This window comes from Platalea leucorodia (assembly GCF_965183815.1).
Source record: "Platalea leucorodia genome assembly, chromosome: 3".
Taxonomy (NCBI): Eukaryota; Metazoa; Chordata; class Aves; order Pelecaniformes; family Threskiornithidae; genus Platalea; species Platalea leucorodia.
The window spans coordinates 123264059-123408237 of NC_138825.1; the positions used below are offsets into that span (position 1 = coordinate 123264059).

A 144179-nucleotide genomic window follows, 5' to 3' on the forward strand; every position below is an offset into this window, starting at 1 on the left:
TTAATACTATTACACCTAATTTTAAAGTGTTAAGGTTACAAATTAAGTGTAAGGGGTAAAAAAATCCATGAAAATGTATATCCTTGCAGACACGCAGGTGGGGAAAAAAAGGAAGAAGCCATCAATCCATGACTTATGAGCTAAGGACAAAGATGTCAACCTTACCTTTGAATTTACTCTTTTAAGTTTGTGACACAACGTTAATGCTATTTAAACATATAGTAGAGCTCAGTGTTTAATTAGGTGAGGAAACTTGCTCACTATTACTGCCAGTGCATAAGTATATGAGCACAGTGGAGTTCACTCAATAATCCAAAGAACCTGACACTGTATTATTTATTGGAATGTCTGCATTAATTATGGATGATTCTAATATAAGGTACATCTTTAATACATCACAGTCTACAGATGTTTTCATTCTCCAGTACTAGAGAAAAGTTTAATGATAAGATTTTGCCTCATATATTGAAAGGCATCCAGAAAATAATGTGAATAATGTTATCTTAGCCACTTCATGATCAGGAGAATTTCTAAAGTCCTAGTTTAGCTGGTTACATGTGGAGAGTTTAGTTTAAAATTGCCCTGTGGGCTAAGACTGGCAAGAGAAAAAAAAAAAAAAAAAAGAAGAAAACAACCACTTTTAATTAGATGCACTAGGTAACTGTAAGATTTTCAGTTTCATCACCAGTGTTTTCCCCTGAGCAGCAAAATATAAGGTTGTGATGACAGTTCCCACTGAACTTTGATGGCCTGATCCAAAATCCCTGTCACATATGGATTTTTCCCGTTGTTTTGGTTCAGTATGGATACTATGCTACATCAATGAGCAGGAATATCCCATACAGCTTTCTATAGAAGTAGGCTTCATAACTTTTCTTTGGTAGCTAGTTTAAAAAAAGGCAGTGAGTGTGTCTTACAAATTTTGTTGAAATCAGAGTATTTTAAGGAAAGTATGGACTTCAAAGTTTACAGACAAGTGGAAATGTCAGAGAATATTTCTCCTAACTCTAAAATTTTCCACAGTTCCATTCTGGTCCTGAGGAATGTCCCTGTTGAAACCCACAAGCTTTTCCACAAATTATTAGGTCTAGAAGAACGAGGTTCAAGTGTTCATATCACAAGAAGTGGAGCAAGAATTCGAACCAGGACTCCTGTTAATTTTCAAGTCACTTTTTCAGGCTTTTCGCTCTCATGTGGTTTTCCAGAACCAGGTTTCATTCTGCTCTGCCACTAAATTGCCAACCTCATCCCATTTCATGAACAGAGATGGTTATGTCTGCATTTCCTTTTAACAGTTTCTCCGTGCGGCATTAATAGTAGAAATAACTTACAGCAGCAATATTGCCAGAGGAATCCTAGATGAAGCAGTTAGAAAGTATGGTCAGAGCAAGAAAATACAGGATCACAATTAAAAAAAAAAAAAAAAAGTTATCATAGAGACAGATTCTTTAAGGGCGAATTTCCGGCTCCTTCTTTGATATAAACTTGAGAGCACAAAACATTGCTGAAATATCTGTGACTGCTTCCTTTCCCAAAATTTAAAAGCATCAATCGCTTACAAGGAAAGAGGAAGTGACTGATGAGCTACTGATGTGAAGGAAGGCAAGGCTCTGACATAGAAGAGTCATTAGAGTCTAGTCAGGTCTGTGATTACAACCAAACATTCCCTTTCAGAACAGCAAAACACGCAGAATATGAGAAATTTGACAAATCATTAGATAGACAGGAAAAAGAAAGAGGTTCTTAAAGGGTTCGCCAAAATTATCGTGATTCTGTTGCCCACAGCAGTAAATACCTTCAGATATAGCCACAGAATCAGAAAAGGATTTATGGTTAAAAAAGGTGACCTACATGAGTGAGATATAGATCAGGTAAAGAGAAAAGAAAGAGGTCGGGGAGGATTACCTAATGAAGGGAAGCAAGTGTAAAATATGTGAAAGGAGACACATTGAGGAAGTAAAGAACTGCACAGGAGAGCAAGATAAATAAAGTACTAGGGCATTCTTCAAGTACAGAAGAGGTCAATGGAAAATAAAAATGGCCTCTAAGAGATGGCAGGAGCAATTGACTGAAGAAGTAGCTTTTGCTTTTAAGAGAAAGCTGGAAGGAGGGAGGGAGATTTTTCATTGTCTCAGTGTTTGCAGAACCGGAGAGAGGACAGCTGCCACAGACAGTCGTCATGTTACCCCCCTAAGGGATGTGGTAGAGATGCTGAAAGAAATTAGAAACATGGCAGTAAAAGGCACTGGCAAAACTGCAGTGTTGTGTGAGTATTGGAAGGGGGGAAATCCCAAAAGGAGAAGAGTGGAGGCAACCTGTCTTTCTTGAGCCTAAAGGAGAGAGAAAAGGCAGGTAGACAGCTTGAAAACACAACAGTGGCGATGAAATAAATGCCTTAAAGCAGGAGAGTGTGAAAGACCAAGGTACACCAGAGGCTATTGTCAAGGAGGACCAGGTGGAGAGGCCTCCGTGGAGCAAGTACAGCCCTAGGAGCCACGTAAGAAGGGGCCCAAGGCAGCTTCCCCAGTAGCATCTCCACGCCTTTACAAGCCTAAGCCAAGAGAAACTGCTTTCTTGGGGTTTGGCTGGAGAGCAAAGACAGATGGGATGGGGCACTCAGCAGCTCAGGGAGCTGTGGGGGAACAGTCAGGAGACGTTAAAATGAGATGGCTGCAAGACCACCTGAGTGGAGAGGAAAAACATGAGGAGCAGCTCCATGTAAGAAGTAAAGCTGTGGTTGTGGGACAAGGTGCTTGAAGGAGAAAACAGGGAAGTCATATCACCAAGACACTTATCACAAGAAATAACAGGGCAGGGACAGGGACTGTGGGGCTGACAGCCCCGTTTGGCCAGCAGTAGGCAGCAGCCAGCAGGGAAGAGAGACACTAAGGAAGATGAGGACAGGGGGAAGTGAACCAGAAAAAAGAGGGGAAGAGGGTCTCTCATTGACAGGCAGTCTATGAATCACCCTTACCAAATGTCTGGAAGGTCACGTTGCAATGCAGTGGCCACAAACTCTGCCCTCCTGATCCTTGCACAGACTGGTATGAATGGCATTCACTCCAAGTGAGTATTGGTCTGGCTTTTTGCAAGGCAATATTGATCAAAATTGACAACTTTGAAATCATCTCACCTCTCCCTTTTGCATTGACTCTGAGTGATGCCAGGCACCTAGGTTGAAATATAGCTGCCCTTGAGTCTTCAAGAAAGCTTTAGCAAGCTGGAAGTCTTGCTGCCATCAAAGAAATGACTGGATACACCAGTTATCCCCTTTAATTTTTGACTAATATATTCACAGCATTTTAATTGCTTGCAAATGCATTTTCTCTGTCCCATTATGTTGCCTTTCGGCTGTTGTGGTGAGGCAGAATACAAATTTGCAAAGAGGAGGAAACATGGTGGTGGGCATCAGAGAAGTTAGCTGTGTTCAGAGGGAAGGGGAATGGGCAGTTTTTTGCAGGACATCTCTGGTCTTTCATCTTGAAGAAACCCCCTCCAAAACTCCCTACACTCATTGCCCACAGCTACAGTCTGTGAACTCCAGTGGCAAATCTTCTTCTCTCCTTTTTTATCTCCTTGGAAGAGAAAAAGCAATATATGTAACTTGTACTCTCAAAATAATGATTCTTAAAGGGAAACAAGAGGGAAAAAAAAAACAAATTTTCTCACTATGGTCTCTTTTTTTTCCCCCCTGAGAGTGTATAGGGTTTATTTATTTACCAGATAGGGGTTGTCTCTCTCTGTTGGGATGGGTAGAAAGTTAAGCACACAGACAGGTTTGCCTGAAAATGAAGGTGGGTAGTCTGTGTGCGCATGTAGGGGGGTGCTACCAGCTCCCTCCTTCCAACCCACAGAGATCTGAGCCCCTCCCAGGGTTTTCCCTGCATGAGAAGTTCAGGGGAGGGAGATGGGGTGGTGATGCTCAGCACAGAGGGGTTCATGTTCAGGTTCACCCCTTCTGCCAGACAAGGAGGAGGAGTTCAATGGACCAGAGGAGCAGGAGAAGGAGAAAAAGATTTGCTGGGAGGGGGGGACGGGAGGAGAGGAGACAAAGGACGGACAACAATAGATCTGCAAACAATGGGCAGGACCCAGAGATGCACAAAAGCTACCCCAGGACTGCTTTTGTTTTAGGTCAGCCGAGTGTCCCCAAAGTTCACAGCCCCTAAACTACAGGAAAGGCAGAGGACAAAGAAGATGGAAAGGAGCATTAAGAAAAAAGCCTTTGCTGGCTGCTGAAGGGGAACTTCTCTTTGGGTCCTTCGCAGAAAAGAGCATCACAGAGGATGGACTCTGCTCCAAGAATGTCCTGGCACTGCTGACCCCAGCTGATTGTGGTGGCTTGAACTGCTCTCTGGTCTCACTCAGACACAAGAAACTCCAGGAAAATTCGTCAGAAGTTTAGGTCCAGCAAGGACAAACTTTTGGTGACTCTCAGCGGAAGAGAAGGCTCTTAATTAGGAAATAAAATAAACAATTATTGAGCGACCAGCAAAATGCAAGAGCTAAGGCAGGAAGGAAAAATGAAAGGAAAATTTGTCATTTCAGGCTCCTAAATGCTGGGAAATGTTTGTAAGTCAAACACGAGGTGAGAGCACTCTGTGAGTCCAGGGAGCCGCTCTCATCCAGCAGCCAGACGTCAAGCCCAGACTCTGTCCCTGCAGCAGCACCAGCTGCTTTGCACACTTCAGTGAACTACCAGGGAAACGGAGATGATTCCAGAGAAGGAGCTTTTATTTTCTTGGGTTTTTTTCCCCCACATCCCCATCCCTTTCAGCAGCCCAGCCAGCTTTTTCTTCAGGCTCCTTCAAAAAAAAAAAAAAAAAAAAAAAAAGAGAGAGAGACCCAAAAAACCCATTCTGTAGCTTAGGAGCAGAAGCAAACTTTAAGCAGGGGATAAACAACCTGCCCAGCCACAGTGAAGCTCAACGCAAAGTCTGTCTGTTCTGACCACTAGTTCATGGCACTGGTTGGAAAACCAGAAAGCTCCCAATTAACTTTCCTGAAAGATTTTCTTTGGGAGCAATTAATAAGTGCTTTGCAGTTTGACTCGCGTTATTAATTGGATTGGGGAGAGTTAAAAGCGCAAACGGTCTATATGATCTTTTTAGGGTCTGTAAGCGAAGCTAACAGATGGAACTGACCAGTAACGTGCATCTGGCAAGCCGGGTTTCTTATAAACTTTCCTCCAAACAAAACCATTTTGGTGGCTTTGTTGTTGTTCGAAGCGAAGTTGGGCTCCGAGCTGGCTGGTGGTGTGGCTGTGGGTCTGTCTGGGCTGCGGGTGCGTGGGGAGGGGGGATGGAGGGGGAAGGGGTCGACCCGGGGGGGGATCTCTGGCAAGGCGGATCTCTTGCAGCGGGGTGATCTCCTGGCAGCTCGGGAAACGAGTTGGGAAAGCATCAGCCCTTGCACCGTGCGTGTCCCCCCGCCCCGCACTCACAGGGGCTGGGCAGCCCCCTCCCCGAGGCAGCGCTCAGGTGCGGGCTGATAACCGCACCACGGCACCCACAGGATTCAAAAGAAGGGAATCTGCGCCCAAATCCTTTCCCCACCTCTCCCATACCCGTAGTTTTATGAAAAAAAAAAAAATAATAATAATACTGCGTAGACGGCCAAAGTGTCCCGTGGAGGTGCGTTGGTGGGGAGTGCTGCCGCCCTGGAGCCCCGTAAATCACGGCAGGGACTGGGCTGCGCTCCGCGCCCCCTGCCCGGGTCGCCCCAGTCCTGTCCCCTCGCTGTGTGTGCTCCGTTTATTCACTGAGCTGGGCTTGCCTTGGAGAGGTCGAAGTAAAATATCCCCCCTCGGAAAAAAAAAAAAAAAAGACCCAGACAGGACTAAAATAACACTGCAAGTAATCGGCTGGGGGAAATCCGCCGAGCTGAGGGGTGCGGTGACCTGGATGTGTGGGAGGGGGGTTGCCTTCCTCCTCGAAAGGAAAGGACACTTCTCCCTCCGTCAGGAGTGTGTGCTCAAGGTGTCTTAACTTTTGGGGGTTTTGTTAGGTCTAAGCCGTCCTGCTCAAGGCTGGTGTAGCTGCTCACACTGCGCTCGCCAGGCTCCAACAGGGCGTTGGAAAGAGCGAAGTTTGCCCATTTCTACATATTCTTGTATTCTCTCAACTACCAAAATCTTGAGGGGTCCAAACAAAATCTGAACTTGGAAGAGTTCCTAGAATTTTCTTAAATATGGGGAGAAATATTTTAATTTCATTAACAACATTAGAACTGTAGGAAATCCAAATGAAGAGAAAGAAGCAATTCTTTCCTCCCTTCCTTCCTCCCTCCTTTTCCTTCCTTCCTTCCTTCCTTCTTTCCTTCCTTCCTTCCTTCCTTCCTTCCTTCCTTCCTTCCTTCCTCCTTTTCCTTCTTCCTTCCTTCCTCCTTTTCCTCCTTCCTTCCTCCCTCCTTTTCCTTCCTTCCTTCCTTCCTTCCTTCCTTCCTTCCTTCCTTCCTTCCTTCCTTTCCTTCCTTCCTTCCTTCTTTTCCTTCCTTCCTTCCTTCTTTTCCTTCTTCCTTCTTCCTTCTTCCTTTTCCTCCTTCCTTCCTTCCTTCCTTCCTTCCTTCCTTCCTTCCTTCCTTCCTTCCTTCCTTCCTTCCTTCCTTTCCTTCCTTCCTTCCTTCCTTCCTTCTTTTCCTTCCTTCCTTCCTTCTTTTCCTTCTTCCTTCTTCCTTCTTCCTTCTTCCTTTTCCTCCTTCCTTCCTTCCTTCCTTCCTTCCTTCCTTCCTTCCTTCCTTCCTTCCTTCCTTCCTTCCTTCCTTCCTTCCTTCCTTCCTTTCCCTCCCACTTCCCCTTCCCCATGAGGAAAGGCGGGGCGGGGGGCTCGGGGGGGAGCAGAGCTCCGCCGAGCCGAGCCGCGCTCCCCAGCAGCGCGCCGGCGAGGTACGAGGTGTGTGCTGCTGACCCCTCTGCCCGCCGGGATCATCGCACTTTCCCTTTCCAGACAACGCATTTCAATTCCAGTCGTGTGCCTTTGTCCATTTGCAGAAAGAAAAGGGGGCTGAATGACAGCTCCTGTTAGCCTGCATGAACAGATACCAATAAACCCTCCCAAAACCTGGACCTTAAAAAAAAAAGAGGAAAGAGAGAGGGAGAGAGCCACATGCCTATTTGCCTGCGGCTTATTATTAAGACACCTTCGCAGCTTAAACGCTTAAAAGCAACCCAAATTAAATAGCAATTAAAAGCAAGTTACACCCTCTCCTATCTCCAGGCTTATCATTTGTGGAAGCTAGCCATCAGCAGAGCCACCCCGCCGGGAAATGCCATTTGGGCTGGTATCTTCTCGGAGGGCGTGTGACTCCCCCTCCCCGCCCCAGCCCCAGCCCGGAGCTCGCCCGGCAGCGGGCGGCCCCCCCGGGCGCTCCCGGTGCGGAGCCCGCAGTCACTCCGGGGGCTGCAGAGCCGCTACCTGGGGGCAGAGGCAGAGGAAGGGGGGGTCCGCAGGCAGAGAGGACTTATTCCCCGAGTGGCAACTCCTCGGACCGGTGTCACTAAATAAATAAATAACGTACCCCCTTCAGCTTTGCAACCCAGGGCTACGCAGCCTCCGTGCATTTCCATCACTAAAATCTATCGGCACTGAGAAATGTCGACGGGAAAACAGCTATCAGTGGTCTTTAGCTCATACGTTCCCTTCCTTAGTTTTCTTTCTCCTATGTAGACAGATGTAATTCCGTAGATCTATATGTATTTTATGTATAATTCCATATAATATGTCACTGCAGTGATACTTTGTGGTCTCACCCTAGCTTTATGTTTGAAAATGCTATTTAAAGAAGCCTGTAAGATAGCATATTAGGAAGCTTTAAAAGCAGGTTGGAGTGTGGGGTGGACTTAAATTCGATGTAAATGCAAGAGTAAAAAAAAAAAAAAAAAAAAAACAAACCAAAACAAACCACATAGTTTTCATTTAGGAAAAAAAATACAGTTAAACAGACACACATACAAATGTGCAATCTTAGATTCTGGTCAGTATTTAAAAGCAGTATAATCAACAGGAAGGAGCACTTACCTATTGAAAAGGATGGTTTAATAATATATATTAATATATATTAGCTTTATGTCTTCCCAATAAAATGTACACAAAATACCCCCTTCGATCAGATTAGCTCCCATATTAGCCTGGGTAAGAAAAAGCATTCTAAAGAGTGGAGGAAAAAATGTATAAAAATGTTGAAAGAACCTACAGTTCCTTATTAGGCGAAGATACAATATTTATTCCTTGTCTCCTGGGATGAAGCTCCTCTATCTATTGTCCTCCCAGTTCTCAGTGCTGATGCTTAATTTTCAAAACTTCTATATTACCAAGGGACCTACGACATCAGCCAAAGAAATACCCAGCAAGTACAAAATCTGATCCAGGGAGCAGCTTTTGTGCAGAGGGAAAATTTTGTTCCTACAGGTTTTTAAGGAGGTGCATGGAAAAGCGAGAGATCTGATCTATGCAGATACATTGCAAATTCTCTCTGTCTGTAGAGATTTTTTCTAAAAAAAATTGGGGAAATACATGAACTTTGGATTTTTCAAATTTTTTCTTTTTCTTTTTTTTTTTTTTTTAATTTGGAGAGGGGAATTTTATCCAGAGATTTTTTTTCTCTTTTTTTTTTCGGAGAACCAAAAAATGTCAACTACCTTTCCAGGTCTCGTCCACGATGCAGAGGTATTTTGTGTGTGTGAGTGTGTGTGTGTGTGTGCGCGCGCGTGTGTGGATGTGTGTGTGCGTGTGTGTGCATATGTGTGTGTGTATGTGCCTGTGTGGTTGTTTCCATTTTTTTAAATCCATATTGGACCGTTACATTTAATTATAATCCGGCTTCAGAGATAACTTAAAGAAGTATAGAGAGAAAATTCGTTATGACATCTGTCGCCAGAAAGGGCAACTCATTACCACGTTAAAACCGTTGCCAGAACGAAAATCAGAATAATACCCCTAATAATATAATGAAGTGGAGAGAAATCACCACCAGCTCGCCAGGAATGGGGAGTTCTCACTAAAAAGCAGGACTCCCCTTTTCTTTCGAAACGCGGGAAAAGGAGGAGGGGGGGGGAATTTTGGATCTGATTCGTTATTTTAAAAAGAAAGAAAAATAGGGGTTCAAAAAAAAAAAAAAGAAGGGAAGGAAGGAAGAAAGGAAGGCAAGCAGGAGGCAAAGCTTTCTCAATGTGTAACGCTGTAACATAGAGACGGGACTTGTGTGTATTCTCGATAGTTTCCTCTGTTTGATGACTTTTTTTTGTGTCAGCCCCAGATATTACAGCTGTGATCAGGAGGTGGATGGGTAGATGGATGGATGGACAGATAGAAAGATAGATAGTTTTTATTTCAGTGCGTGGATTCCTTTTGCTTGACAGTATTAAGGGCAGGCTGGGCTGTTTATGATTTTTTGAACAGACCTTTATGGCACCAGCCCAAGGTAGGAAAGGATCTTTTGTTGCCGGGGTTGCCGCTCGCAGGCTTAGACGCTTCTGCAGGGGGAGAAGCTATGCAGGACAGCGTGCTTGGAAGAACCGCACCCGGGGTTTTCAATGACAAACCTCCAGTTTTGGGGTCTTCTTTTCACTTCTTCCTTTCAGATACGTCATGACGGATCAAACAGTTACCGTTTGATGCAGCTTGGATGCCTGGAGTCTGTGGCCAACTCGACCGTCGCCTATTCCTCCTCATCTCCTCTCACTTACTCTACCACGGGCACCGAGTTCGCCTCCCCGTACTTCTCCACAAACCACCAGTACACCCCACTGCACCACCAGTCCTTCCACTACGAGTTCCAACACAGCCACCCGGCAGTCAACCCCGACGCTTACTCCTTGAACTCTCTCCATCACTCCCAGCAATACTACCAGCAGATCCACCATGGGGAACCCACTGATTTTATCAACCTGCACAATGCGCGGGCGCTCAAGTCCTCTTGCTTGGACGAGCAGAGGAGAGAGCTGGGGTGCTTAGATGCTTACCGCCGCCACGACCTGTCTCTTATGAGCCATGGATCCCAATATGGGATGCATCCAGATCAAAGACTCCTGCCAGGACCAAGCCTCGGGCTTGCAGCCTCGGGAGCAGACGATTTGCAGGTAAATAGCATGCAATCTCCTTTTCGAGGCACCTTCTTCTCCCCTCCCCCGCCCTGGTCCCCCCCCTCACCCTCCCCATTTTCCTCTGCTCAGAATAGCTCATACAAAGGAGGGAAGATTCATCCCAAAATCCGGTCCCCCAGAGCCCGTCCTCTCCAGAACAGTAGCAAGAAAAAATGTGGAAAAAAGCGCAAAAATGTGGAAAAAAAAGCATCATCGGGAGATGTCGGGGTGCGTGTGTGCCTGTGTGGGTCCCTGTGTGCCTGTACCAGCCCTTAGCAAAGTCACACGGAAACCAACCCAACCCAACCCCACCTTCTTGCTTTTCCTAAACTTTTCCTTTCTTTCGGCGAACGGAACCGTTTAAACAACTTGCACCGACAGAGCAGGGAAATGTGTTAAGGAAGGGATGGAGTAGGAAAAGAGAAAACAGGCAGGGCAGGAAAAAAATCTGCTTTCCGACATCCATACAAAGGCAAACCTGCCGTTCAACTCCGAGGCATGAGGCAGGGAAGAAATAAACGAGAGCAAACGTTCGTCAGAAATATTCAGTGTGATAAAAATCCCTCTCAATGTCCGATCTAGATGTTAATAGGGAGAGAGATACAAGCAGATAAAGCTGAATTCATCTATGTGGCTAATCCTTCATCAATTCCCCCCTAACCGGCATCTGGACCCATCAAAAAAATCTATTTCTATGTATCAAAACCTCAGCTTTATCCGCTCAGGAATCCTTTCCCCCGCACTAAAAAAATCACCTCCGGTAAATTGAGCTGGTTGCTTAAAGGAAATTTGTTTCCAAAATTGCAAACAACGCCCTCCTCTATCTAACACCCATTTCGACAAGTCCCCCAAACCAAAAGCAAACCTTCCTTCTCCCGACGAGCTGAGGAACTAAAGGCTTCCCGAGCCGCGGGGAGAGACAAACAGGACCGTATTTATTGTACTTACTTTTCCCCCAAATCTGGCTCCCAGTCATACAAAGCTGGCTATGTTGGTCTTTCCAAAAAGACGTAGCGGTCAAAGGCTCGGAAAAAAACCCCGAAGTTTGTAAAACTAAGAAGGTCTATTTTCTTCCCTTAAAAACAAAATAAACAAAAAACCCTACCCAAAACCTCTATTTATATCGGAGAAAAGAAATTTTTTTCCCTTTTTTTCCTTTTTTTTAAGGAGGAAAATAATCCAAGAACCCAACAACAAAGAATGTTATCTTTTAAATCTATGGGGAGGAAACCCTAACTATTTAAACCTAGCTTTCTCCATTAAAATTCGCTATATAATTTTATCCTCTCTGGCCATTTTTTGTTTACATTTTTCACAAGGATCTCCTTATGTTACCCCCCTCAAAAAAAAAAAAAAAAATCTGCCATTCACTGTTCAGCCCAACTAAAACCTATTTACTCCTTTTTATAACCACGTCTGCTGCTGATTTTTTTGTATCTGTACAAATTTTTTTTCTTTGGCAGGCACAAAGCCTTGTATTTTTCAAAAGAGGGGATTAGGAACGTTTGCAAGACAGCAGACAATGCCTAAGTCCCGGGCAAAAAAGCACCATAGTTTATCCAATTTTCGACTTAGTGCCATTCAACTGGTCATTTATGCAATGTCATCCGACCAAACAACATGTTTCCCTTTAAAAAAAAAAAAAAAAAAAAAAAAAAAAAGAAGAAGAGATTGGTTAAGCTGCTAGAGGCACATTCTTTTTTTTTTTTTTTGTTTATTTAAAGAAGAAAAAAATAAGCAGCTTTCTTTTGGAAAATAATAGTTTTTCGATCACACTTTATTCAAAAGTAAAAGACTTACGTCTTTGTACCTAATCTTTTCTTTATTTTTCCTCCTCCCTCTTTTCCCGGACAGAAGAGGGAGTGTATTGAGGTATCGAAAAGACTGAGTGGTGAGAAGTTGAAAATATTAATATTTGTCGTTATGATTTAAACGATGCAGAACAAACTTGAACTCTTGCGAATATCATCTTGGGCTTAGAGAGAAGCGTTTTGGTGGCGAACAGAAACAGGACTGTACACAAATACTTTTAAACCAAAAATTGTGGTCTAACCAGTCTTCCCCTTTCTCCTTGGTCTTTCTTTTTAAAACGTTCATCAGCATATGCCTCATTTCAAATGCAACAAATGTAAATATACTTTTCCCTGCACAGAATTTTAAGTGAATGTCCAATAGTTTCGAGGGCGGTTTAAGTCAGCCTAACAGATGCAAACAGTCTTGGAGCTGGAGTGGCATCTTTCAGTGCCCTAAAAAGATTTTCCATGGGCAACAAAGAAAACTGTCACACCTTTTCCCATCACCGCTTTAATTTATGCTCAGTCGCCAAGTTTTTTTCATATTGATTTCATAATCACTTTAAGGCAGAACACTTAAAATAAAAAAGAGCCCTGAAAAGGAAGGTCTTACAGGGCCAGCGCCAATATGGTGAAAGTGGGGGAGAGAGCCAGGACTGTAAAGGTTGTTTTGTAAAGTGGGGTTTTTATTATGCACCGACTCTCTCCGCATTTACTTAACTCTTCACGGGCTGTTGAGTAGGTTAACACCCTTAAAGGCCTCTTTCATGTCCAATACCTCGTTTGTTTGTAGAGGAAAATGCGTCTTTAACACATTTCCACTGGGCAAAGATTTAGGTTTGGTTTGTTGTGTTTTTTTAACCCCAACATAAGGAAAAACCCAAAGAAAACCCAACCCTTTCAAGTCTTTTATCATTCCAATAAAAATATTTATTAAGGAGGGCGAAGATCCCCAAATAATCAGCCTTGTAACAGGAGAATAAAGAAGTGAGATCTCTTCGGATGTGCACCAGAAGCCCTAGGCAGGTTTTTGGATGGTTCTTCACGCCACACTCACGCATGGGTGCCTGTGTGTGCGCACACAGATGCATATTCATCCCCACCTATGTGCGGACACACGCATTGTTACAACACCCTCACGACTCTGTGTAGCCGGCAAAGCCCAATGGGTCGTCTGTTGTTTGTGCTCTTTGTCTACTTCTGTGCACACTTTGTAAGTCGGTATATATGTGTCACGAAACATGTATATGAATTTATATATATATACAGCTAGACGTACAAAAATACTATAGGAAAGTGTATTTTTACCTTGGTACGTGCAACTGTAGAAAGCGAACACACTTCTCTCAAGACTACTTGTTTGTCTCTCTATCCTGCCACTTAACTGCCGATCTAATTCCCAGTTCAGGAGAAAAGTCGTCTCTAAATAGCAATGAAAGTGATAATTATTCTGCCTTTCGTGGGGTAGGGGCAGTCTGCAGGGTGGCGGTGGGATTTCGCCAGAGCACTTGAGCTGGAGGAGAGTAACTGTGTTTTTCCAGTTCACCTTAACTATTGTTCCTGTGCGAGCTGTGTAACAAGGCAAAAGCTATGTGGGTTTCTGCATCTGATTTCTTTCTTTCCTTTCTTTCCCTTTTTTTCCCCTCATTACTCAAGAGCTCAGTGGAGGCCCAGTGTGGACTTGTACTGAACGGGCAAGGAGGTGTGATAAGAAGAGGTAAGAGGTTACAAATACTTGCGTGCATCAATTTTTGCAAACATAAACCCCTCTCCGTTTCTCTCTCTCTTTCCCTGCCCCACTCTTTCGCGTAGTTTGGAGTTACTGCCGAAATAGTGGTAATTTGACATTTGACAGAAGTACGTTCAAACTACCTCAGAGCACTTCACATTTCACACTCCATTTGCGCTTTACAAGTGATCTGTTCCTCGGTAGCTCTCGGATACTCCCGCTGAATCCAGAGCTTTCTTGACTCCTTTTATCATTCCCCGTTTAATCGAGTTGATCCCTGGTAGTTTGAAAAAACGTGTTCCCTGGCTCCGGGCTGTTAAATCGGCAGTTTGATCTCGTGTAGGGAAAGGAAGGAGCTTTTTTGGAAATGGGGTTTCAGTAGCACTACAGACCGGTGTGGAACGCGCTTTTGAGTGTCACTTCATTTGATACCCATCTGTCAATGTAAATACCTAACGTCAAAGTTAGAGGAAAGATTTGGAACTCTTGTTAAATTCGCATTTCTTCAGCATTTGCGAAATATGAGTGTTCGCGGGGGGGTTGTTACTACCGACATTTACCGTGAAGAGAAACCAAAGTAGTCTGAAGGCCTAACGTAGGAACACATTCTTCTTACAAGCTTAACCGCATACTTTCAATCACAATATAAAACGAATAATGCAGTCGGAGAGAGGACACCTCGCGACTCAGCCTCTTGGAATGCGCATTTATTATCTCATTATTGCCTTTCCTTATTCATTTTACCCACCATGAAAAACTGATATTTAGGAGATACTTTAGGCGAGGTGACGCTATTGTGTCAGAGCTGCTTTTACCCACCGCTTCCCTAGGCAAACTTTACGCTGAAGCAATAGTCGCACACAACTGTGGTGAGCGGAGATAGGGAGCAGGCGCACAGGCGGTTATATCCGCGGGAGGGGAGGTTTCGGGGTACCCTCTCCCCTCACCGACTCAGAGCAGCTTTTGCCCGGGTGTTCCGCAGGGCGGGCGGCGGGAGCTGCGGGGCGGAGAGGCGGGCGGCGGCGGCCCGGGGCCGGGGCCGGGGCCGGGGTGGCGGCGGGCCGGCGGCGGAGCGGTGGTGCTGAAGGGACAGCTCCCCCCGGCCGCTCCGCCCGGCCCCGCCTCGCCTCGCCGCGGCGGGCGGCCCCCGGCCCCGGCGGCCGGAGCGCGGCGGGGAGGGCGGCGGAGCTGGCGGCGGGGAGAGGGACGCCAGGAAAGCGGGGAGGGGGGGACTGCAAATCTCCCGGCCCCTCCCTGGGCACCGCTGGCGGGACGCTGTGGAGGGGGCTGGCAGCCCGGCGGGCTTGCAAACTCCTGCCTAACTCGTGCTGTCGGTGCCTGCGCCCGCCTAGGTCCGCGTCTCGGATTTCAGCGGATTGTAATTATCCCTAGGAAGAGGGATAATTCTTTCGGGTTTGATCCGAGCGCTGACCTCCGAGAAGCGGAGATCGTTAGCTGAAAGAGAAAGACAGAGTCCCCATCAGCTGGGGGCTGTGCCTGTAGTGTTTGACTGCGGCTCTCATTTCCCAGCTGAAGGGCGTCTCAAATCTCAGCTCAGCTCAACTCCAGCTTATTCAGCTCTCCAGCTCCTGTTAAGGAGATTCCAATTACCTGTGCAGATGATTGTAGTCAAGTCTCTCTCTTCCTCTCTCTCTCTCTCACTCTCTCCTTTTAAAGTGATCAAATTATTCAAGGATTTAAAGATTGATAGTAAAGAAAATCCAGCATGAAAATGCAAGGTTTTCTCTACCCTGATCTAAGTGCTGAACTACTACTGCACTGCTATCTATCTCTTGGCATATTCAGGGAAGATATCAAAGGCGAGAGTATAAGTTTCAAATGTATATTAAAAATACATAATAAATATTTTGTCCGACTTCAAAAAAAGCGATAGGTGTTAGCAGTAATCAAAACATCCAGCGCCTAAGCGCTATACAGTATCCCATATAAATAAATCACACTTCTTTTCTAGTAATACATCAATAAGAATATATTAACTCGAGAGTGGCTTCCCTAATATTTTAAACATCTCGTGTCAGATTTTTTATTTTTGTCACTAATATATACATATATTTTTTAAAGGTTGCTTTTGAGTGTTTTAGATGCAATAGCAGGAAGGAAAGGGGAAAAAGAAGGAAGGAGGAAGGGAGGAAGGAAGGGAGGAAGGAAGGGAGGAAAGGACGGGGGATGCAGAAAAAGAAAGAAAGAGTAAGAGAGAAAGAGAGAAAGAGAGAAAGAGAGAGAGAGAAAGAAAGAAGGAAGGAAAGAAGGAAGGAAGGAAGGAAGGAAGGAAGGAAGGAAGGAAGGAAGGAAGGAAGGAAGGAAGGAAGGAAGGAAGGAAGGAAGGAAGGAAAGAAAGAAAGAAAGAAAGAAAGAAAGAAAGAAAGAAAGAAAGAAAGAAAGAAAGAAAGAAAGAAAGAAAGAAAGAAAGAAAGAAAGAAAGAAAGAGAAAGAAAGAAAAAGAAAGAAAGAAAGAAAGAAAGAAAGAAAGAAAGAAAGAAAGAAAGAAAGAAAGAAAGAAAGAAAGAAAGAAAGAAAGAAAGAAAGAAAGAAAGAAAGAAAGAAAGGGAAAGAAAGAAAGAAAGGCAGAAGGAAAGAAAAAAGAGAGAGAGAAAGAAAGAAAGGAAGGAAGGAAAGGAAAGAAAACTTCCCCTGTACTTTGCCAGAGGAACCCACCCTTCCCTAGTCCTCTCCAAAAAAAGCAGTCTCTAAGAAGTGCCATAGTTTGCAGTCCTGGTATTAATACTGATAGGAATGCCAAACATCACAAACACGGCTCTTCCCTGCTCCCATCTCTGGCTGCCATTGCACATATCAGCTGCCTTCTAGATTGTTTAGTGCAATGATTTGGTGTTTGCTTTTAATGAGGCTCGGAAAGTAAAAGATTTTTTGCAAGGCTTAGGTGCTGGCGAGCTAATTACTAGCTAGAGAAAATATTTGCCACCGATTCCAGGGCAGAGATCCCCATGCTATCACTTTCAGTTAATGGTGTGCAGGATTTAGCCCGGAGCTTCCCTGCTCTAACCATCAGAACCAATAATCTTTACTTTTCCTACTGCTCCTGTATCGATAGCTTCTCTAGCCTCAGGCAGCAGCTTTGATATGTTAATATTTCTGAGTACCAAATTCTGCAGAGATCATATTAATGTTGTACATACAGAGTGGAGCTTTGCCTTAAAGTTGAATATTCAGATCGCTCGTTTCAAAAGAAATCACTTGAAGAAATGAAGCTTCTATTTACAGGAGTCGTCTATGTTTTTTAATCATTAAAAAAATCCCTCCCCTCTTATACTTTCCTATTAATCGTCTCAGGCTTTTATTACATACCCATTCCCTTTTAATTTCTCTCTAGGTTGCCATTTTAAAAGCAGAATAACCTGATTCCTGTTTGATTTTTGTCTCTCTCTTTTCCCTTCTCTCTCTCTTTTTTTTTTAAATTTTCTTTTTCTTTTTTCTTTTCTTTCTTTTTTTTTTTTTTCTTTTTTTGTGGGGCCTTCTTTTCCAAATGCCCTCCAAGCCCCCTTCCATACCCATCCCTTCCCCATCCCTCGGACATGAAGTGCACGCAGGCTTGGTGTCCTCACCTCCATATATTTGGATTAAAAAGACAACACGGTGACATTTGGCCTGCATCGTTTTATGAAATCGAGATGGCAAACTCCAAAAAAAGCTCATGTTTCGCTTTGTGATCATCCATCGTTCCTGCCGCAGGCTAATTTCAGAAGCTTAAATACTGCTATCGCCTCTGGGCCATGAAGAGAGAAGGGCCAACCTATCGGCAATAGCTCTTTTTCAATTGCCCTTGGCAACATAAAATACAAACTACTTTGAATCAAAACATTTTTGGGGAATTAATATGATCTGAACTCTGCACGTTTTAAGAGATCTTGAGTTTGTCAAATCGCTTAGAGGTGACTGACATCCGAATGCATTAGTGCCTGGCTAGGAACAACCCTCAGATCTTATTTGATTAAAAAAATAAATAAATTTTAAAAAGAAAGAAAAAGAAGAAGAAAAAAGAAAGAAAGAAAAAACCCACCCTCTTCTTAAAAGCTCGAGCATCAGTCACCATAAAGTCTGCCAATAAAATCCGGGGAAAGACGCTCCCCTTTCTCGCCTCTGCCTTTTATGTACTTGGTCGTGGTATCGCCTCTCATTTGAAAGGCACTCGCTGAGCCTTGATCCTCTCCCCCGTTCTAATTTTAATTTTTTGACACTCCAAACTACCCGCCTAATGACTCAGTCATTAAGGGCGAGACTTTGGGCAAGAGGTTGGAGGAGGCGGGTGAAGGCAGGGGCTGAGGGCTTTGCACCTCTCCCCAGGAGAATCTTCTCCCCTGCTATTTTGTGTGCAGATGAAAGGGGAAAAATAGGGTGCTGGCGTGTTACCCCCTCCCTGCGGTCTCATCCAGGCATCCCGGGATGCAGGAATGGGCAAAGGGGACATCTCCCTGCACCTTCCTATCCTCTGCTCTGGCAAACCAGCTGGAGATACCTGCCAGCCCCCACTCCCCCGAAGGGTACCGAAGGGCCCCCTCTCCCCCAGGGCCCTGCAGCCTCCCGCCCCCGGGGAAGGCAGGCCGGGGCAGAGCAGCTCTCCCTGCCCGCTTGGCCGCTCCCGGCGGTGAAGGGGCTCCCGGTGCGGCGGACGGGGGGCCCCGCGCCTCAACCCTCTCCCCGCGCCCAGCCGGGAGCCCACCGAGGGCAGATCCCCTCCTTCTCTTCCCTTTGTTGTCCTCTTCCTTCCTTTTCCCCGGCTCTTCTGAACCTTACAAGAGCCTCGGGACTCTTGTAATAGCCCATCATTGTGTTCAGATCCTAAAGCACTGTCATTAGCACTGTTGTCTTTTTCTCTTCTTTTCTATTCCAAGGGCCAATTTAAATGGCATTAAAATCCTAAATAGCTGGCTTAATTAATGGCTCTCGCGGCTCCAGCTGAGATAATCTCCAGCCGACTAAAGCCAAATCGGTCGGCGACTTTCAGCTCTCCGGGAGTTTCGGGCTGGGGAAGGGGACGGGGGCTGCTGAGCAGCCGGTTAAAGCGGGCTCTGGCCGGACCCCGAGCGCTTCGCCGGGCCGGGAAGGGAGCGGAGCCGGTTCCCTGAGGTCCTGGCACCCGTAAGACCTTTGGGAGAAGTTTGGGGAAGAGATGTGAGGTTAGGTTTTGGGTGGTTTTTCTGTTTGCTTGAGGGTTTGGTTTAGTTTAGTTTGTTTTGATTTTTCTGTGGGTCTTTGTTTGTTTTTCCTGCTGATCTGCAAAGGGATGTTTTCTGGCTGCACACGGAGGGGAGATGGAAAGCGCCTGGGTAGGGATCTCACCTGCTTTGGGGGGTCTGTGTTGCTCCCCTCTCCTGCTGGGGTAGAGGTGGTGTATTCTGTGTTTTCTGTCTCCCTTTGCTCCATTCCCAGCTGTGGGCTGTCGTGATCCACACACTCACGGCTTGGCTTGCCCCAGCGGAGATTTTGGAGCCACACACACCCAGGACGCACACCACACAGAGCAGTCCTTGGCATCCCGCATGTTCAGGCACACGCCCAGGGAACAAAGTGTGCAAAAGCACAACACACGTGCACACACAACATACACAACCTGCCAATGCCTCCAACATCACTCACTCTGCCCCACGCAGAGCCCACTCGTGAGAAACCACGGGTAGAGCCTCAGAGCCCTACCACATCCTCACATGCACAACCCACACCACGCACAGCCCACCCAGGCCTTCCTCCTGCAGCCCCACAGCGCACAACGCAGGCTCACGCACACCGTCCAGCAACACACAGCTATTTTCCCAAACCGCTGCCCCAGAAGGGCCCGGACAGGCGTTGAAAAGTGCTGATGAGTTCTTATGGCTTGTGCATAGGAAAGAGGAATGAAGCAGATGATGTCTTTTCTTTTGGTTCTAGTTGGGGTTTGGGTCCTATCCTCCACCCCAGGAGGTGTGAAAGTGCTCCTGTATCAGTGCTGATACATCTCACTGACGGAGGGCTGGTCCTGGGTGCCTGAGATTTAACATCCTTTTGCATGTTGATACAATCTTTGAAGTTGAGTTCCTGTAACAATCCCCCTTACTTATAATATTCTGTTTTCCACCATAATACCTTGCTTCTCCCAAGCTATTTTCTTAACGTTGTCTAAACTTAAAACTCTTAACACTCTTAACAGCCTTAAAAACTGAATGTTACTAAGAGGCTGGTCTTAAAAACTGCTGACCATTCAGTCCTACTGAATCTTCTGGTTCATACTGAAAAAAAAAAAACGTCTTGTGCATGCAGGCATATCCGTCTTTTCTTGGCATGAATGTTGTAGCGAGGGACATTATCTCAGAATTGTTTATATTCATGGAAAGAGCTGGTTTACATGACTAGTTACATGATGCAAAGTTCATTAACTTAGGTGAAACCAAAAGAATAACTGGGAAAAAAAGCAATACTTACAATTTTTCCTGGTAAATGTAGATAAGTTTTAGAATTGTGAATATTTAGTTCCTGAGATTAACATGTGGCTGATGTGAGGATAATTTGGAGAACATTTTAAATTGCTTTTAGACCTTTGGGAACTGAATATGGGAGTAAATAATACTGATAAACTCTATACAGTTAACTGCTTGCTTAGACTTGCTACTTACTAGGAAAAAAAAAACTGAGGAGATAGATTTTCATGTCTTCATTTTGTAACATACTGTAAACTTGCTAGAATTTCAGAACAGAGCAGAAAATATACTATAAGCTGGAGAATCCTACTAACAGCACCTGTAGATATAAATAATAGACTAATAAAAAGCATAGCATGTTATTAATATTTTATATAAGATTAATCTGTAGGCACTCATGCGTGCTTATACTTAATAATGTACACAAGCTCACAAACATGCATATATCCTGAAAAACAAAATAAACAGTACTCCTGCACTGTTGTCACCAGTATATTATGATGTTTCCTTCCACAACTGCACGATATTTATGGGTGAATATCTTGGAGAAAGGGACTACCTCATCTTGAATGAATATAAAATACCCATCATATTGCAGCTGTTACGATTAACAAATAAGAAATGACCTTGCAGAGTGTAAAGATGTGTGTATCTATACAAAATTATAGACACACATTAAAAAAAATTTGTATCTGAAGTGCAAAAAAATCATCCAGTGACATCAATGGATATTTTTCTCTCTCATTCCTAATAAAGCAATAGCATTACTTATTGTGAAAAGCATAAAACATGTGAGAATATGGATTTTGTCAATAAAAGGATGTACAAATACTTAACTCTGAGGGTGCCAGGGAGACCTACATTTCAGCAGATGCCCAAGCACATAACTATATCAGAATAATTCGTTGCACTCCAGCCACCCTATTGTCCTCTTCATCTACACAAAGGGAAATCTAAAATCAAAACAGACCAAGCTCTTTTTGCATCCTGCATCATTGGGATTTTCATTGTGTTGACAAGACTGTTGGGTTAGAGTATGGCTCTGTTCTTGCTGCTGTCATCTACACAACCCATCATCAGCTTGTGTTGGCATTTTGTACTGACTTGTGCTATTTGATGGGGAGACAGGAATAAGGAAAGGAAAATACTCTTCCAATGTTTGCTGTGACTACCTTATTCAGTATCACATAGCCTAACTTTTGTTCATTCTAGGCTTGGGAAACAAGGCAAAAGCACAGTTCACACAAAGGAACATGTTGTATTGAGTATGAACCAGTCAGCTAGAGGGAAAAGGATTGAGCCCCAAAAGTAAGCTAGCAAAAATGAACGTAGTCTTTTGTTATTCCTCTCCCTCAGACCACCTGACAATAATCATAGAATAGAATAGAATAGAATCATAGAATAGTTTGGGTTGGAAGGGACCTTTAAAGGCCATCTAGTCGAACCCCCCTGCAATGAGCAGGGATATCTTCAACTAGATCAGGCTATATATAATCTGCTGAAGTGATTTGGTATCTGAGGTGATTCAGTATATGGCAATATCAGGCCCCAGGTCTTTCACCCAAATGTGGTCTGCTGCACAAACAGTATCTCTTCTTTACCCATCTTTTTCCTCTCAAACAATCATATTTGTTGAAATCAACATGAAGATGACAGATCAGAGGGTAAAAGTTTGTCATGAAGAAAGGAGAAGTAATTTAACAGAGTTGGATAAAAGAGAAGCCCTGAAGAAGGATTTGTGTGTCTGAAAGCCTCCCTCTTTTCTTTCTTCCCCCCCATCCCCCAATCTATCAGTTGCAATATAAGAGATATTCTCCCTTTGTCTAAATCTTGTCTTGCTTGTGTCTTTAGACTTCTGTGGCTGGAAGAGCACAACTGTCTTATCACCATTTACAGTCATCTCTAACACAGTATCTTATGGCAACAGATGATGTCAGACAAGCCCACATAATCACTTCCCTGTGGGAATAAACAGTTGTCCTAAAAAGAGTCTTTTTAACATTCACAAACCCATTTCACGTGGTACCCGGAGCACGAAATTGCTGAAGCAATCTGCTGGATGATCCTACCAGTTATCTCACCTTCTGCCTGCTCTCATTTTCTTTTTCCTAGCCTGGCAGTAGGACCAATGGCGTGGGTAACTAGCCAGGGAGCAATGGCCACAGTTTTTCCTTCTTTATGTACGCTGGTGGGCACATTATTTTGCTGCAGTTATGTGTGGGGCTCTTCATCTGATGAGCTGAAGGTGTCTTATGTATCCTGGCACCAGAAGCTAGTCTGTAAAGATTTCTAAAGCAAGTAAGATCTGCCAAGAGGAATAAGGATCTCCAGGTTGAACTGCTAGACTCATGAAAGGCATTAATTCCATTCTATTTTTGAGGGCATTTTCTTCTGCTTCTTCAGCTAGTGTCTGTTAGCATCCCACCTCTGAAATGCCTTGTAATGACAAGACCAGCTCAACAGTTGAACAAGGACTGACTTTTCCAGCAGCATCTACATCAGCATTGGGTTGACGGGAAAGAAATCTGGTTGTTGCCACTGCTGTTTAGCACAACTTAAAACATACCTTGTCCTCCCCACTCTGAGCTGCATTTCTTTACAAAATCATTTGTCCTCTCTAATGCATGATCAGAATATGGGGGAAGGAATACACTAAAGTGTGCGTGTTTGGCAAGAAACCTAACCCTTCATCTTCCAGTGTGGTTGCACTTATCATTTCCTTTCTCTTTCCAGCAGCCCTCCATTTGTTTACTGTCATCCCTTTTTCTGTTTACCACCTGGTGTAAAGGCCAGGACTTCATTCATCTCCTTTTCAAGGTGGTTTTTGTGGTAGGAGATCCGTGCCTTCAAAACTGCACACAGTTTGTGACAAAGACATAGCTTCATCTAGAAAGCACCACACTGCTCTCTGTTGCTGGGTCAATGAATAATTAATATAGTGAAATAATTATATGCAACAGATTTTACCTTCTTGTAATTTGCAACTTGTTCTCCATGTTTCTGGAAAGCAAATGACTTAGACTTGTTATTTTCTTTTAACCCATACCTGGCTTACCTGGAAATGCTTTGTTTAAGAGCATGTTGCATAGGCATGATATTTTTAAACATTTTAGACTGTAAGCAACATTCTACTAAATAGTAATGAGAAGTGTTCCAGTAAATTCTGGTTAGGGTAGGAGCAGCTGCAGAGTAACAGGTTTTTGGATTAAAGGAACAATTATTTATCTGGCATAAATGGTGCACATACTGGCTTAACCTGGCAAGAAGATAAACTTTAATATGACACTGATTTCAGTACAGTCTCACTCATGATAAAATTTACAGACTTATTGAAGTAAATAAATATGTACACATTGCTACTGTTTTCTTTACACATATATATATGTACACGTGTGTATATGTATTGTGTGGCAGGAGATGCCAAACAAACAAATGTACTCAGCATTAACACTCTTCACAAATGTACCTGACAGACCAGAAGTCTGAAAATGTTGATTGAAAATATTTATAGGTTTCTATGCAGCCCTGCCTCAGATATGAAAAAAAACCAAAAACCCAAAAAAAACCCAACAACAACAACAAAAAAACCCAAAAAACCCCAACCAAAAACCAAACACCAAAACACCAAAACCCCAAAAACATTTCAGGCATGTGGCACCAGTTTTCTGTATTTATAGAATGGTCTGGGTTGGAAGTGACTTTAAAGATCATCTAGTTCCAACCCCCCTGCTGTGGGAAGGGACACCTTCCATTAGACCAGGTTGCTCAAAGCCCCATCCAACCTGGCCTTCCACACTTCCAGGGATGGGGCATCCACAACTCTGGGCAACCTGGTCCAGTGCCTCACCACCCTCACAGTGAAGAATTTCTTCCTTCTATCTAATCTAAATCTACCCTCTTTCAGTTTAAAGCCATTACCCCTTGTCCTGTCACTATGTGCCCTTGTAAAAAGTCCAACTCCAGCTTTCTTGTAGCCCCCCTTCAGGTACTAGAAAGCTGCTATAAGGTCTCCCCGGAGCTTTCTCTTCTCCAGGCTGACCAACCCCAACTCTCTCAGCCTGTCCTCATAGGAGAGGTGCTCCAGCCCTCTGATCATCCTCGTGGCCCTCTGGACTCACTCCAGCAGGTCCATGTCCTTCTTATGTTGAGGGACCCAGAGCTGAACACAGGACTCCAGGTGGGGTCTCACAAGAGTGGAGTAGAGAGGGAGAATCACCTCCCTCAACCTGCTGGTCATGCTTCTTTTGATGTGGCCTAGGATATGGTTGGCTTTCTGGGCTGTGAGTGCACATTGCTGGGTCATGTTGAGCTTCTCATCAACCAACACCCCCAAGTCCTTTTCCTCAGGGCTGCTCTCAATCTGTTCTCTGCCCTGCCTGTATTTGTGCTTGGCATTGCCCCAACATGTGTGCAGGACCTTGCACTTGGCCTTGTTGAACTTTATGAGGTTCACACAGGCCCACCTCTCCAGACTGTCAAGGTCCTTCTTGGATGGCACCCCTTCCCTCCAGCATGTTGACCGCACCACACAGCTTGGTGTCGTTGGCAGACTTGCTGAGGTGCACTCAGCCTCGCTGTCCATGTCACCAACAAAGATGTTAAAGAGTGCTGGTCCCAGTACCAACCCCTGAGGAACGCCACTCGTCACTAGTCTCACTTGGACATCGAGCTGTTGACCACAACTCTTTGAATGCGACCATCCAGCCAATTCCTTATCCACCAAGTGATCCATCGATCAAATCCATGTCTCTCCAATTTAGAGACAAGGATGTCATGCGGGACAGTGTCAAATGCTTTGTGCAAGTCCAGGTAGATGACATATGTTGCTCTTCCCTTATCCACAAACACTGTAATCCTGTCATAGAAGGCCACCAAATTCATCAGGCACGATTTGCCCTTAGTGAAGCCATGTTGGCTCTTCCCAGTCACCTCTTTATTTTCCATGTGCCTTAGCACAGTTTCCAGGAGGATCTGCTCCTTGATCTTGTCAGGCACAGAGGTGAGGCTGACTGACCTCTAGTTCCCCAGGTCTTCCTTTATTTTACCTTTTTAAAAATGTGGGTTATGTTTCCCCTTTTCCAGTCAGTGGGAACTTCACCAGATTGCCACGACTTCTCAAATATGATGGGTAGTGGCTTAGCAACTTTATCCGCCTGTTCCCTCAGGACCCGTGGATGCATCTCATCAGGTCCCATGGACTTGTGTACATTCACATTCCTTAGATGGTCTCAAACCTGATCTTCTACAGTGGGCGGTTCTTCATTCTCCCAGTCCCTGCCTTTTCCTTCTGCAACCTGGGTGGTGTGGCTTGAGCAACTGCTGGTGAAGACTGAGGCAAAAAAATTGTTGAGTACCTCAGCCTTCTCCATATCCCAGGTAACCAGGTCTCCTGTTTCCTTCCAGAGAGGGCCCGCATTTTCTCTAGTCTTCCTTTTATCACCAATGTACTTATAGAAACTTTTCTTGTTGCCCTTGATGTCCCTGGCCAGATTTAATTCTATCAGGGCTTTAGCTTTCCTAACCTGATCTCTGGCTGCTTGGACAGTTTCTCTGTATTCCTCCCAGGCTACCTGTCCTTGCTTCCACCCTCCATAGGCTTCATTTTTGTGTTTGAGTTTGTCCGGGAGCTCCTTGTTCATCCATGCAGGCCTCCTGGAGTTTTAGCTTGACTTCCTCTTTGTTGAGATGCAATGCTCCTGAGCTTGGAGGAGGTGATCCTTGAATGTTAACCAGCTTTCTTGGGACCCTCTTCCCTCCAGGGCTTTATCCCATGGTACTCTGCCAAGCAGATCTCTGAAGAGGCCACAGTCTGTTCTCCTGAAGTCCAAGGTAGTGAGCTTGCTATGTGCTCTCCTTAATGCCCTAAGGATCTTGAATTCCATTATTTCATGGTCATTGCAGCCAAAGCTTCCCTTGAGCTTCACATTCCCCACCAGATCCTCCTTGTTGGTGAGAACAAGGTCCAGCATAGCACCTCTCCTCTATGGCTCCTCTATCACCTGGAGAAGGAAGTTATCATCAACACATTCCAGGAACCCCCTAGATTGCTTATGCCCTGCTATGTTGTCCCTCCAACAGATATTGGGGCAGTTGAAGTCCCTCATGAGGACCGGGGCTTTTGAATGTGAGGCTGCTCCTATCTGTCTTCATCTGCTCTGTCTTCCTGGTTGGGTGGCCTGTAGCAGACCCTCACTATAATGTCATCTGTCCCTGCCCTCCCTTTAATCCTGACCCATAAGCTCTTGGTTGGCTCCTCATCCATCCCCAGGTGGAGCTCCATGCACTCCAGCTGGTCATTGCCAGAAAGGGCGACACCCCCTCCTTGTCTCCCCTGCCTGTCCTTCCTAAAGAGCCTGTAAACTTCTGTTCCAACACTCCAGTCATAGGAGCCATCCCACCATTTCTCCATGACACCAATAAGACCATAGCCCTGCAGGTGCGCACATGTTTCTAACTCCTCTTGTTTATTCCCCATGCTACCCCATGCTATGTGAGTTTGCATAGAGGCATTTAAGTTGGGCCCCCAATGAAGCTGACTTATGGGCTGGAGTGGCTGGAATTCCTCTGTGTTGCTCTTCAGGTGCTCTCCTGCTGACCTGTGATCCTTCTCCAGGCTCTGGGCACCTATTGCTGGCACTGGCATCAAACTGGTAGGAGTGGAATGGATTGAAGTTCCCCTCCCCCAGCAGATGCTCGTGTTCGAGCATATGAGCATATGAGCATATGAGCTCATGAGTGTCCTTGTTGTGTCTATATGTTTGGTGATGCATAATTTGTCTCTATATTCTGTCTGAGAAGTGGACACTAATATCTGTCCTGTAGCATAATTAGAAAAGTCATAAAATACCCTGCTGTACTGAGTCAGGATCTCACCCATCTGGGATTTATACCAAGAGATGTTCTTTTCTGGTTTTGCTGTCAGCACAAATGTTTAAATATACCTTCAAGAGCTGAAATATTTGGAAAGAAATTCTGTTTGCCTTATGTAAGCAAGCAATAGTCTGCCTTTAATGAAGTTTCATCCTTCAGTTATATTCCTCTGTCTCTGCCAAAACTGGAACATACACAGACACCTTAATATTAAGAGGGATTACATGTGGAAGAAGATAAAGAAAAGGTGTTAGAATCTTGTCTAAAGTGAGCTATTCTTTTTTTTTTTTTTCTCTATTCTATTCACATTACAGAATTTAGATTGCAAACTAAAATTTTTAAGCATAATAAAGTGAGCTCTTGCAGTTCAAAAAGATTAGGGTGTTCACAGGAAAGAAGAAACTATCGTGGTAGTTAAAAAAATACGGTATCTTTCCTTTAAACATGAACGATGAGCACAGATTCATTCTGCCATAAGAAGGTCTTTATATCATTGTCCTCACAGAAACCATCTGAACTCCTTCCAGTAGTGCATTGAATTATATGATATTTTATATCACTGTCATATGCAGCTCATTCTTTTTTCTCATCTTTCCCTCAGGGAAGAATTGTGCATGCAGTGGTAAGATTTATTTCTTCCACAGAATTTGTTATTGTAGTTAGGTTGGAGAAGGCAGGTCAAAGAAAAGTGTTTTGCACTTGGTGATAAAATATGTGCTAGTCCTTAAGATTATTTTATTTTCCCTGGGAGTTTGTACTATCTTCTTGGATCAGTTGCAGAGAAAGTTTTCTCTCTTGGTCTCTCACAAATTAACTTTAAGTTAAAAACTTGATTTTGCCTGAGGAGTTATTGATTACAGTCTTCATTGAAAGATCTGGTGATCATTCAGCAGTTTTAGACCCAGGCCAAGTAATTGCCACTTTCAAGAAATAAACAATGCCAGAACTAGCCTGAGATAAACTGATGTAGCTCAATAGATTTCAATCATTAACATCAGCTGAGGATTTGACCTAACTTCAGAAGTATATGAGAGTTCAAAGGCATGGAAAGCCATTCTGGCTGCAAATCACTGCAAACCTATAGTGCCATTTCATCTTTGTTATCCTAAACACTGCTATTGGAGTTAAAATGAACATTTTTCATTAGAACCAATGTCCTAAATTTTTCACCAACTGCATTTTTTTAAAATCCTGAGTGATACCTGAATCTGGTTCAATCTGTTGTTAATCATACTAGATACAAGACTTAACAGACTGACGATGTGTTATTTTTACTGAGCATGAAATCAAATGAAGTAGCCGTAGTGATCTAATTTGACTGTAAAGCTTATAAGATCTAATAGTTCACTTTTCCTGGACTGAAATTTCAATCCATTCATCTTTCTCAAAGCAACAATGTGATGCAATATTTAAAAACAAAAACAAAAACAAAATCACCACCCCCAAAATACTCCAAAAGAAACGCAACAACCGCAACAAAAACAACCGCAAGTAAACAACAGAATTGTTCTTCATGATTGAATTTCTCAAAATATGGAATATGAGGTTTCCCCCGCTCTAATATTTCTTTTGTTTTGTAGGTGGCACCTGCGTTGTTAACCCCACCGACCTGTTCTGCTCTGTTCCTGGTCGCTTATCTCTACTCAGCTCCACTTCGAAGTACAAAGTCACCATTGCAGAGGTGAAGAGGCGCCTTTCACCACCAGAATGCCTCAATGCTTCCCTCTTAGGAGGTATTTTGAGAAGGTAAGTTGAAGGTGAGAATAACAAGTCCTAGACAGTGCTGTAATTTCTGTAATTTTATGTTCTGCAAATAGGTTTTGTTCTCTTTCCCCAGTGGGATAGGTGGTCACAGTTTGGGAAAACAGAAGGAGATGTATTGGGAGTGAACACTGTTTCTAGGAAAATTTTCAATAAATGAGAAAAATTAAGATTGTGTTGACATTTTTCACAGAAAGTTGACATTTTTCAGTGAACTGTTGTGGGGTTTTTACCCCCTCAGTTCAGTTATCCATCAGAGATAGACAGGCATTGCTTTGCCTTGTTTTGAATCAAAAAAAAAAAGACCCTCAGTATGTGGAAAATTTCACCAGAGCTACAAATCTGGCTTCTTGTTGAGAAACTGTTCCAAAGCAAAATGTTTTACCAAGTGTAGTTACAGTGCGCACTCATCTAAAACCTAAAACATGGTGGTGTAGGGATGCCTTTTTCTCCCATTCTCCCCTGCATGCCTTTTGAGTACAGAAAAGGTAGACTTAGCAGAATATGCTGGATTTATTCTTCTCGTTGTGAGATACTGGAGCAGAAGCAAGTAAGTAGGTAAAATTTTGCCTCTGACCCTTCACCAACCAGAGTAGACACCTGCAGAAAGCAGTAGCAGTGAGGAGGAAAGTGGCCGACTGTGCCTCACATTGCAAGTGGAAAACAAGGAGGCAACTGTAATTCAGCTGGGCATATGTAAGTCGCAATGTCCCTGACACGTCAATTTAGATGGCATAAGCTACTTGAATGCCCTTTGATCAAAACTAGCTGGAAAGTCATAGGCTATTTCACTGTTGTCACTGAAGGCCATGCTGATCCCTGTACTTATACTGAAAGTCATTTTAACCAATCTGCGATATTCTAAGATATGTAGTAGTCCAAGAGCTGTCTCAAACCATCTGGCAGAGTAAGGACGATAGATTGTAAAATTGTTTCAGGGGCATAAGCCCTATTTACCTGCCTCTAGAGGCATTGAAATCCAAAATCTACATCCACAAAAGTTTTCCTCTGTTACTGCTTCATCTTGGAGAGGCCTTCAGCTAATAGTCACAGAAATATTCATTTTAAATACTCATACCGCAGTCTTCATCAATACCAGTACAAGCTATTAAGAATGCAAGGGCATCATCCTGAACATGAGGACTCATTTCTCTCTTCTGTTAAAATGCTAGAATAATCCCCATAAGTTTTTGACCCAGACCAAATATCATTCTTCCACATCTACCCGGGGCATGGTTCAGGAGTTAGCAAAAGCCAGGGACTAGTCCCAGCCAGCAGTTTGGATATGCTAATTCTGTTTTATGAAGCAGAGGTGTAAATTAATAGATTGGGTCAGGCTATATCTGTAGGTGTCACAACTAGAGAACAGACTCAAACACTCTGTAGTTGACCAGCAGAGATGCAGCAAAACCAAATCTTGTTCATGGTTTGCCTGAGACCTGGCAGGGTTGGTTTTGCATCCTGTCAGCAGTGGCTGTCTAGTTATTTTCCCAACTAGCTTTTCTTCAAATAAAGTGTTCTCAGAAGACATTTCCTGATGTACATGGTCAAAGTTGTGGTATATCTTAGCGGGTAAAAACGACCATCCAAATGGTAGTATTCCAAGTTTGGTTCCTTCCTCTGCCTGAAGGAACTTGAACCTGCACCTCCAAACATCTAGTTAGGTATGCTTAATACTCAGTGATTGTTTATTCTAAGCTGAGGGCCCCTCAACCTCCTTTGGGGATAATCAAATATTTATTGGACAAAAGCTAAAGTGTAACTGTAGTGATGACTATTATCTAACGACCAGGTCGTTCTTTTGGGATGGGAGAGATCTGGGTTCCAGTCACTGTTCTATTCAATGTTTAAGCATTTTAACATTAGTTATTCACTACCAGCTGGCTGCTGCATTCGTCTAAAGGACACAGGTTAAAATTCCCTCAGGCTGAGCAAGAAATTGAACTTACGTCTGCTGCATAAGTGGATGTGTCTCAAATGCTTCAAACGCTGAGGTGCTGCAGAAAAGCAGGTGTGGGATGCACCAGAAACCCTTTTGTGAGAATAAAGTGATGTAGGCATTTAGGATAGGGGCATAGATAACCAACAATGGCTGGGAGTTTAGCTTCAGCATTTCCTATTGCCTTATCCTTCTTCCTTGTAAGTATTGGGCTTTGTAGACTACATTTCTAAGTACCCAGGTCTCTACATAAATTATAGAGGGATAGTTGGAGCTGGGTTCTACATAGACATCTACATTTGAGTAGCTATCTGGCTTCCTTTTATAGTCAGGTGAGAGAGATAGGTAAAGTCACCTCATTCTAGACATCTTTAATATCATTCTAGAAGTGCATGTTTCTCTCTTGATTGTCTTGGGAGCCTGGGGTGGCTAAATCAGATATAAGCAACTGCACTGTCAATATTTATATTCAGTCATTGCAATCCCAGGCTCTGTGCCCAAATCAGGACCATGGGTTCCACTAGGGGGAAAGCTGTCTGAAGATCTGATGCCCCTTTGACAAGCACTAAAATGTCTAACTTTGTCAAAGGACCAATGTGAAAGACTCTCACAGTGCAAGCAGGACGTTAAGAATACAGCTTTGAAAGATTTTCCATTGATGCCATTAGTGCAGGTATTACCCCACACATTTGTCAATAAGGTGTGTACAATTTCTAGACTTATATTAACATGGGAAAAAAGTGAAGAATAAAGACAAGTTTCTCTCTCCTACTGTTCTCTCATGATAGAGCAAAATCCAAGAATGGAGGACGCTGCTTGCGAGAAAAATTAGACAGACTGGGACTGAATTTGCCTGCAGGAAGAAGAAAAGCAGCAAATGTTACACTCTTGACTTCCTTGGTAGAAGGTAGGGTTTATAATATTGCAATACAATATAAACGTAATTAAAATGTTTCCTTGTATACAACAGTTTTCAACCACAGTATTAAATCTGTATTTTGTATAAAGAGGAGAACTGACTTGCCTAAAGCCACAGACAGAACAAGTGGCAAAATGGAAGTTCACTCTGAGATGTCTTGGCTCCCAGCAAGTGGTTTGGTCCTGCAGTTTCCTCAGCATTGATCTGTGCTTTCTGTGCTGGGATCTGACTTACAAATCGATGATCCAAGTGTTCTTGTGAGAGAGATGAATGTCTTATACCAACTCTACAAGTAGGTTTGTTTATCCTCCTTTTTTTTTAACTTGTGAATTTCCTGGAGCTGATCCAAAAATGTGATTTTTTTTTTTTCCCATAAGAAGGCATAATATTTAGACAAGACTTTTCCCCCCACACATAAATGAATGAAATCTGTTTTCAGATAAACTCTAGACAGGCCCAGGAGATACTTTCTTGGCCTTTATTTGTTGTTTAAATATCATTCACCAAATACTGCTGGGCTCTTCAAACCTTCAGCTAGGAGATGCAGGTTCAAACCCCTCCGGCAAAGGGAAGAAACTCTACCTGAATCTTTTCTATTCTGGGTGAATCCACTAAGTACTCGGTTTGTTGTCTGGCTGCAAGTAGCAGCTCTGGGAATTTCAGATCCCTCCTCCTTGATGTTGAGAGCGTTCAGCTCATCCTAAAGGTCGACACCTTCTAGGATCATAACCTGAAAAGTCCATACAGATCTAGGCAGGTAGGCTGAGGTCTCAGCATATATTACCACAGAATCACAGAATTACAGAAAGGTTGAGGCTGGAAGGGACCTCTGGTGATCTTCTAGTCCAACCCTCCTGCTCAAAGCGCGGTCAATTAGAGAAGGTTGCTCAGGACCTTGTCTAGTCAGGTTTTTAATATCCCAAAGGATGGAGAAATAGTGCTGAATCCACAACAATGGATGTTTTTCACCATCTAAGAGGAGGGGCTAGGGTTCTCAGGGGCCACTGAGCATGGAGAACAACAATGGGGCTGCTCTGAAATACAGGTGTGTCCATATCACACCTGCTTGTAATAAAGAGAAAGCCATAATGGAGTTACAGTCTTAGCAAAAGGAGTTTTCTCCCTGACTTTAGAGGAGTAAGGGTTGTTCCTACCCTCACAGTCCTTCATGCATCTTGGGTCTTAGCAGAGAAGAATGAACAGAGCTATGTGGCCAGCTACTCATTCATTAGAAGAGACTGAGAGTGAGGAAGCCCTCTTTCAACTGCTGGCCTGTGATTGATGGCAAAGTACCTTTACTGTAAGTCTGAATTACATTCCTTTTTCCCAGAGATGGAGCTGTGCTTGCATCCCTGCCTTATACTCAAAGCCAATAGCAAACCTATTATCAAGCCTATGGTATTTCCTTTGTTCTTGGACTGCCTTAATATGAGTCCTAAAGATATATACTGAGGAGACTGAGCTCACTTTGAGAGGGATCTGTTTGCCTAGATATCCTAATCATGAATTTTGTCTACTGGAATTTGTGGAAAAGGTAACACCATGTGTGTTAACATTCCAACAGAAAACAAAATTAAGCTCATTTTCTGTCTATGTAATCAATCCTTGGTCAAACATGGCAGCACTCATTGAATTCTTTGTGGTATAAGCTGTCCTCCCTTTGTACAGGCAGATATTACTTTCAAGTGGTGTTAACATGTAGCATGGTTTCTGCAAGGAAACCCATCCCTCAATGGCTCCTGCTGCTGGAGGAGGCAGAAATGGAAAGACACAGGCTTATTCCGGGTTTTAGAAGAGAACATGAAAACAGCATTGGCTTTTTTGTTTGATGTCAATATACAAATTGACACGATGATTTATTAGTCTTATTAAATCCCTAAATATCAGGTGCACTGTGTGGACTTCTTATAGGGACCTAGGATTGTGTCACTCTTGATTACTTCAGATGTTTCTAAGTTTATTATTAATGAAGGTCCTCACAGTCTTCAATGTATCGAGGCCTTTAATATATATCTCTGTAAGGTAGGAATGTGGTCAACCTCTTGAATATCTGTTTGAGGTAAGAAAAGGCAAAATTAGTTGTATGGTGATTAGGTATATTGACCAAAGCTGTCTTGAAAGTCTCTGGCATGACTAAGACTTCTCTTCCTCTAAATAGACTAAAATCATTGAGTTTTGGGGAGTACTGCTAAGTTCAACAGAGGAAATGCAGTAAATTGCTGGGCTATGGTGGTCATGTGAAGATCAAGACTTTATGAAAATTATTCTGTGGCCCCTTGTTTTGTGCAAACTTACTTCTTTTGGAATTCAGCATGGCTGCTGGGTGTTTACCGTTATTCCTGTTTTGGTCAGATTGCATCTTTAGTGTCTTTGGTAGGGACTTCTGGGGCCCAGAGTGGGAATTGTTTGTCAGATTGGTTCTGTTCTTTACGTTGTCATCCACATAAATCAGCACAATGGGTTGAAAGACAGACTGAGCTCAGCATTGCAAGACTCTCCACAGCAGCGTGGGACATCGCTTTGTGCAACCTGTAGGTGAGGGATGCCCTCTAGTGCCTAGATTAGATGAAGGGAAAGGTCATTTTTCTTACCAGCTCTAAAAGGAAAATTCCTACATTTTGTCTAATACAATAAGGGCTCCTCCATTAAATACCAGCATTGCCGAGCCTAAGCATTGCTGCTGGCTCAAAGGAGTCAAAAGCCTCCCCAGCAGGAGCAAGAAAGGATGTGAGAAGAGGAGAGACGTCCCCATCTGTTTGGACAGGTCACATAGAAGGCAGAGACACACTATAAATGTTATTGCAGATGCAGTTAAAAGCAATGCATGAATGAGTTTAAAACCATCAGATTATTTACAAAAATCAGGAAAAGCACTTACAAAAAAATTCTAGAATTTGTGTTCTTGTCAAGCCTAACTAAGACGCTAAATTTACTAGACATGGAATTGACTGCATTCATCATTTGGGGACCAAAATTCTTGAGAAAAATAGGTCAGTGGTTACTTCTTCCACCCTGCTATCAACTGTCACACTTCTCCCCCACCAGCCTTTGTTTAAATATCCTTCCACTTGTTCCTCCTCCCTTCTCACCCTACAAATAGAAAAAACTTTCCTTCCACCTCCTGCCTGTCCTTCCTCCCCCTGGGCAGCATTTCTGCTGGGTAGAGCATCTGGAGGAGGCAAAGCCGAGAGAGAGTAGGAGGTTCAGATGCCGAGTGTCCCTATCCTGGGACACAGCTTCTGCCTTCACTCTTGCTAGACCCAGGAGATGCCCACGCTGCTCCTTGCGCCTGCCCACAGAAGCCTGCCAAGGTACATGGCTGGTCTCTCCACTGAGGTTTTCCAGAACTGTCTCTGCGAATTCAGCTTCAGCAACTGTCCTTTTCCATCATGCAAAGCTCTCTGGTCAATTGTCAAATTATATAGGAAAGGCAGCGCTGCCTATAGCTGCAAAACCGTGTACTGGATTTAAGGAGAAAGAGTCAATGATCCCCGACACCTATTCTTTGTCTCTGCAGAAGGAAAGAGCTGGGGATATTGCACATAGGGAAATTTGATTTTGGATTAAAACAAGGCAACTGGCTATAAAAGCCGGGGCTTTTAGGGGTTTCTACCTTTAGTATGACTCCTCCCTGATGTAAATAATAACTAGGCAGAAGATGGCAAATCTAGGGTAAAAGAAAAGAGGTTAGTTCACCCACATTTCCAACATTTCCACATTCTCCCCTAGAATAAATGTTTGTCCAAATTATAATACAGAAAAAGAAAGAAGATCTTTTATGACATTTTGTACAAACTGCTTTCCCCCACCAATCAGACTTACTTCCTACTGTACAGTAATACAAGGGACCTCTATTCACTGAGATTAACAAAACATAATACGTATGGAAGTATATCACAATTCACTTCTAAATACCAAATCATCATTTGGTCCAGGTTCAAAATTACATCTTTGCTCAGCAATGAGATATGAGAAATCATGTTCTGCAGAGTGTTTTCATGTCCAGATTTGTATTTTTATTTAGAATTTTATGTTGTAATTTAGAATGCCTACTCCTGGTTTCATATGGATATGCATGCTTATATGAATAAATATGTATAGTTCTAATGTGCATTCATAGTACACATTAGCTTTCCACTTACAGAAAAATATATTTTTAAAATACATTTAAAACATTTTTTAATTTATTATTTCACAAAACACAATAGGTACATTTGTATTTACATTTTTACCTACCTATATCCACAAGCAGATAAGTAATTTTGTTTCGTTTTGCTCATGATTTTATCTCTTCATATACCATTAACATTCAATCACAATCACAGCTCCAGGTAAAATGGACAAGTTTTGTACTTTTATATAATTTCCTCAGATCATTAAAACAGTTTAGTATAATTTCCTCAGCTCTAGTAAATAATATACACCATCTTTGGAAAGATAAGTTTGAATGACAATTCATATTTTCATTCCCTTTTTTTTGACATTAGGTGAAAACATGCAAATTTCAGGCAGTTTGTTGTTGACCAGGTTAAATAAATGTCCACATTTCATCACATAAAATTTTGTTCTCTTGAAGAAACCAAGACTTTTCCAATGGCTAAATGTTTAAATTCTTTGCTTACTACATTCCTTGTATTGTTACTTGGGTCTGACTGGGCCCAGGATAGAGCTGTCTGGAGAGTGATAATTCCACCTGACGACAGCTTCAAAGGGTTCGACTTTTATCTTCGTTCCATGCTAGCATGAAAACAAACCTATCAAGTGTTTTAATGGAGTTTGGTTGAAAAGCAAAACCTGGTGCTCTTCTGCAATTGACTTACTCTTTAAGTCTTTATTTAAGAAAGAGTAAAAGCGTAGCTGAAATAGAAATTTTGAAGCACCTCTACAGAAATTGAGAAGCTATGGCTTAAATTTGTACCCTTTTGTACCATGAAGAAGTCTGGGGTAGATATTTTAAATACAAAACTGGCAGTCAGCTATATGCCTGTTCATTCTGACTCACTGTTAACATACCACTGAAATCCATTTTAATTTCACTGAAAATTATTTTACTTTTCCAGAAGCTGTAAACTAATTGGAAACCATTTCTCCTTTCAACTCAGAGACAGTGGTTGCTTGTTAACTACTTATTCTTTTTAGGCATTCTGGAAATCATGTTTAAAAAATCCAAATAATGCAGGTGATTTTGAGTATAATCTTCAATTTTTGCATGTAAAATTGGTTACAGCTACAAAGATAGTTGTTGACTGGTGTCAGCAAACAAATTCCCTGGGAGTAGTGCATGTATTTTACCAGTACCTGAATCCAATTAGGTCAGATAAACACAAACCAAAGTATTTGCTTGTGGAAATGAAAGGTATGTTTCTGGTAAAAACTCCAGTGAGAGAAGGGGAGACAATAAACTCTGCAAAGGTGGAGAATAGAGTCTGGAACAGAGGTTCCTTATGCCTCATGCTGCCCCTGGCATAGGACCACTGCTCCCATGGAAGCTTCCATCTTCCTTAACTTGGCCAGGTCTGTGCAGAGCAGACCCAGACTTGCTGGGGTTGGGATTCATCTCACCATCTCTATTGTAGTTGTATCTGTCCTCTCATGTCACACTGTAGTCAATAGGGAGAAATCAGCACTTCTGGGTAATTAGCAATTAAATTAAATTAATAATTAAACATTTTGTTAGGTCGCTCAGAAAAGCTGTGGAATCTCCAAGGTTGGAAATATTCAAGACTAGGCTTGAAAAGGCCATGAATAACCTCATCTAAGGCCAGGCTTTCAACTGAAGGTGATCTCCTGAGTTCCCTTTTAACCCGGACTTTTCTATATTTCCTCCTTCCACTTTTGCCTTCTACTTCAGTATGGGATGATACATGCTTCAAGTGCTAGTTTGTCTCCATTGACTTGAAATTATTAGGTCGGATGTCAATTTTGACATTTAATCAGATGAATTCCACTGCACATGTTCTCAGAGGGAGGTGTTACAGGTCCTGTATCCCTCCTAACTGTTCACCTGGAGCATCAGCCTGGTCTCCAAACAGCCAGGTTCTAATGCCACATGTCATGATGGCAATCAAATACACAACTCTGAAAAAAGTAAAATAAGAAAACCACAACACCCTAACCCCAAAACTATTCTGGAGTACATCTCTGTCAGTCACTTATGCAGATGTCCTTCAACGTACACTTCTGGTAGCTGACCTATTTCTACCTTCTACAATGAGATGCGAGCAAGTGTCATCTGGAAGTGCCTCTTTCCCACCAGGGAAAGACTTAGGCACAGATGTTCATGCTCCAGGCAGCAGTGTTTGAGCAGATAAATCCCGCACCAAGGCTGTCAGAGTCACAGTACACAGGCCAGAGTGTTCAGTAAACCCTAAAATGAGTTCCTGGGTTCTCTAAGCTAGTGGAGAGGGGCAGGTTCTTCCAAAGGCTTTTGGCACCCAGTATGGAGTTGGATTATAGTGTCCAGTCTCTCTAGTGAGGTAGAGTTGCTCAGTGCCTGTCTCTGTCACAGACTCTCACAAAGCCTAGTCAAGCCACATACTCCCTTTGCCTTAATTTCCCCATCTATAAAACAGCAAGTGTAATCTTCATTGCCATCCCTTTTTATTTTGTCTGGTCAATTTTGATTGCAACCTTTTTGGAAACAGGATTGTTTCTTGTGCTCTACTTTGGGGTCTGCTCATCTTTACTGTGGGGCACTTGTTTCATACCTGCTGGCTTAACCCCTAAGCAAATATGCTGAAATGTATGTTATCCCCACAGCTCTCTCTTGGGGTGGAAGGCTGTTCTTCCTTTAGAGACAGAGAAGTGAAGCACCAATGGCTGAATCTGAGTTCTTTAGAGTGATTTATTCCTACCTTCCACTAATTTCCATGCCTTAAATATCAATGACGAACTGGGCCTACAAAACTTGAGCAGCTGCCCAGTACTCACTGGTGACAGGGGACGGAGCTAAACCCAAGTGTCTTGACTAGTATTTTCTCATGAGAGGAATATCCTCCTTATCTTCTGTCTGGCACCATCTGATGACTAAGCATGAGCAGACCAAATGGGATGCAATCTGTAACTGAGATTGGGAAAGAATGTCTGCAGAAGTGATTTGTTATTGTATTTTTTTTTTTAAGTCGAAGAAATTCTGTAAGCATAATAATAATAATTATTATTATTATAATAACAACCTTAAAAACTAACTGACCCATTTTGTTTGCCCACAGGGGAAGCACTACATTTGGCCAGAGATTTCGGCTATACCTGTGAAACAGAGTTCCCTGCCAAGGCGGTAGGAGAGCACATTGCCAGACAGCACATGGAACAGAAAGAGCAGACAGCGAGGAAAAAGATGATCCTAGCGACAAAGTAAGAAGGGAAGGGAAACTAAAGAAGAAATCTGTCTGTCACTTCTCCATTTTGGATCTGGGGGCTGGGGGAGGGAGGAGTGGGAGTATGGAGCTGGGATTGCGGTGACTGCTATCACAACAGTACTCACTGACAGCAAGTGAGAGCAATCCTCTTTAGAGATGCTGTAAGAGAAACCTTATTTACTGCAATGAGGTTTTTAGTGGCTGTGCTCTCATTGCCTGCAGTTAAGGAGGCACATACATCTCTCAGATGCTTTGGTTTAGATAAGACATTATTACATGGTAAGATCTATAGGACAGAGACTGGCTTTGTCTCCTGTTTGCATGTGAGCAGGAGATCTAAGCTTATACTGAGGTACTAGTTACTGTGGGATAATTATCATTAGCCTACTGAGGGAGAGCTGGTTTGCAAAGGGACAGATCCTCTCTGAATGGGAATTGCAAGAGTTCCCCTGAAGTCAAAGGCGCTGGAACAATGTACACCAGCAGGGGAGCTTTGCTGAAGCCATTAAAGACACACAGAGACACCTGACTTTGCTCTAAACAAGCCACTCACCTCCCTGGAGCAGTAACATCATGTTAGGATAACATTTCATCTAGGTTAATTAGTCCTGATGAGAGTGGAATTAGCCTTCATGAGCCATGGGAAACAGGAATAAATAGTCTGCATGGAACAACATAGACCTACACTAGGTGTGTGGTATGCCTGCATGGGGTAGCCTTGAATATAATCATATATAATCACACTTACTGCTGTGTTACACAGTGACACTGCAGGAAAGCTGAGGACAGAAACCAGAGCTTTCAAACCATCATCTGCCTCTTTCTCCCAGAGCTGGAAATGTTTGGGAATCATCCAGGCTGGGATATATCCAACACAGAGGGATTACCCTGCAGTAGAGGAAAAGGCTGAGCAGTCACAGGATTGTCCTTTGTATCCCAATGTCCTTCTGCTTTGTCTGTTTGTGGGGAACAGCACTTCTGGCCTTGGTGTCCCTCTTGTATTCAGAGCTCTCTGCCCTGAAGTCACCCAGAGATGACATGCATTGAAACATCTCAGGCTTGTGAATCCCATGAATATAGCCTGTGATCCTTCCCTGGGGTGATAAGCAGAGCACCCTGTGGCTCAGGGGACGTTTGTTGGTTGTGAAGGTGACGAGAGACCTCATGCATCATGCTCCTAAGTCCTTTGTAGATTAAAAGGAACAATATAAGTGGAATATGATCTTACTCTTACCTACATCCACATTTGTTTTAAGGGCCCAAGAGGTTTCAGAGACACAAGAATAAACCAGCTGGCAAGAAGCAGCTCTTCTCTGCGAGTTGTGTCTCCCCATGGCTGTATAGCCCATTAATAATATGCCCCCCTAACTATGTAAGAGCTGATTTTACTACTGGGAAGTACAACCCAAGTAAGAGTTAAGACCGTAAGTTGCCCCAGCTGGAGGATTTGCCCCATTTAGAAAACATTACTCAACCATAATGATACAAATCTTCCCCCTTCTTTTCTGGTTCTAAGGGGGGATCACACTGCCATTGGTTGTAACAATTTGTGGGTAACCGTTATGACCAAAGGCTGGCCGACTGAGAGACACCTGAGTCTTACTACTCTTTCTCACCCTCCCTTACTCCTGAAGCAGAGTGTCGTGGGCATGCATTACTCCTATCCCCCATGAACTTTGGGTTTTTATACTGTTATCCTACACTTGTAAGTAACCAAATTACTTTTTCCCCCCCTTCGATCAGTTAAAAGCACCAGCAAATTGATCAGAGAAGTCTGTCAATAAAACAAGGATAGGCCATATCCTACTGCAGTCAGTCCTTGTAACAGGGACAGATGGGTCAATGTGTGTGCTACTACTGCCCTCTCCTGCCTGGAAGGAGAACAGTGAGTCACAGACCAGCCCTGCCCAGATACTACAGGAGACACAGGTCCATGACATCGTAATATTAGCATGGTATTTCCCAGCCATGCTTCCATGTATCTGATAGTAGGTACTCTACTTTAGTCATTTGTCAGGAGTTTCAGTTCTTCACTAGGCATGCATAATCTCTAGGTTTGTAATTTCAGTAATTTCACAACTGCCCTGCCTCATGCGCTTGTGAGTTATGACACCAGAAAAAGTGGTGGAATGTTATGCTGTCATCAAAAACAACACTAAAATTCCAGGGTGGTAAAATCACTCATTTCAAGCTTTTCCTATGGAAAGAAATGAAGTGCCATTGCCTCTGTGTGTAGCCACTGTCCACTCTAGGACAGAGCCAGAAGCCCACAGAAGTGTGCCTTTGGCAGAACTGGTGAGAACTTCCACAAGTAGGGCCTTGAGGAAAAATAAGGGGAAAGAACAAAATTATTTCTACAATTCCTACTATATAGATGAAACTCCATTCTGGATTCAGACATCCAACTTCAGTGGCTTGATTCAGTTGCCCAAACATAGGCACCTACTGCCATTTGAGATGAACTGGGTTATCCAGCTTGGTTACCAGCTGCTGCTCCAGAAGCACACAGGTCTCTCTTTGTTACTCTCTTGTATCTGCCAGTTATTATGGATATCTTGGGTACTATATATCTATGTGTGGGTAACTAAATAGAGCCCTTAATGTCTACAGTGCAGAAGTCTCTGGTGTCCAGTAGAAGCTCCCAGTGTTGCCAAGGGCATCTATACCTTGTAATCAAGCAATCCACCCACCCTGAGTGGAAGCAGTTCAGCTGCCATGCGCAGAGCTGTGGCCAATGGGCTAGTGAAGACTAAAGACTGTTACTTTAGATGCCAATAGCCCTCTTTAACACATGGAGATCACTAAGCTTGAGGTAACACTCTCTTCACTGCCCTTCTCAGCCCTACCTGGTCTGAGCCTATGTTGATAGTAACACAGTGAATGAAATCAGGACCATTTTCTCTCATGGAACAAACCATGTTCATTGTGTTAAACTACCTGATCTTCCAAAACTACCTCTTGGAAATGGTCTCTCACATTTGCTAACTCAGGACCTGCCTAGGACAGTACTCATTGATGCAATAAGATGGTGCCATGGCCTGTTCTAACAATTTGATGGTCCAGACAATGAAGAATCAGAGCCTTACCTGATAATTTTCAAGGGGAGAAGAAATGATTGGGCTGTGTAGCCAGTATACAGAGCTGAACACAAATGACAGCAAGGGCAGGATGGGAGTGAAGTAAGCTTTGGTTAAGAGCTGAAAGGATAAGAAAGGGGTAAACAATGGGAAAAACCATTCTCCTATGATTTGCTCCACTCACCTCCTTTGACTGAGTAGATGGTCTGGGCCCTCCAGAGCAAGATGCTTCAAAAAAGCAAGACTGAGTTGTGATAGTTCTAGTGACAAGGTGTTGATACTGGCCTGTTAACCCTAGACTCTTTAGAAAGGCTTCAGGACATGTCTATGCAATCCACACAAAAATGGAAAAAAAAAAAAAAAAAAAAAGGGAAAGTTGGGACCTGGTTTTAGAGGGTCTTTAAGCATGGGTTAGTTCAGCTTGCAGAGGTGTGGGAGACCCTGAATAGCTTTACAACAGGGGACAGAACCTGATCAGGTTGCAGCTAGGACAGACGCAGAACTGCTGAAGGCCACTTGATGGAGAGGCACACCATCCTATGGGAAAATCACAGAGTATCATAGCACAAGGCCTTCCACGTGAGACAGAGGGATAGATGCACATACATTTACACAGACCAAAGCAGAATAGTGTGAATAACAATTTTATTGTGGGGTTGCTTACAGCCAGTACAGAATAATCAACATCTGCCTCATGACACTATGTGCTCAATTTACTTGTTTTTGAAGAGTAACTCTGAGATTGGACAGGCAAGACTTGCTGAGCACCTCTCTGATATCTGATCTTTGGATACCTGGCAGCTCTTCCACACTTGGAATATATCAGAGTCATGGGCACCCATTTGCCCCAGTCCTGTACTCTTCACAAGGCATTTGCTTTGGCCACTGGTAGCAATAGGATCATGGACTAGATGGGCTCTTGTTCTGATCCAGTACAGAATTTTTTATCTTTTTCTGATCATATACTGGAACATCTGACCATCTATCACAAATTATTAGGTGCCTCCTTTGCAGGAGTGACCAGAACTCTTTTCTTTATTAATCTGTGTCCCCTAAGACAGCATAAGCACCTTTCTTTGCTTTTTCAAAGTCACAGTTCAACTCAGCAAATAACTGTCAGCTCCCTCCCTGTCACTACCCCAGGTGATGTTTTATTGGTGGTGGAGGCTCTGAAATCCACTTTGCCTAGAAATCCCCTTGAAAAAAGTAGGTTACTGCCTTTTGCAGGTTTTCATGTATAATAAAAAAGTTTTTTCTTTTCTTTCAGTCTGCCAACACTCAGTAAAGACTTTTGACATGTGAAGATAGAAGGGAACTTAATTGCACACTTGGTTCTGACACTTTTCTTTGTCAAAACATAAGAACTTTTAAGATGAACTTTTTCAACAGGTAGAAAGTAGAGGTTGGAGGAAGGAGAGAAGAGCAGTGCTGACAGGGCCGACTGGGGATACTAGATTGTTTAGAAGCCAAAATGACTGACTGTTTTCAGTTGTTGAAAGGAACTGTTTTTCCTCTAAGGACCTGATTCATTAAAACTGTATGCTGCATTTACATACATTTCTGCTGAATACCTCTCTTTGCCTGAAAGACTAAGACAACGCTGTCTTTTCAAGCAGTCGGTGTCTAGGTCCATACAGATGACAAGCATTTATAGAAATCAGGCTTGGATGAAGTCCAGCAACACAGCAGGAAATAGGTTTCTGCCTCTCCTCTCCTCTTAGTCAAGAGACAGCTGTGGTATCCAAAGTCTATGTCCAAAACTTGCAGAACAGTGATATAATGAAGGGTAAAAACAGGTTAGTATAGTTTCATAGAATCAGAGAATATCCTGAGTTGAAAGGGACCCACAAGGATCATCAAGTCCAACTCCTGTCCCTGCATAGGACAATGCCAAAAGTCATACCATATGTCTGAGGGCATTGTCCAATTGCTTCCTGAATGTTGTCAGGCTTGGCGCCATGACTGCCTCCCGGGGGAGCTTGTTCCAATGCTCCACCACCCTTTGGGTGAAGAACCTTTACCTGATGTCCAACCTAAAACGCCCTGGCACATCTTCCTGTCGTTCCCTCGGGTCCTATCATTGGTCGACAGGGAGAAGAGATCAGTACCTTCCCCTCCTCCTTCCCTCGTGAGGAAGCTGTAAACTGTGATGAGGCCTCCCCTCAGTCTCCTCTTCTCCAGGCTGAACAGACCAAGTGCCTTCAGCTGCTCCTCACACGGCTTCCCCTCTAAACCCTTCACCATCTTTGTGGCTCTTCTCTGGACACTCTCTAGTAGCTTTGTATCCTTTTTGTACTGTGGGGCCCAAAACTGCACACAGTACTCAAGATGAGGCCACATCAGTGTAGAGCAGAGCGGGACAATCGCCTCCCTCGACCGGCTGGCAATCCAGTACTTGATGCACCCCAGGACACGGTTGGCCCTCCTGGCTGCCAGGGCACACTGTTGGTTTGTTTCCTTGCTTGTAACTGGGCAGTGAAAGACCTTGTAAAGATCAAGAAGCTGAGTTTACACACTTATTTTCCATCACGCCCCTATCCCAAAGGACAAGAGTTACAAGGTGATAATGAAGAACTTGAATTTTATCTAGGACCACATGTGCAAAGATCCTTCTAACAGAAATCATGGACCACAGAGATGCTCTTTAGTATTAGAAACTGGCTCCAGGCACAGTGATTGCATCTGTGCTAACAAAGTAAACCACGCACACACTGGATCATGAGATTGCAATTGTCTGTATTATTAAAATGTTAGAACGGCTCCTTGAACACTCCCAAATATCTTCTGGGTGTGTTCTGGGAGATAACCCACACCAGGGTCTGTTCTCAGGAAGCCACCCTGTTTAGGTGGCTAGAAAAGCATAACTATATGGATCTTATCAGATGGTGACAATTTGCATGAGGGTATGAGAATGACCCCTGCCACTGTATGCTTTACTAGGTGGCACTGTTTACTAGGGTACATGTAGTCACAGTGATCAGTATTTGGTCAACCCACTGAGTGTCAGGCTAGTATCAGGCAACTCAACTGAGTGTCCCGAGCGTCTGATGGGCATCATGCCCCCCTGGCCCCACATTAAGTGCCAAATTTGCAATATAGTCAATGGAGAATGGTATGCTCATTTGTAGAAGTCCTGAGAGAGAGACCCAGACACTTCTCCTTTTTTGGTTAACTGTATCATAAACTAACTGAAAGTAAGTGGTGCCTGTATTCATCTATGGTCCAGATATGGTATGCACTAAATGGAGCCAGCTTGGTTTCTTTTTAAAAAAAAAACCACATTGGTAGAACACTCCCAGACTAATTTACAAACTATCCCAAAACAATATCGCAAGAATGAGAAGACCTTATTTTCAGGTCTCTGTTAGTGTTAGATCATATACAGGGTTATCCCAGGGGATGTTTTTAACCCCTAGGTGCTGAGGCATCCTGAAAAGCAGAGGGAGAGGGAAGACAGCTAGATCATCCATCCTTTCCAAACAAGTTGGGCTACTATGCTGGTGGGAGACTGGGCAAGACAGAGCCTGAGTTCCCATTGCAAGGTGCCGAACTGGGGTCCCAGGTCCTACCTACCACAAGTGTGTGTTGTCCAGGAAACCATCATTGAGCAAAAGTGGAGATGATGGGATTTGCCTCACTTGCCTGTCTGTTGTGTAGTCACTGGCAGCTGAGTTACTGAGCTCCTCCTACAGGCACCAGACAGAAAGAGGCACTGTTAAGATGCAAGCCCTCTGGACTGCTATAGATATCTACTTTAGGCTGCCTGATACATGGTAGAAATGTAAAAAAAAAAAATAATGTTTCAATAAGAAATTTACATACTGGTACTGGAATGAATTCTCACTCTGGGCAGACCTGTGGGAGAGGTCTTAGTTGAGGATCCATCAGTCCTTCTGCCCCAGACTCTACAAGGAAGAAGAGTATGGACACAAATGGAAACTAGGAGACAAAGGTAGCATTTTTCTTCACAACTCCTAGTGCTCCATTTATCTTAAGAGTTGGAGGTCAAGAAGGCAAGGCCAAAATGGCCAGGACTTTTACTTGCAGATAAACCAGTGCACACAAGCAAATGTACAAGTAGTGGTGTATAACCATAACCCTTGCTTCTAATGTAGGTGAGCTAAGCCAGACTTAACATTGCCAAACTGGGTCCAATTCGGGAGAGAAATCACATTTTAAAATGTCAATGTTAATATGGTTCCAGAGGGGTTCCTGATCAAGAGACTCTGTATGTTGCTGGCTCTGAGAATGTGGGGCAGGGAGGCAAGAGGGGGATTCGTTTGCCTTTAATTTCTTTAACAATGCCTCTGCCAAACATTTCTGTTATGAATGAGATCACTCAGGATAAGGTGACAGTGTTATGGGAATAAGCTTTATGGAAAGGATTATACCTGTCTTATTTAAGGATTTCCACTTTCCTTTTAGACAAATATGTAAAGAATTCCAAGACCTTCTAAGTCAAGACAGATCACCCCTCGGATCCTCCAGACCAACTCCAATATTAGACCTCGACATCCAGAGACATTTAACACATTTCAGGTATGATTTTGAAAGACAAACAATTAACTAAAATCCATAATTTTGATAAAGACTGCATATGATGTTATAATGGTATTTGTTCCTTTACCTAGAAGACTATAATGTCCATAATCCCTCTGCTATCTGTGCCTATTAAAAATGAGTGTTTGCTCAGCAATGTAGTTCAGGCTAGTTGCATTCACACTGCTCAAGAAGACTGCAGTCTGAGTTTGAGTAAATAATTTTCTACATCCCCTGACCATATCTCCCCATCTGACCAGAAAGTTGCCTTGCTCTAGATGTGAGCCAGATCACAAGCCAACCAGAGAAGTGGATGGTCCAGAAATGTAGAAACTCAAATTCAGAGCCAAAATGACAATATTGATAAATCAAACCAGTAATAAAAGGAGGAACAGTTAGGCTGCATCCTTACCAATTAACTAAATAGTTCCAGGGCCTCCTCTATGCTACTGAGACCATTTGGCATCATCTTACCGTGACCATACTATTAATTCTTTGGCCTCCAAAGCAGACTGGCCTCAAAGCAGACTACCTACTGGAACAGTGTCACCGCAGTTATTCCTGAACACACCCTGGAAAGGTCTGGGAGAATGCAAGCTGGCTCAGATCAAAAAGCCAGAGACTGCTAATATATTTAGACTCAGTTCCTGGGCCCATGCCCTAGCAATATTTAATTTACTGGTCTAGACAGCCTAAGAATTTGTTATGAAGACAAGGACCCATGGTACATGCACACCAAATCCAAAGTTCATCAGAATTTTATCTAAGTTATGGTTAAAAGTGTATAGACAGTTTGGGATCAGAAAGATTTACTAGCCCAGGAGTTGCTGTGCAATTTCACATTTTTGCTTTAGGCTATGTGCTAGATACAGTCAAGAGTGAGATAGGAACTTCCAGAGGGCCACTTTGAAACAGTGGGGTCATCTAAGATATTTATCAAAGATAAGTGTGATGAAACATCCTAGAGATGCTCCTGTCTTTGCTCAGACCACAGACAGGAATACATGACTAGCTGAGGCTGCAGATTTTTATTTTTTTCTAGCCATTAGCTGATACCTGAAAAAATCAACATGTAAAGAACTGTTCCAGAGAGTTGTTTACAGACCATAACATCAGGCAGGCTCGTTAGGCCTATAACGCCTTAGAATGATGTTGCATATTCTTTAGCACAACCAGCTGAGCCACTCTTCATTTATTGGCTGAATAGACAGCTTTTGTGCCCCAACAGCCCAACATCTTTTAGTTATTAAGATTCTGATAGAGCATGAGGCACCCAGCAGCCAGGTGGTGTCATACCTAATGTTTAGTCCCTCAGACTTTGAATGCAATCCAAAATACCCACCATCCGACCTCTTCCATCTGTCTGTTGGGGGGTGCAGGGAGGCAAGGATAATGCCTAACCCACAAATGCACACATTCCTGTTCATGCTTACGCATACCTGTGGGCATCCTATGCATATACAAACACATCTAGACAACTCCACTTCTGTTCTCATGTAGTGACGCGCACACACGTACAGATATCGCCTACGTCTGTGTATACTATGTATGTTGCCCCAAACGATTCCCAGGCACAAGTCAGCCTTATCTCAGTCACGAGGATGTTCTCAGTTGGAAGTTTAGATACAGTCACTACTTTGCAGGTTAAAATGCTTGAATAAGGGAGATGAGGCCAGGCTATGCTAGATCACTCATGATCAGAGGAGGATCCTGGGCACTCCTCACTTCACTAATGCAGGTAGAGGTGACTAAAGGCATCCCCCAGCTTCAGTTTAAGAACCTTAGGATGATTCACCTGCCTGGTGAATCTAGGGATCTAGGGTCATTTTAGGTGTAAAAGGATATCTTGTCTCACATTCATCTGCCACTCCTTCAGTTCAAGGGTCTTTTGTGAGTCCTGCATCAGATCTACCAACCTTATAGATACATTAAATGTTCTATGGCATCTCTGGTGACATGAATGAACCTGCATGCTCACTTTCCATCCCTCCTCTTGAAGTTGTTCCCTTTTGCACAGGAAAATTTAAGGCTGGACTGAGAACGAGAGCCCATGAATATCTTTATCTAGGGAAGTGATTTCTGCATTAAACAAAAGGCAGAGTTCTGGATCTAGGATCCGGCTTTATTCATTTCACACTTAAGTCTGTTGATAAAGTATCAAACTAGCCTTCAGTCTAAGGATCAGAATTTAGGACATTCCTCTAACTGGACCAAATGTCCAAAACACTAAATTAGTATTTTTCTTGATTTTAGACCCTACCTCTCTCCTGTTGAATGGAGTGTGTATCTACTTCTCTCTTCCATTCCACTGTTATATTTGAGCTTCCCAAAGATTCAGCCAGGAACCTGAAAGTCACACTGACACATGTCTTCTTGTCTTTGCCTTCATAACCTGCCCTTGCATCAGAACAGCTTTGATTTTTTTTTAATTTTTGGCAGAAGTCTTATTTAGCTCCCCAAAATGTCATGAAAACTAGAGTTACCAGAAAACCCACCAATAATGACCCACATTCTGTGCTGGAAAGCCAAAAAATATGACACGAAAAACTTACAAGGAGAAGGCTTGCTGAGATTATACTCGAGATCTGTGTGTGTTTCTTGGCTTACATATACAGACCCCCTGACCTCGTTAGTCAGCTTCTTAGTCTCACTTTCTTCACTTGTAAAACTGGGTATAGACATACCTTCTACGTCTGCCTTTGGGACACTCGTGTCTGTAAGAATCTGTAGTGTTTGGAAAGTTCAGATATCCTACTAATGTCACCCATTATATAGGGAAAGACAAATACCCGTTGATTACAGAACTTAGATTTAATCCTTTAACTTCACAGTTACCTTTCATCAAGATGCAAAATCACATCCAGATCATCTATCTTATATGTAAAAGATAAAGACAGCAAAACAGCAAAGGGAAAACTGCTTTCTTGCAAGTGACACTTCCTTCAGTGCAGAAACCTTGTAAAAAAAGACAAAAAATAATAGACTCAGAATACTAAAGCCAGCTAATGAAAGCAATCAGCATCCTCACAAATTATTCTGTGTTTTTCCTAGCCATCCAGCTGATATGAAACACCCTTCCTGTGAAACTGTTTGAGACAAGAGTTTTGTCGTTTAGCTAGTCTCTGAGCCTGGAGCTGTCAGCCTCCTGCGAGTGCCTGGCGTCACACTGACAAGGTGACACGAAAAGCGACAGGCAAGAAACCAGAGGCTCAGACTTTGGGAACAGTGAGAAAGTAACATCCTTCTTTCTGAAGGGTAAAAGGGAGCAATGAAATGGGAACCTTTCAATGGGTTTTGAAGTTCAACATGTTTTTTAAATTGTAACAGAGAGCCAAGCCCAAAGCCTTACTGGGGGGTTCCCTTTACAGATGCGCTTACCCCCCTTATATATTGCTCTCTCTTTTTTACAGTTCTTTGCTTATCAGGAGGTAGAGCAGCTGCTGTCATAATTCCAGTCATCTTGATTAGGCAGTAGCAGCCTTCTGTTTGGGTGCACGGACTGGAAGAAGCCTGGTGTGCAATGAAGTTTGTGGTGAAACACCTCTGGTGCCCTCTAGAGTTCCCTGACTTCCATGATCTCTCTCAATCTGGCTTTAAATTCGCCTAGCTGAGAGTGACAACACTGGTTCCTAGTGCTGAGGTACTAGTAATCAACTAATTGTTCCTTTCTTTTTTTCTTTATTTTTTCCCTTTCTTTTCCTTGGCTCTTTATTTACCACAGGCATTACAGTTCCTTCCTCTGGGATTTTTCTCTCACTCCCTTTCCCAGGGATTCCCTCTCCGATCTTTCCATAGCAGGGAACTGGTCACCTTCTCCTGCTCTGCTTATGACCAAAATCCTTTTGGAAGAATTGGGGACATTTTTGTGGTTAGACTGTGAATTTCTGATATTGTCAATGATTTTTATCATGAGTCTTATGATACCATATTCCCTTATAATCACAATTTGTAGAGTTAAGAGAACAGATGAGAATCTGTTTTCTTTTCTTTATCCTCTTCATTAACAAATAAGTTCCATGATTACCAAGGAAAAGGCAAAGATGGAAAAAAAACTGGGGGGCTTGATTTGTTTTTCAACCCAGCACTTAAGATTTCTTAAAATATTTAGAGCAGTCTTGTGTTTCTCCAAAAAAAGAATGCCATCCCCTCATTTCCAAATTACTAGGTTATAAAGTTGCATTGTCCCTTGTGATCAGCACGTTTATATCAGCTTACTTCTTGGTCTTTCTCATTTGAGGAGGACAATGGGGCTTCTCAGCTACGTTAGCTGCCTCACTGGAAAAAGTCTATGCATGGTAGCAAGTTGGATGAATCTCATTCGTTTCTCTGCCTTCCCATAGAGCAGAGATGTGACCATTAACTAAGTGAAAGGAGAAACTGAAGGAGCTGATGGCTGTGTGAGGGACATACTCACTCTTTTTCAAAAGTATCCCGTTATCTTGGATCCGTAATCTCACTGGCGTGTTTGGCTCCACAGATAGTAACGGGCGGTGAGGCCACTTTTCATCCACAGTTAGCTAGAAGCTCATACATCTTTTTATCATTCAAAACCAGCAAGTCACGGCATTGTCCAGTGTTTATTTGGAGGATATAATGTGCTATGCTGGAAACATTTCTTGCCAAACATCCAAGGGCTTCTGTGAGCACCATGTGCACCACAGTGTTGCGGATTAATCTTTGCTCTATAGCTTAGAAATATTCCATTGTCACAGTCATGGATGTTTCATATATGTTCCCTGGGCAATTCTCCTAGTGTGGAAAATCAGTCCCAAGGTCTAAGATATACAGAGCTGAAATAGAATATTTTGGAAATATGGGGCATCAGCTCTACACTCTCTTCTTACTTTCTCCATTGCTTTTACACATGGTAAAAAGAAGTCCATCTGTTTAGAAGAACATGTCCTTAATACCCTTCTTTGGTTATGAACAGAAAACAAGCATGAGGGCCTACTTTGCAAGGCAATTTTTGTATGTGCTCTTTGCCGCTCAGATCCTATAGATTATTTATCCCTGTAATACATACTGGCCATGTTCCAATGTTTACCTTGACTATCAGTCTAACTTGTGTCATGGTTAGGCCTACTGACCTTCTGAAGTAAAGTTGTCACAATTTAGTTCTCCAGGCAACCTTCACAGGACAGACCTTGAAATCAATAGAAGCACCTCAAAGTCAATATAGGCACCTCTACCTTGGGATGTTGCTTGCATAAGTCAAGATATTCAAATATTTTTCCATTTCCTTCACAGCCATCAAAAGTCTTATCAGATCTTATTATTTGTCATCTGCCATGTGTTGTTAAATTTGGATAATCATGAAGTGGTTTTCATGTTCAAAGTTCTGAGAAAGTCCAGCCAATAAGATCAAGCTTGCTTTTGCTTCATTATTATTGTTTTAAAGTATTTATTTATTTTAAACGAGGGTGTAAACATTCCGTGCAGATGGCCTCTTCCCCCCCCACCGAGAGGGAATCTGTTTCTTTTGCCACATGTCGGAGTTTCACCAGCCTGGGGTATGGAGGAGTCCTTGAGGTAATTGCCAAACGAGACTCCAAGCCTTCAGGCACACTTGGATCTTTTCACTTTTAAGTAAGGCCATCATTAAAACATGAGCAGACATAATTGCATCATAGCGCTGGGCAGAATTGCAGGCAGGTCTGGATGTCCTTAAGCATAAGGATTTATAATATGTTGGCCTGACATTCATTGTCTTCTTTCTGCAGCTCCCCATGCACAGTACCAAAATCAGAAATTTTAGAACAATAAAGTTAGTTTATAGGAGTTGCAATGAGATGCGCTGCAAAGCTGAGAATACCCAGAAGACTCCATTAAGAATCCACCATGTTCAATTTTAGGTTTTTAAACCTAAATTAAAGTATTACAATGAAAGCAACTCATTTCATAGGTGTGGAGCATACCAAAAATGAACCAATTTCAGTGGGAGCTCAGTTAGCCTGAAAAATCAGGCAACTAAATTTGACTTTCAGGAAACATATTTGAATGCTTTGCCATTAATTTTCTGTCTGTCATCTCTGATTTAAATGTAAAATCAGATTTTTCTCCCCAGCTTGAAACTTACTTTCTTCAGCAAAGGGAAATTATCCAACTTCCTTAGATTTTTCAAAGACTTTAACTTGCAGAGAAATAAAGTCCACCAAAATTAGAGCAAGGGGAATTACTGATAAAAATGTAAGATAAAGTAGAAGGTAATATCTCTCTTTTTATGCTCATTACATAAAGTCAGGCTAAAAAAGTACACCCTCACAGGAGCCTGGCAAGGAGGGCTGGTCAGAAATTTTCCATAAAATGGTTTCTCTTAATAAGTTTCATGGGAAAATTAATAGGCTTTGCATATCCCCATCTGTGGAGAAGAATATGTTCATCAGGAACTGAAAGTAGAGTTGCCATGAGACTCTGCAGCACAATTTCACTATAAAAGGGTTGGCTTTTTTTATAAGAAATACAATGCTACCTTGAAAAAAAACTGTCGTATTTGATGATTAGTGGTACATAAGAGGCTAAACAGTAAAGGAGATAGACCCCTAACTCACCCCACAAAATCCTTTTTCTACGAACACTAGTTTTCAGACCAGAAGTTTAAGATTCTGCTCAGGATATAACACCCATATCTAGGTGTTTCAATATAAGCCGGATGTCTAAGCTTCCTGTGTAGTTAATGAAGATCTAGGACAAGATATATCTGAGTAAACAGTAGCATGCAGCATCTTTTTACATGCTATTAGGTATGCCATCAGTCATTGCTGCTTTAAAAGGGTGCTGTTCTCCTGTAAGCCCTCTGCATTACCCGTTCACCTGATGGAGGTGTCTTGTTACCATAGGGCATCTCAAATAGCACCAAACATACATTTTTATTGAGCTTGATGGAGCCCTCAGTGTAGCCAGAAGAATGGTGCAGCTCACTGTAAAGGGGACAAATCCATTTCATGTGCTAAATCATTCTCCAGACTTCTCTGACTGTATTGAATAAAGCTCCAGAGCTCAATTCAGTTGCCTAAACATTGGCATCTAGTGCCATGTGAGATACACAAGGGTAACCTGCCTGGCATCAAAACACCTAGAAGCAAGGTGGACTTAAGTCCTATATCATATCTAGCAAATCTGTGCAGATGTTTCAGATGTCATAGGACATCTCAAACCACTGTAAACTCTTATACATAGGAAACTACATTAAGTCCCCTTTGATGGTAATGGGAGGTTAGGCACTTTTGATGTATACACCTACAAGTCGGCACCTACGCTTACATACCTTAATATCAGATTTTGTCCCATTCTGGTATTTTCTACAGTCTTGGTCAGCATTTGAGAACATTAAAGTTTTCTATCCTTGTTCTTAGCCCTACGGATCATTTCTGAGACAATCTCTGTAAGTTTTCACTGTAGTATTCCCACTTTACTCTTCAGGGTGTATTGAGCTGTCAAATGAACACACTACTGGTCCTTTTGCTCAGGACTCAAAAGGTTCAAAGAGAGCAGGCTGGGAGATTTCTTTTCTGTTCAATCCTTTGTTAAACTTACTATTTACATCTACTGGAAATGAATGATTGCAGATATTGCATATGGCTCTTCCTCTTCTCAAAATGAGATTGCTGTCACTTACCCTACTTTATATAGATAAACTTTTAAAATAGATAAAGTAGTTTCTTTTGCGTGCAAGATCATAAGTATTTTTATATATGTCTCAGTATAGTCAGTTCCCCAAATCAAGACCCAGAAGATCACACAAGCAGTGTAAAATCCTGAGATATTATAACTAGTAATGATACATTTGAATTGCCTTTTTCTTGCTTTCTGTTATTGTAAGATCCATCATATTTTCATTTCTCTGGATTTATGAAGACTAGAAATAATGATAAAATGCAACACAAAATCTTGAAATCACCTGACTCCTAAAAGGACTTGAAAGGGCTAAAAATACTCTTATCTATATGCTACTGCTGATCTTGGTTTTACTACTATTAAAAACATGACTTACGATGACTATGATGTTGATGATTTTTATTTTCCTGGTATGCCAGGCATTTCTAAAAAAAAAAAAAAAAATAAAGCGAGGTATGTTTACCTCTTTTTAATGCTAAATTTAAAAGATCCAAATATTACTATAAGTCCAAACTTCAAGAGTCGAAACTTCGAGTTGTGTGGTATTATTAATTGATGTCTGCAAAATAGTCCTTGTAAATATTTAATTATCATTTTCCTCTCATTACTAACTGGGGATAAAGATAAATTCCTGCTTTGAAAAGTGCCTGGAGACTGATGGATAAACATTCTAAAAGCGAGTTATTTGTTAATAGCCTTTGGGAGACCTTTTATAAAAGACTGGGCCATTCCCAATCTGAAATGGAGACATGTTTCCAAACTGAGTGCTCATTTTGGTTAGGACTCCCATATGTTTGGTGTCGTTTCTAGGATGCTGGCTTTCCTAGCAAACAGGGTTCCCATGTCCAGCAGACAGAAAGATCACCCTAAAAGATATCTTAGAACCGTTCCCAAGTTTTTTTTTTTAAAACTTCCAGCATCCTGGCAATTGTTCATGTCCTGTATAACCTCTTTTCCCTTGGTCCCCACTTTTTCAATTTTTTCTAAAACAGCTAGAAACACTGAGAAGCCAAAGCGCAGAGGAGAGGAGTTCTCACTGAAGTGAAATGTTCCCATTTCTGACCTACGCGTGGTTCTCTGCATTAGAGCAGGGTTTACTAATGTGGTGCCTAAAACACCCAGAGAGTTACTGCAGGGACAAGATCTTAACTAGCATGGGATGGGAAATAGTTCTTGTTTTATCAGAATGACTGTAATGTTTTGTTGTGTTTTTTTTTTCTCACCCAAACCAATATAAAGTATTGATTTCTCAAAAATGTCCACAAGCTCAGAAATCAACTTCTGTTCCTCTCCTTGTCTTCTTTCTGCCCTGAGCAGAATTAGGATAACTGAAATCAGTCTTTTAAAAACTGCAATGACATTTTAACCTTTGAAATAATTTTTCATCTATGTTTCTAAACAAAAGTTAAAAATCTGGAGGGTTTATTCATTTTTTTTTTTCACTTAGCACTTATCAAATGCATCATTATAACAATAAGAATAATTTGTCTGTGCATAATAAGGTGTCTAGTACAACTTGAGTTTCTCTGGCCCTTACATGAACACCTTATACTGTACACATAATATTTAGGCAAATAGGACTGAAGTTGATTGCCTAAAAACCGGTCTTTAGTGTCATTTCTGATATCCTCAGGTAGCTGAGACATCCTCACAGAGATGGTATCTCAGAGATGGGACCTGTGGGAAACTAACACACTTCTGGATCTGCAGGTGGAAGCCAGGCTGGATGCCCAAAACATCTCAAGTGACTGTAGATACATATGTGTGCACTAAAATGCTCCTCTAAACTGAGATGAGATTAATCCACTATAGTTCTGTCTGGTAACTGCATTAATACATCATTTCAGTAGCTGTTAAGTGAGGAGCACCACTGAAATTCAGCTACTTTGCAGTGCAGAAAAACAAGAAGAAAAATTCAACATTATCTTGAAAAAACATTTTATTTGGATGAAAGGTGCAACAGGGTAATTCTATAGCAGTAAATTCAACAGCACCAGGGCAACATTGTTGGAACCTGGTTATTTTTACTATTATTTGGTTAGGATGGTCCATGAATTTAGCCTGGCTGAACTAGCCCTGTGTGAAACATTTCCTGGGCATTGTTTGGGCATTAGCATTGGTCATGGACTATTCCCAATAGGTAGTCTGGTTTCCACCCTGTTGGATGCTCAGAGGGCTTAGCAGCACGGATATGGCCAAACCATCCCAATTGTGCTGGGGGTCAGAGATTGCGCCTTGGCATTGCTTAATTTCCTAGGACAGATGCAGCCATACATCCACATGGAATAACCAGGTCTTGTTGTTCAAGACTCTGATCTGGGAGAGTGAATAAACCACACAGAACTGGTTTCATTTACCTGAGAAGGGAGAAGCCAAACCTTCTGGGACTGGAAAAGTAGCAATGCTGGAGAGCCTAGGGCATGGATCCTCTCTTGGTCTCTCTGAATTCAACAACTCTGTGTCAATCTGCATCAGCTGAGGATCTGTCCCACGGTGTTTCAGAACTGAGACTCCTACCAAAACCAGCCTTTGAAGCTGTATGTAGTCTGCTCTTTGGCTCTACTCTTTTCTTTTCTGTTTCTCCCATAGGTAATAAATAGTTTAGCGAGCAAATCTTGAATTTCACTATAGCAAAATGAGTGTACTGTAAACTCTTCAATGTATGTGAGTGCATTTATATTTATGTGCGTGTGTGTATTTCTTTTTCTGTCTCCTTCCCATTTGTAGTTTGATCACTCATGGTTTTGGAACTCCTGCAATATGTGCTGCCCTAAGCACTTTCCAAACTGTTCTCAGTGAAATGCTGAACTACTTGGAAAAGCACACATCGCACAAAAACGGAGGAGCGGCGGAATCCGGCCAAGGACACGCCAACTCGGAGAAAGCCCCCCTGCGGAAAACTTCAGAGGCTGCTGTGAAAGAGGGCAAAACAGAAAAGACAGACTAGCTACATCAAACAGAATCTATTTCAAGAGAGTCTTGCTGCTGATATTTTTTTTAAATATATATATCATTGAGGGCGATTTATCTCCAGTGGACCAAATCCAAAAAAAGGGGGAAAAAAGAAAAAAAAAAAAAGAAAAAAATCAAAAACAAAAATAAAAAAGAGAAAGATTAAAAGAGAGAGAAAGAGAGAGCGTGAGAGAGGAAAGTATTCAACCCTAAGAACAGCAGTGTACAGTAATTGTGTGATGAAATTGTCACTTTTTTAAAATTTATGTTGCTCTAAACTACTTTTTCGTGCACGTAGTATTTGATTGTTCTGAATGATACACTAACACTGTTTTTTATAAGCACTTCTGGACTTGGCTGAGGTGGCACATGAAATTTGAAGCACTTTCTTCTCTGGCAGCACAGTTAGGGCCAGCGCATCAGTTGTGGGACACGCAGTTCCAGCATCCTGGCTTTGCTTGCATGCTGGATAAATTGAAAGAAGGGCTTCCTCTGATCCATCGGAAATGCCTGACCTACTCACCATTGGGAAAACAATATGGAAACCTGGCAAAAGAGGAATTCTTGGGTCGTGGGACAATGAACCATTTGGTGTTGGGGGCTGCTCATCCCCATGTGGGAATGTACAATAAAGCTGCACTGGAATGAGGCCAGAACCTGTTGGGAATCTGTCCTGACCATTCAAGCAGCAGCCATGGTGTCTCTTGTGAAAAGAGCATGGCAGACTAAAACAGAAAAAACCTTGATAGTTTCAATAAGAGCCCTGATCCCTCTGTGAACTTCAGATTAAATGACAGCATGGGCTTTTGTCCTCTATCTTCTCAGCCCCTGGTCCCACAACACTGCAGTCTGCCATACCCGGGTCTCTGTTCAACAGGATCAATGCAGGCAATTGGAGTCACCTTTTGTGTTGTCTTGATTTTATGATGCTTTCTTTTCTTCAACAGCTTGTTTCTGCAGCTTTGTTATCTTTAGAAATCCAGCTGAGGTGCAGAGGTCTAACGGAATCCACTCAATTATCGAAAAGAAAACAAAATAAAACCAAAATGACAAATAAGACAGATTGGCTTGGTCCACAGCACCTAAGTGGTAATAACCTTGCTAATGTACTTTTGAAACATTACTTTACCACCTACCACACATTCTCACACAGAAAACATTGGAGGCATAGTTTGAGCTCAAGCCTCTGAGTCAAGAGGCTTTTTCCAGCCACATTCTAACTTCTTCTTCAGCAAGATTTTTATTCCATCCTTTTTCTTGTTTCTCTGACATGACTTTATTGAGAAAGTTAGGAAGGATTGGCATTATAGTGTGGGGTTATGCTGGTCATCTAAACTCCTTTTAAGATCAGCAGAACCAGACCGTTTCTTCCAAGGGACAATTCATCACTTTCTATGGTAGGAAATAATATAGTTGTCCATGTGTAAGTGTTTAGAGCCATTTGAGATGTTTTAGAGTATCTGAGACAGCCACAGGGTTTTGACAGATATGACATGAAACCTATAGGAGAATTGGACTCACCTGGAGGATCTCAGAAGACAGCACTAGATAGCTGTGGGTGGCCACTTGACTTGCATACCAAGTGTCTAGGACAGGTAGAAGGGATCATCTGGAAGGGCCTGTCATTCTCCACAGATAATAGTTGGAATGTAATGGTGGCATTTTTCATTGTACTTGACTACAACTGGATTAATCACCCTCTTCTCCCTATAATCAGTGGAAAGAAAAAGGCACTTACAGTATGCAGTTTATCTTACCTCAAAGTAATGATGAATCATGCCCTGAAAGTGTGTGCTTTTCTCAACTAGGTATATGGGAAGCCAAGAATAAAAGCACTTATACACGTGTCTACATTGTAGCTTTCTAGAACTAGTTAGCATGCATAACATCTTGGATGACCAACTTTAGACTAAACCTAGGGACTATGACAAATATCCAAGGGCATTTACAGCCATAACGTAGGGAGTCAAACTGAATTAACAAGGTCAGCCTTGCTTTCCAAATGTATGGAAAGACATAGAGAGCTTATGGCATGATGCTCTTCCTCTTGAGGTCAGTAGGGACATTGACATCATGGTGAGAAAACACGCTAGGAACTAATGAGTCCCTATTTACTTCCATAAGGAAATCAACAAAAAAAAAAAAAGAAATCCTATGATTTTGCCCAGATATATCGTTGCTCACAGTAGGTATATAACTTAGATACCTACTTTAGTGCTGTCTAGGCACCCTCTGTGCATTGAGGGAAACAGATGTTTCTCCATGGGACTCCGCCTCCTTAACACACTAAGATCAGCTAAGTGCCTAACAGAACTTAAACTTTACTGAATGAATTTTTCACTCCAGTGCCTCTGGAGAAGTGCTAAAATCAAATGAGTGATTCTCAGAGATGTCTTTGACATTGTGGAACTGTTCTAGAACGTGAAATACTTGAGTGTGAAAGTAGGTAACCATGATTAAAAGTGAAAAGCAAACTCATTCTGCTTTTTCTATTGCCCACACTGAGGGAGAAAAAAGGAGAGAAGGAAAAAAATTAAAAGTTTGCCTGTGTCAGATACACAGATTTGCCACATGAAAATGTACTGTAAAGCAATTTAATTGTGGTCCTTTACTTCAAGATGTAGATAAATTTAAATTAGATTTTGATGGGGGGAAAAAAGACAAGAAAAAAGTTTTTTAAATCCTTTTCAATTTTCTTCACTAAAATACCAACCTTCTGGAGAAGGCGGAATGACTGGCTGGGTAGATTATTCTGTGAAACTGTTGAGAAAGCAACATTTTATTACAATCAAATTCAAATGTCTGATATTGGAAATAATATGTATACAGTATTATTTGAAATATTTAGCTATTCAGGATATGATCCAAGGTCCCAACAATAATTTATTTAAAGACTTGCGTCTTTTGTTGTTACATAATCATTATGAGCATCTGTTCTGCAGGCAACAAATTATTTTTGACCTGGATTCGCCTTTGATCTATTAATATTAATAAACCTGAGCACTCTTGAAGTCCCAGAACTTCCAGTTTTTGACTTAATGACCCCTACATATTTTTGGTAAGATTCAATACAGATCTGATTCAAACTGATTGAAATGCTCTATATTCATATCATTAAGAGGCTACCTGCATTTACGTCCCAAACTTTCTGGTTTTTCCTTTAGTACATTAGCACATTTTAAAAGCAAAACTGTTTTAAAAAGGTAGCGGTGAGTTTGCTGACATTCACAGGTTCTCTGTTGTTTTATTTTTAATTGTACTCAATAATTTTATTGAGAGAAAAAATGATGGTTACTGCCTTTTCTGCTGAACTTGCTATCAGAGCAGTTTGGTGTCAAAATGCCTTTGGTTTTTGAAATTGGAACTTTCAGTGTGGTTGTAAGCAATTAATTCACTGATGTTCCTGATAAAAATCTCAGCCTAAGTTCTCATCCACTTATACCTGCACAATGTTCCCATGTTTGTTTTTTTTATTTTCTTAGTCCTTGTCTCTACGGAAATGTTGCCACCTCAAAACACATTCATGAATTAGATCAGCCTAAAGGAAGGGCATGGTTTGAAGTTAGTGGGTGCTCACTGGTAGCAAATTCGAGTATATTTGTACCTTTTTGACTTTGAAATTAATCCGATCTGAAAAAAAAAGTTCTTCCTTTGCATGGAATTTTTTGTTCCGTTCAGGTCAAAGACACCAAAGGAATACAGAAAAGTGTCCAAACCTCCATGGCAAAAGCAATGAATAATTATGATTTTTGAAACCCAGAAAACAGATACACAGCTCAAGTGCTGTCTGAGTATTTGGATCCTGTTGTACTTCAGCCCATTGCTCAGCTTTGTATGCATTACACCTTTCCCACCATGAATCTCAAAACACTTTAAGTAGGTCTCTGAACGTAATTCTTATACTAAGCCCTGACACATTTGACTCACAAAGACCAGCTGCTGATACTTGGATTTATTAGCAAATTACTCATGAAGTAAACACACTGACTAACCACATGCCTTTCTTTCTAGAGCAAGGTGTTACTCACTGTGAGTACAAACAGCTCATGTGTTGACTAAGCTTAGAAGGTAAGTGTCTGGCAGAGCTAGGAGTGACATTCTCACCTCCAACCTCTGCCCTAAGATTTGGATCTCTGTTCACACAGTCCTCCATTAGTCTCATTACATGGCAGAGATGTATAGCAAAGGGAGAGTTTTATGCAGATGATGAGAACTGGAACAGCATTTGTATGGCCTGTAAAGGGGAGTGAACCACAGACAAGCAGTGATGACCCTGCCACCTGCAACTGAAGACTGTAGAGAATTTTGTCCTTCATGCCGCCATCTTAAACCTTAACTCCTTCTAGGTGTCATTCTGTTGTCTTGGAGAACTGGCACAAGGGGTGAATTTGGACCTTTAATTTACTTCTTTTTTAAAGATAAACTCCAACTTTCATTGGGAAAAGACTTCAGCTCTCCAAATCAACAAGGAATCTGCTCTTTGAAGCTTCTCTTTAACTTTTCCTAAAAACAAAAAAAATCTGCTACAAAGCAGGCACAATGTATAGTCCTTCCAAATCCTGGACCTCTGTGTAAATATTTCCCCAGCTCATCTCTTCCTTTGAACGTGACTCAGTGGCACAGCTGCGGCTCACAACTTTGCAGCAAGGCTCAAGAAGGGCTGCTTTATTGTCCTAAGAGCCAATTTCTCTAACTGCTTTTTTGTTCGTTTGTTTGTTTCCTAATACCAACAAGCAGTTTTGGTCTTAGATGTCTTAGATATCCAAAAGGGCTGCTGATGAATTCCAAGGTCATTTGACTTTCATTTATCCTTTGGAGAGATAGTTCTGCTGCTCTAATTCTTTATTTTTAAGGACAAGAAGAAACAGCATTAATAGAAGACACAAGCCTGCAACACAAGGAAGAATCAATAAACATAATTATACAGGAACTGTATTTATAAAAATATCCTCTGCCTCTGCCCTCATTACAGGTTCAACAAGACTTCAAGTACAGCTGTGTGGGGAATGGGGGAGGAAGATAAAGTCATTTTCCTTTGCCAGGTGAAGGTCATTTGGAGAGATCTGATCTTTTTTTATTGCTATTCTTTACTTTTCTTTATTTTGTACAATTAATTCTGTTCTGTACAGCAGCTGTTGTGATTGTATTTAAATGTGAGTGCGCACTTGGTCACCAACAAACAGTGTCCTATTCATTGGTTTCGGGTTTTGGTTTGTTTCGGTTTTTTTCCTTCCACTTAATTTAACTTAATTTATAATTCAGTGGTGAAAAACATAATCTTTTATATTTCTATTTACTATACAAGCTACCTGTTTTACATGAGTCTATGAAGATAATGACCACATTTGATCAAACATTTCACGGCAATAAAATCTATGTTGATTTAACCCTGATTTGTCTGGTGCTTGGAAATAACTTCCATCTCTGGATAGACAGACAATCAAACCTGGCTAGGAACCAGATCTATGACATTACAGGACCTAGAAATTCCATCCAATATATAAGACATACAAAGCAGAGGAACAATAATACTATACCCATATTACAGCAAGGAAATCAGTTTATACAGAGATTAAAGGTGTGTTTTATCCCACGTAACTGTAGCTATATTAAATAGTTATCTCATCTACAATCTGTTAACCAGACTTAATGCTTGTTCTATCAAGAGGAAGTTATAATGCAAGTCAATTTGTACTGTCCTAAAGCAGGAATCCAAGCTAGTTAGGACGATTTGCATTACATTAGTCTCTCAATTGACCACAGGGGAAAAGTGGTAGGAATCCTAGTCCCTATCCATTGACAACGAACACAACCTAGAAAACTTGCTATCCCTGGATACTTAATATTTAGATGACCAGACTAAATCAAGATGTATGCCCTCAGAAGTGCCTTGCCATGATTACATAGAAAGACTGTGACAATGCTGGCAATCAAATCCACATCTCCACAGTCTCAAACTAACTCCTTAATCTGAAAAGATTAAGCTCCCTGAAAGCTTACAGCAGTTCATTTCCAAGTCCTACTGCAGCCAAGGGTCTGGGTTAATTGCCAATGCTCCCACTCCGGATTTTGATCCCAGTGTTGTGACACAAGGTTTGATTCTTCCCAGGCAGAAACAAGAATCAAAAAAAAAGTCTTTAGATGTAAATAGCTTCCTCTTTCAGGTATGACTTGAAGCAACTCTAGCTTAGATGTTTAGCCAAACTTTCCAAAACAAACGGATCTGAAAAGTTTTACTGAAAAAAAAAAATTGAAAGATGCGTTTTTTTAAAGCAATTTCCTAGACATACTCAGTTTCAAAATTGTTTTAGAACCTGATGACAACCCTTCTTTCTGTGTTGTTTCAGTGCTTGCAGAGATTACTTTATGAGTAATTCTAGACAATGACACACCAAGGGCAAAGCTGCAATGGCAGAAACTTCAGAAGGATTTCAGGGGATAAAGGAAATGGTTTGGGAGGCAGTTCCCACACGTTTAAACTTGGTTTATCCAACCCCCACCTCTGTTCCCTAACAAATGAACTCTCAATAATTAATATTACCCCTCTAATCTTCTGGGAAATACAATTTCCCAGGTGCTATAGTGAATTCCTCTGATCAGTTCTGTATGTGTTCTTCTCCAAAGTCAGAGGAAACACAACTGTGACAAATTCATCAGTATTTTAAATGCAATCACATGAGAGGTTGCCTCTCCCATCTCTCTTCACTTTGGTATGTAAATTTTCCACTCACTCCATTAAAACAAAAAGAAGACAAACCTGCTGAGATTTGCAGAAGCACAGTGCCAAAATACATGTCAATGTGCACAAGTAGCCTCTCATTTGTAGACACTGCAACATACAAGAAGATAAAAAGGAAAAAGTAATAGGGGAAAAAATTCCACCTCTATCAGACTTTAAATGCAAACAGCATATAGAGAGCTTGTGCAAATTTGTATTCAAAGTAAGTGACCAAGCAAAAAAAGGGACCAAATCTGTAAAATGCTGTCCTGAACTCCCAGAATTAGCAGAACTGGTGAAGTATATACAGTGATATTTGTCCACGTGTTCAACAACAGAACTTCCACTTATGTTAGAGAGGCTGAGTGTTCACTTATATTTTGCTGGAAAATACAGTTTAGTCTCTAGGTAGGCACCAAAAGCCAAATCTAACAAAATGTCTAGCCTCTTACCTGCTATTTAGGTTCACAGTCCCGTAGAAAAGACATGAACAAGAAACTAAAGGGAACTTCAAGCCTCAATGGAAAGGGCATTATGCTCTGGGCAAAGTTTATGTTGGGTTTTTTGATGGAAAGATATTTGAATTAGTGGTATATAAATGCAGTTTCTGAAGCAACTCAAAATATCAAGCTTTTGGAGAAAGGATTACTGGGATTACACCACAGCATGGGACAGAGTTCTGCTCATTCAGGATCTAGCACACTAGGCAGACCCACACAAAGACAATCAAGACATAGTTTACTGTCATTTTATACCAACAGACACACTGGAGGCATGATTCAATCACCCACATATAAGCATGAAGTGGTATTTTAGACAGCCCTATCTATCCTGCCTGGCTTCCCACTGCTTCTCCAGAAGGATCAAGGTCTCTTACAGTTTCACGATATCTGTTAATCCCTTGTGTATATCTTGGATACTCAAGGAAACCTGAAATAGTACTAAACATCATCTTTCAGCAAGCATATGTGTACAGTATAGTCTACACATACAGTAGTACCATTTTGATTCAGTGGCCCACACATAGGCATGTGCTGCCATTTCAGCAGCCTGGGAGTATTCTGCTTGGCGTCCATCTGCCACTCCAGAAGAGAATGGGCTTCCCACAGATCCCTGTGGATCCACCTTAGCAATGTATATAAATACCTGATGGGGGGAGTACACAAGACAGAACCAGACACTGCTCAACAGTGCCCAGTGACAGTACAAGAAGTGATGAGCACAAATTGAAATACAAGAAACTCCATTAAAACATAAGAAACAGTTTTTTACTGTGAAATTTTTTGAACTCTGGACCAGGTTGCCCAGAGAGAGTGGAGTCTCCATCCTTGAAGTATATTCAGAGGCTAACAAGACATGGCCCTGAGCAATGTGCTCAAGATGACCCTGCTTTGAGCAGGGTAGGTGGACTAAATGATCTTGAAGTGCCCTTTCCAACTTCAGCTGTTCTGTGATTCTGTGAACCCTTTGGGCTCAGTTCAGTTGACCACACACAGGACCAAGTAACTTTTGAGATAAATAAGGTATTCTGCCCAGTCTGTATGCACTTTTTCAGAGAAGACATATGTCACATTTCCCAGCTTCACTCTGATTTCTTAGATAGATAGTCCATAAATACATGAAACTGTGAAAAGAGCAGCTGCCTTGCATCTAGTTACATCTTGGTACCTGTGCCAATACAAGCCAATGTACTGGTGGTACATACACAAACAGCTTCTTCACCTTATGAAACTCAAATTCTGCATCTAAAGCCTTGGACTGGACATGTAATGGAAAGAGGATGAGTCCCATTACTGTTATCACCTAGAGCTATCTAGTTTCCACATGTGGGGTTTTTTTATTAATTAATGCATTTAACACAAATATTAATGAATCACTCTGGGCCATCATTATGGCCAGCTAAATTAAGCAGTTATCAAAGCACTGAGCCTTCGCCAATTAATATACAGTGTGAAGCCAGTAGTAAAACTACACAGAAAGTTAGGAATGGTCAGTAGAGAGCATATTAGTGGAATTGGGTGCTCTGTGAATAAACCGCTGGAAGTATGCCAAGATATTATCTCCTTATTTGTCAAATTTCGATCTGGGAAATAAGTGGGAAAACTTTCCCTTGAAAATTGCCTATGATGTGAAAGTAAAAATGAAAGACAAACAAAAAATCCTTTATTCACCAGAAAAGATGTTGCACAATGAACTAGGGAAAGATGTATCAGGAAAACAGCTTAATAAGCAAAATAGCAATTTTGATTCCGATTGAAAGGGATTAGGGTGAAGTTTCTCTCCCTTTACTCCTATCAATTAAAACTGAAAGTAGAAATGCTGTGTGACAAAATCACTTTTGAAAACTGCATCAGAAGAATATAACACTTGTGGTTGCACCAAGTGTTCTAAGTAAGAAAAAAACTTTCCATGCCTGCTCGCTGAGCCAGGTATACTATGGTAGCAGAAGAAGGTTCTGTGGATCCAGTCTTGTCGTTTTGGAGCAGAATGAAGAGACAGGTATGACTGACCTTTGCCTACTTCTCATCATTACCACAGCATTAGTTTTCAACTCTCTTTAATGTGCCTTTCACTGAGCCCCTAAAAAAAACCACAGCTTTGCACAGGTCTCTAATTTTAGACATGGAAGTCAGGTAATTATTTAGACTGGTTCTTTAGAGCATTTTCATTGACTATACAGGAAGCCTAGTTTGACTAAATACCTAACTTTTAAGTAGAAAGAAAAAAACCACTAAACTCACCTTCAGTTAAAATTAAATGAGAGAAACTTTTAATCACCATCACCAGCTCAGAACTGAATTGGTGCCCTTGAAGAAAGAGCTATAGCAACCTTATCTGTAGTCCATCCTGTCCTCCAGTTTTACAGGTTTAATTCATCCAACAGACTGGACAATGTTTTCAATTGCAATTAGTTAGCTAGTATTACAGCCTGTGCTCCAGATTCTTGACTGTTATTGACCTGCTTAGCTAGACTCAAGGTTGTTGTCTTGAGAAAAAAATAATCAAATCACCTCAAAAATGGTTGTCACATAGACACATGCAAGAATCTGTGCATGAAGAATATTCCTCATGACAACCAACAAGCTCATAGCAAAACTACACGAGTGGGAAACCAAGAATCACAGCTGAAGTTTGGAATAATTTTTTTGTTTGGTTGATTAGTTGGTTTTTTTTTCATTAGTGCTGCTAAACAGTGCTTGGACTGATCTCTGGTCGTGAGGCCAACTGTCATGGTCTGGCCATACCTGTATAACTAAGCTTTAGCTACAAACCAAACAGGGAATGGTCCCTAGCCTGGGCTGAAAAGGTGTTTCCACCAAATAACCAAGGAAGTGATGGGTTCCCTGTTGTGTGGTGTCTTCTGCAAGACACACAGGCAGCAGGACCAGATGATCTAGATGTTCTTTCAGCTATTTCAAGCAACAAGACCAGTATTTGGGGTAGTGAATGTATTTCAGTCTGTATTTACTGGTACATATGTTTGCAGCTCTGTGCACATTTTCATATCAATTGCTTGCCAAAACTTTAGCTGGATCCTATTCAGTAGTCATTCAGTTAGGATGGTAGGAGATAGATTTTGACTATCCAATCTCAGCTGCTATTAGTGTCTTCTGGGTAGCCTCTCTCAGGAGTCTGTGATCTCAGCTTTCATAAGTAGCTTCTTGCCACTTATCTGCTCCTTTAGAGTAGTTGATGATGTTTCATTACATAAAATGTTCCTATCAGTCACTTCTGACACATAGATAATTTCGAACTTTGTGCAAAGTGCAGTAAAGACAGCCTGCCCTGAGGAAGATCATTAGAAACTTTCCATTAAATATCTGCACATAATTTAGATCAGACAAATGTGCCACTGCAACTATCAACCAAGACCACATGATAAGAGGGATAAATATGAAGCCAAAGCCAGAAGAAGCCAATGACTCATTAGCTTTTGAAGTAAGCTACACATATCTTTTTTATTTTATAATGTTAAAATAAGCGTTACAGAATTATGATGTGGATCTCCTGTAGGTCCTATGTCATATTTGTCAACCCCTTATTTCAGAGATTCTTGACAGAATCAGAGGACACCTCAATGGAATGGACATACCCAGGCTCCAAGGTGTTCATGTGAAAGGCTGCATCTACTGTAGCTGCTGAATGACCCCAAGATCAAGGTAAAAGATTCCCATCTTGTAGACAAACTAAACGTGTATCACTCAAGTGATTACGATGGTTGTCAAGCAAGATGATCTGTTTAACAAACTAATCTAAATAATAATAATAATAATAATAATAATAATAATAATAATAATAATAATAATATACACATACACATACACATACACATACATATAATAATGACTGTATATAATATAGTCTATAATAATATAAACTATATAACTATATAACTATTAACTATATAATATAAACTAACTATATAATAATAACACATATAATAATGAATAATACATATAATAATGACTACAGCCAATGTGTTCATATTCCAAAATGTTAAAGATTGCTTCTAATTTTAGTTGCACTCTAATAATTCTTGGGATAAGAAATAAAAGTCTGATTCACTGAATAATATTTAAAGATAATTATATGAAGTGTGTCTATTAGTGACAATGGGGAAAAATGTACTTTCTTTTGTCTCCTCTAAATGCCAGTTCAAAGGGAACCTCATAGTTTCTTGCTTTCGCCTAGTTACAGAATACCCCAAAAGAGAGATAATTCCTTTTATTTTCCAATATCACACTACATCCTTGACTTCTAGTACTCAGTACCTTGGAGCTCTCTTAATGATCCTATTTGGCCTTTACTTGAGTCAATAACAAAATCCCCATAGACTTCAATAGGACCAGGATTAATTCCAGACAACTCTGTTTATTAGCAATATTTTTGCCTCTTATTCTATAGGATTTCTTCTAGTACTCCTCACAAATGTGAAGTCTGCAGAGTGATACAGCATGACTTTTTCCCTTCAAAAGAGGTGGTTGCATGCAGATCTGCACAATAGGAAAGATCTCTGACATGTGCTACCCCTTTTTCCCCCATGCTTGGGAGGCTGCTAGTTAGTCCAAGCCAAAACTTTGCCAGGAGCCGTTCTAGCATTATAAGTGTGGGGGAGATTGGTAGAGATTGCAGGGCAGTGCTCAAGCTGTTTACTGTTTTATTATTCCTTCATGATTCCCCAAAATTCCCATTCTCAAAAATGATGACAACAACAAAACTGGGTTCTCTTCAGCCCCCAGAAACCCAAGTGACCGTTCCCAAACATCTCCTGTCCCACCAAAATTCCTGTCCTACAACCACACTGTATGTCCACTACACAGTTGAGCAGCATTCAGCCTGCTTCTAGGAGGAATGCCATGTTTCATGAGTCCATATATAATTACTGATCTACAAATTCCAATTTGTATCACTCATAAATTTTAGATGTGTATGTGTTATCCGCACAAAGTTTTCATAAGGGTTTTTTTCTGTATTTCAGTTTTTGCTCTGCAGAGAACGTGTAAGATCAGAATAAGCAGATGTTCTGATTTCATACCCATGTTGAGGGGACATGGTGGCACAAAGAGTGGAAATGTTTCACAGTCTTTTGGGAGTGATTTTTTTTTTCTTACAACTATCTAACACTTGTTTGTTTTCAATGCTCCATTCGAAATCATGGAAAGCCACTGTTTTCATTTGACTTCTAAGTTCACAAAACTTCAAGAATAAGAAAAAAATGCCCTGTGTGTTAGGTAAGATTTTAATTTAAAAGTGTGTCCAGATTTTGCTCTATACACAGGTCCATGGAGGAAGATTATAAAAGTGTGCATGAGTCCAGTGTAAGAAAGGTATCAAACCAGATCAGCAGGTTCAGTAACCTGTCTCTCACAGCGACTATTACTAATGTCTCAGAAAAAGATAACAAGTGCTATGAATAAGAACAAAGGAATAACTTCATCTGTGGTTGCTCAGTGTCTTAGAATATAACAATTTGAGGAGTTTTCAAAGAAATGATCAGCTGTCTGGAAAATAAATATTTCTTTTCTTATAACTTGGTGAAGCATAGAAACTAATTTGTTGCTAAAATTTTTAAAATATGAACAGAAAAATCCACATAATTAGATGCTTAACAGTCTGGTGCCAGTTCTGTTCCCACTAATGAATTATCTGACTGAGGACTCAATTAATAAAAAAATTAAAGGAGGATAATATAATTAATACTAATCAATATGGGTTTACAGAAAATAGATGCTGTCAAATGAACTTGTTTTTCTTCCTTTTAATGAGATTACAAATTTGATTGACTTCTAGAGCACATTTAACTTGCAACTACAGGGATGTTGATTCCAATTATAACAATTAGACAAAATACTAAATGCATTAAATGGATCTAAAGCTATCTATTTGAACCTGAAATGGATGAAGAAGAGAGAATAATGACTAAATATTTACATTCTTAACAGAGTTTCAGGTTTCAGTTCCTTCCCTGACATTAGTTTATATTCTCATAGGTGAGAATATATAACACCACTGCTGATAATGTTTGTAAGTGACTGAAAGATTGCAGGAAAATTGATGAAGGGGAAAAATGTTCCATGAACGGGATTGTTCAATAAGCTGGATGTCACCAAACAATTTATTAACAGAGGGAAAATGAATTTGTATATGTAAGAAGAAAATACATATCTTTTCCCTATGATGGTGGAGTCTGCTCTGGAAAGCAGTGACTCTGAAAGGGAATTTTTGGTCATAGCTGATATTCCACTAAGTATGAGCTTGAACTTGAGGGCAGAAGGGCAAGAGTGTCTTGTGTCTAAATAAACAAAAGGATAAAATGTACTTATTCATAAAGGTCATGTTGCATCTGTCACAGATGTGAAGCAACAACGGGTGGAATATTATGCTCCTTTCTGATATGTCCTTTTCAAGAAAGCTGTTGGTGAAAAAGTGATGTGGCATCACTGATGTCATGCCAAAGCGTTGTCTGAAGCTTTGCAGAAAATGACCTAGGGGTCCTAGTGGACATCAAGTTGAACATGAGCCAACAATGTGCTCTTCCCACAAAGGTGGTGAAATGGTATCCTGGGCTGCATTAGAAGGAGTGTTGGAAGCAGGTGGGAGGTGATCATTCCCCTCTACTCAGCACTGGTGAGGCCACACCTGGAGTACTGTGTCCGGTTCTGGCCTCCTCAGTACGAGAGGGATGTGGACATACTGGAGAGAGTCCAATGAAGGACGACTGTGATGATTAGGGGTCTGGAGCATCCCTCATATGAGGAAAGGCCAAGAGAGTTGGGACTGTTCAGCTTGGAGAAGAGAAAGCTCATATTTATATACATATTATCAATGTATATAAATCCCTGAAGGGAGGGTGCAAAGAGGACAGAGCCAGACTGGTGGTGCCCAGTGACAGGACAAGAGGCCATGGGCACAAACTGAAACACAGGAGGCTCCCTGAACATCAGGAAACACTTTTTTACTGTGAGGGTGACAGAGATGTTTTTAAAAAGTAAAACCAAGACAGTATTATTATTAATTCTTCTGCAAGGTACACAGCAGCTCATTCAACAGTTAATCCATGGAGGTTTTCTGGCCCGTGTTCTGCAGGAGTTAGATTAACGGAGCAATTGCAACTTTTGTTTCTATGAAGCTGTGACTGTCCCCTGCTTCCTGGTCTATCTGTGGCTATTTTCATGACTTACACAAGATAGATTGGCTGCTCTACTTTATACTAATTCCATATTCAGAGGATGCACAAATGGAAACCCCTAGGGAATGAGAGAAGCTGACCAAACAGGCATCACCCTTCATTTGCACAAGAGATCCTACGTGGCATAAGGGGTTTTGACACAACGGGGAACTTTGCTAAGTGCTGTTCTTGCTGCTGCAACACTGATCGCTTTAATTTTTTTTGTCAGCCAAGCATCTTCCTGATGTTCACTCCTCTAGGATGTGATCAAGTTGCTTTTAATTAATTGTGTAATAAGGACGGATGATTAAAAGGGAGCAAGGCAAGCCAGAATGGAGCTTCAGTAAAGAAGCAGGTCTGGACCAAGGTCACGCACACAGGAGCAATACAAGTAGGGCTGGGAGAGGGAACCGTTCTCCTGAATTCCAGTCCCCTCTCCACTACACTGATTAAGGTCCCTTCTTTTGTATCCTATGTGTTTTAAAGGATATTTCTGGTTTATGTTTTCACTGAAGTCTAACAGATTCATCATAAACTTAGAAACAAACCTAGTTATCAGAGACTGAGAAAAAAGAAGATTGAAACAAGGTTGGTCATTCAGGGAACTGTGAAACTGCTCTTGTGATTCCAACATGTGACAAAAACCAGTCTAAGGCCCCTGAAACAAAAGTGGTCTGAAACTTTTAATTATCTAGTTGGAGAAAAAAATTACCATGTTGAACTTGAGTAATGAAGACCAATGTTGGCAAAATGAAGTAGCAATTCTATGAGCCTTTTTTTAAGGAGCACTGTCATTACATTTTTAGGAAGGTATTCTGAAACTCCATAAAAAAATCTGATTATCAAAATGCAGATGCTTGAAAGTTTTTCATAGAATCATAGAATCATAGAATCGCTAAGGTTGGAAAAGACCCTTAAGATCATCGAGTCCAACTGTTAACCCAGCACTGCCAAGTCCACCACTAAACCATGTCCTCGAGCACCACGTCTACCCGTCTTTTAAATACCTCCAGGGATGGGGACTCAACCACTGCCCTGGGCAGCCTGTGCCAGTGCCTGACAGCCCTTTCAGTCAAGAAGTTTTTCCTAATATCCAACCTAAACTTCCCTTAGCGCAGCTTGAGGCCGTTTCCTCTCGTCCTATCCCTTGTTACTGGGGAGAAGAGACCAACCCCCACCTCACTACAGCCTCCTTTCAGGTAGTTGGAGAGAGCAATGAGGGCTCCCCTCAGCCTCCTCTTCTCCAGACTAAACAACCCCCGCTCCCTTAGCTGCTCCTCACCAGACTTGTGCTCTAGACCCTTCACCGACTTCGTTGCCCTTCTCTGGACACGCTCCAGCACCTCGATGTCCTTCTTGGAGTGAGGGGCCCAAAACTGAACACAGGAGTCGAGGTGCAGCCTCACCAGTGCCCAGTATAGGGGCACTATCACCTCCCTGGTCCTGCTGGCCACGCTATTCCTGATACAAGCCAGGATGCCGTTGGCCTTCTTGGCCACCTGAGCACACTGCTGGCTCATGTTCAGGCAGCTGTCAACCAACACCCCCAGGTCCTTTTCTGCCAGGCAGCTCTCCAGCCACTCCCACCCCAGCCTGTAGCGTTGCATGGGGTTGTTGTGACTCAAGTGCAGGACTTGGCACTGAGCCTTGTTGAATCTCATACAGTTGGCCCCAGCCCAACGACCCAGCCTGGCCAGGTCCCTCTGTAGGGCCTTCTTACCCTCCAGCAGATCGACACTTCCACCCAGCTTGGTGTCGTCTGCAAACTTACTGAGGGTGCACTCAATCCCCTCATCCAGATCATCAGTGAAGATATTGAACAGGACCAGCCCCAACACTGAGCCCTGGGGAACGCCACTGGTGACCAGCCGCTAACTGGGTTTGACTCCATTCACCATCACTCTCTGGGCTTGGCCGTCCAGCCAGTTTTTAACCCAGTGCAGAGTGCACTTATCCAAGCCGTGAGCAGCCAGCTTTTCCAGGTGAATACTATGGGAGACAGTGTAAAAAGCCTTACCAAAGTCCAAGTAGACAACATCCACAGCCTTCCCCTCATCCACTAAGCGGGCCACCTTGTCATAGAAGGAGACAAGATTAGTGAAGCAGGACCTCCCTTTCAAAAACCTATACTGGCTGAGCCTGATCCTTCTGGTTGTCCCACACGTGCCGTGTAATGGCACTCAAGATGATCTGCTCCATGACCTTTCCCAGCACCGAGGTCAGGCTGACAGGCCTGTAGTTCCCCGGATCCTCCTTCTGACCCTTCTTGTAGAGGGCCGTCACATTTGCTAACTTCCAGTCATCTGGGACCTCCCCAGTTGACCAGGACTGCTGATAAATGATGAAGAGTGGCTTGGCAAGCTCCTCTGCCAGCTCCCTCAGTATCCTCGGGTGAATCCCATCTGGCCCCATAGACTTGTGACTATTCAGGTGGAGGAGCAGGTCAGTGCCTGCCACCTCTTCGAGAACTGGAGCTTCATTCTGCATCCTATCTCCATCTCCCAGCTCAGGGGCCTGAAAACCCTGAGGATGACCAGTCCGACTATTAAAGACCAAAGCAAAGAAGGCATTAAGTACCTCAGCCTTCTCCTCATCCTTCGTGGCAATGTTTCCCTCCGCATCCAACAAAGGAGGGAGATTCTCCCTGGCCCTCCTTTTGTCACTGATATATTTGTAAAGACATTTTTTGTTATCTTTAATGGTGGTGGCCAGTTTAAGTTCTAGCTGGGCCTTCGCCTCTCTAATCTTCTCCCTGCATAACCTCACAACATCCTTGTAGTCCTCCTGAGTCACCTGCCCCTTCTTCCAAAGGTGGTAGGCTCTCCTTTTTTTCCTGAGATCCAGCCAAAACACTCTGTTCAGCCAGGCTGGTCTTCTCTCCCGCTTGTTCATCTTACGGCACGTGGGGATGGCCTGCTCCTGTGCCTTTAAGACTTCCTTCTTGAAGAACATCCAGCCTTCCTGGACACCTTTGCCCTTCAGGACTGCCTCCCAAGGGACTCTGTTAACCAGACTCCTAAACAATCCAAAGTCTGCCCTTGTAAAGTTCAGGGTAGTGGTTTTGCTGACCCCCCCTTCCTTACTTCTCCAAGAACTGAAAACTGTCATGTCATAGTCACAGAGCCCAAGACAGCCTCCAACCACCACATCACCCACCAGACCCTCTCTGTTCATAAACAGCAGGTCCAGCAGGGCAACTCCCCTGGTTGGCTCGCTTACCAGCTGCGTCAGGAAGTTATCTCCCACACACTCCAGGAACCTCTGAGACTGCTTTCTCTCTGCTGTGTTGTATTTCCAGCAGGTATCTGGTAAGTTGAAGTCTCCCACGAGAACAAGAGCTAGAGATTGTGAGACTTCAGCCAACCGCTTGTAGAATACTTCGTCTGTTTCCTCATCCTGGTTGGGTGGTCTATAACAGACTCCCACCAGGATATCTGCCTTATTAGCCTTCCCTCAATCTTTACCCATAAACACTCAACCTTATCATTACCTTTGTTGAGCTCTAGACAATCAAAACACTCTCTAACGTACAAGCCTACCCCCCCCCACCTCTCCTTCCTTGCCTATGCCTTCTAAAGAGCTTGTAGCCATCCATTGCAGCACTCCAGTTGTGTGAGTCATCCCACCATGTTTCCGTGATGGCGACCACATCATAGTTTTCCTGGCACACAATGGCTTCCAGCTCCTCCTGTTTATTGCCCATGCTGCATGCATTGGTGTAAATGCACTTCAGTTGGGCTATTGATCTCGTCTCCAACACAGGCATGCCACCCCTAGGCTCGTCCCTAGCAAGCCTGGGTTTATCCCCTCCCCCCTTCACATCTAGTTTAAAGCTCTCTCAATGAGGCCTGACTCCTGAGCCTTTCCCCTCTTTTCCCCCTTTGTGACAGGTGAACCCCATCTGTCTCCACCAGGCCTGGTGCCATGTAAACTGCCCCATGATTGAAAAACCCAAAATTCCACTGCTGGCACCAGCCTCTGAGCCACGCGTTAATGAGCTGGGTCTTCCTGTTCCTTTCCGTATGCCTCCTGGCTACTGACGGGATGGAGGAAAACACGACCTGCGCTCCTGATCCTTCAAGTAATCGCCCCAGTTCTCTAAAGTCCCTTTTGATCGTCTTTGTGCCTCTATCAGATACCTCATCACTGCCAACCTGAACAACCAATAATGGATAATAATCAGACAATTTTGCAACATAAGTTCTCTTATGGTAAGCAAATCAAATCATTAGATGTTCATTTCAAAACTGGGGGTGGGAGAAAAGCTAAAATTTGAATTTTCAACTTTTCATTTTGATACTGGAGAAGAAAATATTTAATTTCAGAGCTGTTAAAATAATTCATTTACACTTGCTCATTCCTATGCCTTTTAGGCAGGAAACATTGATTTTTATTGTGCTTGCGCATTTATAATAATGAAAGCAATGATATACAATTACCTTAGGATTACAACTCTAAATTGCATGTTTATATTAATATTAATATCATATTCTATCACTGGAATGATTATTGCGTGGAAGGCAGTGAGGATGCAGTCAACCTAATTCAAACAAGTCTGTGCCTAATTTTTTAAACTGTATCTGAACTATGTGCCATGACTTTAACTGGCACAGAATAGCTTGTATCCGTATTATTAAAATTAGTCTCTAAACCAGGGTGGTCATATCCAATCTGCCTCCTGGGAATAGTGTCTGGTCTTTGCTGACCCCCAAACTGTGCCTGGGAGCTAACTGAAGTTGCTGACATGGGCCAAAACCATGCCAGGATCCATTGAGCAACAGGAAAATTGAGTATCCAGAAATGTTCCTTGTCATTGTTTTATTTATTAACCTAGAGGGAAGGGAAGGGAAGGGAAGGGAAGGGAAGGGAAGGGAAGGGAAGGGAAGGGAAGGGAAGGGAAGGGAAGGGAAGGGAAGGGAAGGGAAGGGAAGGGAAGGGAAGGGAAGGGAAGGGAAGGGAAGGGAAGGGAAGGGAAGGGAAGGGAAGGGAAGGGAAGGGAAGGGAAGGGAAGGGAAGGGAGAGATTTTAACTCCCTCAAAACCACAGTTAATGAGAATTTTAATTTAGGACCCCACTATGACTTGGGCGGAAGTCCCTAATGGCCACAGTGCAAGTATTGGAGCAAACTGAAGGGAGCATCCAGGGAATGGTGTGACTCTGGATATATTATGAGCAATTTTGGGAGCCTGAAATACATTTCCCCTGTAGATAGAGTTTGCTGACTTTGCTATGTCTCCTTTCATGTACCCAGAATTTTTTAACTCCCTAAAGCATTGCCTATGGCCATATTATCTAAGTGCCTACTGCCAGAAAGCAAGTTAAGAGAGTGGAGGAATTAAAAAGAAAGTGAAGGAGGGTGATGCTGGAGGAAAAAAAAAATATTCTCAAATCAGATAACAGGCCAGGTCTTAATTATTCTTCTCTTTCCTTAAAACTGATTAACTCTCTCCTGCCATGAAATTTAAATGCTGTATCTTTGTCATGGTTTAATCCCAGCCAGCAACTAGGTGCCACAAATCCGCTCACTCACTCCCCCACCGGTGGGATGGGGGAAGAGCATTGGAAGGGTAAAAGTGAGAAAACCCATGGGTTGAGGTAAAGACAGTTTAATAGGTAAAGCAAAAGCCGCGTATGCAAGCAAAGCCAAACAAGGAGTCCATTCCCTACTTCCCATCAGCAGGCAGGTGTTCAGCCATCTCCAGGAAAGCAGGGCTCCATCACACATAACGGTTACTTGGGAAGACAAACACCATCACTCCGAACATCCCCACTTCCTCCTTCTTCCCTCAGCTTTTATTGCTGAGCACGACATCACATGGTGTGGGATATCCCTTTGGTCAGTTGGGATCAGCTGTCCCGGCTGTGTCCCCTCCCAGCTTCTTGTGCACCCCCAGCCTACTCGCTGGTGGGGCAGCATGAGAAGCAGAGAAGACCTTGACACTGTAAGCACTGCTCAGCAATAACGAAAACATCCCTGTATTATCAACACTGTTTTCAGCACAAATCCGGAACGTAGCCCCATACTAGCTCCTATGAAGAAAATTAACTCTATCCCAGCCAAAACCAGAACAATCTTGAGCATAGATAATTCACTCTACAGGCTATGGCCTAAAATGTGAAGAGTGTATTTCCCTGTATAAATATAACTTAAACCTTGTTTTTCAGCCAAATCACATACAAGCAGTTTGTATCCACATAAACATAGCTGAATTAAATTAAACAAATAAAAATGGAATCTCCTAACTTTCTGTCATATTAAACATTCAATAAAACTGAGACCTCCCTTTAATAGCTGCAGTTTGCCAGTCCTTGATTATGTGACTCTATTTAAATACAGAGGCTTTTGTTTGGGAATGGGAACAATAAAGAAATAAAAAGTATATGCTTTATTCAGATGAACAAGCCAGTTCCAAATGCAAGTGTCAATATCCTAGCTGAAGAAACTGAAAGATATCTTTATATGTTTAGTTTAAAATTTTTAAGGAAACAAGTTTAGCAACTTTTCTGTGTGTTTTGTTTGGCTTCTAGGAGGAAGTAGTTTTAGACAGGATTAATTCACTTTCCAAAGGTGGATGTGCAGAGGAAGGATAACCCTGCAGCTGTGATAGCAGCTCTCGGGACTCCCCAGACTCCCCTTTGTGTTACAAAGAATAAATCATCCAGTGATAGATTGTACATAAAGTCTTCGGTTTAACATTGCATCACCTAACTCTTGCTTTTCCTGTCCATCATAGAAAGCCACGAAGTTAGCACTAAAGATTCCTGTTCAAAGAGCAAAGGAAGTTTTGGGTCCTAAGACAAGGAGGCACAGGCCACAGACAACATGGAGCAATCCAAGCTCATATGAAGGGACAGTAAGACATGAGCAAGGCTTTGCACTCTCCACCTTAGGGAGCCAAGCACTTATTTGAAGTTCACTACCCTTGTCTTAAGTTGAGCACTTACATCAAATCAAAATAAAGATTAAGAGATAGTGGCATGAGAAAAAGGGCCTGACACACGCTTCATTCTTAACCTGGGAGATCTGATTGTCATTCCTGCTCCACAGAGTGTGGAGTATGCAGAACAGTTCTAAAGAGGGGAAGTCAAATCTGCATCTAGGTGTTTGGTGAGGCATCCCACCACATTGCCTCGAGGTCCAGGTCCTTGTTGATATCATGTACCCAGGTTTCTTTGAAGAAACAGGTAGTATAGGGGGATAAAACACGGAGACATGAGTAGGGTACATAATTAAACTTGGGTACCAGAGTTCTCCTCAGTATAGTAATGCAGACAACACTTGGAGGGGCTCCCTTTTCCAAATAGCCCACAGGCTGTGCGAGGTTTCGCCTGGGAGAACTGATTCAGAAAAACTGGCCATGAGCCAGCAATGTGCACTCGCAGCCCAGAAAGCCATCCCTACCCTCAGCTGTATAAGTTGGGATTCCTGCTATCAAAGACTGGTGGCCACAGATAGATAAATCACATCAGAGCTCATTTTTTTATCATCATGATTCAACAAATCAGTGTGTTCAGTTTTGGTCCCCTCACTACAAGAAGGACACTGAGGTGCTGGAATGTGTCCAAAGAAGGGCAACGAAGCTGGTGAAGGGTCTGGAGCACAAGTCTGGTGAGGAGTGGCTGAGGGAACCAGGGTTGTTTAGCCTGGAGAAAAGGAGGCTGAGGGGAGACCTTATTGCTCTCTACAACTACCTGAAAGGAGGTTGTAGCAACGTGGGGGTCGGTCTCTTCTCCCAAGTAACAAGCGATAGGACGAGAGGAAATGGCCTCAAGTCGTGCCAGGGGTGGTTTAGGTTGGATATTAGGAAAAATTTCTTCACTGAAAGGGTAGTCAGGCACTGGCACAGGCTGCCCAAGGAAAAGGTTGAGTCTCCATCCCTGGAGGTGTTTAAAAGACATGTAGATGTGGTGCTTAGGGACATGGTTTTGTGGTGGGCTTGGCAGTGTGAGGTTAATGGTTGGGCTCAATGATCTTAAGGGTCTTTTCCAACCTAAATGATTCTATGGTTCTATGAAATCCAAAAATTTAATTGTTTCTCCAAATAGTGAATAAAGTTCTGCTTAACATGACTGGCTGTCTTTCAGACTGTATCAGCATAGCTTTACTGGCTATGATATTTGCTATTACTAGCTCAAAACAAACTTTGATGTTTTGCATCATGCTGTTTAATTTGTACCTATCTGCTTCTTCATGTTTGAGAATACTCTCATCCTAAAAAAAAATACCAAATTGCTCAGATGTTGCTTTAAAATTTCTTCTCTACCTACCTACTCTCTTTTTTTAAGTTTCCTCTCCTCTGCAATTTTCCAGCCATTTGATGATTTTACAGTTGCTGCCAAAAATAAATAGCACAGTGTCCTCTCTCTCAGTTGGAAATATTTACCAAGGGTATCTTCAGTGTCTCCTTGTGGTAAGGACTGGCATTTCCATAGGGTTGTCTCTGATTGTCCTAAACTCCTTGCTGTCATTCATCCCTTGCAGTTCCTCACCATCCCAAGAGACCCAGATGCAGAGGGGAAAGACAAAGAGAAAACCTCAAAGCAAAGGCAGCAGAAATGCCCTCCTGAAAACTGACTAAATGTCCTCAAACATGCTCTGAACTATTTACTAACAGGACTCCGGTCTTACTAGCAAAAAGGTGTCCAAAGCATTCCCAGAGTTTGCCAAAATTCATTATAAACATACTCTTAAAACTGAGAGAGAGACAGAGGCAACAAGCCAGCTAGTGGTGTTTGTTTTGTGACTCTTTGATTGAGCGTTCATTACTGCGTCTGTCTGGTGCACAGCTTTTTGACTCTCTTCCTGTTGTACAAAAGGTCAGGAATCACAGGGAAGACTCTGCTAGCCTTCAAAAAGAGATTTCTGTTCCTTCTTTTTACAGGTGGGTAGAACTGATGGTTGAAATGGTCACACCAGCCCTTTCTAGCCTGCTCGCTCCTATGCGTGGTTATTAGGATGTTTTGGGGCCCTTTGCAGGGAAGACATTTCAGATTGAGTTACTGGCTCTGTCCTGGCCTCCCTGGCTGCAAGCAGTGGTATAGCTGGTATAGCGGGGCTGGCAGCCCCAGGGCAGTGGGAGGTGGGTCCTGATGCCCAGGGGTGACTCCCTCACCCTGATCCTGGCTTTGGGAAGAGCCTGAAAGGGGCTGTGGCAAAGGGTGTTTCCAGGGAGGTCACCACTGATGGGAAAGCCCACAGCCTCTTCCCCACAAGGTTATTAAATGTGGCAAACCACCTGAGTCTGTCCATGGGGGCTCAGCACATGTGGCTGAGCTTTTCTGGCTTGCTATAAACTACTCCTGGCATCTAAGACAGCAGGCAGCAGTGAGAGGGTTTGGTGATGTCCCTTCACAAATAATAAGCACTGGTGATTCTGGAAAAAATTAAAATGATGGGGACAGACTTTTTAGTAGGGCCTGTAGTGATAGGACAAGGCGTAATGGTTTTAAACTAAAAGAGGGTAGATGCAGACTAGATATAAGGAAGAAATTTTTTACAATGAGGGTGGTGAGACACTGGCATGGGTTGCCCAGAGAGGCAGTAGATGCTCCATCCTTGGAAACATTCAAGGTCAGGTTGGATGGGGCTCTGAGCAACCTGATCTGGTTGAAGATGTCCCTGTTCATTGCAGGGGGATGGACTAGATGACCTTTAAAGGTCCCTTCCAACCCAAACCATTCTATGATTCTATGATTCTATAAAAAGCCCTGGTTATGTCTGCAGGTGTAATAGGGAAACTAGATTTACCAGCAAACAATATAGGAAGTTGGATTTATTTTAAGAGATGACTCTTGGTATTATTCACAAGGAAAAGGTATAAAATGCACACCAAAGCAATAATTTGTGTAAATCCATGAATAAGCAGGCAGTAAATTTTAAGCTACATTTTGAGATACCTGTAATGTTATATGATCCTTTCCCCTGTGAATTTAATTGCAAAGAAACTTTTTAATAAAAAATACTGAATTCTGAAATACACGTGAGAACATGTCGAAGAAAAGTGTCTGGGAAAAAAAGAGCTGATTTGCAAGAAAAGGTACCAAACACGTCTAAAAAGACTGGATTTTCAGTTACAACTGTCAAAACCCTGCCTTTACATGAGAGCCTGCAGCGAGCAGCAGAGGGCGCTGAGATAAATTGTTTTATTTTAAACTCTAGCCAGCAATACGGATTTGCTGTGTGTTGGATATAGAGGGATATATACTTTATTATAGAGACCCACGCTGGATTTAAAAGGCAGAGCAGGACTGACAGTCCATTTCTGAAACACCATTTAGAGGTGTAGGCAAAGTTTAAAAAAAAAAAAATCACGGAAACATCATATGAAATGAGGGGAGGATAACTTGTTGAATTAAGATTGATTCTTTTTCTGACTTCTCACCAAAGTGGCCATCACGGTGTTGCAGGTCCTCTCCCTCCCAGGACTATTAACAGCCACCTCGTTGAGATGATTTGGATATTTGACCTAGGCGACACACTACATCTAAAAGTGGGGGATAAAAGATTTATTCTAATTATAAGGTAGAGGTTCAAACGCTGAGGGGGCTGTTAAGAAAAAAATCGGTGTAAATAAGAAGCTGCAGCTTTATCCTAACGGAGGAAACGCTGATACCATCATTTCTAGCAGAGGGAATGTTTGGCTGTTGGTAAGTCCCAGCCGTGGGTATAACCGGGGGGAAGGCAGCGGCTTGCGGGAGGGAGCCGCTGCAGGACGGGAGCCCCCATCAGAGGGCGCCGCTGCCCCGCTCAACGCCGCTCCGCCGCGCCCGGCTCCCCGCGGCCATCGCCCGGCCTTGCTCCAGCTGGAGCGGCGGGGAGGGCCTCCTCCCCCACAGGCAGCGCTATATGTAAAGGTATCCTTTTTTTCCTTTTTTTCAAAGCCCCCTCCACCAAAAAAAAGTACAAAATATTCCTTTGGGAGGCTGAGGTTGCAGTGCCCCTGCCCAGCTCACCGATGAAAAAGCCGGGGCTTTCGTTCGAAGGGATTGTAAAAGCATGCCCCAAAACTGCTGAAAAACGTCTGGTTTGCCCCTTTTTTTCTTTAAGTTTGAAAGTATAGCTTGTAATGGTCAGTTCTGAGTGCCTGACTCAGATTTTGGACCCAGGGTTTATTGCACATTTCGGGTATAAATTGGTGCAAGTCTTCCTTGTTAAATTAGGCTTAAGGAAGCTGCAGGGTGGGGGGTGTGAAACGAGCACAAAAAATGCAAAGAACCTTTGTTCAATTTAATTTTCTAAATGATCACTTCAGACACATTTGTCATGTTTTGCAAGTGCAAGAGAAATGTAATAATAGCGGGACTTGAAAATAAGGGTTTACTGTCTATACCATTCTGTTAGCAGAGAGCCAGTGGTCGTCATATCTATTTTAGCTTTTTTTTCTCCCCTCCCCCAGCACATACAGCATATTTAATTCAGGGTGCCACGAAATTGTAGAGCATTAGCTGTCACGAAGCACATTCACCCTGCCCTGTGCCAGCCTTCCAGGACATGACTCAAAAGACTTTAGCAGAAGTGATGGCAAACTGTCCCTTTATGAGCCTGGTATTTTTCTAAGAGGGCCGTTCAGATCTCTAGGTGCATGAGGGCATGTGTGGGGTGGCTGCATTGGTATCTCCGCACATCCACGTGCAAACAGCATACATCCCTTCTCATTTTCAGCATTTTTTTACACTATTGCTTGGGTTGAAATGGTCTGTCCAACCCACTCAAAGATGTGCCCTTTTCTCCTCCTCCTCTGTGCAGTGGTGGCTGTGCTGAGAAAATACAACTCATATCTGCTTTAACAACTTCCAGCAAGACCGTTGTCCAGCTCCTGTTATAATATCTGGCTGTTATTTCTCTCTTGCCTTTTGAGGGTTGAGATTTTAGAAGAAGATGTACAGTTTGAAGGGGGGGGGGGGGGGGAGGCTGTAGAGGCTGAGGGAAAAAGGGATGAATTTATACTTTCTGCTTTAATTTGAGGCCAAAGCGAAGAAAAAAAGAAAAGCCTACCCCTCCCACCAGCCAACCAAACGCCAGCAGAAGTGTCTCCTGATGAAGTTCCCCTCGTTCTCGAGATTACATATATATAAAAGCGTCTTTACCTGTAGGACCTTTGAAAGTACAAAGGACACTATGCACTTTCCCATAGGATCCCATGCAGAATAACAAAGATTTGTAGGAACCTTATAGACAGAGCTTGAAATTTCCAGAGACAGGACCTTGAATTTAGAAACACCTTCTTTCTCTCTGTCTCTTTGCCTCTGTGTCTCCCTTTTTTCCCTTCTTTCCCCCCCTCCTGGTGCACCAGCCCACTGCAAAGCTCAATTGTTTCCTTTCAAAGGCAGAGATGGGCTCTGCTCGCCTGCAGAATAGGTCGCCTCTTTGCGGTACAACGTGTTAAAAAAAGAAAAAAAAACGGACAACGCGAAGGAAGGTTTGCCTGGGGAAAAAAAAAAAAATAAATAAAGGTTAAAAATGGTCCAACTCCTCCTCTCCCCTTCCAAACCAAGAGCTACCCGGGAACGCGCAAACCCAGCTGTGTTTTTAACCGTTTTCCGAAAGTAGCTAATTGCTATTCAAATGTGTGCAGAGAAGGGTCTGCTAAATTCCCTTTTTTTCCTCTATCTTTCTTTTTTTTTTTTTTTTTTCCCAGAGAGAGTGTTTCCAAGTTATAAAATATACAGTCCAAGTCCGAAGTGTAAGGCTTTCAAATGAAAATTATTGATCTAAATTTACTCCTTTTAGATTTACTTGAATGTGCTGGTGAGATGCTGGTTTGGTGGTTTACTGCAGATGAGAGGATAATTTCTGGACATGTAAATAAAAGCATATTGCATGTGCGGAAAAGCATAATATCTCGTTGTAAATGATGAATCGCCTAGTGCAGAGGCAACCTATTCTTTATTTTAATATAAATAGGATCGAAAAAAATTGCATTAATTTCTCCATTCTATCTATCTGTCTATCTATCTATCCATCCACTAAAATAGCGGATATATGCACTATATAATACATATATTTAATCACTGTATATCCACGTATATATGTGTAGGTCTATAAATATATACACAAATATGCATTTATATATACTCCTATATAAATTGACCAGGTTTGTATGTATACATGCATACGTAACGTGTATTATACATGTGCCTACATACCCAATAATATATATAATTTACATATATAAATGTATCAATTTATATATGTCTGTACATGGAAAAAGTTCTATGTTCGGAGATATATGTGCATGTATATGTACATCTGTGTGTGCGCAACTGCGTCTATGTATATATCTTTATACGCCTGCACGTAAGTCTAAGTCTATATATGTGTGTATATGTATATATATAGTCACATATATGTCTGTAGATATATGTAACTATGTAACAGATAATGTTTTTTACTATCCGATTGAGGTAGACTTCTGCAGCCTATTGTTTCAGACAACAGATATAAGTTGCGATGGAAGAGGAACGTCGGATTTGGTGTCTGTCCCCCATTTCCAATTATAGATGGATCATTACAGACAGAGAAGTACTGAGAATCCAGACATCTGCTCTTCACATGAATGCACTCACCTCCTAGAGAACAGCCTGCCATCATGCTCTGGAAACTGGTTGAAAATGTCAAGTATGAAGATATCTATGAGGTGAGTATATAATATGCATATGAGTAAGAGAATATATGTATATTTAAATATACACCGAGTATATAGATATAGGCACGACTATATAATACATATATAGCTTTACATATACATACAGGCAGATATAGAGATGCATACACCAACACACACAAGTACAGAGACGGGAAACCAAGAGTAAATGCTTAAATGCTTATTTATTTGCATATTTGTATTCAGCATGCCAAGTCCTAAACTTTTTTTTTTTTCCATGGAAAAGCTGTTTGATGCGATTTAAAACATCAAAGAAATGATCAGGGGGTTGGAATGAGGCAACTTAAAGGCAAGAGTTTGATTGTTTAGACCTCGAATTAAATATAATTCGATTAAATATGGACAAATGTCGAGAAAAAAAAAAAGCTGAAAATAGAAGAGAAACACAAACTGGTATTCAGGGACTGGCTATGTTTCTTTCTTTTCTTTCTTTTATTTTTTATTTTGCAATTCCAAGCTAAGCTCAACCCGAATTTGGATTTTTTTTTTCTTTTTCTTGTTTTCACAATCGGATACGTTTTTTACGACTTTTTATACCTATATGGCAACAGATAAGATGTGTACGTATACATATGCTCGCATTAATTAAGCGGCACCTACATTCTCGCACGTAGTGAGTACAGACACCCGAACAGATACATTCAAAGGCAGCTCCGCGTAGTCCGCGGACACGAAAAGTTGTGTGCTTTATTCAGACCTCCTCGTTGTTTTTGAGCTCAAAAAGCAGACCAAGAAAAAAAAAAATCACAGCATAAACACCGCGAAACCTTTCTTAATTCTGCACGGTTTCCCGACCCGGATCTTTCCCAAACGGGCTCCGCGAATTCATTTCTTGTAAGTTAAGCAGCGTGTTGGATTTGCTCCGAAACGGGAAAAAGATACGTAAGGAAAGGCGCTCTGCAAGATTATGTTTTAATTTTTTTTTTTTTTTATTTTTATTGTTTTATTTTGGGGGAGGCACGGCGATCGCGGGATGGGGGGGCAGATTTTTCAGAAGAGCGCAATCCGCCAGCTCCAGCGCGGGGGCTGAGCCGTGGGGAGGCGGCTGGGCAAGGGCTGGGTACCGGGCAGGGGCCGGGCAGGGCTGGGCAGGGGCTGGGTACGGGCAGGGGCTGGGTACGGGCAGGGGCTGGGTGCCGGCAGGGGCCGGGTGCCGGCAGGGGCCGGGGCGGCCGGGAGCGCAGCCCGGGAGGCGCCGTCGGGGCCGCGCCGGTCCCAGCCCCGCCGCGCCGCCCGCAGCCCTCCCCTCCGGGAGCGCCTTCGCACTTACAGCGGGGAAACGCCCGAGAAAAAAGCGGAGCAAGAAGCAGAGGGAGGGCACAGCTCCGGCTTTTCACGGCCGGAGAAAGGACGGGATGGAGGGAAGCGGGGGAAGGTATCCGCCGGCCGCACGGGAGAAACGTCTCCGCTCCCAAAAGCTGCCGTCAGGCTAATTATCAACTGGCAAACCCCAGCATGTGCAGAATGAGCACAGCCTGGCGTGTGTGTGTGTGAGTGTGTGTGTGTGAGTGTGTGTGTGTGTGTGTGTGTGTGAGTGTCCCGCCGGCGATCCCCGGCCCTCGCTGCTTTTCCCTCCCCGTCCCCAGGCACAGCCCGGCCATTGTCTCTGCCCGCAGCAGCAGGCGACAAAACATCTCCCCTCCCTGGCCAGCGAGGTCGGGGAATGTCGGGGATTTGGGGTTGGGTTGTTTTTTTTTTTTTCCACCCTCCTTCTGAAGGGGATTTTTAAGCCGCTGTGCATTTTACGGACACTCGTGTTTCTAGATTGCCGTGGGAGAGAAGCAAAGTTGGGGGAGCGGTTGGGTGGGATCTGGCTGCGGGCAGGGTGTACCCCAACTTGGGGGTGCGCTCCAAGGCATTTCGTAATGTGTAGCCTTAAAAAAAAAAAAAAAAAAGTTGTTGTTTTTTTAAGAGCCCTCTAGATATGTCCTAGGGGGGGGAAAAAAAAAAAAAAAAAGCGTTTCTCTCTCTTCTTTCCGATTTATAATTAACAACAAGATGGTAGGGGCGTTTCAGCCACTTAAACTGAAGCTGTTCTTAAAACAAAAGTGTGTGCGTGTGCGTGTGTGTGTGTGTGTGCGTGTGCGGGGGGGCTGCTCTGGGAAGTGTGAGTCTATTTAGGAAGGAACGTAAGTTGAACTTTAACAGAAATGGCAGACAGTCCAGTTGAACGGGTTCCTGCAACATCAAAAAGGTTTTATATCGCCCCTGGCTTTGCCTCGAAACTACAAATTTACTATCCTTTAAAATTCACCGCATACATTTTACATTTGGGTGAAAATCGGGATATGTACACATATATGTATATTTTCATATCGGGCGGGAGGAACAGGATTCAGAAAAGAAGTGGAGCCCAACTTAACGCAGATTCAAGTATTTATTTGGCTGTTGCGAATTAATACGATCTGTAACATGCACCAGAAAGGCTGAATCTCCGCTGTAAATAGACATATATTATAGTGACTGCACATTTCTTCTTCCATTTCTTTAAAAAAAAAAAAAAAAAAAAAAGGATTAGAAAAGCCTCTTTTTCCTCATTATTTGTTTAAAAGAAGAAAAACTACAAGAACAAAAGCACCAAAGGCAATCAATTCCTCGTATTAGGAATGTATAATTAAATGTAAAAAAAAAAAAAAAAAAAGGAAATATGTTTTTTTTTCTTCTTCTTCGCCTCTAGCACTGCTTCACCTCACTTCCTTGCTCCAGCTCAGCAGTGTCTACTTTCCTCCTCTTCCTCCGCTGGAGTTAATTGAAGTTATGCCTCTTCCTTGCTAAACTTTTTCCCCCCTCTCCCTCTCCCCAAACTCTGCCTCTGCCAGCCCCCCTCGTCTGATTACATCTAGTAATTCTCCACTGAATGAACGTCATTTACAATAGTAGGGGAGCTCTCGAGCTGGCTGCCAGCTTCACGCTCCATTTGGTCCTGCATTCTCCCTTTAAAGTAGTCGTGTAATATTAATAGTCATGAATATCAATTATTATGAGGCGGTGTAGAGAAGGAAAGGGAGGAAGGGGTAGCGGAGCAGTCTGAGCCTAGCCTTGGGTTGAAGAGGATTGTATTTGGGAGCTCAAAGGAAAAAAAAAAAAAAGAAAAAAAAAGAAAAAAAAAAGGAAAAAAAAAGAAACAGAGAGGGAGGGGTAAATCATATATGTAGATAGAGGTTTCCAGGCTCGGTTTTGGGGGCTTTGGTCTTTTTTTTTTTTTGTCTTTTTTTTTTTTTTTTTTTTGATGGATAGACTTCGAAATATCTCAAGCTGTTCTCCTGTGTCCAACACGTCCCTTTGCAGATCTCCTTGATATTTTTCCCTCCAATTATTAGTATTATCACCATTATTTTATTTTTAGCTATTACAAGACTTTTTTTATTTCCAGATGTTAGTCCACACCTATTCCGCCATGGTGAGTTTGGATCCATGTTGTACTAGAATTGCATGTTCTCTCTCTCTCTCTCTCGATCTGTTGTCTCTCTCTCTCCCTCTCTCTCTCTTTTTAAACGCCTTTGGCTTGGTAATTTAGCACAATAATTGGAGGAGGCTTGCAGCTGCTTCTCCCTTTTTGCATTGTGTGTTCTCGATTTGAGCTAGGGGAGTTTGGGGGGGAGAGCAGGGGAAAAAAATAAACTTTTTTTTCCCTTTTTTTTTTTTTTTAACCATGTGTGCCATTGCTTGTGGGGGTTTGAGCTCCACTTTGTGGAATAGATATTTTTCTTGTTTACTTTAGCCTCGCAGCTTCAGCGCGATGGAGTTGGACAAAACTCCTCTCCCACCTTTTCTCTGAAGCCTCCACACACTCCCCCCCCCGTCCCCCCACACACCCCAAAGACTTTTCATTACAATTAACCCCCACCCCATTCTCCGGAATATAATATTGGAAAAGGAGACAAAAGACACTGGAAGTTGCTGCAGAAAACATAGCAACTGGATTTGTTCAATACCGATGTTTCATTTTTACTTTATTTGATTTTTTTTTTTTTTTTTAGGGGTGGACTCTATACAAAGAGCCCCCGTGATTTTTGTTTTTTTTTTTTTTTTCAAGTCCTTTCTCGGACAACTTCTTACCTCGGAGTCCTCCGAGAAGTGCAACTTTCCTTTTGGTCTTTTCCACGTGAAGATAGGTTGGTGATTTTGAGTTTCAGGACTTCAGCAGAGGGAATAAACACGATGTTTGGAAACTTTAGGCGGGACAAGGAGTGGGTTGTTTGGAGACATGGGTGGTTTGGGGGTTCTTTTTTTATTATTATTATTTTTTAACCTTTGGTTTTATTTGGGGGGGCTGTTGGAAGGGGAATCGCATTACTGGACTGAAGTCACAGATCACACAGGCATATGGAGCACCAGTCCTACATTTTTAATTATGACATTCAGCATTTCTCCCTCACACACACACTCCTTCCCCCTTCTTGATAATTGTTGGGAATAGACACGATCTGGGTGCGAAACCCTGGAACATCTCTAATCCGCGGCGGGGGGGGGGGGGGGGGGGGGGGCACATCTGAACCCTGGTTTACGACCGTTTACATTTTTTTTTTATTTTATTTTATTTTGGAGTGGGTTTGTGCTCCTTTTACTTTTTTTTTTTTTCCCCTAAAAAGGTCCTCTTTTTTTGTTGTTTTTATTTCATTCCGCTTGTAGGACCGGCATGATGGAGTGCCCAGCCACAGTTCCAGGCTGTCCCAGCTGGGATCCGTCTCCCAGGGACCCTACTCCAGCGCTCCTCCGCTCTCTCACACCCCATCCTCGGATTTCCAGCCGCCTTATTTCCCACCCCCCTACCAGCCTCTTCCTTACCACCAAAGCCAGGACCCTTACTCCCATGTCAATGACCCCTACTCCCTAAACCCCTTGCATCAACCCCAGCAGCATCCCTGGGGACAGAGGCAGAGGCAAGAGGTGGGATCAGAAACCGGGTCACTGCTGCCACAGCCTCGGGCCGCCCTGCCCCAGCTCTCGGGACTGGACCCCAGGCGGGACTACCACTCAGTAAGGAGGCCAGATGTCCTTCTGCACTCAGCTCACCATGGCCTTGACTCCGGCATGGGGGACAGCCTTTCTCTGCATGGCATCGGACACCCAGGGATGGAGGAGGTCCAGGTAAGGCACCGCTTTTTTTGTTCCTTGGCAATGCAGATGCCTTCCAGGCTGGAGCCCCCCATCCCTCGGCTAGAAATGATCAGTGAGGGATTTGGTGTGGGCTACCCTCCTTTTTCCACACTGGGATTATAATTGTGATACTCCCCCTCGCTCGCCTTTTTCTTTTTTTTTTTTTCAAGAGAATTTATTTCATCGCTGTCACGCACAGGCTCTGCTTTGTAAACCCTCCCCTACATGGCAAGCCAGCAGAGGCAGACATACTGCTCTAAATATTCCACGTGTTTCAAAAGCTGCCAGAGTTTAAGCCTGGCTTTTCAAATCCCAGTTATTTCCCATGCAATCTCAGCTCTCTCCCCTCTCGCCCCCCAACCAATTTCCTGCAGTTCAGGGATTTTGATGAAACTGTCAAATGACCACATTTTTCATCCAGGAGGGAGGGAAAATATAAACAAAACCCAGACCAAAAGCAATAACCGGTGATCAGGAACAAGCTCCGCCTTCCCCCCCCCCCCCCCGCGTTTTTTTAAGTATAGTTGATAGGGTAGCACTGATTTTAAATAGTTTTATTCCCTCTTTTGGGTAACAAAGGAGTTTCACCAGGCTGAAAACACAGCATTTCCCAGCCTTCTCCCATCCCACGCGAAACTCAGCATCACGTGTTATTTCCTAAAAAACAGAAAGGCCCTTAACAGCTTCGGTGCTGGGGTGGTTTGCACCTTGCTGGAGCAGGGCATGGCCAAGCGGTGGGGACCCCAAGCCGGAGGCTGGAGCCTCCGGGGGCCAGGTCTTAAATTAGGCTTTAATAGTCGGGATTTGGGGGTTCCCCTCCATTCCTTCCCCCCCCCAATTTATATATCATATATATCATGTATATATATATTTAGACTTGGGATAAATAAAGATATGGACCACTGGATGAGATACAGACTTCAAAGTTACAGAAAGGGGAAAAAAAAGGAGGAAAAGAGAAGGCTGAGAAGGAAAAAAATAGCCGTGAAAAAGGATTCTGCTGAACATTATAGGACTCAGTGGCAGAGAAGCAGAGGGGCTGTATGGCATCGACTGGAGGCTTGTCTTAGGGCTTCACGGGAGAATCTCCGAGCTTTGCTGGGGCGACTTGTTTCAGAACTAGAAAGGTTTTTGTGGTTGGATTTGGTCCTGCCTCCGAGCTCAGTGGCCGTCGGGTCGCTGGTTTCTGCGGGTTTCCAAGCCGGGTTTGAGACCTGGGGGGCGGCCCCTGGCCCCCGCGGGCGCGATGCGCAGGGCTCCTCTCGCATTCCTGGCTCAGACAAACTGGCTTGCGGGTCAAGGCGAGTTTTGCCTCTGTGAAGGCAGAAAGAATCGCTCTCTTTCTTTCTCTCTACAACCGATAGACATTAAGTACTGTTTGTGCTTTGATAGTTATACTTTCCCCAAAGAAACGCCGGTAATTGTTGTGCTCTTGTGAGAAAGGGAGAAAGAGAAGAGGGTAGAAAAGGGATAAAAAAGAGAGATTAAAAAGAAAAATATAGAAGGGAGAAAGAGCGAAAGGAGAGAGAAAGAAGAAAAGATAGAGAAAGAGAGAAAGAAGAGAGGGAAAGGAGGGGGAAAGAGAATGGAGAGAGGAATGAAAGAAGAAAAGGGGAAGAGAGAGAGAAAGAGAGAAATAGAGACAAAGAAAGAAGGAAAGAAAGAAAAGAAGGAAAGAGAAAGGAAAGAAAGAGAGAAAGGAAAGAAAAAGAGAAAGGAAAGAAACAGAGAAAGAAAGAAAGAAGAGGAAAGAAGGGAAAGTCCTGCTCAGCTCAAATAAAGCAGCTCTCCCTCCCTTTTCCAATAAAACATCCCTTCTGCGGGCAGGGCACAGCACTCGCGGAAAGTGCCTCCCCCCGACGGCCCCGAGCGCCGCGGTGCGCCCCGCGGCCGCCCGCCTCCCGCTCGCCCGGGCCGGGGCCGGGGCCGGGGCCGGGGCCGGGGATGGGGATGGGGATGGGTCGGGGCAGACGAGGCTGTGGGCCAGCAGGGCTGAGGTTCTTATTTTGGGGTGCTGAGGCCGCGGGAAATGAAACAAGCCCTTTATTTCTAAAAGTTTGGTCTCAGGCTGGGGGAGGAGGGGGAGAGGAGGGTATCCCAAGGAGAAACACGTGAAGGAAGAAGTGTCCAACTGCAAGTTAGCACAGGCAGGAGGGAAAGCAACCCAGTACTCACTCCTACGGTTCAGCATTTTCTATTCTTGTCCCCCGACTTGTCCCCATGAAGTTGGGCAGTTTTCCACCCTGATTTTTAATATGGATTTATTCTAGAGTCAAGGAATCCATTCTAGCTACAGGGATTCCTATTGAGGCGACATATACTTGTTACCCAAGAACACTAGAGAGAATTTCCAGGAAGGGTCTCAAATAGTTTGGTCTTTTTTTTTCTTTTTTAGTAGTCCAAAAAGTTGAACCGATATCTAGGTATATAGTTGCATAAAGATGTGTCTCTTTGCTTTAACTTATGCATGTCTGATAAAATACGTGCCATGAGAATGGGTTGGGCTGACAAGGGAGAATGAGACAGAGAAAGAGTGCGTGACAGAAGGAAACAGTGGTTATTTTATAAACACCAAATCCGGGCCATGTGTGAGCCATTGTCCAGAGGTAACATTAAGTGATTGTAACACGAGAGCGCTCTGTTATTGTAAACAGGAGGGATTGTATTGCTATTGCTGCCCCTTTCGAGAGGAATTTTCAATCTGCTCTTTACAGCCCTCGGACAGGGAAGCCAAGACCTACTTATTGAAAACAAATTTGCATCATCTAATAGGGACTCTGAAAAACACCATTGCAATCCCAGTTTTTGCGGTTTTTTTGCACGGCTAGGCAAAAGTAGGTAAAAGATACGATAAAGAAAATACACAGGGGAAAATCCAGATTCTTTAGACTCTTTAAAGGAAAACCAAAAGAACAATTTGCGGGGTTTTCTCTCAGATATATCCATAGCTGTTGAACAAGGTGGATATCTATGGTATACAGGGAACTCCGTGCTATCGGATTATTGGAGGAGGGGAGGGAGGGGAATCTTCCTCCCTGGATTTTCTAAGTGTATCTGGAAACTCCTCACCTTTCCCCTCCCTGCACACACACCTCCACTCCTCCTCCTCCTCCTCCTCCTCCTCCTCCTCCTCCTCCTCCTCCTCCTCCTCCTCCTCCTCCCTCACGCTGCCGGCCCCGCTGCTCCGTGCTGGCTAGAGACACGGAAAGTTAAGTTGCACCAAAACACCCAAGTCTCTTATAAAGTAACCCCTGGTATCACTTTTAACTAAAGAAGTCTAGTAATTAAAAGTCTGAGTTGTTTTTCCACGTTTCCGCATGCAGTCCTAATTAAATCTTTACGATCCTCTCTGTGACTATTAACTGCCAGCATGCTGAGCGAATATCCTGTACAAAAACCCAGCAGGAGGGCGTAATTAGATAGAAAATCAGACAGGAGTCTTCTCATTAACTACAACAACTAACCCACGTTGCTGATGGAGCGAGCGGAGGGCACGCACACACATAAAGCTTGTGCACAACCCTCGACTCCAGAGATAAGGTGAAATAAGGAGGGAAAAGACAAAAAAAAAGAAAGGGAACGATGGCGTTTCGTATTTACCTCCAATTCTGTGCCATCGAGGTGCACCACGATGCACTCCAGCAGGCTGAAGGATTTGCTCATCATCCCTCTTTGGGAGCTGCTGAGGGAAAGGAGGGAAGACTTTGTAATTTTATTTTGTGCCCTTTAGGTATGTAGCCTATTGATTATGAGAGAGAGACACAGCCAGGCACAAACACACAACATAAGGAACCACTCTGTGTGTGTGTGCGCTCGTTTGAGTGGGGATTCAAGGAAAATGAAAGGAAAGATCTCATAGAAAATATTGTTCCGTCACATTTTGGGGAGATGTAATTTTCTCTGAAATCATATTCCGTCTTGAACGTCTCTGCTGAGCAGAGAGAGAGCCGGAGATAAGGGCTGGATCCGGATAAGCTCAGCCTCTCGCTGTAGCAAAGATAAAGTTAAAATAATAGGGAAGAAAATCATTGCTTTGCTGTAAAGATGTTTTCCTTATCAGGGAAAAAATGTGACAACTCCCCAAATATGCAATAATCCGGAAAAAGCCAAACCCTAAATAATAAGAAGAAAAATAAAATAATACAACCGAGAAACCCACAGGTCCTCCCTTTCTCTGAAACCCAGAATTTGCCCTAAAACGGAACCTGTCGTAATTCTGCAATAAATTGCTCTTATGACACCTCTTCTCTTGGGGAGATGATTTTGCTGGTGCCGACCGCAGATTCAGCCGTGATTTTTGTTTGATTTTTTGTTTGTTCGCTTGGGTTTTGTATATCCCACTTTTGCGTTGAGAAACGAAACCCAACATTTGCTCCGTGCCCGTCTTTGTTCTCCTCCCTGCTAAAGAAGTTAATGCCATAATAACAGGTGTGCTCCGAAGCGGGCGGGGAAAAAAGGGGAAAAAAGGAAAAAAAGGCTTTGAAAAGGGGATCGGGAGACTTTTTCTAAGCAATCCATTTAATAGGTCATACTTTTGATAATGTATATTCCCTCTCCCCCCTCCCCGTCCCCACTAATTCGGGACATGGAAGCAAGCTCGGGAGCTGTAAATCTCTTTCTGCTTGTACCCTATACGATGTGGGCGTTGCGCTGTACTCCGAATTGCTCAGGCTTTAATTAAAAGTCCGTAATGTAAACTATTATATATAAAAAGTAAATGGCCCTTGAATTATTAAGATGTTGCAGGGTTAAACAAACAAACAAGCCAAAAAAATAAAAAAAGAGGGGGGGGGGAGGAAAGGGGAGGGAGAATTTAAGTTGTCCTTAATCGTGTTCATTTATGTCATGCAATAGATATTGCAGATGTTGCCAAATTGCCAGATTTTCAAAGGAAGAAATATAAAGCTTTACCGAATGCAAAGAAGTCTATGTGATATCTATGTTTTATAAGATAACAAAACCAGTATCGCACCCCATATGCTTCGCACCTCTTTTTTATTAGAAGACTATATAATTTGTAAGAATTTCATTTCCTTGTCGATTTGGGGGAATAATAATAACAATAATAATAATAAAAAAATCCCTCCTCCCCTAGTGAATTAATATAAATGGAAATAACAGAAACTCCAGTTTGGAATGACATGATTTATGTACGCGATTCTTTAATATCCAGTCAATTTGAATAGTGATGTTTTTATATCCACAGTCAGTTGAAGATGCCAATAACAGCGGTATGAACTTATTGGACCAGTCTGTCATTAAAAAAGGTATGGATTATTCCAACAAGCTAGACAAACTTTTACTGTGTAGCAATATCTTCATGATATATTTTTACTTTGGGGCAATTAATTTATCCGGGAAGCAGGCACACATGGCAGCAAGATGAATAGTTGATTGGATCGGCAGATAGAGTGAAGGGAAAAGGAGAGAGATGCGAAAGGAAAAGTTGATATCCCCCCTCCCCCGTCCTTCCAAGGGTTTAATTACACAAATGCTCTCACATGGAGCACCCCATGCTCAAATGCAGTTTCCACGGGCCCCCTCCCCTTTTCCCCCCGTAGTCCTCGATGGGGACCCCTTGGCTTTTAATGGGGGAAGAGGCTTGATTCCCTTTGGGGCTTAAGTGCATTTCCCAGGCGAATCAAACGCGAAGGGGAGAGAAACAAATGCCTATGGAAAGGCAGCCCCGACCTCCTTCCCCCCTTCCCCCAAGAATCCACCCTTCCCCATGCCCATTTTTTAAATCTTTCTACATATGCGCACATGATTTAGTGTAACTGCAGAATCACCCCATACTGTTAAAGGGAATGTGATATTAACAAATGTTTGCAGTCTCTTGTACAGCTGTAAGCAAAATAATTAACTAATTAAACTAATTAAATGTAATTACAATAACTCATTTTGGGCGTATTGCAGCTGCTTAATTTTTTTACATTTCTCTGACAGTCACTCGAAGATGCTTGGCGATTAGTGTTGTGTTATGCTGGTAGACATTAAACAGATCACACACTGCAAATGCAGAGAAAGCTATCTTTAATTATCTAAGGAGTTTCTATTTCTAGATTCAATTTTAAGTACCAGAGATGAGGCTTAGAAATGCTGTCCCTTATGCTTACTATCAACAGCACTTATCTCCAGGACCTTATTATTTGTCAAATGAGCACAAATGCTTTAATAGAGATGATTTTCTAGAAGGTAAAGCAAAATAACAGGAAGGGTGTTTATTTAAAATGTGTTCAAGGCAGCATGAGGCCCTTCCGTGTATTTATTGTTTTTTAATTTAAATCCTCATGTACAGTCTCTCTCTCTCTCTCTCTCACATACGATCAAGTTCTAGTTATTTGAGGGAGGACAGATGAAAACTTGAAGACCATTTGGCAGCATAAATTATGACCACCGATTGAGAAGTCGAAGGTGCTTTTTGAGAAACAGAAAATTTTTTAGCTCTTTTTTTAAAAAAAAAAAAAAAAAAGTTGTTTTTCCTGTTTTAGTTCATTTGAATGTTTAGTAGGTTTTGTGCTCGGGGTCTGTAACCTGATGGCTTCTGGTTGTATTTTTCTCTCTTTTTTTTTTTTTCCCTCCCTCCTCCTCCCCTCCCCGCCCCCCCTTGACACCTCATACGCGATGTTTCCTCGTGGCTGTGTTTGATTAATTGGTGCTTGATTTGTGGGCGAGAGACTCCTCTCTACTGTCGGTCCGTGCTCGCATTTTCCTTTCGCAATCTGTTTTTTCGCAGAACGCTCTTCTGCTGGTCACCCCGTCCAAAATACTCTTTTACCCCCTGCGTCCGTGTCTCTCCCTCCTTGAGACGACGGGGACAGCAGAGACATTTCATGTGCGTGCTGAGTGGTGCAGTTAGATAGCGAGCAGCACTAAAATGCGAGTGTTAATAATTATATGGATTAGGGATAGATTTAGGTGTGCTTGCTGTGTATGGGCATTGCAACGGCCCCAGGTCGGGCAGCTGCCGCACACACGGTCCCACATAGGTGGGATTACATGGGCCTGTTTGCAGGGATACTCTGAGTTTATCCATGAGGAGCAGGATACATGCGCACTTTGGAAATTAGGTGACTAAAAAAGATGCTGAGATTCGTCTGCAGCTGCTTTCAAGCCACTGTAGGAGTATTTTCTTCCTTAGAAGTAATGCTGAGATCTAAGAAACTTTCCAGCATAAAGGAATATGGTGAGCTCAGTTTCTTCTTGCACAGCGAGTTTCCTGGGTGCGGAGGAAGAGGAATGGGTACTAAGGAGTAGGTCGCATTTGTGGCAGACGATATTTAATCAGGACGAGAGAAGGAGCAACACAGAGAGGGTTCAGTATCAATTTTGCTTTGTTCCCTGCAGTCTGGAGCTGTGAGGATGTACTTTGAAGTAAGAATAAGTTATTGAAACTCTGTAAGTCGTTATTGCAGGCGGATGGCATAGATAGCCAGACAGATAGGCATTGACTGATTTTTGCGCCGTGGAGCACTCCCCGTGACACGTATTTGCTAGAGGAGGATTGGAGGGGGTCTGCTTCACCAAAACCTACTTTAGTGCTTAAAATGCTTTAATTACAACGTAGTGGGAAAAGTATGATGTGGACTTGAAGTCTAAACTTAATTATCTCATCCAGACTGTACGTGTCTCTTTCTTTATGGTCTTCCAGGCCTGCAGAGGGAATTACCTATCTATGCAAAAGGATTGCCAAAAATATTAAGGAAATTATATGGGGCTTCATACACGGCTATCGATTTATCTCGCGTATCGATCCCGCACAATAGATTACATATACACAGTCTCTTGTTATGTTTGCTATCTGAGCTTACTTGACATTTCTGAAGTAATTTAGTTAAGAGGAAATGAGTTGTTCCCAGTAGAGAGAGCAAACGAGTGGAGTGAAGGTAGCCAGCGTGATAAATGGCTCTTTCATTTGGAGATCTCCAGAGCTCGTTTAAGGCTAATTTTCTGTATTAGCCCCCTTTGAGCTATTAATGCAATAGGCAGGGACCGTGGCCCCTCGTCTCTTAGCTGCCCCATTAGAGCGAGCATTAAGCTACCAAGCCTGAACTCTGCTGTGGTGGTGGTAGTGGCGGTGAAATAATGAGAGGTGCTTTTTAAACTCTCCTAATCTAAAGTGGCAGAGGGTGGTTAATACGATTTGAAGGGGGCTGGTCAATGAACAATCAATAAACTAATAATGAGAAGGATGCGGTACATTAACAGTCTAAAAATCCAACGAGACATTAAAAAATCATCGTTAACTCCTAGTTCCATTAAGATTTGGGTGGTGGAAGTGGGAGGGAGGGATAAATCAGCAAGATGATAATAATCACCAAGAGCATTAATACCAGGTTTAACTCGGCTTTAAGAGCTTACCGGCTGCACGTTTTGAGGCCTTTCCCTCGATTTCTGCTGAAATGAAGGGAAGGTTCTCCATGTGTCGGGAATGAAGGAGCGGGTCCCCTGCTCCTCTGAAATTTCCTTGGCACCGTCTATGGCGAAAGAAGTTGTCCTCTCGCAAAAGCTTGTGTGGCCCGAGTCCCGAGTTAATTTTTTTTGTGACTCTGGGGCACAGTCAGTGACCTTAAAATTATCCTGATGTATTTATTTACTTTCGGCTGTTTCTGACGGTCGTCTGCACACCCACACCTGATTTAGCACGAAAGGCCATTTTGACCCTCCCACCTTAATTCATTGTTTCCTTGCAAACACGTTCTTTTGTTCATATTATTTTAAATAAAACATATGAAAGGAGAGATCAACATTTTTTTCAACTCTTAATAATACAGCATAAGATTCCTTCCCACCCCTTCTTGAAGTATCCGGATAAATGATTAACTGAAAACCGCTCTGGCCTCAGCTTTTCAGGTGATAGATCTGGGAATCGGAGATGTTGCTTCGCTGCCACTCCGTTTCGTGCTTTTCCCTGGATTACCCATTGAACCTTATGATCCACTTTAATTGAATGCAAAACGATTTCGAGGGAATACATTTCACTTTGAAATTTAGTCCCAGCTTTCAGGGGAAAGGGACTGCGGTGGAGGAGAGGGAGGGGGGAAGAGGAGGAGGCGAGAGGGACAGGAGGGAAGGGAACACGAACACACACTTTCTGTATTTATTCACTAAAAGTAAAATAAGAACCAGGTCTTTTAGTGGCAATGGGTAAGACGTTGTCCCCAGACTTTCTAGGTTTGGCTACAAAGTCAGACCAAATCATCATTAACAACAAAGTCCTGTTATAATGGACAAAGAACTTTTTACTCATTTCAGGCCCAGTAGGCAGATAAAAAGATTTGAAGGCAGTTTAACAGCTGATTAGTAATAAGTTTGTCCATGTTTGTTAGTAATAAATCTAAGAAATACTTCTTCTGATTAATTGATTGATTGACTGATCGACTATCATTATTCACCAGGGTTATTGCCACGATATCCATAGCTTAGAGCCTCGTTACTCAGCTATTTTCAAGACATAATGCTATCTATTTCTTTATTTTTAGTGTTGCTGACATGCCCTTTTATTTCCATTTCCTCTTGCCCGTGTGCATTTCTGCGCCTTTTCACGCGTTTGTGGAGAGCAACCCAACAGAGAACCACCACCACCACGAAAAAAAAAAAAAACCCAACCCCTAAGACTTAATGTATGCACAGAAAATTGTAAACATGTAAAGAACTGAAAGCTTCACGCTGGGTTTCGCCATGCTCCATTTCCCCACCATTTCCTGCTGTCGTTTTAAAGCGATCTCACTCATCTAGAGATCCCGTTTGCAGGAACAGTATGCTTATAATTACTAACAAATCAAGCGGCTACTGTTGCTCTCCCGGTTTATTGATAAGCTGAAGAGAAATGGAAGGGGGAGAAATGACAAAGAGGCTGGAAGTAACCACAGGAGGAGAAAGAGAGAAAGAAAGGGACAGAAAAGGAGAAAGAAGTAGAGAAAAAATAGAGAGAAAGGAGAGAGAAAGAAAAAAAGAGAAAGAGAAGGCAGAGATTTTGGAAGGGGGAATTATGTATTTGTGAATGCTCACATACACACAGCAAATAGGGTTGGGGAGTGAAAGAAAATCGAATAGTTTCTGCTGGGGATAACAAGATCTAAATGAGATAAAGTTAAAGCAGAAGTGGTGGGGACGCTGCTGACAGCCGTATGTGTTATTGGGTATTATTTCAGCAGTTATGGCAGTCCCTGACCAACTGGGAAAGTTGACATCGACTAAAAATATACCGTGCCTTACGGTTTATTTACATACACGCAGGGATTTGAGACATGCAGCTGCACACACGGACGTGTATATCTCTTCACCCACTAAAACCTCCACGTTATATTATCTCAGGCAATGCCTGGGCTATATCTGGAATGCTATAGCCATGATAAACATATAGATATGATATAGATAGAGATAATTCATTCCATGGCAAACACTTTTTTGAGGCAGCATTAGGTAATTTACAGAAGATATAGAGTCTAGATAGAATACATCTCTCTGAAGCTATGAAATTGCAATAGATATGCTTACACCGCCTGGTAAGCCTCTAAAATGGGTTTAGAGTTATTAGACTCCAACTGATGGGTATGTTCATACGGTCCTTTTTGGGGAGGCACTGGTAGGGACAAAAGCTGAGGAGCTCTCAGCACAGCTGGGAAGGGAGCCAGCCTGCTTCCCAAAAGCAATTTGCAAGGAAAAAAAAAAAAATACGGAGCACGTGAAAATCCATATTTCAAAGGTTAACTAATGTAATGAGTGCTCCGAAAGGCCAAAGCGAGTGGGGTGAGGTACATTTAAGCATTGCACGGGTCCCTCTCTCTTTAGTGAGTTTGGACTAAGATCAGATGTTGGTGGAATTGCTGCCTCTTGTTTAATTTCTCAGTTCACTGGACAGTGACCTGATAAACTGGTCACTAAATATAGCCACTGTAAAGGTGTACTCGAACCACTGAGCCCATGTGTTTGTCCCAAGAAAAAAATGCCAGTCATGAAAAATCTGTCTGGTGGCACTGCTTTAATCTAACTTTTTTTTTCCCCCCAACTTTTTCTTGATGCTTCACTCGAATGACGTTGCAGGACATCGTGCATTAAATAAGTGATATATCTACCTATAATGGGAGAAGAGAGAGAGAGACTTTTTTTTTGCCTGCCAGTACTACCTCTGATACCCCAAACGAGTCCCTTCCTATAGAATCAATGGCAAAAAATCCTATTAATAGCAACGAAAGCAGGAGCGGGCCTCTAACTCTTTTATAACTGTTTCTGTGCCGTTCTCAAACTATTTGAAACCGCCTTTATGAGCTGCATAAAGTGCCTAACTAAAAATAATAGAGAAATAGGAATCCATTTCACTTTCCGATTCCCTGGAGTAAAGCCACTCAAAATAATTTGTTTATACTGGAGACTATATACAAGGCATATGAAGCGATATGTATATCTAAAATCGACATGCCTTTTGGTTTTTAGCTGTTATAGAGCTTTTATTGTGGGGGTCTGGTCTGGCAGTAGGAAATGATCTGTAATAAAAACAGTGAAACACGGTTGTGTCTATTCCATACACTGAGGTTATAAAATTGGCAATTGCCCAGTAGTTAGCACTTGGTAATATATTAGGATACCCGATCTTATTGTTTAGCAGCTCCAGACGACTTAAATATCCCCTCAACCCTAATGGTTTGATTCTCCAGATATGTTGCAAATAAACAGGCTTTTTATGACTTAACTGACATGTATTATAACTACCTAAATAGCTGGCATATGTGCATAATAGAACCCTATTATTTGCCGAATTGGTTTTGCAATTGATTGAGTGGAAATGGGAGACTGTGAAGTAGTATCTGCTCGACGAGGGTGTGTAATCAATTAGTCTTCTCCTCTGAAACATGCCCGGACTCTACCACCAGCAACCCCCCGATTTCGGAGTATATTTTCTATAAGGCAACGCGTGTTGCCGCGATTCCGAGAGGAAGCAGCAGTAGCAGCTGTCAGCTCTTATTAACTCCTGCATAAAACATACCTTAAGTACGGTTTGTTATCAATTACTTGCAGAAATGAAACAACTGGGAAAATGCAGCGAGGCTCCCTATAAATTAAAGTGATTGGTTGATTGATTAGAGCACCTGCTGTAAATCATAACAGTTACGCACAATGATGAGGAAGGCTATTTAAGTTCATTTGTAAACAAAATTCATGTCACGGGGGAATTGCTCTCAGTTTTAGTTTAGCCGATTTTTTTTTTTCTTGTTTATTTCTGAGTGTGTCTGGTTGCTATTATAGGAATTTGTTCATTATAATCCCCTTGGTTACTCTTAAAATAACCTCACTAGTTTCTCAGAGAAAAGAAATATTTCGTTTCACCGTGGACAGAATAGCATGTTTTGATTTTGTTTAGTTTCGCTTTATTGTTCTGTTCAGATTTTTTTTTTTTCCCCCCATAACTTCCTTTAAATATTTGTTACAGTAACTACATCAGCTTTATTTAGGGGTGGGAGAGTTCCTGCTACTTCACGGACAGCACAATATGATCAAGGTGGTGAACGCCATGGTTAGACCAGACTTTTTTTTTTTTCCTGGTGTTCATTTTTCTGAAGGAAAAGACTCATTTTATTTCATAAACCAGACTTAATAAAAACACAAAGCAATAACAGAGCTGTCTTCTGGTTGCTGTATCCTCCAGCCTTGATACTTATTTAAGACAGCAATTCCCTTCGTGTAGTGAATTTATTCCTGGCTCAGCTTAGCAGTAATGGAAACATTAGCAAAAAAAGTAAATTTTCCTTTTTTTTTCCCCTCCAGAAAGGCGCTGTCCGTTGTACAAAAGGCATCGGGGGGCTCTGGGTGAGACACAGGCTCAAACCCGAAAGTTGCCAGGTGCTTGCCAATATGTATTTTATTTCCCAATGATCAAACCCTGCATAGAGGCTGTACTGCACCACCCTTCTCTCCATCCATCATTCATGGAGCAGTTTCCTAGAGGCTGGGGAAGCAGCACCCTTTAGGTTGCTGGAGGTAGCCAGAGATTCAAAATTCCCTTTCATTTTGCTGTTCTGTGCATGTCAGAGAGACTGTGGTTATCCCGTACTCCTTCGTGGCATGACGGTTTCTCTCTCCCCTCTTCCCCTTTTCTCTCTCCAGTTCCGGTTCCTCCAAAATCTGTTACTTCTTTGATGATGAATAAAGATGGCTTCCTGGGTGGAATTTCAGTCAATACCGGAGAGGTGTTTTGCTCTGTACCTGGCCGCTTGTCTTTGCTTAGTTCAACTTCAAAGTATAAAGTAACTGTGGGAGAAGTTCAAAGACGCCTTTCTCCTCCAGAGTGTCTGAATGCATCCCTCCTAGGAGGAGTACTTAGAAGGTAAGAGGCTGGGGCGAGTACATGAACCTGCCCATGTGTGGGCATCCATGCATGCACCAGAAATGTCTGGTCAACGGTAAAGATGACTGCAAATATGCATTGATCTTACTGTGATAGCATGTGTATGTAACGTTCAGGATAAGGTGAAAATATGCTGTATTCAGACATTGAGATGAATGTATGGAGACTAGAGAAAGACTCGGCCTTGTACATTTTCTATCAAAGCATCCCAAAATGAAGGAACTGAGATAAGTTTTTTCACTCTTGTACATGCACACACCTTCTATCTTTTCTCCTTCTCCTCACACTTCTCTCTTAGCAAATGGGCAAAATAAAAAGCCATGATGGGCATGTTGCAGTTAGATGTTTCAGGATGAACTGGATGCATTTCAGGACCTGAAGTATTTCTAGGGATTTCCTAGATAAATCCATGAGGCCTCCTCTATAGGGCTATAAGCATAAGGCAATTAACACGTTGTCACACAGGACATTATTAAAATTGGCAGGGGACTAATAGGCAACCTTGTAAGGTAGGTAAGTACCTGACTAAAGTAAAGCCATCAACAGATAACTTTGAAAGTCAGAAACTTAGTGTTTTATCTAGAGAAGGTTGCTAGAGGAATTACTCACAGTTGGTCTTGAGGCCTTTGCTGTTTAACGTTTGTGCAAATCACTCACTATTGTGCTGGTGGATTTCGCTGAAGACCTCAAAACAGTTGGCATTATTGATACTGAGGAGAAAGAGGAGCAAGGGATAACCTGGAGGCCTGTTTGCCACTCCGTCATATCAAGTGAGAGATCGTGCATTTAGGTACCAGCAACAAGAATTTAAGCTCCGAGGTCACCAGCTGCAAAGACTAACAGGAGAAAGACCTTTTCTTCTTGGCAGTGACTGAAGGACTGTGAATTGTCAGTACGACTTGTCTGTAAGAAAGGTGAGCTAAGGCTCTACCTCCAGTCATAACAGGGAAGAAGTCATGATACGGTAAGAGGTACCAGTTCACTCAAGCCAATGGAAAGATGAGAGGGGATAAGACTCTGTTTTCTGTACTCTGTGAGGTATACACCAGACTGGAATATAAAGCATAACTTCGAGACAGAAAAAAATCCAATGAATTTGGCCCTGAATAAATTTCAGATCATGTTTAAAATTTGCTAATCTTAGAGGAGGAAATACCTCGCTAACTCCTGTAGCAGCAATTGGGCACCGTTGACTCTAAGGTGTTTTAAAATGAAGTTGTTTGGTTGGGGTTTTTTTCCATGCAAAAATTTCTGTGATGATGTCAGGGGCTCCAGCTCCGTGTCTGGAGAGGAGGGGGAAAGTCCTGCTACATGCAGTCAGTCACCCAAAAATACACGTGAGAATTAGGATCTCCTAAAATAGCTGCTGTTTCACGTGAATGTCTGTAATCAATGTTTAGCTGTGATCCTTGCCAGTGAGAGCAGCAGAGATTTTTACTTACAGATGCTAACCTGTCTGCTCATTCTGTACAACTACAAATGGAGCAGGGAGAACATCTGAGAGATGCACTGTAGAAAATATAATTATCGAGGTAAAGAAACGTCATTATTGAACTTCAGTGGATTTCTGGAGATGGCCCAAGCCATAATCGTTGGCTGCTGCTGACTTCAGTTCCTATCTTGACTCAAAATTTTAGACGAGCTTTTGGTTCAGAGCAGATGAAATATAGAAAGCTGCTCTCTTGCAATTCTGCCATCTAGGCCTATTTACTTTGATATAAAATAGTGGGAAGCCAGTCTGGCTTCTCTGTAGTTTCTGGTTTCCTTTCGCTAAGTGTGACTGCTAATTCTTAAACAAATTTTAAGTAAGTACGAAGAGATATTTGGGATAGACTCTGATATTAGGTGCCAAAACTCTCCCTGATTTCGCAGGCGGCAAGATTTCATCCCTGGGGGTTTACATATGTATAGGCGTCCGAACAATAGCTCTGTATTTGCCACCTATAGCTCACTCATCCTTTTATTGTCCTTATCAGTAACCTCCGACAGATATTCAAATCTGCCTTCAGGCAATCAGTTCCCTCTGTATAAGGCAACCCTGCCTTCAGGTGAGCTTTTCCTCTCAGCATCGCCTTTCCGCACAAGAACACACTCACACACTCGCCCGAAATGGTTTAATAAATATTTTCCTCCTTTTCTATTTACCCACAGGCACGCACATTCTCCCTTCGAGCCTTTCAGATTTTTTTTCCCCCTTCGTTCCTCTTCCCATTCTGGCTTTTTCCTGGAATAACCGAGGATTTAATTCTCCTCCTCTGCCTTTCTGCCCATCTCCTCACTCCATCTTAATACGAGTTAGTGTCATACTGTAGGAACCCATTTGCTCTCTAGATCCATTAATTACTGCTATTTGGCATTATTTGATTTCCCTGGATAAAAAAGGGAGAAAAGTGGGTTCATCCCCACTCCCACCCCCGGGAGAAATGAAGCAAATCCCAGCAAACCCGAGCAGAAAGCCGCACACCCAGATCCTCAACGTCGAGTGCAAACCCTCCCAGGCGCCACTGACTGCACAGACCAAACGTTTCTTCCAGGAACACTGCGGGGTTAATCACGATGTTAATTTCTTTGCAATTCTAGAGCCAAATCGAAAAACGGGGGGAGATCTTTGCGAGAAAGGCTAGAAAAAATCGGTTTGAATTTACCAGCCGGCAGGCGTAAGGCCGCAAATGTCACTTTACTCACCTCCCTGGTGGAAGGTAAGCCGAGGGTCGCAGCTCCCTTCACACCCCTGCCTGCCTGAACTCGTGTCTGACATTTTAACAAAAAAAAATAACCCAACCCAAACCTACCAGCTTTCGGGATCAGGTGGGAAAACCTTGCAGAGGTGAAATTCAGGGCGGGTTAGCACGAACACCGGCGCGGTTAAGGATCCCATTCCCAAAAATGGGGTCACTGGCTGGAGGGCCAATGATCCCTCTTGGGGGCAAGAATGAGGTTGTGTGTGTGTGTGTGTGTATATGTCTGTGTGTGTATATGTCTGTGTGTGTATGTGTGTGATTCTCCAGGGCAGTCCCATTGCTATTCATTTCCAGCCTGCGCTTTCCAACTCCACGTCTACTCCATCCTCCCGCTAATTCGCTCCTCCCGAGCTTATTTATGGCCACTACAGGACTCTCAGTGAGGAAAAATAATGCAGAATTTATTTTTTTAAACAAATCAGAGCAATTGAAGAGTCGCAGAGCGCGGTTTACCTTAAGGTGGCTAGAACTGAACAAGGAGACGGGCTATTCCTGAGGAAGGAGGGAGGGAAGGGCAGGCTGAAGTTTCACCTCATTTCAAGTCAACTGATGTCATTTTGGTGTTCGGCGTGTTTCTTTGATTTATTGTTACTGTATTGAAAAGTAAAATTTAGAGCCACTAATATGTTTCGATATGTGCGTGTTTATCCTAAGAGAAGCTGGACCATCTCCAAAAAACATAACGGGAATAGTATGGATGCAGTTATGAATTATATGTATCTGCATTACACATACACACCGAGAGGGGTATAAATAATCCACTTACCTCTTCTGCATATAAGCATGCATAAGCATTCGTGCTAGATATTAACTTTTCAACTCTTTTGATTGAGTTATGTGAGCGATAAGACCTTACCGCATGCAGAGCTGAAGGCAGGCTCGCAAAAAGACGGGGGCTGGTAGAAACGAGCTCCTCCTGGTACCCGCATGTAGGTTATGCCGAGTGTGCAAAGCAGAGCGTAGGTTGCGGATATCGGGTCGCGCTATAGGAGCCGTGAAGCGTTTGGGGAGTGACAACTGCCCTGTCACAGCGGGGGCAGGGCAGCTTCACCCCCGCTGCCTGGGTCAAAACCGGTGCACCCTACTTACAGCAAAATCAGCCCCTCCCCAAGGCTGGCTTGAGGTTCAAAAGCTTGTGCGGTTGTATAGTGATGCTAAAATCTATGTCAAGTGTGTAGTAAGGTGTACATTACCCTCCTCTCCCCCGATTTCCTTACAAATCAACAGTTTACCTTGAGAGAGCTCCCTTCTTTTGGAAGAAGCTGCACCTGCTGGAGATTTATCTTCTTGTCTCCCACCAGCCAGGCTTTAGCTTTGCTGCTGTTGTGCCGCCCAGAGCAGGAAGGCTCCGGCCAGCCCCGGCCGGGATTGCCCGAGCGGTGCCCGGGGGACCCTGCCCGGCGCGGGGCGACGGCGGCGGGGACTCCCCGGGCTCCGCCGGGTGCCCTCGCCGTCATTAAGCGGTTTGGTGATTAGCGAGAAGCCTTGGAAAGCAGAAGATGACGTTGGAAAGCAACTCCTGATCGTTAAAAATAACGTGGTCCTGGAGTTATTGGACATATCTGTTTTGCGTGTTGGAAATCTTCCCCCTGGTCCCTCAGGCGCTGCTTTAAAGGGTTTAATGCTTTATTCTAGAGGGGCTGAGCTGTAATCTGGTGGAATCCCCCTAGAGTCGGAGGGGTTTTTTTCCCCTCCTCTTTGCCTCCTTTCTGCAGCTACTGTCTTCTTCTTCTGGCATAAAGTACATCAGTAGGAGTTGGATGACACGAAGCTCTGGAGGCAAGAAACCTGAAATCAGGCAGGCAGGGAAAGTAACAATTAGAATTAAAAAAATTATTATTTTTCATAGAAAAGATTGCCGTTAGTTGCTATCCTTCCACCGGGCAGAGAGGAGTTCCTGTTGCACGATGGTCAGTTAAGAAAGCAGATTAATAATTTCCATCGGACAAAATGCAATTCTCTCCATCGTTTTACAGATGTGGCGATAATTGTGGTAATGATGCAAGTGCTCTCTGTGTGTGTATAAACAAGTGTGTGTATATTATCCCACAAAGAATTGACATTAATATTAACATTGTGTCCACATCTGTAAAATTTTGGACGGTGTTCTGGTGTATTGAAGCAAGACTGGTTTCTTTGCTCTAAGGGAAGTTTGGATCTTTCTGTCTTTCGGGATTTAAGTTTCCCCTTGTTTTTTTTTTTGGCCCAGTTCATTTGAAAGTGTACGTGTGTGTGTGTGTATGTATGTTACACGTGTGTGTATGTACGTGTGCGTGTACTTTTCCCACAGTTCTGCCCAATCTGCTGCATGGGTATGTACCAGCGCAAGCGCGTTGTAGCAGACAAACCTCATCAGGTGAAAATCTGTCCCATAAAGTTACTTCTGCCCCCAAAATAGGGCTTGTGGAGGGAAAAGGTATATCTGGAGCCCGTCCCTAAGGTGCAGGGGATGTTATACGGTTTCTAAAGACGTCCCGAAGGAGCTGGTCTGTCCCGGGGGAGCGGCGGGCAGCGGCCCAGAGCCGCCCGCGGGTCGGAGCCGGCCCAGCCCGGGGCCGGCCGTGCCCGGAGGTGTTAATGCCCCCTCTCATTCCCTCCAGGTGAGGCCGTTCATTTAGCTCGGGATTTTGGGTACATCTGCGAAACGGAGTTCCCAGCCAAAGCTGTTTCTGAGTACCTGAACAGACAGCACACGGACCCCAGCGACCTCCACTCCAGGAAAAACATGCTGCTTGCTACAAAGTGAGTGCGAAGTTGACTACATCCCTCTTCTGCCCTCCCCCGAGAAAATCATCCTCCTCCTCCTTAAACCCTTCCTCTGAGCTCGTTGTGACAGCAGACGGAGTTTCCAGTCCCCAAATTGTACCAGCCCCGCGGGGAGGGAGGATGCTCCTGCCGCCCTATGGGCCGGGTAGACCCCATAGCCTCTGCGCCCCTCCGCAGTGGGGTTTCTGCCAACACCCACTCTCCCTAGAGAGGATGTAGGCGACTGTCCCCTAGCCACTGTCCATCGTCTGCAAGCCACCCCCAATTCAAAAATCTTTATGGAAAGGGGACCAAAAATCTATATTTGGCTTCCACAGCATGTCTGTCTGTCCCTCCTGCTGCTCACACACACCTGTTTGTCTGCTACCAAATTGCAATGTCTTTTCCATACAGTTTAATTAAAAAAAAAAGGAAAAAAAAAAGAAAAAAACCCACCACCACGTACTGCTAATCATCCTCGGTTTGGTCCCCTCAGCCCATCTCTCTGCCTCGGGACTTTCTCTGTGTATGTGCTGTATCGGATGATTTACACTTGGCTGTGCCTCCCAGGCTACTAACTGGGTGCCTCATACTTTGCTCAGGTCCTCGGTGGTGGGTGCTGTGTGTCGCCACACATCTCCATCTATCCAGCAAAAAAAGGAGAAAAAAAAGAAAGAAAAAGAAAGAAAAAATCCCAGCCCAAACAGCTCTCATTTATTTCATGCTCTGGGACGTGGCTTGCCTCCGATGACAGTGTAATTTAAAGAAATATATGGAGGGTTGAAAAATCATTTGCTCAAATTTGTCCAGATGTTTTTTAGACGTGATTGGAATTTGATTGCCCTTTTCTGCAGGGTCAGAAGATATTAATGTCCCAGAACTTTAATTGCTCGCAGACCCTGCTTTGCTCTTTGAAGATGTAAAATGTTGGACTCATTACTGTTTGTTCTCCAAATTCAAAGTTTCCTCTCTTGCACTTTCTTAATGGATAATACACATAGAAGTAGACCTTTATCTTTCCCCACCCTCTGAAACCTTTAACCCACTGGGAATTTCAGAGAATTTCAGAGGATGAGAGCTGAACACCTTTTTTTAAGGGTTTCTTTTTTCCTTTTTTTTCTTTTTTTTTTTTGTTTTTTAATTCCTACCCTTTTATCTCTAATCCCTAGGTAGGCATCTGTCTCAAAGAAATTATTCCTTTGGGAACCCCAGCAGCCCCCAAGGTTTCTACGTTGCCCAGGCACCTGTTGACTAGAAGGCCTTTTGGACCAGAGCAATGCAAAATAAAGTGGGGGGCGGAATTAATTACTGATTTTTTAAAGGTGTGGGCAAGCAAACAAGAGCCAGATATCAACTCTGATGTGTTAATCAACTCTGATGTGTTAATCTGACACCCCCCAAAATAAGATAGGAAATGCTAGCTTTGCTCCTTGTGCAATAAATAAGCCAGCATGGAGTCCCAAAATCTTCATCTTTCTTGATAAGGTGGCCCAGCCTGAGCGGTCTCAGAGGAGAGCCCATTTTGACCCTTCCCTGCACCGTGTCCCTGTGCCACCCAGTAGCTCACAGTGCATGGTTGGGCTTTCCTCCAGGAACAGCACTGGGGGGAGCTGCTTTGAGCCAGGGTCAGGCCTCCACGAAGACGGGTGGTTGGCAGACTTGTGGCACATCTCCCTTTCAGCCTGGTTATTTCTAGAGCCACCAAGCAGGGCTGGGTTTTCAGCGCTTCAGAAGCATCCTTGTGGTTGTCAGAGAGATTTCTATCTCCAGATTTGGTGTTATCCTGCAATTGCAGAAGCCTCTCTCCTGAAGAACATCATCCTGAGCAGGGAGCTGCTGGCTCGCCATTGCCGGTCCCCAAGCACTCTTGGGGGAAAGGAAGGTGGCAAAAAGGTCCTGTCCTGGGGCTTGGGATCAGCTTTGGCCCGAACCTGCCCCTTCCTTCAACCTTGGTTGTCTTGGAGAAGTGTGGGATGAGCCTAATCACTGCTTTTCTCTCTCTCTCTTCCTCTCTTTGCCTTTATCTCTCCCGTGCAGGCAACTTTGTAAAGAATTTACAGATCTCTTGGCCCAGGACAGGACGCCCATTGGAAACAGCCGGCCCACCCCTATTTTGGAACCGGGCATTCAGAGCTGCTTGACTCACTTCAGCCTCATCACTCACGGCTTTGGGGCCCCCGCTATCTGCGCTGCCCTCACGGCCCTTCAAAACTACCTGACTGAAGCTCTCAAAGGCATGGACAAGATGTTCTTGAACAACAACACTGCTAACAGGCACACATCTGGCGAAGGACCAGGTAGTAAAACTGGAGACAAGGAAGAGAAACACAGAAAATGAGAGAGAGAGAGAGAGAGAGAGAGGAAAAATAAAAAAGAAAGAAAGGAAAAGAAAAAAGTTAAATAAATAAAAGGAGAAAAGAAAGAGATAATCTTTTAAAACAAAACCGTCTTAATTTTAGCTTTAAAAATACTGGATTGGGCTTTGGAAGAATTCTATTAGGTAGGACAAAATAATAATAATAATAATAAAAATAATAATAATAATAATAAAAGAAAGACAATAATTTAAGATCAGAGGAGCACAATGGCGCAAGATCAGTGGTTCAGAGTCTCTTGCCAGGAACATGTGAAGACAACCACCAGGATTTTTTTCCCACTTCTGTTCTTTCACATTTTTTAAATAATGATTTGGGGGGGAGGGGAATATAATAATAATTAATAATAATAATAAAAGAAAGAAATGAATAACTTATTGGAAGAAATCGGAGAAACATTTTTGGTGTCAGTGCTTTGATTTCTTGAGCTGCACGGTCTGTCTTGCTATTATTTTTATTTTATTCTTTTTTTTTTTTTTTGAACGACATCCTGTCTCCACCCTAGCTAAAATGATCTTCGAGAACATTCCTTTCTGAGCAACCCCATCGCCTCATTCCCCCCAACTCTTCCCATCTCATCTCACCACCCTGGTTCTGTCTAGACTAGGAAAGGAGGGGAGGCGAGCACACAGACCTCTCACGAAATCATCAACACCAGCCAGCTCGAGCTGCGTTCATGGCAATGTCTTAACATTAGATGCCATTAGATGGGAAGTTTCAAGTCGTCGTAGCTCAGTTGAACTAGCTGACTCTATTTTTTAAGAACTTTTTTGTTTTTCCTGGTCTAGACAGACTCTCTGTTTAGATTACCAGCGTTTACAGGTGTGTATGGGCGCGTGTGTGCGTATGTGTGTGCATATGTGTATGCACACACATAATTTGATAGGGGTGCGTGTGTATCCTATGTATGTTTGTATATATATGTATATATATTTAATATATACATATATATATATTTAATATGTGTGTATAGCCACACATATTCATGCATGCAAACATACCTTTGTAATTTAGTACTTGCCTTTGACGGTAAAATGCCTTGTCTGTAATGGGTTGCAAAATCTGAAAGTAAGGTCTGGTAAAATGTCAGCACTATCTGATTTCTTATTTTTCTGAGATCTCCTCTTTTTCTCTAGGGAGTTTTATATTTCTAACTATGCCAATGTTTCAGTCCTTAATTTCCTTAAGTAGTGTGTGTGAGAGAGATCTTCCCCCATTTTTAAAGAACTGTTAACAACAACAAAAATGAGTGATATGAGTATGTAATTCTTTCTCAGGAGTATGCACTATTTTATTTTCTTCTGTTTCCTAAAGCTTTGCCCGCTTGGCTTATGAGCTTCTTCAAAGAGGACTAGAGATCCCTACACAATATATCAGGTACAGAGAAAAAAAATCCACAATTCTGATATTCTGATACTTTTCTTTTTTTTTTTTTTTTGCTTTTTCAAATCAAAGCCAGTTGTTTCCGAATTCTGTAGGTGCACTTCTTTAAAGAAGCTCAAAGGGAATAATTTGAATGAGATAAAAAATATAAGTTGAAATCGAGGTGTAATATTGCAAAGAAAATAAGAGCTGTGTTGAATGTTACCGCGCTTGCTTGGCACTAGGGTCTTGTACCCAGCGAGGAAAGGGTTGCCATGTGAGCTGGCTCCTCGTGATGGGAGTGGGGAGGGCTTGCCAGGGAATATCCTGATTTCTGAGCTCAGTCTGAGGAAATCTGTTTCTCTTAGAAAGCTTTTAAAAAAAAAATGTCTTGTGACTCTTGCTTTAGAACAAGTCGGTGTGGTAGGGGGAAAGCACTTCTTAACTCCAATGTTTTCCGCGGTGGTTTGGTGTGTGACAGGATGTCTTATGCGTATGATTTGGGGGGAGTGGAGGGGAAGTCTGATTTCTTTCTTTTTTTTTTTAACATACATTTCTTTGTTTCTATGGTAAAAATCATGCTGAAGTGTAAGGATATGAATTTCTGTTTGGATTCTGCCGCATTGGGTAATTGCATGTGTTTCTCAGTGGGGTAGGGTTCGTGCACTAACACATCTTTTTGCTTATGTCAGAACAGTTACTGGGTGTGGGTAAATCTCCTGGAGTCGCTGGCAAAACTCCAGCGGGTCAGTCCCCCCTCGGGATCCCCATTAAAGCTGCAGTGCCCAATCCCACCCACCCAAGCAGGCACACCTGAACTCAAAGCAAGGAGAGAGAGAGAGAAAGAAAAGAGAAGCCTTAGTCTTGCTTTAGTTTCTAAATACCATCCAAAGTGGATGGTGGGGGAGAAATAACTCAGCAATACTTTCAACATCCCCCAACAAAATTTTCTTAAAACAAAAAAAGCAAATGAGCCTCTTGATTGTCACCCTTAGTGTCCTTAGCTATCTGAGAAATGGCTACAGCTGAGGGCTTCCTCTGCTGTTCAAATCTTCATGCAGCAAGCGAAAGTCTCGGTTCTTGTTCCCTACCTGTGAGCTGGACGCATGTGGCAATAGAAACCTGGGAATCATCCAGCCCCAAGGAGCACTGACTCCTCTGGGGCTGCTCCTCATTCATGTTCTTCTGGGGCAGAGTGCTGTGGGGATTCTCACGTGAGAAAGGGGGGAAACTGAGGCAGGCAGCCTTCTCCATGGGCTGCTGGGATGAGTTGAAGGTAGTCTTTGACCCTGGCAGGTCCCTGGCAGTGGGTTTGGTAATTGGCACACCTCTGCGGATGTCACTAGAGGAGGTGTGGATCCCTGGGTGATGTAGATCTCATGGATCCCCCACCAGTAGGTTGGGAACACTCAGGTTGAAAAGCAGTCCCCAGGCAGCCCCTGGTCCTCCAAAGCCCACCCCTCGCCAACGACCCCCAATTTCAGCAGGCTCCTGGGGAAGGACAACCCAAGCTCCAGTGCAGGGCATGCCCCAGCAGTGATGCGCGGGAAGGGGACGGGGTACGTGTGTGTGTATCTGGGGAGGAGTGAATGGCAGCACCTGAAAGCACATCTCCCTTCTCTGCCTGACAAGACTATTCTGTTTATTGAAGCAGAGCATAAAATGTTGAATGTTGCTTTGCCTGCTCTCTGCAAAAAGCCTTTGTGAGGAGCTCATGGACTCAGCCCTTCAGCATCACCCAGCCCAGTGGGGCTCCTGAGTGCGGGGAGAGCCCAAATCAGCTCTCAGTCTTCCACCTCCCCAGCTGCACACGCAGGGACATGGGGACCTGCTCCCTGCCACCCCAGAGCTTCCAGCTGAAGTTTTTAGAGGGATGCTGGGGATGGTCCTTCCTTGTCTTTGGGGAGATGTTGGGGACGCTCCTTTTAACTGCAGAAGACAGTATCCCACCACCACTGTGAGTTAAGGAGGAGAGGGAAGCGCTTGCAACTTCTTGGGGAAAGACCTGCACACACATGTGCACACGCACACACACGTGTGAGGGCCTGATCCTGCTGCTGAAATCTCCCCTAGGCACAGGTTTGGTCACCTGGATCAGGACCTAAACCTTGAGAAGGTTGAGGGAAGAGTTTCAGTTGACTCCTGGCAACTTTGGATCTGCCCCTTGTGCCTTCTACCTGGAAGAGACAGCCTGCAAATGCCAGGCTGTGCTTTGCTCACGCGAAATAAAGCCAAATGTAAAATTCCCATTGACTTCAGTGGGATGCCCCCTATTTGCTCCCCAAAGCGTGGAGACAAAATCCACAAGGTTTCTGATTTAAATACAAACAGGGAGAAAACATGGCATAGGAGTATATCCATCTCTCTTCTTCCCCCTAGCCTAGTGCTGGTCCCAGAGGGAAACAGCCATTGCTCGGTGGCTCCTAGCAGTGCTGAGGACTGAGGTCCCCCCAAAACCAAACTCAGCCTCCTGCTAGAAGGCATTTTCCTGCTCTCCTGCACTTTCCCAGCCCGACTACTTGTGTTGGCGGGGCACCTCAGACGTTTATCTGATAATTGAGTTATTAAAAGATTTGGTTTCCTCGGGATCATAAATCAATAAACAGGAGGATTAACACGGCAGCTTTGCTTTTTAACTCAAGGGAAAAGTTTGAGGAGAGACCGTGAAAAGTTTGTTTTCAAACCAAACAGGTGGGTTGCTGTAAATTTTATTTCATTCTTAGTCTCACTTTTTTTTTTTTACTAGCAATTCTCTGTGTTCCTTTGGAAAGATCTTTGTTTTCGTACACTCCCTGACTTTTTTTTTTTTCCTGGTTGTTATTCACACAAGGTGTGAAGGAAACAAGAAGCCAATTTTATGGGAATCCTTTTACAACCCGATGATTTCTTTAAAATCGGGTCGTGTCTTGTCCCACCTAATAGAAATTCTCTGTGAGAAGCTGTTTCAAGTCCCTTTGCATCCCAGACCACCCTCCCCCAAAATCCCCAAATTTGCATTTGGGGCTGGGAGGGAGGATGGTTTTAAGACCTTTAGCTGTGCCCAAAGGGCTTATTCCCTTCCCCTGCTCATCCCTTTCTGACCGGTTTATCACGCAGACCTGTTCGGCTCTGTTTTAATACGTTTCTCGGAGAATTTGGTGCTCGTTTCAGCTGCCGTAAGCATTGCCAGATCGATCCGGCCAAACTCCCCCTCCCCTCCGGCTTCCCTGTGTGAGAGAGACCGTAGGCTTTTTACAAATAGTATATTTTCTTATACAAAGGGAAAAAGTGAAAGAAAATATCCCCAAACACACTGGCAAACGCCTGAACATTTCGAGAGAGACGAAACATTGTGTGCCAGCGAGAAATAAAGGAAAAAAAAACCAAACCAAACAAATGCAAAGCTCTGAAAAAGCGAATGAGAAACTGGAAAGATGAAAGAAAAAAATAAAAATTCTCCTTTTATGCCCCAAACGATCCCTTTCACCTCCTCTTCTTGAAAAATCTGACCATGCAGTGAGAAATATCAGTTTATCGACTCTTCCTGAGAAGAAATGCGGAGAGGCTTTCAGTATTGAGTTTGTATATATTTATTTATGCTTAATTTAACGGGAATGTGTAAATATGGCGAGCAAGTAGTTTTTGGGTTATTTATCTGTGAATCTATACCTCTGTGAATGGGTGGGGGAATTTAAAAACAAAAAGTAAAAAAAAAAAAAAAACAAACAAAAAAGAAAAAAACAAAACCAACAAAAAAAATCCCGCTTGACTAGATAGTATCCTATCTGAATCTTTTCTGTTCTTTATAGACAAGCTGTTATGGTAATGGGTAGAAATTGGTTTCTTGTCCAGTGATGACCTGATTTACATAAATAATAAGAATAAGAATAAAAAAAAAAGAGATTGTTGTGTTTTGTTGTATTTTCCTCTTCAGTTTTTTTGAATGTTGGTGCTGCTTCGATTCTGCAGACGGATTTACTTATAACGCCAAGAAGTCTTTATTTTCCCAACCTAGGCTTTGGGGAAATTCAGGACATGTCTCTACATTAAAAAAAAAAAAAAAAAAAGACAATAAATATTGCTTCTCAGAAATGTTGGTATTTTATTTCTGTCTGGCTCAAAAATGTCCATATTTTTACCACTCTTACCTCTTCATTCTAAGCAGACCTATAATAAACCTCATGTCATGTTAACGTGAGCTTTCGTTTCATTTTGCTTTTACCAGCTGAATTAGGGGTAAACCTTATTTCTTTTCAAAGTATTAGCCATTAAAAGAAAACGCTATGTAAGCCTTCAATATCAGGGAACGTTTTTTTTTTCCCCACTGCTGTGTTACTGTTACTGTACCTTTCACTTATGTATACGTGGATGTGAGTGTGTATATGTACATATATATATATATATACTCTTATATACAGATCGGGAGTGATGTTCGTATTCACACCGCGGGATCATTTTCTACCTTTAGGTCTACAGTTGCAACACCAGTAATTAGCAAAAGGAAATATTTAAACCAAACCAACTTCTTCCTCCACCTCCCCCCTCCCCTCCGTTCCCAAACCGGCTTTAGTTGGGTTCGTAACCGACGCTGATGGAGAGGAGCCGAGGGGAGATCCGGATCCCCGGGGCTCACCCGGAGCCACTCCGGAGTGACTCGGGGTTTACCCTGCGGTTGGGTGAAGGAGGAGCGGGGGCAGATTAGGGCCTCAGGATTTTTTTTATTTTTTTTTTCAGAGTTATTATCGAAAGCACCATTTTTTTTGCCTGTAAATCAGAGGCTGGAAAGGACTGTCAGTTTAACCCTCCGCACCGTCACCCTGAAAACAAACACTCACGTGTGCTCAAACAGGGAGCCCTGAGGGTGTAAAGCATCGCTTTTACTGCGGTGAACTATTTTAGTTAAATACCCGCTCTGAAGACTTGTCTGGGTCGGGTCTTCTCTGTTGGTTTTAGAGAGAGCGGTAGTTTAGGAGGGCAGAAGCAGGAGCCGGAACAGGCGGTGGATCGGTTTTTGCAGCTTAATATTTCTCTCGCAGGGGGTGGGGGGGGGATAGCAAAAAATAAATCCATCCCCACCTCCATCTCCCAAACTACCTCCCTTCTCCCTCTCCTTCCAGCTTGGACTACAGGAGCCGACTCAACTGATCGCCCAAGGTGTCTAAAATAAATCATCATCATCATAATAAAAAAAAAAACCAAAAAGCATTGCAAACGACGACCCCAAAGTCTGTTTTATGGGGAAGCTTTCGAGGCTCGGCTGCCTCGGCTTCAGCCAGGCTTGGCCTCAGCCGTGACCTACTTTCTCTCCGTGGTGTGATGGCAAAACCGCCCGGAGCAAGTTTGGGGGGCTCGGGATGGAGGGAGCGGGGGGGGGGGGGGGAACACGGGGCCGGCAGCGCCCGGGGTCCGAGCAGGGGGAAAACGAGGTGGGGGGAGCAGCGGGGCTGCGAGCAAAGAGAAAAGGGGATCCCTCCCCTCCAGCCACCCGCCTTTTCCTCCTTTCTACCAGGGCTTTGCAGGGCGAGGAGCGGGGACCCCCAAACCTCCCCGCCCCAGCCCCTTTGACCCAGCTGCGGGCAGATGTGGGTGAAGGATGCCCGCGGGCAGGGAGGGTTGGGAAAACCAGGGACACTGGAGCTAATTTCCAAAAACCAGGATGCATGCCATGTTTTTTTTTTTTAGTTTGTTTTGTTTTCTTTTGTTTTAATCGCACCGACGATATTATTTTTAGTAGAGCATATGTTTTGCATGAAACGTTTCAAAACAGCTCTCGCAGTTCCCAGCGGAGTCTGGGAGGGTTGTTCGGGGGACGTGGGGGGAATCGGGAAGTTTCTCTGTTGCCCAAGAACCGTGCAACAGTTATGTTAAAAGGGGATTTAAAAAAAATGCACCGGGGAAAGCGCTTTTATAACTCCGCCGAAGCACCCGCTTGTGGAAACCCAGGGCTCCTTTTAAAATGGGACCCGACGAGACGAGGAAGGGCTCACCCCGAGTTTCCCAGGTTCCCGATGACAGTCTCAAGGTTGCAAATGCAAATTCAAATCACATCTAGGTATATATTTATACTAAAGTACAGTGAGCTGCTCCGGGAGGCTGCCGGTGTGCCCTGCCTCCCCCGGGGCCGGGCTCTCCTGCCGCTCCCCCGGCTTGCAACCAGCGGGGCTTGGGGTGGCCTGGAAACACTGTCAGGAAAGAAGAAATATTCCTGCTCATCTCCTCTGCTCCACTGCCTTTTCCCAAAGGTCTTCAACAAGCCAAGATCAGATCCTTCCTTCCTTCCTTCCTTCCTTCCTTCCTTCCTTCCTTCCTTCCTGCCTTCCTTCCTTTCTCTCTTTCTCTCTTTCTCTCTTTCTTTCTTTCTTTCTTTCTTTCTTTCTTTCTTTCTTTCTTTCTTTCTTTCTTTCCTTCTCTCTCTCTTCCTTCCTTTCTTTCTTTCTTTCTTCCTTTCTTTCTTTCTTTCTTTCTTTCTTTTTCTCTCTTCCTTTCTTTCTTTCTTCCTTTCTTTCTTTCTCTGTTTCTTTCTTTCTCACTTCCTTCCTTCCTTCCTGCCTTCCTTCCTTTCTCTCTTTCTCTCTTTCTTTCTCTTTCTTTCTTTCTTTCTTTCTTTCTTTCTTTCTTTCTTTCTTTCTTTCTTTCTTTCTTTCTTTCTTCTTCCTTCCTTCCTTCCTTCCTTCCTTCTCTCTCTCTTCCTTCCTTTCTTTCTTTCTTTCTTCCTTCCTTTCTTTCTTTCTCTCTTCCTTTCTTTCTTTCTTTCTCTCTTCCTTTCTTTCTCACTTCCTTCCTTCCTTCCTGCCTTCCTTCCTTTCTCTCTTTCTCTCTTTCTTTCTTTCTTTCTTTCTTTCTTTCTTTCTTTCTTTCTTTCTTTCTTTCTTTCTTTCTTTCTTTCCTTCCTTCTCTCTCTCTTCCTTCCTTTCTTTCTTTCTTCCTTCCTTTCTTTCTTTCTCTCTTCCTTTCTTTCTTTCTTCCTTTCTTTCTTTCTTTCTTTCTTCCTTCCTTTCTTTCTTTCTCTCTTTCTTTCTTTCTCACTTCCTTCCTTTCTCTCTTTCTCTCTTTCTCTCTTTCTCTCTTTCTTTCTTTCTTTCTTTCTTTCTTTCTTTCTTTCTTTCTTTCTTTCTTTCTCTCTCTCTCTCTCTCTCTCTCTCTTTCTCTCTTCCTTTCTTTCTTTCTCTCTTCCTTCCTTCCTTCCTTCTTTCCTTTCCTTCTTTCTTTCCTTTTCTGTAACCTCTTCTAGCTTCTTCCCCCCCAGCTAAGGTTAAAAATAAATGAATAGCAGCAGTAACCTAGCTCATCAAAACTTCCCCTCCCCACCGGTCTGATGTTATAATCTGCTTTCCCAGTCATGACCAGCGGGGACCTTCTCTCCCTCTCTCCTGCCTTGCCCCAGTCTCTTTTTTAAACTCTAGGTAGTTTTAGTTTCCATTACAAAACTTCACCTTGATTTATATAGTCATAAACATCATTTTTATCTTTCATCCCTTTGGGGTGAACTCCTTTCTTTTCTTTTTTCCCTTTTGCTTTTTTTTTTTTTTCTTTTCCCTCCCCACCTGCATGGTATGGCCCACATTTATACGAGACCTCATAAATAACATCTGGTGTCCCTATGATGGAACTAGTCAAATGTCTTAAATAATCCCCAGTACCAATATATTCACTGAATTCCTTTGTTTTCTCTGTCTCTCTCGTAAACAGGCATCCACCCGTATTTTTCCCCTGTAGCTGGACGTGTGTCTGTCTGTGTGCAGGGCTGTACCAGGACACGGTGTTACACGTCCTGTCACAGCCGCCTCGTCGTGCGGAGTCGGTCCCATTCGCACACCACAACTGACTTTTATGAGTTAAGGATAAAAAAAAAAAAAAGAAAAATGCTCCTCGTTCTTGCCTTCGGAATTAAACCCTTGCAATAGACTCCAGCCCGCGAAGGGCCGGTCCTCCCCGGCGCTCCCCCCGCCCCGGCCCACGGACCCCGGGGTCCGGCAGCCGGGCCCTGGGCCTGATCCGGCGCCCCGGGGCAGCGGAGGAAGGGCTGCTCTGATTTCCCTTCCAGCAAGTCGTCTCGCCGCCTGTGAACGCTTTCTGGCAGGGGGGGAGAAGGAAATCTCTGGGGATTTACGAGTTAAGAGTGTCTCTATACTCTTTCCTTAAAATTAAGACGAAAAAAACCCCCAGAATCTCACGCAATTACGAAATGACCGCAATTATTTTGGAGCTTCCTCCAAACAGCACTAAAATGAAAGGAGTGTGTGTGTGTTTGCGTGTGGATTTCTCACCCGAATTTTCAGAGACAGCAATCCTTTTACCTGGCCCGGATCTGCCGCGGATGGGGCAAATAAAAAATCCCCACAAGAAAAAAAAAAAAAAAAAAGAAAAAAGAAAAAAAAAAGGGGGTTTAACACTTGGCAAGGTGTTTGTAAAGCGAAGGCAAACACCGTGCCGAGCGCTGCCCGGTGCAGTGTGACCCCCGGGTGCCAGCGTGGGGAGGTGCTGGGCCGGTGGCTCTCAGCGCTGTTAAATAGCGGCGTGCGCGGCGCAGCCCTCACCGTCCGAGGGCATGCGAGGAGGATGCTCTCCTCGGGTCGGGAGGAACATTTCCTTTAAAGCAGCAACGTTTGGTTCTTTTCAGGTGGTAAATTAGTGCATGTTGAGATTTACAAAGAGCATTGGGTACAATTGCGATGATATCCATAGTTCCGCTCGCTTAAAACGCTAAGGTGAATGAAATGCGTGTGGACATTTCCCTGTAAAAACCCATTAAAGTACCGGGGGGATCTTTTGCCTCACGAAACCAGCGCTAACAACAGCTTATCTCGCTCTTGGTGCACAGAGCATCACCTGACAGTCTTTGCTCCTGCAAAACTCCCAGTGACTTTACCTAAAGCTGGCGTTGCCCGCAAAGCCAGCTCCGCAGCTCTTCCCAAAAGCGGTCAGCAACGATCGGGACGAGAGTAAGCCCCGGTCTCCCCGACACTCCGCTGCTGCCTTATTTCAGTGCAGAGCGGATCCTGTTTTGGCTGGAAAAAAAAGGGAGCCTGTTTCCAGCTCTGTATAGAAAATCACAGTACAATAACTGGTAACAATGGGAAGGGGGTGGTGGTGGAAGGACTGCAACTGGGGCTGGGAGGCATTTTTTGGATAAACGCTTTTTCACGGAAATAGGCTGGATTTTAAAAATCTGGTTAAAATTGGAATAGCACGAGCAGGAAGGACCGAGGTGAAATCTTTTAAAACGAAAAGTTGCGGATTTTTCTATTAACATTTGGCGGTGAATGTGGGAGCTGGTTTTGTTTGACGAGTAAAATAAACACCGGCTTTAACCTGCCCCAGAGAGCCGCTTGTTTGCCCGCTGCTCCTCCTTACACTCACAAAACACTCTGCAGACAGATGAGTGAAGAAGAGTAAAAAAGTGAAGGAGCCTATCGTTTAAACCCCTCCAGTCTTGCTTTCCTGGGACTTTGCCATCCCAGCCGGAGCCTGGAGGCTTTCCCTGCGCCCGGCAGCTGCCGGGGGAGGACGGGGGCGATGGCCGAGGCGTAGCAGGGACCTCCTTCTTCCTTACGCTTCAAAGGTTTCTTTAAACTTTAACTTAGGAGTGACATGAGACGAGAGAAAGTAACTCAGCCCCGACCTGTAAACTCGCATTTTGGAAACAGCGGGTTTTCTTCTCTCCCCCCCGCCCCCCTTTTTGCTCTGGCTTGGCTTGGGACGTTGAGGCTTGTTTAGAAAGTTTGGAAAGAATAATCATAAAAAGAAAGGGAGAGGGAGAGCTGGTTAGGGAGAGTTTCCCTTCTGGATAAAAGGTGATAATTATAGCGGTTTTCTCGCCAACGTGGAGCAATCCCTCCACCCCAAAACACAGACTGGGCTGGGGCGTTGTGCAGTTCTGGAGGATGGGTGTGAAAAGGCAAGAAGGGCTTTCCCCCCTCCTCTAGCTGTAGAAATCCTGCGTGTGTGTTTGTGTACATCTATGTACTTGTGTTACTGACCTGCGGGAAATATTTTACAGCTACTTATCTCTCCCGGTGCAGAAAATGAAGGCTACACGGTTGTTTTCGCCTTGCTGCAATGCTTTCTCCTTCTCTCCCTGTTTATATGCGGTTGCCCCATCCCCGTTGCAGGCAGCCTTTCGCGGTCTCTTTTAGTTGCCCCAAACACCTGACACACGGCTCCGGGAGGCTCTTTCTGCACTCTGGGCTACAACCCCTGCCAGGAGGGATGGTCCCCGCTCAGAAACACGCTCGGACAAGGCTAATGCAAGGCAAGAATTGACAGCTCATGCGGCCGGGAGAAGCCGGGGTGGTGGTGGGGGGAAAGTTGGGTTATCCCCAGTGACAGCCAGGGTCAAGGTAATCTCCTGCTAAAGTTGGGAGAGGAGAGAGGAAGACCTAGGAGGGAGCTCAGCCTTCCCCCCCACCTCATACCGAGCTCCTTCAGCTCTGCAACCCTCTCCCCCTCCTCAGCGGGCTCTGCACGGCCCCAGAGCGGCCCCTTCTCCCCTCGGTGCGGGGTGATAAGGAGATTGCCCTGCCCGCTTTGCTTCCCCGACCTCCCCCCTTCCCCTCGCCCCCTTCCCAGCATCCTGTCAAGCAATAGGCTGTAAAATAGTTATCCAGCCCAGCACACAGGCAAGTGCCGTTTGAGAGTAATTTCTGCCCCGAGCGTTTGGCCGGGGGCAAAGCAAGCGTGCTCTCTAACTGATCAACCTGGATATTTCATTATTCATTAATTTACTGTTTAACCAAATCCCACTCATTATCAGAGGCAACGCTTGGCAGAGCCCAGCGAACAGTAGCAGTTGGTGTCAGGCGTGGAGAATTGGCCCATTTGATCCTGGGCTGTTTTATTATTCAACACCACTGACTGAGAAAAAGGCCCATGAATAATAAAGAGCCAAAGCGTGTTTGAACTGAGAAGCATGACACAGCCTTACAAAACAGCAGTTAGGAAATTAAAGGCGAGGTGGCCCAGGCTTTGCATTTTTTATTCTCACTGTGGGCACAGGCATTGGGATCCCACATTTTTGTTGCTCCTGTGTTTATTGTTGTCGTTATTACTATTTTCCCACAAGCCTTTTGAGAGGTGTAAACCTCAAATCTTAATTGGGATCTTTTTATTGCAAAGTTCCTCTCTGCTCTATCCTGATTATCATTTTGGTTTTAATAATGACACAGATTGTGCAGCTTGCTTTTTCTCCTTTCCTTTACTTCATAGGAAATGAGCCTGCTACAAACAATCAGTCTGGACTGCTTTGGGTTTAAATTCACCAAAACCTTCACGGAGAAGGTTAACTGAGTACCGGGATGCCAATGGTGCCGCAGGAACTCTGCTGAGATCCTGAAGGACCCTCAGGGCTGGGACTAGTCCATCAAGACCAAGTCTCCAGAAAACTACTACTTTGAAGGCATTTTTCGTATTTTGACACCACCTTCATCTCTAGGCACTGACTGATCACCAGCTGAAAAGAAGAATACACCTAGGGACAGCGACACCATTCAAAAATATTTTCATGTTAGTAGCAAATGATGTAATAGTAATCCTCATTGTCATTATCACGCTTTTCACTCTTCTGAACCCAGATCTTCGCGTTTTGGCCCTAATTCTTCCCTTACGTACAGCAGAAACTCATAGGAGGTATCTCAATTACAGCAGGATCAAATTGCATTTTCCAAAATGCTTCAATTTTTGTAGGACACATAAGACTGTCCTATGGAGTGGTGACAGAAAAAAAAAGTGGTGTCTTTAAAAAAAGGTCTTCTTCTCTAAGGTGGTGAAAACATGGGGTCCTGAAAAAGAATGAGGAGCGAGCAGTCAACAGCAGCTTTGAAAAATATTGACCAAAAGGTCTCTGACTTATAAAAGTCATCCAAAAACAGTGGAGCAAAATAACTTATCTGCAGCCACAATAATCACATGAGTGAACCTGGAGTATTCACAGCCGCCGAACCCTAATTTCACCCTCTTCTAACAGGAGAGTTTTGCAAGACTTTTGGTCAAAATATTCTTTCTGTGTTGCCCTTTTGATCTTTGTTGATTATGACAACTGCTGTTGTGAAACACCCTCTGATTTCTTTATGTTGCACTATAATTTATGTTAGAAATAACATCTTCAATGTCATCAGGTTGTGGCAAAGATCTGGCTTTTAATCTTTCTGTGGGCAAATGGCAGGATGGATTTTGCCCTTCTTAGTTTTCTAACTCCCTTCTGTCGACTTTGTCAAGAATTATGGTAGGAGCAGTCATGGTATTTTAGTCCTCCCTGCATGCAACACTGGGCACAACACATGGTGGTAGGCACAGAATGGGGGTGCCATCCCCATAACACTGAGACTGGTCCCCCCCTTTGTCATTTGTATCTGTTCAGACTCAGACAGTGCTTAAGATGCTTGGATGATGAAAAGAGATTGTTCCTCCTGTTTGTGTCCCTTCCTATCTTCTCTCTCATCTTCTCTCCTGCCTCCCTGAGATACAGAAGTGGGATTTCTGACGGGTGGTAGCCCTGCAGAGAATGATAATAATAAGACCAAGTGCAGGTTATCTGCACATATTAGTTCTGGTCAGGATCAACAAAGACCTCCTAAATGATTTAGAGTTACGTGATTTAGATCAATTGTTTATTTAATAAAAAAGTGGCCAATTCAACCCCACACCACATGTCTGTCTGTATTTGTGGGCTGGCTCCCTGCGAAGGCATCTTTGAACAGGCCATGTGTATCCTATTGTGGCAGCAGGCACTTATCCATAGACACTGTCTCATCCTGCAGGGTGTTTTTTAGGTTTGAGTGGGGTTTTTTTGGTGTGTTTTTTTTTTTTTTTTTTTTTTTTCTCTTTCCCACCACCCTCTGCTGTTACTTCTAGAAGAACTGGGGTGAATTTCATTGGGATTTTATGTCTTGATTAAAAAAACCCAAGTCCAAGTCTCTGTCAGGAATATACAATAGGAGATTTGGCTTCTTAGTCAGAGCTTTGCATTATCTTTCTAAATCAAAACCTGCTTTAGAAATCACTTCAGATTATCAGAACTTCCTCTTAAGTCTGATTCAGACTGACTGTGGGTTTTAAATACTGGAAAAAATAATAAGGTGTCTGTGCATGTGGGTGCGCATGGATTGGTACAGATGACACTTGTTCTGTTTATGACTCTAAAGTGTCTATACACAATCTTTTTTCTATCTTCTTTTCTTTCTGATCTTTCATTAATATTCATGACTATGGTTAGTGTTCCTGGAATTGAATGTATCTGGTGAAAACAGTCTCATAGCAGCCCAGATTTCTTGTTAGCATTTGTGGGGGCTTCACATACATGAGGTGGGTCTTCACACCCACATGAGGTGGGGCTTATCATCAGGAAGACCATAGGTCCACGGCCACTGAAACAACCTTTTTGCTGACTTTAGGAGAAGAAGGATTTCACCTGCACACGACCACTACCAAACTGCAAAAGACGGCCATGCAGTCATGCAGAAGAGGCTATGCATACAGGTTGTGTCGGACGACTGCAGACTGCTCGGACAGTCAGTCACTGCAGGGGTGAGTGGTTGGCCATGTGTTGTGGAACATCAGTAATTTGCTTTCATAACATTTCCATAGATGCAACAGGGAATTGAGTAGGTGACCTTAATATTCCTCCATAAGAAACACCGTCCCTTTCTTCAGCTGAAAGATAGATACAGCCCTAATCTCTTCAGGGTAGGAACTGTCTGTTGTTTCAAGTGCCCAGCATTTTGTGAAATGGCACCTTGATTTTCATCCCTGCTAGGTACTAAAATAAAAACAATCACAGCATACTTTCTTCAGGAGGTATAAAATAAGGATTCAAGGTGATTTTCTGGGAAGGCAACATTCCACAGGAACAGCAGGTCTTTCTGTTCCTTGGTAAGAAGTGGGTGCTCTTTGTGTTGCTGAAAGAAAAACCAAAAAACACTCTGCTGTCAGGATGAAAGAAGAAATCTGGTGTTTCCATGCGTGCATGAATGTGACGAGCAGACGTGCATCCCAGTGAAGGCTGTTGAGCATAAGTGGAAGCGAATGCCAGTGAAGGATTATACCGTAGCTGGAGAATTGCAGGTTTAATCACATGTGATTATAATTGAGCGTGGGGGAAGGTGGGCAGCACTGGTGGTGTAACTGAATGGGGAGTGTGAGGGTGTGATTGTAATTAAGTGTGGGTGTAGCACTCTGAACATAACCGAATGTGAGTGCCAGGAGTTGGGTATATAACCAAATGTGAAAGTGTCTGAGTGAGTACATGTTAGTGGAGGGAAGAGGGCATGATTGAAGCTGAAAGTGAGCGTGGCCGAGTGTGTATGCGATGGAGCTGGTGTGTGATCGGAGGACTCGTAGGAACCAGATGGCAACAGTAGGACCACAAGAGACTGTCTGCAAGCCCATGTTTCTGGAGCGAGGGGTGTGAGAGGTGAGCGTGGGGGGTGTAATCAAAATGCAGCCTGGGTTTTGTAAACCGCAGTGTTAGCTGGGACAGCCCTTCCACTGGTGTGCTCAAAGTCACAAGCAATCTCATTGACTTTACTGTAGCTGAACATGCATGAATAAGTGCTCAGTACCAGGAACAAGGACTACAAAATTAGTGGATGTAATTAATGAACCTAATAGTGAACGGTGCTGGGCTAGTCTACAAAACATTGACTACTTGCTCAGATAAAATACTATATGTATTTTTTTCTGTGTTCATGCTCCCAGCGTATTATTTTTTTAATGTATAATTTAACCTGTAAGTTTACTGCAGGAAAGTTTGTACAAACAAAGAATTTCCAATGACTATTAGAGGATATTTGTGGCAGAGGTATTTTCAAATACTTTTTTTCACGTGTAACATGTGTTTCTAAGAACTAAATTAATCCAATCAATGCAAAGAGCTAACACATCATAAACTATGTGTCTAATCAAAGCTAATTAGCCCAGCTTGATTTTCATATATCAAATATATACAATGAACAGCTCATAGACTTGAAACCAAGATGCCTCAAAGAAATTATTTGGAATGTGAATTCAAATAATGACTAAACTGCAACCTTGAGGACCATGTGTGAGTCTAAAAAGAAGTTGAATTAATTCAATCCTTCTTTTCCCCTCCAAACTAGTTGTGCAGCTCTAGTTGTTTGTGTGCCAGAATGATTTAAAATGATGCTACCAGCAACACTCTCATTGCCATTTACCAATATACGCAAGTTTCCTATTATTTTCACCTTTCTTTTAACAGCTTCTCATTGAGACAGGCACACACTTCTCTTCATATGCCTTAGGGCTTCTTGACACTTCAGAATTTACCAGAATAGCTATTCCAGAATTCTGGAATAAAATTGGCTACATGGGGGCTTTAATTAAACAACTACTTGGGAACCGTTATCCAGAAATAGTACATTTCCAGGAGTAGAAAACCTTTAGAGAAACAATGTGGCTCAGTGAGTAGAGACATGGCATGGGAGTGGGGAAAAAATGAAGTCTTTTCTCAGCTCTGCTGGAACAGCTGTTTTATCCCTCATTTTTTATATACCTAAATGGGGATAGAGAGCCATATTCTGGTTGTTTACTAAGGGACTGAAGTTAATCTCACTAGATTTTACTTGTCTATAAGGTAAGCACCTGTTTAAGTTGCAGAGGTTCCCTCTATATGGATGGAGAGAGCTTCTTCCAGAGTCTGGCTTGTGCCATCCTGACATGAGTATCTAGATAGGCTGAATGAACATCATCTACATGTCTTTGTTTCTCAATGGACTTGACAGGGACCCAGAGGACTCAAAGGAGATGGTATGAGTTGCCTTTTATGCTTAGTGATACACTTAATGAACTAAGAGGTCACATCTGATACAGTTGCTAAATTAGGCACAAGTAAGTGGTAAAAAGATGACCATTGCTACTTATTTTATGCTGAGAAGCACTTTGAGGTCTTCAGATATAAAGAATTGCACTTTCCCAGCACTCTCATTGCTATGGTGGACTTTCCTCCTTCTGTGTCCTGTGCTTCTTTGCATAAGTGGATTTAACCTGTAGCATGTTTGACCTAAGAAGATTCAGCTTTTGTGGCCTAATAGGTAAGACATGAGTTCAACATTCACAGTATCTTTAGTCACAGATGTGCTCACCACATCCACTTTGCTCTGACCCCTTCTCAGGTGTTTGGTGTTGCTCTGCTTTCATTCATAGGCTTTGATAGGAGGAACACCTAATTTCTACTAATAGCAGAGGGTCTTTGAATGTAGTCTCCACATTTAACACTTGGCACCATTTGTAATACAGAGGCAGGTCTAGGATGCAAAATAGTTATCTGAAGGGAAATCATACTCCCTCCTGTTTCCACACTCCTGGTTTACAGTGGCTTAATTGCAGCATGAGGGAGCGAGAGTCACTTTTTTCTTAAAGTAGCCTGGTGGTTTAAGGGACTTTGTTAGGAGACAAGGGCCTGCAATGTTTAAAGAGGAGTGGGACACTGACCTTAAATCTCCTTCTTACTGGGCAAAAGCAGTTCTTTTTTCAGATGCACTTTGAATAAAAGCAGTCATGAACTGGAGGTGAAACCACTTGTTATTCACCCACCCTGCTCAGATCAGAGCATGTTTGCTGGACTGGGCCCCTCGAGGTGCTCAGATGCTCCCCACTTGTGAGCCTCAAGCAGGTGGCATGTTAAGTCAGCTCGGGACAGTGGTGATGCAATGCAAGAATAGTTCTCTGATTTGTTATTAACTTCCTTATCAGTTGTAGAGGTGAGCTCTTGGATCATGCTCCCAGCCTTCTCTTTGAGGTATGAGTCTGAGAACATGTATCCTAGTCTGATCTGTGGGCGCTAAGTCATTGAGTGTCAAGCCCATGGTGTCTGATTCGACACCCATCCGTCACTGCTAAAGCTTTCAGTGACATCAGTGGCCCAAGACTGGGGCCTTCAAGTGTAAATTTTAAGGAATGAATCACTGCACACTTCTATAAAGGTTCCTGCTGGAAATGACTTGATTAAAAATAACACACTTAGGAGAGGTGTTTCAGCTCCAGCCAGACCTCATTAACAGAATCACTCTTGATGTTCTCTTTGGCAAGCCTGGCGTTAGGTCTGCTTCAAACTTGTTTATGAGGTTGTTTGAGGTTTGTGCAGCACACAAGACCTACAGTTGGAAAAGTGTCACTGCATGAGGCTGTAATCCTTGCTGTGGTCAACGTGTTGAGAGTTTTATATTTCCTGACTGCAGGATCTTTCCATAAAGTGAAGGGGGGGAGGGATATTATTGTGATTAACCAGCTGGTTTATTAAAACTTCTGGAAGCCACGGTGAAGCTTTAATGAGATTATTGTGTCCATAAACTGCAAAGTTTCTTCTGCTCTTTCTTATTATGGGGAAAACAGAGGAACTGGCCAGGCCTTTCTCAGGCTATGTGAACTGTTATTAGAGACCATAACTCTGGGTGTGAATGGTGGCAGTGAGACAGGGAGAGGCCTTCCCGATGCACTCACCAGCTGAAAATTTGTGAGGTGTTTTTTTCCCCCATGGTCTCTGGAGTTGTAAACTGCAGCAGAAGCTTTTGGCAGCCGTGCTAGAAACAGGGACAGGATTCCCTCCTTCCCTCAAATCTCCCTGGTCAACCTGAAAGCTGAAACACAAGTAAGTTTTGCACAGGCTGGCCATGACCCATGGTTTGAAACCATATGTGCATTTATAGACCTTGCTTTGGCAAAGTCTTTAAGCACCTATGCAACACTATATGTGTGACTTCAGCCTGACCACTCAGGCTGTGTCCCCAACCACAGCCATGCCAGGGTCCCTTTTTATGTTATAAGATCAATGGAGCAGCAGTTTTCACGTGTTAACAACAACATTTAGCATTTGTATAGAACAACACCTATTTGGCCTTCTTTCCAACATTAACTAACTCATTGCTCTGCCAGGTAATAGAACGATATGATGCAGTGCACAAGGAAGAGGTTAAGTGTGGACTGGATCTGAGGAAAAGCAGTAGTAAGGTCAGCTGCCTTTCCATCTTGATTCCTCTGTTCTTTCTACTAACTTGAAATGAAATGTTAAAAAATTAATTTTCTAATCTTCTCCCTGTTTATTAATGATATTATTCTATATCTTAATTTCCTCATTTTCACTTCTTTTCCTTCTTTTTTTTTCCCCTCTACTTTATTTTTTCTTTGCTTTCATAGTCTAATTAAAGAAATGCAGGATGGCATTTAGCCAACTGTCATTTTGCTTTGAAATGTGGAAAAGACATTGGAAAAGCTTCACAAGGAAGAAGAAAAGTATGTCAGGTTGTGTCCATTCTGGTGATCCTTTCTGACCATCAAAAAAAAAAAAAAAAAAAAAAAAAGGCCCAAACAGTAGGAAACTCAAATGATATTTCTAACATAAGGAGTTATATGTCCATCCTCTGCAGCAGACAGCCTGGAGCTATCAGGCCCCACTTCCTTGGCACCAGGCCCAAATGGCACAATCTAGTCATATCAGTATCCATATGGGGCAGATTATTCTTCATTTGGGTGACTTTGACGCAAAAGCAGACAATATCACACCTTCTGGTGTCAGGCCGGCAGTAGACAGTGCCTCCAGTACCCACCTCTTTGTAATCGTACCAGTAATTGTGTTTTTTCGAACACATCAGGAGGGCAAGTGGTGAGCCTCTTCAGTAGACACCCTCTGTACATCCTAAGGTGCTACAGGTCCTAGGAGCCACGCAAACGTTTTTAAAGCCCTGATTAAATTTTTCTAAAAGAAACTAGTGTGTGGTCTGTTTTATAGTGAGTGCAATAAAAATTACTGGACCCAATTTATCCTTAACAAATGAAGGGCCAGAAGTGAATCCTATTTTTTAGTTGTTACTGTAGCAAATATTTACATTTTTTTTTCCTTTTTAGGCATCAGCTCAACAATTTCTGTTTATTTGTAACATAAATGAAGGAGAAAGGATGTTGTTAAACGAATAAGCCATTTAAATACAGACATTATAAAAACACAGAGTTGGCTATTAAGTACTCAGAAAAGTAGTTATGAAGTCTGATTCAGCTTTCATTTCAATCAGTAGCAAAATTCTAATTGATTTCAGTAGGAACAGGGCCTGGCCTTAGTTTCTTCAGTGCTGTCCACTGTGAAGTAATTGATTCACACTGCTTCCTTCTTAAAGCAACACAGCATGTTCCTTAATTTTTTTGTAAAGTGGGACCCATCCTTGTCATTTGGGATGGGTCCGAATCAGTGTGTCATAGGATCGCTTTCAAGGATGTGACTTTATTATCCTCATGTGTAAATAACTTTCCTTGTAGAGTGTATGTGGAAAAAGATGATTTTTTGGAAGTAACCAAGTCAAATTCTGATTATAACCACACAGGGTGAATTAGTAGGCAGAAATCCCATCACTGTAGGTAGGGCTGGAAGCACCCATAGGTGGGCTTTCTTTAGATAGGGAGGACTAACGGGCAGGAGTCTTTTATCCTCCCTGCTTTGACATATTTGCAGTTGTCAAATTTGTACTGGATATAATCTTCAACATCCTCAACCCATTGCAGGAATGAACCTACTTAGCTATATACTCTGTAGTATCCAGGAGACTACAGAGTTTTCCCATCTCTTATCCAACCACATCCAGAGATCCAGCTCATTTCAGGCACTCTGGGACTGGAACATAAGTGATTTGACTGTCAAGCAGTGGTGACATGGTACTTCTTCTACATTAGGGATCTCGTACAGTAACAGTTGATAATTTGTATTGTTCATTCACGTTGGCCTTGAGGTGACACTGAAGGTTACATCTGCTCATCCTTCTGACCCTGAATCTCCATGAAAAGCTAGAGGCCATGTGCTTGCATGCACGTGGTATCAGAACACATAAGTGGTCTATAAGGAGTCTGCGCTGAAGCTGTTAACGAGGCACAGAGGATAGGAAACATCTCATGCTTATGGCAGCTCTGGTTGTAACCTGCTGTAGACATAGCCATGCTTTGAGAGGTGTCTTCCTCATCCCTGAGTCTGAGAAGTGACAAGTGGGCCTTTTATACCGGGTGAGATAATCCTTTACACTTTTGTTTGGCCAAAAGGCCAGTAATCACTTTTTCAAAGGGAACTCTGACCTCATGTCCAGGGACTTTGTCACTTGTAAAAAACACTGCAGAGGTTCTTTATTTAGAGAGATATCGCAGGACATGTCTGCTTCATAAATGGTAAAAATATCATGGAGGTGGAAGAGTTCTTCAGTTTTACTTCCTGCCCCATCCTCTCCTTACCACGTGTTCATCTGTAAAAGACTTGAGCAGCCTGTGTTCTTATCAGTTCTACAAACCTAAGTAGCATGTGTGCAGACGAGCAAATAAGTGGGTTAGAAACCTTCAAGAATAAGACATGAGGTAGCAATGACCTTAAATCACAAAGTTCGATCCTCTGGTGAGGGAGTGGGGAGTCTGAGATGTTTTAAGAGGAATTTTCTCAGTGGGAGCTGCAGATGGCCCAAAGGTAATCCTCTTCATCTCACTGTATTCTGGACCCACAGGACATTGGAGGTGCCTGCTATTGCAGCTGCTGTGTTTCAGGTGATGTTAAAGGAAAAACTTTTTTTTCTCTGCAACCGTCAGGCTTCCAGGGAAGTTCGGCATGTGGACACTAATCCTCTGCCAAAGATAATTATATTATCTCTAAATTCTCAGTGCATTTTTGGTGGGTGAATAAAGTCTGCGCCTCAGATTGCCTATAATATTGCATTGTTCTATTAAATCACTGTGGCAGCAATGGTTGTCCCACAACAGAAAACATCTTCAAGAGGAAGAGGTGTTTCGATCGATGTGTACAAGGTATGTGTACCCTCCAGGCAAAGAAATCATCGGTCACTCCGTGGGACTGCCTGTTTTAGTTCAGGACTGCATATCTACAAACAATACATGTTAAAGTCCACCAGCCCCATCCCTTCCTCCATGTCTAACAGCACAAAATTATTCTACAGGTTTCTCTTTTTGCTAATTGGCAGCAGCTCTGTAATTATGAGATAACCGCTCCAAATGAAATATTTGGGATTGGGTTTGAAATATTGTCTCTTCCTGCCTGCCTGGGGGATTTATGCAAATGCAGAAAAAATTGTACCCTAAGTCAAAAGATTCTGTGGTCTTATCCACTTCTTCCAGGACTTTATGAGCAGGGAGGAAGGTTAGGGCAGTTTTTCATTTCCTATGTGAATGTCAGAGCTTGGAACAATAATGGGGTCTGGAATTGCTCTTCATAAAAAGTATGTTGAAATTATCAGTAGAATGGAAGGGAAATGCACCAGGTGAGATAGGAGATATAAAAATAATTTTCCTGTTACAAAGTAGTTTTCTTCCTTTAAATGGCATGAAAGGCTAATCTGTTTAGTATCCAAGCAAGCTATTTATCTAGTAATTTATTTTCCTGCAAATAAGCCCATCTGATATTATTAGGATATATACAGACTGTATATGTATTGTTTGCTTTTTTCTTTTTTTTTTTTCTTTTTCTGGTTTCAAATGGTGAAAAAAGCTGATTATTTCAGCTGTGCAGCTGACAGTCACTGACTGTGGTCAGAACCACAAGGTATAGATTAGGGCATTTATAAGACTCAACCGACAAGAGGTTAATTTTAAGTATGAACTTTAAAAGCCTCGGCTGACTAAGTTTGGAAAAAAAGATGAGACAGGTTCAAAGGTTAACGTGACTTGAGTATCCCAGGACAAGCTAACTGCAGCACCTGGGAGACTGTGGTTTTAAAATAACCCTTAAGCATATAAAATTAATAATAATTTGGTAAGGCTTTTAAATTGCAGAATTTTCCCATGGTCAATAGTTAACACAAAAAGTATACTATGCCTACAATTCAGATGAAGAAACTTGGCAACTTTGTCAGATTTCCCAGTTTTCTGTTCATAAGAAACCAAACGAAAACAAAATAAAAATCAAACCCAAAACCAAAATAAAATACATGCATGCTGCATTACATAGGCAGATACAGTTAGTTCATATGTATACTATATATATGCATATACATACGCATATACATATGTTTAAACAGGGGAAGAGGAGAATGACAATGAATCGTTGTTGAAGAAAAAGAGACACACTAGCAAATCAAAACTTGCTACTGGGAAGCATAAATATGAAAAAGCAGTATTTGTTACTGCAACAACACTCACGAGATTTCTAAAGAGATACTGAATATCTGGGGGGTAGATTAGTCTCATGTAATGTTAAATGTCTAGACGGTAGGTTCCTAATCTAAGCTAGTTGTCTAAGCTGTTGATCATCTCTCAATAGTCAATGGAAGCAGACAGGATCCTTCAGTGAGCAGTTCATCTCACTTATACTAGGATGGATTAGGCCATTTCTAGAGGTTTGTGTTTTTCTTCACTGACTATAAGAGGAATTGATTAAATAGTGTAGACAGATGTCTAACTTTCTGATGGCTAAAGTTAGGTGAGGTGAATTCACTCTTCCTGTGCTTCCAGGTTAATATCTCCAATCTGAATAAATTGCTTAGTGTTCGAGATACATGAGGTTAGATTGCTAATCTAAATATCAGAAAGCCAAAGGCTTTGACCTACTCAAGCTTTTGTACACCTCCAGTCTTTAAGCATTAATTATATTGCTACAGTATTCTCCATCATCTGTCCTTTCTCTGCCACCATTAGCCAAATTCATGGGGCATGAGGCCACGTTCCCACCACTTGGATAATACCTAAATCTTATGCCTGTATTTAGGCAGCGCCTACAGTCCAGTGCCAGATGAAACCAAGCATGCAGATACATAAAGTATCGTTCAGAGATAAAGAGAGGTGGGGTTTAGTTAGAGGTTAAGGCACTTAAATGTTGTTTTCAACACGCAGGTACCTTTGGGCTCTCCAAGTATTAAACGTCCTACTATGGGAAGTAGTCAACACTGTCAGTGGAGCATAGAGAGGGTGCCAGCTCACACCTACATTTAATTTTAATCTGATACCTCAGAAGCTCCAGTTGAGAGGCCAAATGTAGGTTATGTTGTCCCATCCCGACCCTGAAAAATCCCGTGCACCCAATGTTGTAGACAAGTTTGTGTAGCTCCTACCACCTGACCACTGCCCACCTCTCATTTATCTCTAAACGATACCCTCAGTTATGTGTGTCTCTGCTGAGCTAACTACCTGCCTGACTCGTGGTGTCATGTCCCCAAAAGCCAGACTTTCACAGATCATTCCTAACTCTGCCAGAGTGAGTTCAGCTAAAATGTCATGGCCCTGAGGAAGACATTGATCCTCCTGCACAGAAAGGATCTTCCACATAAAAAGCTATTCTATAGCCTAAGATTTAGGGTGAAGGAGGAAAAGGAAGGAAATAGGGACTTATCCTCAGTTCTTACCACCAGGCATAAGCCGTTCTGCAGGGAGGAATGCAAAATTTATGGGACCAGTGGAACAAGAAGAAAAAAAGCTCTGCAGCTGGCTTGTGCCCTGGGATGGACGACTCCTGATCCTGTCACCATGTATGCACTGTGCACTGAAAAGTCACAGGATAAAACATGTACATAGTCCCTGGAGAGCTCTTTATCAGTCCTGATGGTGCCTGCTGAGTTGTCAGGTAGTCTAAATGTCATCATTTGGATCACCCCACCGAGTGAGTACCTGCTGCTTTTTGTGATGCCTGTTTTGGGTGTTTGTAGCAAATGATCTGGATAAGGTTCTAAGATCTGGATCTAAGTGCAGAGGAGCACAGGCTCCATCAAGCCTTTATGGACCTGGAGCTAAAAGTGCTTCATAATTTTTAAAAACAGAATAACGAGGGCACCTCAGAAAAATGCACCTAAACTGTATTTATTCCTATTCAGAAGTAGCTAAACTGAAATCAGCAAAGCAGCACTGGTATAACATCAATGCAAGTAAGGTCAGAAACAGTCACAAAATCTGTTTTTTAAGCTCCACTAAGCCTTTATGATAATTCCCATGCAAATCATCCAGGATACCTTGCTTCTAACGGGCTTTCTCTGAAGCTGTAACATTCTGCAGTCTGTTTCTCCCAGGCCTTGGATTTTTCTGGCGGTGCACACATGCTCACTGTTAATAAAAGCAAATGGCTACAGGGGATTTTGAGTCTTAAATTTAATAACGGGTAAGAGTTAAAGTAAACAGTGACTTTGCACCAGTACGAAGGGCTTTGCAATGGACATGCCAACAGTGAACTGCAGCTGAACAGTTCTCTTTCCTGGACGCAGACCTGTGCATTACCTGATCACTACCTGATCTGTGTGTAATGGTAGACAAGGGAAAACAGCTTTTCTCTCTCACTCCCTTCTCTTCCTCCCCTCAACCTCTCCTTTATTGCACCTGCGAAGTCTCAGAGTGCTTTTTTTCCCCCTTTTTCTTTCTTCTTTTTTCAACTCTCCAGCTACGGATGCAAAGGGAATTTCCACAGCATCCAGGATCCCAAGAGCACCGTGCTAGGAATAAATAGCACAAAGACTAGTCATTCCATGGCAAATACCACTCAGTAGGAAGCAGGAAAACTGAAGCAGTAAGTATGCCAGTAATTCTAATCAATATGCCCCCTTTGCATGTTAGGCTACAAATGCAGAACAAAGTTGGTTAAAATGCACGTCCTGGGACATTTTAACATCTGGAACTTTTTATGTATTCATGAAGATTGTGAGTCAGATTCAAAAAGCTGTTTAAACAAGTGTGTTGATACACATAAGGTTTACTGTATATATAGAAAAAAAGCATCATTGTTAACATGTTTTTTTGTATCCCTGCCAACCTCCTGCCAACTGGGGATGGAGTGTAGGTTGTTGGCACGCATTCCTAAAGCTCTCATTGGAATGGAAACTTCCCAACACTGGTTCAAAGGTTAGCTGGGTGTTTGATTTAAGCCAAACAGCCTTAGAAAACAGGGATTTATTTTTTCATCGAAATGAGTGTTTATGTTGGTAATTCTCACATTTGGTTTTCGTTGTTACTGGAGATGTTTATTTGGGCTTGAAACAAGTGGTCTGGTTGACTTGATACTAAAAGAGACTGATTTAATTTGGGTAAGACTTGTATTATAGTAGTAGCTGACTGTTTATGAAGGGATTAAGCTCACTTCATGTTGGTTGTCTATAGATTAGACACCTAGTCCTGGTTAATCAACTAGCAACCTGTTTTAGGACTGAATGAATCACTGTCTGGAGGTTCCTACCTCCTTTGCACTGAACCCACAAATGGAAGCTGGATGTCTGGTTTGATCCAGGTGCCTAACTCATATTTATGTGTGATTAGTGCCACTGTTAATAGGTGTTAGTGATACGAGCTTTGTGTGTTCTTCAGAAATATAAGCAACACAAGTCTATTGAGAAATCTTCACTTTAAGAAATGAAATTTAAGTTTGTCTCCAAATTCCTTTTGGCTTTAATAAATGGGAGTGAAGCATCTATTTATTTTAAAACCATGTTCTTGGTGGAGTGTGAAGCCGCTCTTCATTTCATGAACCTTCCTATCGGCTGCCATGGTGGCTTGCAGCCTCAGATATCCACAGGTAACTGGTCAAACAGGTTGGGATGAAAAATTGTAGCCTAGGCTCTGTGGTGCACTATGTAAGTGTCTTCTTGGGGGTAAAGCAGGAGGCAAAAAGATTTAATTTTTCCACCCACTTGTTCTCTAACCATAAGGGACTCTGTGCCTCAGGGAACCCATAGGTAGTTTTCTATCCAAGAGAATGAGTTTGAGCTATAATTAATTAATTAATCACTGTAAAGCACTCTGAGATTTTGTAAGAGTTAGAGGCAAAAATGCTAATGCTCAGGTATATGGCAACAATAAAGATAGTGCACACGTAGAAAGAAATAATATTTTATGAATGTGTTTACAGTATCTTCATTTAATATCCATTTGGTTTGATTGCCCTTAAAAAACCTCTTTAGTCAAAATGTTACGTTCTGTTAGCTCCTTGTAGACCCATAAAACGTAAAATGTAATGCATTCATTCTTAAAATTGTTATTTTTTCTTAAAAAAAAGTAGTTTTTAATGAACAAAAATCTTATTGTAAATATTCTGCCAGAAGATGCTTGTATCCAGCTTTCTGGTTAGAGTTAAAAATGTTAAATTATGCCTCAGTGCTTTTTTAAGGTGGAATTTAGGTGACTACAAGTTAGAAGTCTAAATCTAAGGAGATTGTTCTGGATTCTCTTTGTATGCAGTGGAGAAGACGGGTAATTCCTGAGACAAATAGACCTAAAATAAGAATTTAACATAGCTGAGATGAAAGACTTTCTGAAAGTGCCTATTTTTCTCTCTTTGTTAGGGAACTTGCAGTTATTACTGCAGGTGATCACTATACCTTTAAGCGTGCAGTATGACTTAAGTCATCAAGACTTTAAACACCGTCAGGTAAGATGAATCCCACCTATGGGTTCTATTTTTTCAATGAGGCAATACAATGAATTTCTCTATTTGACCATGTTTGATTTGCAATAGTCATGTATGACTTCTCACCACAGAAGCTGGACAATCTTCAGTGTAGTTATCTTCACAACTAGATGTTGCTGATGGCAGTACGATGCTTAAATTCCATGGAAATTAAAGCATATTAAGGATTCAGGCCCAACATCCTATTTAAGATCACAAAGAAAGGCAGCAATACGTGAGAGAGATCTTGGTCCCTTCTCGACTCCACTCGCATTATAATCACTGCCCCTCTCTCTCTCCCTGCTGTCTGAGGATCTTTTCAAAGCTGCTGAACATCAATTAAATCATGCTGAAATCCAGTGGGGTAGCGAAGTGCTGCTGTCAAGAATTATATGCTGGATGAATGGTGGGATTTTCAGAGGGCTGCAAAAGCCCATTGCTTTTCCTTGAAAACTACATCTCTCTTGAGGCTCCTTGATTTTTTTTTTCAATACTTGAAAATTTGTGTAGGCCCTCTTCTTAAAGGCGACTAATGAAAGGGTCATGATTTTCAAAGAAATGCTGACCACCAGTACTTTGAACTATGGGTCTCTTTTAACCTATCTTCAGTTGGGCAGGTAAAATCAAGGTACACTGAGGACTTGAGTTAGTGACACGTGTGTTGGTTATGATCCCTCTGAGATGCGCCAGGATATCTCAAATGACTATGGAGCTGTTGGATATGACATGAGATATTATAAACAGAGGTCTTTTGGAGTGGAGGCTGTAGACACCTGTTTGTTGAAGTCTTGGACTTGAATTGTGTAAAAAAGGTCTGATATTTCTGTGAGAAGATCATCTCTTCAGAGATTTCTTCAACATCTGCTTCTCATCCCATCTCAAATGCTGCCTGTCTTTGGGATGCTTTGGCATTCTACTTCCAGTCCCAGCTTGCAACCAGCAGTAAAAGAACATTAGAGGAACTTGATGAAGTCTGGTTTGAGTTTAGGTGTAAAAATGACTGAGGCTCATCTGCTTTCTATCTTCTAAGAATTGCTGGCTAGTCCTTTTCAGTCAAGATGTTCAAGTGAAGATTATGCACATTTTTAAGGAGATTGTGTAGGGGCCTAGAATAGGGGCTAGGTTAAAAGAACCAGGAGATCCTTCTCCCTGTGTCTCCTCTACAAATCTCTCATTAGCAAAATAATGCCTCATCTGTGGTCTTGGATGGCTCTGCCTTGAATGAGTCATACTTCTTTTGATACAGATGATTCATATCACTTCTTGTACAGCCCAGGCTTGATCTGCAGAAAAGCTTAACAGCAGAAAAGCTATAGCAAACAGGCTCTGCACATGCTCTGAGTTTCTGATAATCAGCCTTTATTTAATTAAGCTTCATATCTTTCTTGTGAGGTAATTATTATTATTATACAAGTTGTACTATATTATAAAAAAGAAAGAAAACACAGAGATATTAACAGATTGATGAAAGTGACGGGTGGTGGTATTGTGAAGATCTGGATTCAGAAGTGTCTGTCTTACTATTCTTTGAAAATACACAATGCCTTTTTCTAATGCAAGTCGTAGATATATGTTCAACACAGCCAAAAAGTGTCTTTATTCAGCTCCTGTTGCACACCGTGTTCTGATTCAAGCACCACAGAGTGCTGTGTCCCTGGCTTTAGGGATGAAACTATTTGCATGTGCCTTTTTCAAGAGGTAGCAATCAGGAAGCAGAAATATGTGCCTTGGTGAGCTTTTGCAACTAGAGACAATGAATGACGCATATGTTTTTCTGAATCTCTGGTGCCTCTGCTATCAAACTGTTTGCATGGCTGTGATTTCTTAGGCTGCATCCTTCAAAGGATAATCATTCTCTTCCTCTGCCAGCAAACAGGATTGTCCGGCGTTTATACTGGGGAGAAAGGGATGTTTTTCAATTCAAACTTCATGGTTTCTGCACTCTGACTGCACAGAGCTAAGATCGAGTATGGCTTCTGCACGTGAAGTTATCAATGTTGCAGTCTAACTGGACTCAGCCTCCAAGAGATGTAAGTATACTTCAAGTGGAATAAGCTGTGAATGAATCCCAGATGAGGGAATGTGTAGGTAAGTAGTGATTTGAGACAGTTTGCTAATGTGACCCTCTTTGCTGAGGCAGAACCACAAGGCAACATGATCTTGACAGCTGAACCTGGCAATTTAAAATATGTGTTCTGTTGATCTTTTTGTGTTTCACTGTGGACCTGAAATCAAACACTGAAAACAATTTTACCTTAAAAAAACAATACAAAGAGACCTAATCATGTGTTAATCATGTCCCATGTGTAAAAATAGTCAAAATTATATGCACCTGTAAAAGACCTATACCTTTCAATGTTAGAGAATTATGTATTTTTGTTTTCTTCTCCAAGTGTTCTTTTACATTACTGAAACAAAAAAAAAATTAGCCTGAGAAGCCTAACAATGTTGGACTTCTTAATGATTGCTCTGATGTACCAGTAGATATGATCCACAATGAGATTTCATCCTATTTACTCCAGATTAATTATGAAGACACCTTCAAAGATAAAAGTGGAAAACACATTAGCTTTAAATAAGAACAAGATACATAAGTGATGTCATAACATCATGGAAAGAGAAAACAGCTTGTTGAATAGCATGCTGCCCTGTCTATTCAGACACCCAAGCTGGTTGCATCTGCAGTTATTTTCCTGAAAGAACTTAGAAAAGATGCCTAATCCTCCCAGTATTTCCATATATGTATAAATGGGCCTGTGGAAATAAATGAGTGATGAGATGATGCAAAAATCAGACATCGTCTCTATCAAATATAACAACACTAACCAAGTAAATAAATAAAACCCCCCATTCATTAAAGCAATGGCAATAACAACTCCCAAACCCTCCACCTCACATGGAGCTTCTGTTCTGAAATGTTACATTTAATGCAGCGCACTCTTAGTTTTCCTATTGCTGTTGCCCTTAGGTGAGAGACATTCAGACACAGTGATCTTAGGTAGCAAGCTAAAACTAGAAAGGCAGCTTGATCTTGTAATTACTGTGTATATATATTATCAGTAGGTTGGTGCTTGATTTCTAGATCATTGAAATTAATTTTTCTATAAAGTTGTGACCACCTGCTGGATCATGTGGACTGAGTTGGCTTTCCCAGTCCAGTTCCTTGCTTACCAACAGGCACATCACAAATGCAGTCATAAGACTCCATCACGTCGTGGAATATATTGTAATTCTGATTCCAATGAAACAGATGCAAAGCCCTTTTTCTTCTAGCTATGGTTCACAGAAATATCTCAGAAGGAGCTGGCAGACTGGAAATTTGCAGAGATGTTGTATCTGTTTGCATGGATAAGCAGAGATTCATTTTCCAGGTCAGCATCCTTTTGCAAAACATGCAATTTATATTGAAAAAAAAACCTAAACAAAACAAACTTCTGAGGGCCTTGAAACAAAACATCATCTTTTTGGCAAGAAAAATGAGTCCTAATATCAAGCTATAAGTTAAGTATCTAGAGAGATACAACTGTAATTAATTAAATTATAATGATGCCATCAATACATTGACACTTTCTGATTTGACAAGGATGATTACTGGATCACCATTTATCTCTCAGGTTTCCCAATAGTCAATGCCTCTAATGAAAAGTCTCCTTTGACTCTTTCTCATTTGATGTTTTAGCTTGTTTGAATTATTAGCTCTAATTTTGTCAAGCTGGAATGTTACAGACCGGGCTGCTAGGATACTGCAAGATTCATGGGTTTTGGATATTGTACCACAGTAAAACAGCTGGAGGGGAGGGGAGAACCGGTATGGTGAGTAATGGCAAATGCATCCATCACAACAAAGAAACTTCTATCAGCCCCACTGGCAAAACAGTGAGTTACTGAACTATCAAGGATATCAGGCTGAGGATTTTGAATAATAGCTAAATATACTTTCCCCTTAGAGGAGTGATCTTGCTTTGGACTGATTATATTTGTTGCTATCAATGATGACAATGAACAGCTGTGCTCGGTGGTAGCTGCTTGTAATTTCTTTGCCAAACATATCTACTCACAGGACAAATAGATGCATTTTGAAATTAGCAATAACAAAAGACCAAAAAAGTGAGCAAGATGTAGAGATATGTGGTACTGTCTAGCCACCTTTGAAAGAGGTAGTTATTTTTTGACTGACCTAGTAGCATCACTGAGTCTATTTATACTATCTCCTACATTTTGTTATAAAGCTTTTTAGCAGTGAGGTACAATATTCCCATGGGGTAAAAGAGATACCACTGCACAGTATTTCCTTCTAGTGTAAAGCCAAGCCAGGAGCTCTGTTAACTCATAGTTTGTCACAGAATAGATACCTTTCTTCAAAACCATATCAGTGCACGTACAAAAAGCACCAGGAAAGAAATTATGGCACTCTTGAAGTTAATGGCTCATTGACTTCAGAAAGAACAAGAATTTAATCACTTAACACAGCTCTGAGGTTTTCTCCAATTTTGGTATGCCTTTGCCAAAGAGTTTTTGCGATAGTGAACAGGGTTGCAATACCTAAAGTCTGTAAATTTGGTGTTTCAAAAACTTATTTTCCTTAGGGTTGAATTTGGATTTGAAACTTTGAGCTGGCTTTGGTTCACAACTCTTCATCTTGGTTTAATCGTTTTGTCATCATCATTACATTTCTTGATATGTCCGGGGAAGGCTATCATAAACAGTCATGTTCATCACATGTCACCTCTTTATTTAAGGTTGTAATTCACACCTATCCTCTTTTTCTTCCCATCCCAGTTACTTAACTGAGAACAATAAAGACTGCAAAATGAGGGAAAGACATAAATATGATGGAAACATAATGAAAATAGCAGAGAGCACATCTCGGAACTTGGAAAACACATTTAAGGAAGATGTACACCAAAAAGGGTGCACAGAGACTATTTCATGCTTGAACTCTGGTGTCAGGGGTGTAGTTAAAATGTACCATTCAAAGTGGAGCAGTAATTATGAGAAGTGAACTAATAACGGATAAGTATATAAAAACAGAGACTGCAAAGAGACAGTCAAAATAAACTAGGGAATGAAGTGACTTAAAGAA

The 144179-nt window shown here is 42.7% G+C and overlaps 2 protein-coding genes across 2 annotated transcripts; both read left to right on the forward strand.

Moving 5' to 3' along the window:
* Positions 1-8624: 8624 nt before the first annotated feature.
* On the forward strand, positions 8625-57055 carry TFAP2D (transcription factor AP-2 delta; the record flags this gene model as incomplete). The annotated part of the gene is made up of 8 exons (XM_082306306.1): positions 8625-8663; positions 9578-10075; positions 13528-13588; positions 28482-28647; positions 31390-31508; positions 38732-38873; positions 46381-46494; positions 56836-57055. The coding sequence occupies 8 exons, from the start codon at positions 8625-8627 to the stop codon at positions 57053-57055; spliced, it is 1359 nt and encodes a 452-aa protein (XP_082162432.1).
* Positions 57056-85003: 27948 nt separating this feature from the next.
* On the forward strand, positions 85004-111380 carry TFAP2B (transcription factor AP-2 beta; the record flags this gene model as incomplete). Its single annotated transcript, XM_082305971.1, has 7 exons — positions 85004-85084; positions 89744-90202; positions 95418-95478; positions 103316-103535; positions 106137-106255; positions 108898-109039; positions 111080-111380. The coding sequence occupies 7 exons, from the start codon at positions 85004-85006 to the stop codon at positions 111378-111380; spliced, it is 1383 nt and encodes a 460-aa protein (XP_082162097.1).
* Positions 111381-144179: the final 32799 nt, after the last annotated feature.